This window comes from Saccopteryx leptura, chromosome 1 (genome assembly GCF_036850995.1).
Source record: "Saccopteryx leptura isolate mSacLep1 chromosome 1, mSacLep1_pri_phased_curated, whole genome shotgun sequence".
Lineage (NCBI taxonomy): Eukaryota > Metazoa > Chordata > Mammalia > Chiroptera > Emballonuridae > Saccopteryx > Saccopteryx leptura.
In genome coordinates, this window is record NC_089503.1 from 60,373,689 (window position 1) to 60,497,987 (window position 124,299).

A 124,299-nucleotide genomic window follows, 5' to 3' on the forward strand; every position below is an offset into this window, starting at 1 on the left:
CCACAGATCAGGGGCCTGGTGGCAAGCAGGACTGGGCTCAGAGTACGCTGGCCAACCTCTAAATGCACACATGAATAGGTCTGTAAGCTTGCTCCTCCCAGAACACACCCAGGAACCTGCATGGGCCCAGAAATATGAATGTTCAGGTATGAATGTGCTTATGAATCCATGGACACATATCAGGATGCATGCAAATCTATGTTCATATATGCACATGTACAAATAAGCCTGAATTTGCATGAGGCACATCTGAGCCTGCCTGGAACCCTGCACAAGTTTATGCAGCCTTCCTATGCATGTGTATTCACACTCAAGTGAGCATGAGTCTGTGTGTACTCACATGTGGACAACCTCACATGCACATATGTATAGACATGTCCAACCAGGCAGGGCAAGTTACTGTTCTCATTTGTCATTACCTGGGAAAGGGGGGGACGGTGGAGGGAAGGGCCAGCTCTCTTGCTCCCCCCCCCAGCATCAACAGCCCTGGTCCTTAACATTGATCCCTGCCAGAGACCCAAGCCACAGCAGGGTCTGCCTCCTCTCCTTAAGTAGTATTGATCCCTTGGCCGATCTGTTAAATATAACTTCAGGAAAGGAGTCAACTCAACAACCACCCCTAATTCAGGAGACTGATGATTCTTAGGTGTGAGGGGGGGCCCTCTATCCCAACCAGCTCTGCTGATCCAGAATGGCCTACAGGCTCAAGTGTCAGCCTCTCCAGTCTGAATAATTCATGCCAAGGCTAGGAAGGCTCCCTTCTCAGGAGCCTGTTTCTTTAAATCAGGTCTGAAGCTCCGCAGTTCTGCCTCCCCTCCAAAAAAAAATCCAGAACAAAACAAAGCTATATACAGCTCAGCCCTGTCCCCCTCTGAGAGCCCACCTTCCATGCTGCAAACCTGCTCCTGTCGTCCCAACCCCCAGAGCCCCCAAACCCTCCGACCCATTCACCATTTACAGGTGAGGTACCCTGGAGGAATGGAGGGACAGTTGATGGTGTCCAACAGCCCCAGGGGCCTGAGACCCAGTAGAACAGTCTTATGGGGTGCCTGGGTGCTGGATTAGGGAGGGGACAGCAAAAAGCTGAATCACCACACCCACTGGTCCCAAGGACTGGGGGAGTGCTTGGGGGGAGGAGTCCAGTCTGGTGGAGGAAACCAGATGAAAGAATTCCAGGCATAACAGCTGGTGAGTTGGGAAGAGGAGGCCGGTAGAGGTGATGTCGATGACTTTCTTAAAAGGGGTGGGATGGGGGCGAGAAAACGCTGCTCCCATAGTACTTGCAGTGGTGGTAACCCAGCCAGGCCCAATGTAACCAGGGTCGCAGCAGAGGGGCCCTGAGGCTAGGGATTTTCCAGTCTCTCCTGGCACAGCCCTCGCCAAATCAGAGATTAGGAAGAAGCTGAAAATGAGTAACTTTCTCAGCCCACCCTTCATCCCTGCCTGCGCTTGTAGGGGGGACGCTAAAGTCCTGCCCCAATATTCTCGCTCCACGGTGCTGACCCACCTGCCTGCTCTCCTCTGTCTGGCCCAGCCTGACATGTGCCAGAGAGAGAGGAAGGAACCAGCTTAAACATGAGAAGTGGGAGATATGAAGGGGCTGCAAGTCAGAGCCTGGGAAAGCCAAACTTCTCAGCAGCCCCGGAGCCCGTGGCGGGATGAGAAAGCACGGCAGCCAAAAGCCTAGATTCTTTGGAGCCTCCCACCCCGCCTCTCTGCGAGGAGGGTGCGGAGATTCCGCTGGGGGCGGAGGAGGAGGCCGGGAGGCGGGGAGGGGGGAGGCAAACCCTGCCCACTCGGCTCGGAGCCCGGAACGGCCGCGGAAGCCGGAGGCCAGCGCGCAGGGCGAGTAGGGCACCGGGGGCGGGGGGCTCCGCTCCCTGCCTGACCCCTCTCGCCCCAGCCAGGAAAGTGAAGGCTTCTCGGATATTAGAGCCAGCGGACGGACCGACCGCGACTGCCAGCCTCTCCAGGTCAAGGATTTTCCCACCCGCCCCCTCCCCGCCCCCAAGGCGCTCCGAACTCACTGGTGAGCGTGGCGGCCCGGGCGCTGGATGCGGGGGCAGCCGCGATGGCCCCGCGCGCGGGACAGCCGGAGCCAAGGGGGCCGCTGCTACCGGGGTTGCTGCTCGTGGCAGCAGCGCTGAGCCAGCCCGCTGCGCCCTGTCCCTTCCAGTGCTACTGCTTCGGCAGCCCCAAGCTGCTGTTGCGCTGCGCGTCGGGAGCAGAGCTCCGGCAGCCGCCGCGGGACGTGCCGCCCGACGCGCGCAACCTCACCATTGTGGGCGCCAACCTGACGGTACTGCGCGCGGCCGCCTTCGCCGGCGGGGACGCGGATGGGGAGGAGGCAGCGGCCGGCGGCGTGCGCCTGCCGATGCTGACCGCTCTGCGCCTCACGCACAACAACATCGAGGTGGTGGAGGATGGGGCTTTCGACGGGCTGCCCAGCCTGGCGGCACTGGACCTGAGCCACAACCCGCTGCGCGCCCTGGGCGCCGGTGCTTTCCGCGGACTGCCGGCGCTGCGCTCGCTGCAGCTCAACCACGCGCTGGCCCGGGGTGGGCCCGTGCTACTGGCCGCACTGGACGCCGCGCTCGCCCCACTTGACGAACTGCGCCTTTTGGGCCTGGCAGGCAATGCGCTGAGCCGTCTGCCGCCCGCTGCGCTGCACCGGCCGCGCCTTGAGCAGTTGGACGCGCATCTCAACGCGCTGACGGGTCTGAGCCCCGACGACCTGCGCGCGCTTGAGCGCGATGGCGGCCTGCCCGCTCCGCGCCTGCTGCTTGCTGACAACCCCCTGCGCTGCGGCTGCGCCGCGCGCCCCCTGCTGGCCTGGCTTCGTAACGCCACGGAGCGTGTCCCCGACGCGCGGCGCCTGCGGTGCGCCTCCCCGCGGCCGCTGCACGACCGGCCTTTCCTGGAGCTGGACGAGGCGCGGCTGCGCTGCGCCGGCCGCGACGCCGAAGGTCGCGGGGAAGAAGTAGAACTCACCGGCCCGGAGCTGGAAGCCTCCTATGTCTTCTTCGGGCTGGTGCTGGCGCTCATCGGCCTCATCTTCTTAATGGTGCTCTACCTAAACCGTCGCGGCATCCAGCGCTGGATGCGCAACTTGCGCGAGGCCTGCCGGGACCAGATGGAGGGCTACCACTACCGCTACGAACAGGACGCCGACCCGCGCCGCTTGCCCGCCCCAGCCGCCCCCGCCGGCTCCCGCGCCACTTCTCCAAGCTCAGGCCTCTGAGCTTCGCCTGTTGGAGGTGGGGGTGCCCCTTCCAGCTGATGATTTTACTGGGGTTACCTGGCCTGAAGCAGTGGTATGAGACACCCGCGAACTTGGGGCTTTGAGACCTGCCCCTGACCGGCCTGAGACCTTTGGATTATGACATCACCCCCCTTATATACACACAGACATACACACCCATGGAATCCCCAAGCTGTACCCCCTTTTTCCCAGCCTCTGAGAGCGCTCATCATCAAAGACCAGAGACACTCCCTTCTGATTCCAGAAACCCACCCATCCTAGGCTTCGGAACCACCAAAACAAAAACAAACCCTCCTCCTTTAAGACTTACCCAGAGACCATGTCCTAAAATCCAAACCCCCTGAAATTGCCTCCACTTTCCCTGTGCTTTGAGCTCTGACATCATGGACCCAAGGACCCCCATCTCCAGCTTGGAATTATCAGTTCCCTTTTCAGAGCTCAAGTCCTCACATCGCTTCTGGTCTCAGAAGCAGAGCACTCTCACGGAAAGGGTTTTGTAGACTTTGAGCCTTTGTTCTCATACTGGAGCTCTGAGACCTCCATTCTGCGTAGACACCCACATCCTGGGGCTCTAAGAGTTGGACACCCTCCTCCAGTCAAAGGGTGTATTTCATACCACCCACCACCCTAGGCCTCAGCTCTGTTGGTCTCTCCCATCCCAGGGACAGGCACACCTTTTTATAGCCTTAGTGTGGAGCCAATCCTCACTTCCTACCCCGGCTCTTATCTCCTAGTACTCAGCACTTGCCTCTAATCTCAAACTCTCAGCTCTTCACCCCCATCCGAGTTTCATCCCCCTGCCCAAATCTTAGGCTCTTGAGTCCCCACCACACCCATAGCTTGCACTCAGCATCCATCCTGCCACTCACTAGGTCAGGGTCCAGTGAGGATCTATCCCTGTGATGTGCCCACCCCTTTTACCTCCTAAAATGAGCTCTGTCTCCAGCCTTGCAAGACAGGTGCAGATGCCACATACCCCCATCCATGGGCAGATCCCCACAGAGAAAGGAGAGTCCTGGGTATGTGAGATTGGGCCTCAGAACCAGGGTTACTCGCCCATCATGGACTCAGAGAGGAGTAAGGAAGAGGGCTCAGAGGGGCTGGAAGCTGCTGCCCACATGTTCTTTCCCAACCATGTGACTCTTTTACCCTTACCCTAAAAATTCCTTGCTGCTACACACACACACACACACACACAAACACACACACACACACACACACACACACACACGCCCATGCCTTCCAGAAGAGGAAGGGGATCTTGCCTCCTATCTCAGGCACAAGCCCTTTTGTTCAGGGTCAGAGCCTCAGCGTCCTGCCTTCTGCATGATCCCAAAGCACAATTGGTGAGTGGGGAGGGGGCTGCCTCTCCCTGACTCCCACCTCCTTGGTCAGGCAGAATGGCTCGCCTGTGCTGCTTCCACACACTGGATCTCCTTCAACATACTGGCTTGAGGCCTGCCTTCCCACCCCTACCCAAGAAATCTGGATGTCCCTTGGGCAGTTTTCTATAAAGTCTGCAATAATCTCTGATTCTCTGCTCTGTAAGTGGTGCCATGTCATTCCTGCTGACCTTGGAACATTGAAAGGGGTTGGAGGGGACACTTGGGAGGGCATTTTGGACCTCCCTGAGGTACAGTGACCCTTGGTATCTTCTCCCAGACTATGGGGAAAGACATAGGCTCTGACTGCGCACAGCGGGACTGGGGCTAGGCACATAGACTTCCTGTTGGGATGGCATTGCTCTCCAAACCAGTCTGCTTTTTATCCTCTGAGATGCAGTCATACACAGCCAGGGTGGGACCCTGCTTTTCCTCTACATTGTCTTACCCTTCCTCGTCACAGTGGGGGCTGGATTTGTGGGGAAGATGTAACTGGACCAACAAATGCTAGCATTAGATGAGGCCATCGGAGGAAATCCAGCCACAGAAAATTGAGGGAGTTAATTCAAACAAGAAAGAGGATGGATCATTTATTTGCTGCTTTGGCATCATCCCTCTGACAAATTACCTGAAATTCCCTTATATCCCTTGTCATGCCAGTGTCCTGGCTGGAAGGTTATGAACTGCCCCTTGAGTATGAGAGAGGCTGAGAGGAGAAGCAACCTAGTGTGTGTGTGGGGGGGGGGGGGGGGGGATAAAGTGAAACCTCGAGACATGTGGAGCAAGGAGGCAGGTGGGTTCCGGACTAGTGGGGCCAGGCTAAGTGGCTTATCTCCTGCCTCGAGGTCCTCAGGCTGGGTTATTTCACATTTCACATCTCAGAGACCTAGAACCACATGGTGGAAGTCTAGAATTCTGGCATTTTAGAATTTTAGGGCCATATCATCCTAGAACTTCTAAACATTGAAAAGGACCTCAGTGGTAATGTGGGAGCCATCTCAACAAGGAAACCCCTCAATAAGGTGCTCACTCTCTCTTCCTGGGAGCATCACTTTCAGCGCCAGAGGAATCTGCCTGGGACTTCCTGACAGCCCAGTCCCAGCTTTGCCTTGAGGCCAGTGGCACAGCTCACTCCAGGATAGCTCTTTGCAGAATCAGAGACAGTGCATGAGTTCTTATCTTCTCCCAGTAAATCTCCTACTCTGGTCACTCCTCATGAGAAGAGATTGAATTCTTTTGAAGCATTCCTGTCTGCCAATAACCTTCAAAGGGTGCTCTGTCAACCCTCCAGGGCAAAGTAGTGGTAGTATCTCTAACATAGAGAACTGTTTTTAACTGGTCACCTCCCCAGTTCCAAAGACATGCCCTTTTATAATATAGCCAAAGACTGCAATAAGTCCTGGCAAATAGAACATGCTATTAGCTGTGGATTCATTGTCAGCAAAAATCTTTGAGTGTTTTATATGAGAGCTGCTGTTACGTATAAATCAACAGTTGCCAAATGTCAACCAAGTGCCTAATGATTGCCAATTGATATTTAACCGTAGTGCCCATTAAATGTCATCTCTAGGTTGCCACCCTACTACTTGCAGCCTGTTAGTGGCCCTTGGTATTATGGGACCAGTATTGGTATTATCACTAGGTCCCCAGGCAGAGGCGGATTAAGGTCAGTTGAGGCCCCGGGCACAGAAGAAAATATTGGACCCTTTACATTAGAAAAAAAGTGTAAAGTTGGGGTTTTGCAGGGCCCTTTAGAAGTCAGGCCCCAGGGTGTGCACCTGGTGCTCCCACCGTTAAATCTGCCTCTGTCTCCAGGGCCCCCAGCCTTGCCTCCTCTGCTAAGCCAGCCATTCATTCAACCTCTGAATACAACTTGGCCCATCCCAGAGAAGTTAATGATCCGGGGGAGGAGTCACATTTAATCAAGATTTAGAGTAAAGTCTCAGGAAACTGAAAGCTCAAAGTAAGGACCCCTGACTCAAACCAGGGAGACTTAGAGGAAGTCACACTTGAGCAGGGTTTTGAAGAAGGAGTAGGAGTTTGCAGAATAGAGAAAGAAGTTATCCGCTTCTGTAAAGGTCTCTAGGCAGGAAAACCATGTTAATTGGAGATTTGGAGAATACCATTCATGGCTGGGAGTAAGTAGGTGGCTGTATGTGGGTAAGACAGATCTGTGCCCCCACATTCTCCACTGGGCAATGGTAAAGGGACCTCCGCCTTTCAAGAGGTCAGGGAAGTGGAGAGGTGTGATATGTGGGACAGGGGAGCTGCTTGGTGTCTTTTACCTGTTCCTTCTGCCCATCGTTTTTGTGCCAGGCCTCATGCTGGGCACTGGAAGCATAGGGAGGAGTCAGAACTAAGCCTTGTCTATGGGGGCCAGATGGGCAAGGGGGTAAGGGAAGGGGCATCTGGAGAAGCCCTTAATATACCTTCTACGAAAAGGAGGGACCTGGTGGCCCTGCCCCGACAGCCTCAGGCCGCCCCCCAGCTCCAGACCCTCTCTCATCAATACCAAGGCCCCACTGAGCGGCCAGCCTCCCCCTCTCATCACATGCTGAGGGGATGCTGCTGGAAATCTGAGGTGGGCTAGAGACTGCAGGGACTGCAGGAGCCAACTGCCAGGGGGAAGTTCTGTCCAGATGTCCCCTTAGAGAGCAAGTACGGAAAAGCGAAGAGGGAGAGAAAAAGTGTAACTGTCAGAAATGTGATAGACATAAAACCAGCTATGCACTTTGAAAAACGTCAGACTCCCCAGAGTTCTGTGACCCTGTAAAAATTGTGAAATTTTCTCTCAAAAACAAACGGAGCCATCTCCTTGAGCAGTTTATTGCCATGACTCTCAGGTCTGGGGTGGGAACCAGTGGGGGCCTGGCTCGAGTCCAAGGTCCAGAGCTCAGCCTGACTTGCCATGTCATTCGGTCCTTAGAAGTACCAGTTGAGATGTGACTGTGTGCTGGGTGCGGGGCTTCAGCAGTGAACACAGCAGGGCCGGCTCCAGCCATCCTGATCCAGTCTGACACTGACCTTGGACACCCCTGCTCATCTATGGCTCCAGGTTCCTTCTGTCCAGGCTGGGGCTGGACTTCTGACCTCCAGAGGCACTGCCTGCTCTCCCTGGAGTCCATCTCCTTCTTCATTAAGTCGCTGCCTGGCAGACTCACAGCCCTAATTTATGGGCATGGCCTTTCCCGGACTAGGAGAAGTGATGGGCACAGTAAATATCCCTGGTCTAATGCACTTGGCTCCTTCAGAGTCCCCTCCTCCATCCCTTCACCCCTCCCTCACTGTCCCTACCCTCTTCCCTCCGTACTGCATCAGGGCATTTTACCCAGGGCTGGCTGGTCCCATGCAGACCATTCCAACTAACCTTTCATCATACTGGTGGGGAAACAGGCCCAGAAAGCCAGCAGCCACCCCCCCACCCCCGGGGTCACACAGAGCCTCAGGAGCAGAGCAGACCAGGGCCTAGGGTGCTCCCTTGGGGCATCCCTGCCCTGCTCTGGGTCTGATTATTTGACCCAGGGCTGCCCCACCTCCTAACCCTGCATCTCTACCCCTGTCCCTCCTGTGGCCAGCCCCAGGCCTGTGCTGGCCTGGGGATGGAGAAAGGAAGCAGATAAGGGAGGGTTGGGAGGACTCTCCAGCCTCCATTGGTAGCTGCCAGCAGGCCTCAGAAACCCGCTCCAGCCTCCTGCAGGCAGAAACCCTGCTGGGGGTCCTTCCTGATGGAAGGGGCACCTCTACCTCTCCCTGAGAAGAGAAGGGGATTTGTCCGGACCTCCAAGCTCTGAGGTCCCAGACATGAAACTCATTCTTCTTGAGCCTCTTTCTCCATTGAGCAGCTGAGCCTGCTTCTGTGATGGGTCACTGTGAACTTGGAAGCACACCGGGGGCCCTTAACTAATGTGACCATCCATACTAGAAAACTTTGAAGAGTGAAAGAGGCCACTATTAAGAACTACATGGGGACAAGCATAAGCTAGAATTGTGCCAGGCTGGTGGGCCCTGGACTCCAGTGACTTTTGAGACAAGCTGGAGGGGAAGAGGAAAGTGCAGGCCTGCTGGATGAGCTAGGCAGCCAGCACTGGATAGCTAATGCACGTCCTGCCCTCGACCCTGTCCTCCAGCCACGCCACACAGCAGCTCGAGCACCATTCTCCAGCCACACCGAGCTGCCCAGATTTCAGTAAGTGAGCCCAGGTACTGCAAGCTCCATACCTTTGCTCCCACAGTACACTCTGCCAGAATGCCTTCCCCGCACCAACGCCACAGGACAGCTCAGGAGTCCTCTCCACTTTCCGTACCTCACCCTCTTGCTCTGTACCCACCCCAGGTTATTTGTACTGATTGGTTTTCTGGCCCAGAAGCTTCTCCCAGGTGCCCTGTTCCCTTTCGGGTCCCTACTCCTGGTGCAGAGACATCTGAGCACTGTCCGCACCCCCACAGAGATCCACAGCATGGGGGAGAAGCATGCAGGGCTGCGGCCTCCCCCTGCTGCATGTCAGATGCCCACTCCCTTTGACTCCCAGAATTTCCCACTTCATTGAACTGAGGTTTTGATTACATAAGGTGCCTGCCTGGCCACCTCCTTGTTGCTGCTGTTCAGTCAAGTGAGAAAATAGAAAGTGCAGCTTTAGAATTTGTAATCATGCAAAACATAATTTCACCTTAGCTTCTTGATTTTGACTTTTTAATACAATTACAGCTTTCTGGTCCTCCGTTTGGAATACTAGTCCGGAGTCCTGTCTGATTACCTTGCGCCACTGGCTCAGCCTAGGTTCCTTGCCTCCAGGGAACCACAGCGACATCTGTTGGCTGAATTGTGTAGAAGCCAAATCAGTTTTAACTTTTTTTTGCATACAAGCGCCATCTTCTGGTGAAGATGTAGAAGTTCCTTCTTTCGTTTAGGCACAATCCCTTCAACAAGTATTGTATTTAAAGTGCTTACGATTGCCAAGCACTGTGCTAGGAAGGAGCTGAGGATGCAGTATTGAAGAAAAATGATAAGGTGTATGCCCTTTTAAAACAATAACAGTAATAACACATATATGCTTACTATATCCCAGAGATTGTTCTAGGCACTTCAGATATATTAACCCATTTTAGCCTGATGATAATTCTATGAAGTAGGTATTATTATTCCTACTTTACAAATGAATAAACTAAGGCATATAAAGATGAATAATTTGTCAAGGTGCACTAATAAGATGCCAACTTAAGCTTAGAACCATGTGCTTAGACTATAAACAAGTAAATAAACAATCAATACACTTCTTAGGAGGGAAATAAATAGAATGATGGGAGATCAGTGGGGAAGGTGCCTTTGAATGGGGTGGTCAGGCAGACCCCCTGAGAATGTGACTTACCCTAAAGAATGGGAAGAAACGCACTTTGTCAAGAGCCTAGGAAAGATCAATCCAGGCAGAAGAAACGGTGAGTGCAGTTTCTTCTTTGAGACTGAATGTACAATTATCAAATGGGAGGCAAGTCCTGACCAGTCTACCCCTAAATACCTCTCTAATCAGCCCCTCTCCTGCTTCCTCACCTGGTCCCAGGTTCTACATCTCCCAGTAGATCCTTGCCCCTGTTCCTCTCTGGTCCCCCTGCCTCTAGCCTCCTGCTCTGGTCCATCCTCTACATTGCAGCAGACCAATTGTAAAAATGCATGACTCTGATCCCTTTTACTGCCCTGCTTAACACCTGGCCCATCATCATCTTCTGGTTAAAAAATCAAGCTCTTTGGACTGATTACCTGTAACCTCCCTCCCCGTGGCCATGGCCGGTGGTCTGCTGCTGGCTCTACTGCTTCCCTTCATCTTCTCTATGGCAAAGTCCTCCCAACTGCCTGAGGCCCCAGGTCGTCTCACTCCCTGAGGCCTTCCCGTGTGTCTTCCAGCCCATAGCCTCTCCTCCCCTGACCAACTCCTTCTCATCCTTCAAGACTCAGCGGAATCCATTCCTCCTCTAGAAAGCTTGCCTTCCTCCCCACCTCACCCACCCCTGCTGAACCTGACGACCTTTCCCCGGTGCTCTGATGGCATGCCATGAACAGTGGTGGGATACAGCCGGTTCGCACCAGTTCGGCAGAACCGATCTCTAACTTTCTGTTGAATTCTGTGAACCGGTTGTTAAAATGGCACGTGTAATCAGGATTCTCTCTAAGGTGGGCGCCTGGGCAGCCGCCCAATGTGGAAATCACAAATTTACATTCCTTAGCCTTTAACGTTCATTTGCGCAACAGCATGTTCTAAGTGCCGTAGTCATGTTCATTCCGTCCACGGGTGAAAAAAATGACAAGTGAGGACGCCAATTGAGAAGCAATATGGAAATATCTTAAATCACAGTTTTATTGTTTTTATTCAAGTATAATTTTATATTTTTTCATTAATATATTAAAACTCTTATAATCTAGTTTTGTGTACTTCTTTTATTGTTCTTATTTAAGTATCAAATGCATGAAATAATAAACTACCTTTTGGTATATCTTTTTTTATACTTAAAACAGTCATTAGCGCAGAAAACCGGTTGTTATTTGAATCCCTCCACTGGCCATGAGTATGTGTCAGCCCCCATCTCCAGTATCCCTCAACGGCAATTCTAACTCTTTGATGCCGTGCCTTATGAGTCTGTGAGCTCCTTGAAGGAAGGCATTGTCTTATTTATCTTTGTGTCTGCAAGGCCCAGCCTAAGGCCCAGTAAATACTGTTTGCCGTTTGTGAGCTATAAACTGTTGAGTTTCTTTTTTTCCATCCCTTTTGCTTTTTTATTGAGATACACATTTACATATAGTAAAATACACTCTTTTGGCATACAGATGTTTGGACCATCAAGATTTGGAACAATTCCATCACCCTCCCCCCAAAACTCCCTCCTGCTGCCCTTTGTAACCACCCTTCTTCAACCCCAGCCACTGGCAACTAGTGGTCTGTTTTCTGTCCCCATGGTTTTGACTTTTCCAGAATTTATAATAAATAGATTCATACAATTTGTCCTTTTAAGTCTGGCTTCTTTCACTTAGTATAATGCATTTGAGATTCATCCAGGTAGTAGCTATCGCTAGTTTGTCCATTTTAATTGCTGAACGTGTCCCACTGTATGTGTACCATAGGCCAGTGGTCCCCAACTCCTGGGCCACGGACCAGTACCGGTCCGCAGAGAAAGAATAAATAACTTACATTATTTCCAATTTATTTATATTTAAGTCTGAACGATGTTTTATTTTTAAAAAAATGACCAGATTCCCTCTGTTACATCCATCTAAGACTCACTCTTGACGCTTGTCTCGGTCACGTGATACATTTATCCAGCCCACCCTAAAGGCCGGTCCATGAAAATATTTTCTGACATTAAACCAGTCCGTGGCCCAAAAGAGGTTGGGGACCACTGCCATAGGTCATCCATTCATAATAGTTGAAAAACATTTTAGTTGTTTCAGGTTATTGACAATTATAAATATAAGCATTAATGTTTATGTGCAGGCTTTTGTAGTAATGTAACTTTGTTTCTTTTGGGAGTGGAACTACTAAGTCTTGTAGCATGTTTATTTTTAAAATTTTTTAAATTTTATTGAATTTGGGTGACATTGGTTAATAAAATTATATAGATTTCAGATGTACAATTTTATAATACAAATGTATAAGGAACTGCCAAATTCTTTTCCAAAGTGTCTGTACCACAGGGTAGGGAATATAGTCGATAATATTGTAATAACTATGTATGGTGTCAGATGAGTGCTAGATTTACTGGGGTGATCACTTCATAAGGTATATAAATATCTAATCACTATGTTGTACACCTGAAATTAATATACTGCTCACAAAAATTAGGGGATATTTTATACCTTTATATTTATTTTGAAATATTCCCTAATTTTTGTGAGCAGTATATAATGTTGTACGTCAACTATAATTGAAAAATAATTTTTTAAGAAAGTGTCTTACTGCCTGACCTGTGGTGACACAGTGGATAAAGCATAAACCTGGAATGCTGAAGTCACCAATTTGAAATTCTGGGCTTGTCCAGTCAAGGCACATATAAGAAGCAACTACTGGCCCTGGCCGGTTGGCTCAGTGGTAGAGCGTTGGCCTGGCGTGCGGGGGACCCAGGTTCGATTCCCGGCCAGGGCACATAGGAGAAGTGCCCATTTGCTTCTCCACCCCCCCCCCTCCTTCCTCTCTGTCTCTCTCTTCCCCTCCCACAGCCAAGGCTCCATTGGAGCAAAGATGGCCCGGGCGCTGGGGATGGCTCCTTGGCCTCTGCCCCAGGCGCTAGAGTGGCTCTGGTTGTGGCAGAGCGATGCCCCGGAGGGGCAGAGCATCGCCCCCTGGTGGGCAGAGCTTCGCCCCTGGTGGGCGTGGCGGGTGGATCCCGGTTGGGCGCATGCGGGAGTCTGTCTGACTGTCTCTCCCCATTTCCAGCTTCAGAAAAATACAAAAAAAAAAATTAATTAATTAATTAATTAATTAATTTTAAAAAGAAGCAACTATGATTTGATGCTTACTGCTCCCCCCCCATTTCTCTCTCTCTCTCTAAAATCAATAATTAAATCTTTTTTTTTTTTTAAGTGAGAGGAGTGGAGATAAAGAGACAGATTCCCACATACCCTTGACCAGGATCCACCTGGCAACTTCTGTCTGGGGCCAATGCTCAGATCAACTGAGCTATTCTCAGCACCCAGGCCAGCACTTGGACCAATCGAGCCACTGGCTGTGGGAGGAGAAGAGGGAGAGAAAGGGGAGAGGGAGGGAGATAGAAGCACGTGATTGCTTCTCTTGTGTGTCCTGACCGGGAATCAAACTTGAGACGTCTATACGCTGGGCCAATGCTCTAGCCCGGTGTTTCCCAACGTGAGGCCCACGCCCCACAGGGGAGTAATTCGATAGTTAAGGGGGGCAATTTGAAAATGGACTCGACACGACTTTGACTCTTTCGCCCCGGGCCATTTAAATGCATCGGTGCCAAATTTAACAAAAAATGCAATTCTTAAATAATTGCAGTAAATAATTATTAAGTATAATTTCGTTTGACGAGACCAAAATATCAACTGGGTGATTGGCGTCGTCAAGTAAACTTCGTCCTGGGTTCACCGCGGAGCATGCCGTCTGCTGCGGGGAACCCCGGACATTTTAAAAACTCGCTAAACAACGCAGTTATTCTCACCTAATTGGCCCATCGCAACTTCTGTAGTGTTTCACATCATTCAGTTGGTGTTAATTTGAAATAAGTGTCAGTCAAAACTGTTGTAAAAGCTTGTTGATTTAATAAATATACACATATATATTGTATAGATATAATTGGTAAGTATTTGATTTTATTTTTATCAATATTAAACTCTTTATTAAGTACTTCTTGCATTGGGGCTAGAAAGCACTAATATTTTATAAATATTACTGGGGCTATAATAGTGCATGCACGACAATTTTAATTTTAGAAGCATAACTTTCCAGAAAATTTTGTCCTTTTGATTTGCGGTGGTAGTGTAGTAAATGTGTTATATACATTTAAATAAATATGAATTTTTAGTATACGTTTACTCTATGTCACATTGAATATATTTTAACACATATTTTAATATTAGTTTTTAATTGATCTTATTTTTATTTCTTATAGCCCATAGTAAAATGAGTGGTGCAAGCAAGAAAAAAACTCATCAATATTCGGAGGAATATTTAAAATTTGGGTTCATACCCGCTGTTCACGATGAGCGGATTCCTTTTTGTCTTTTATGCCAGCAATGCTTGAACAACGAATCAATGAAACAAGGTCGTCTTGAGGAGCATTTGAAGGTGAAACATAGTGCTCATATTAATTCAGATTTGAGTTACTTTAAAACTTTAAAGAAAAATTTTGAAAAAAGAACAACATTAAAGTCTCTATTTACTGCTCATACTTCAACTAATAATCATGTTCTTGAGGCTAGTTATCAAATTTCTTTATTCATTGCTAAAACTGGAGAAAATCACACTATAGGAGAGAATTTAATAAAACCGTCAATATCAGCATTTCTTAAAACGGTTCTTGAAAAAGATGACAAAGATGTAAAAGCTATGCCACTCAGTGACAATACTGTTAGCAGAAGAATAGACGAAATGAGTGAGGATATTGAAAAACAACTTATTGAAAAGCTGAAAACAAGAAAATTCTCCTTGCAAATGGATGAATCAACTTTGACAGTGAGGCAGTATTAATAACTTACATAAGATATATTGATAAAGGACATTTTGCTGAAGAAATGTTGTTCTGTAAAAGATTAGAAAGCACCACTACCTCCAAAAATATATATAATAAGCTAAAAAACTACTTAGTTGTCAATGATATACCAATGAAAAATATAACATATTGTGCTGCAGATGGTGCTCCCAATATGATGGGCAAGAAAAATGGCTGCTTAAAATTGATGAAAGATGCGAATCCAGAAATGATTCTTGTGCATTGTGTTATTCATAGGGAAAACTTGGTAGCTAAAAACATCTCGCCTGTTCTGAATGAAGTATTACATACAGTAATAAAGTGTGTTAATGCTATTAGAGCTAGTGCCAAATGTGAGCGTCTTTTCAAGCTATTTTGTGAAGAACAAAATGAAGACCATGTGAGACTTTTACTTCATACTGAAGTAAGATGGCTATCTAAAGGAAACTGTTTGAAAAGATTTATGGAACTGTTTGATACTCTTAGTGATTTTTTAAGCAACAAATCTGAAATGAAGTATCTGTTAACAATAGATGGTAAAGCATTTGTGAGTTATTTAGCCGATATCTTTGAAAAACTAAATATATTAAATAAGCAACTTCAAGGAACAAATAAAACACTTGTCGATGCAAAAGCAAAGATATTTGGTTTCATTACCAATATTGAGTTATGTCAGAAACATATTAACAACAAAAACTTTAAACAGTTTCATTGGCCCCAAAAATGTGAAGTAACTGATACCGCTTTACTTGTTATTGTCAATCATTTGAATATTCTATCGGCTGATTTAAAAGAAAGATTTTCTGATTTAAAACAAATTGATTTCCCGACATGAATGATGCAGCCAATGTTAGTGGATTTGTCTGATATATCAAATATGCAGTATCAAGAAGAACTCGCAGAATTGCAAAATGATGAGTCAGTTAAAGCTTTATTTAATATCAAAGGAGCGATGGCATGGCTTTGTGAGGAAACAGAAATCAAATACCCAAATTCAACCAAATGTGCAAGAAAACTATTGCTACCGTTTCCATCTTCATTTTTAGCTGAATGTGGATTTAGTGCTGTAAATGATTTACTGGTAAAAAAAGAAATTGGCTGGATATAACACAACGTGGAGACTTGAGACTAAAAGCTAACCAAATTGGAACCTAATATAAAATCTCTGTGCAGCAAGCATCAAGCGCAAGGATCACACTAAATTAAAATAATAAATTAATATAGAAAAATCTGTATTAAAATTATTTGGAATTTAAATTTCTGTTTTTCATTATATGTTTTGAAATTTTACTTACTGTGTTTTGTTAACAATTTCATAGTGATTTCTTCCTAGAACCTATCATTTATGTTTATTAAGTGTACAAATCTATTTTTTTTAATCTTTTTTTTTTTTTTTTTTGTATTTTTCTGAAGCTGGAAATGGGGAGAGACAGTCAGACAGACTCCCACATGCACCCGACCGGGATCCACCCGGCACGCCCACCAGGGGCAACGCTCTGCCCACCAGGGGGCGATGCTCTGCCCCTCCGGGGCATCGCTCTGCCGCGACCAGAGCCACTCTAGCGCCTGGGGCAGAGGCCAAGGAGCCATCCCCAGCGCCCGGGCCATCTTTGCTCCAATGGAGCCTTGGCTGTGGGAGGGGAAGAGAGAGACAGAGAGGAAGGAGGGGGTGGGGGTGGAGAAGCAAATGGGCCCTTCTCCTATGTGCCCTGGCCGGGAATTGAACCCGGGTCCCCCGCACTCCAGGCCGACGCTCTACCGCTGAGCCAACTGGCCAGGGCCCAAATCTATTTTTTAATGTTAAAAATTATGTATGTTACATAGGGGGGGACATAAAAATTTTAGAAAGGTTAAGGTGGGGCATGGCACAAAAAAGGTTGGGAAACACTGCTCTAGCCACTGAGCAAACTGGCTATGGCCAATAAATAAATTTTTTTTTAAAGTACCTTACCATTTTTGCATTCCCACCATGAGCATTCCAGTTCCCCTACATTTTTGCCAAGCTGATTTTGCACCTTTTTGAAAAATCAATTGACACTATATGTACAAGTCTATTTCTAGATTTGGGATTTAGTTTAATCAATGTAGGTGTCTATTCTTTCAATATTACCTCACTTTATTGATTACTATAGCTTCATAGTAAGTCTTAAGATCAGGTAATGGAGATTTTCAACTTTGTTCTTTCTTTTAAAAATTGTTGGCTCTTCTAGTTTCTTTACCTTTTCATATAAATTTTAGAATCAGAGTGTCCATATCTACAAAAACAAATCCTACAGAAATCTGATTTGGATTGCATTGAATTCATAGTCAGTTTAGAGAGAACTGGTATGTTAACAATACTGAATCTTCCAACCCATCAACATAGTATGTGTCTCAATTTGTTTAGGTCATCTTTGATTTCTTTCCTCAACATTTTGTGATTTAGAGATGTGCATAAAGAATATGCACATATTTTGTTATATTTATACCTAAATATTTCTATTTTAGTATCAATATTATTTATATAGTATTATCTTTTTATTGGCACTGTCTTTTTTATTTCAATTTCCAGTTATTTGATTTTACTATACAGAAGTACAGTTGGGTTTTGTGGAGTTTTTTGGTTTATTTTTGTTTTTTTCAGAGACAGAGAGTCAGAGAGAGGGATAGATAGGGACAGAGAAGCATCAATCATCAGTCTTTTGGTGCGACACCTTAGTTGTTCATTGATTGCTTTCTCATATGTGCCTTGACCATGGGCCTTCAGCAGACCGAGTAACCCATTGCTCAAGCCAGTGACCTTGGGTCCAAGCTGGTGAGCTTTGCTCACACCAGATGAGCCCACACTCAAGCTGGAGACCTCGGGGTCTTGAATCTGAGTCCTCCGCATCCCTGTCCGATGCTCTATCCACTGCGCCACCGCCTGGTCAGGCAGTACAATTGGTTTTTGATTGATAATGTATCCTGCAACCTACACTCATTTGTTCTGGTAACTCTTTTGTTTTGTGTAAATAATCACATTGCCTGTTAATAGAGGCCATTTTATTTTTTTCTTTATAATCTGCAGACCTTTTATATCCTTTTCTTGCCTCATTGCACTGGCTAGGACCTTCAGGAGGATATTAAGTAGGAGTGGTGAGAACAATCATCCTTGTCTTGGAGGAAAAACATTGTTTTTCACCATTAAGTACAGTGTTAGCTGTGGGTTGTAGATGCCTGTTACCAGATTAAGAAAGTTGAGGGGTGTTTTTTTTCTTTTTATGAATGAGTATTAAATTCTGTCAAATACCATTTCTGTGTCTACTGAAATAATTTAGCTGCATCTCATAAATTTAGTTGTTTGTGTTTTCATTTTCATTTAACTCACAATATTTTCTAAATTTCCTTATCATTTTTTCTTTGATCTATTTAGAAATATGTTGCTTAATTTCCCAGTATATATGAATTTTCCAGATTCTTTTCTGTTGTTTCTAGTTTAATTCTGTTACTGTCAGAAAACTTTTTTTTATTATTTAAATTCTATTAAATTTGTTAAGGTTTTTTTTATTTAGATTCAGAAATTGGTCTTTCTTGATGAATGTTCCCTAGGCACTTAAAAAGAATGCATATTTTATTGTTTTGAGGTGAAATGTTCTATTAATGTCAACTAGGTCAAGTTAATTAATAATGTAGTTCAGGTCTTCTACATCCTTACTAATTTTTTCTTTTTGTTCTGGAAGTGTGTGGATTTCTATATTTCTCCTTTCTATTCTATCAGTTTTTGCTTCAAGTATGCATATATATTTAGATGCATATATATTTGAAATTGTTAGAACTTTTTGCTAAGTTGACACTTTTACTTCTTATATTATATCCTTTTTTATTCTTGGTAACATTCCTTATTCTGAACTCTACTTGTCTGATACTATAACCACTTCAGCTTTCCTTTTTTTTTTTGTTTGTATGGTTACCTTTTCTACCTTTTTACTTTTACTTATCTTTGTCTTTTTTATTTAAAGTGTTTTATTTTCTGTAGACAGAATGTAGCTAGATCTTGTTTTGTTTTAATCCAATTTGACAATCTGTCTTTTAATTATGTTTAGACCATTTACATTTAATGTAGTTATTAATATATTGGATTTAGGTCTATCACTTTTATTTTTCATTTGTCCTACATGTTTTTTATTCCATGTTCCAATTTTCCTACCTTCTTTTGAAATATTTTAATATTTTTTAGTATGCCATTTTAATTTATCTATATTTTTTTGTTCTATTTTAGTTGTTGGTCTAGGAATTACAATTACATATACAACCTTTTTCAGTGTACTTAGGATTAATAGCAGATCACTTCAAGTATAATACAGACATCTAACAAAAATATAGATCTCTTTATCTTCCTTCACTAACCTTTATATTATAATTGTCATATGTGTTCCATTTACATGCATTGGTACCTTATCAGATAATTTATAATTACTTTCTTTCAACTGTAATAATATTTTAAAGAACTTTAGATGACCAATGTGGCCTCTTATATTTACCCAAATAATTACCATTTCTGTTCCCCTTAATTCCTGAAGATACGGGTTTATCTCTGGCATCATTTCCTTTCAACCTAAAGACCTCAGAATTTCTTTAGTTTTTGTGTGTGTGTGCAAGTCTGCTGTTGACAAATTCTCTTAGATTCTCTTCATCTGATTCTCTTCATCTTTATTTTACATCATTCTTGGAGGATATTTTCCCTGGATACAAAATTCTGAGTTGACAACTCTTTTTCTCTTAGCACTTGAAAGACATTGTTCCAACCTCTTCTGGTTTCCATAATTTCTGTTGAAGAAGCTGCAGCAAATCATCATGCTTTGTACAGAAGAATATACAAGAATGTGTCATTTCTCTAGATGCTTTCAAGATTCTAAAATTTATCTTTGGTTTTCAGCAGTTTGGTTATGTGTACCATAGGGTTTTATTTTAGTTTAACCTGTTTGGGATTTGCTCAGCTTTTTGCATTTGTAAATTTATGCCTTTCATAAAATCTCTTTTTCTGCAGTAGTATCTCTCCTCTCCTCTGGGAGTTCAATGACATAAATCTTAGACCCTATGCTATTATTCCATAATTTTTTCAATCTTTTTCCTCTGTTTTTCTTTCTTTTTTAAAAAGTTGACTTTAGAGAGAGAAAGCAAGACAAGAAGGGAGAGAGATAAGAAGCATCAACTCATAGTTGCTTCACTTTAGTTGTTTATTGATTACTTCTCATGTATACCTTAACCGGGGGCTCAAGCCAAGCTAGTGACCCCTTGATCACGCGAGCAGCCTTGGGATCATGTAAAAGATCCTGTGCTCAAGCCAGCAACCCCACACTCAAGCTGCTGGCCCACACTCAAGGTGATGTCCTCAGGGTTATGAACCAGAGACTTCAGTGTTCTAAATCAATGCTCTATCCACTGTACCACCACTGGTTAGGCTCCACTGTTTTTCAGTTTGAATAATTTATACTGATGTATCTTCAAGTTCATTGATGCTTTCCCTTGCCACTTTCACTCTGCTATTAAACCTAGCCAGTTAATTTTTAATTTCAGATATTTTATTTTTCAGTGCTAAAAATTCCATTTGGCTCATTTTCTAGTTTCTATATCTCTGTCAAGAATAACTATCTTTATAGTTATAATAGCTATGAAGCTATAATAGCTATAAACAGTTTCAAGTTATAATAGCTACTTCAAAATATGTTCTAATAATTTCAGCATCTAAGTCACCTTAGAGTTGAAGTTGACATATGTTTATTATATAAATACTTTCTCTTGAGAACTGGTTATATTTTTCTGGTTCTTTTTATGGTGAATAATTTTAAATTGTATCCTAGACACTGTGAATGTTATGTTCTGTAGACTCAGTCCTGTTAAAATCCTTTATAGAATATTGATTTTGTTGTGTTTAGAGGCAATCCACTAATTTAGGTTCAGACCCTAAGTTCTGTCTCACCTTCTGTTGTTGGTGGTTCTAATTCAGCCCAAATTCCCAAGAGAGAAGAGGAAAGAAAGGGAAATTTATCCAAGGAAGATTACTTCTCCAATTTTTGACTCCAGTGCATCATCTTCCTGCTTTTGTTTAATTTTCAGAATCATTAGGTAGTTGTTTTGTATTTTTGTCCAGAGTTTTTATGTAACCAGGAAGAGAGATAAGCTATAGCAGACTTTTGAATTCCTACCCAGTTTATTTTGATTTACTAGAGTTTTAAAAAGCTAGATAAATGAAGTCCCAAAGCACCATGAAAACAATGACAGCAAGAGAAAAAACTCAAAGCTAAGAAGTAACAGCAAATACCTCTCCTGTATTTAGAGTCTTGGTTAGACGTCAAAAGGCACTCCTAAATTGTGATGCCCAGCCCAATGTGATTATTTCTATTTTCTGGATAAGATTAAGGAAGAGCTGGTAATTTGTCTATTTATTCCCTGATCTAATCCCCTGACCTTCTCTTGCTCTGTACTACAGGGCACTGATCATTATAAACTATATTTTCACAGATTCCTTGAAAATTAGCTCTAATTAAGTTCTGCCAATAAAAGGCACTCACATGAGATTGGAGGGCTGGAGGAGAGGAGAAAGCAGAGTCCTTCTTCCCCTCTTTCTGCTTCGGGCAGCATCCCCAGCAATAGCTATGTTTCTTTTGTAGTCTAGATTTCTCAGATCCCCTCTCCCTCAATGTCCCTAACACCACCTCCGTTCCCCATCCTTCCACCTTACAGGTGGTTGTGATTTCCTGTTGTGTCTGATCTCTGGGTTGCCTCACCTCCTGTTTACCCTTTCAACTTTCACAACCTTTTTATACCAAGTTTCTTCAATTAAATTCCTGCTACTGAAATACTGGCATAGGCTCTGTTTATCTGGACTCAGACTAATATAGTCCATGCAGAAGGGAAGAGTGAAAACTCTAGCTTAAGTCTCCTGATTCAAATGTCACTGTCTCCCTGCTGCCCTTCTGTGGCCAGGAGGGAGCATCAGGGAACAGACCACCTTCTGGCCAACCTGGAGTTGCACATCATTGTAAAGGAACGTAAAGATTTGTTTTTTATATACAACTCATTTTCTTAGAGAGTCATCTTTTACTCATCAGCAGCTTCCTTTTGTGTTAACACAGTATATTGTCATTTAGAACTCTGAATCTTTCATACCTACACCGTAGCTCCTCCCATGTGTTCCTTTGGAAACAGGCAGAGGGTAAGTTGTGGAAACTAAAGTGACTTCAGGAAGACCCGGCAGAGCAGGAGGTGAGAATCAAACAAGAACCAGGGCTGGAACTGGGGCAGGACCAAGTAGACATGGTCGATGGTGCCAAAAAGATGGGGTGGCTTCACCCCAGGAATAAACCAGGGGTCGTGGGATCCAGTGGTGTCTGAGAGGGATCAGAGTTTTTGCAACTTCTCCAAGGCCATAAGGTTGGTAAATGGTAGAAAAGGGAGAGGAAGCTTCCTGGCAGTTACCAGAGGGGGTGCAGGAACCAGGTGGGAGTTGGAACCACAGACGGGACAAAAAGCACCTGACCCAGACACGAACGAGCCCTCTCCACCAGTCCAGGGTATTTGCTGATCTATGTTCTGCTGGGGGCGCATGAGACAGAAAATAAGCACAGCTAGCACTTGTCACAAAAGACCTTTAATGGTCTCTTATTTATGGTTCTTTTGTTCATTGTCCTGTTAGAGTCGAATAAATTGTAATAAGTTATCTGAAATAATAAGGAACACCACAGGTACAACAAATAAACCTGGCAGGTGGCCCAGGAATGAGGATGTCACAAAATAATCACTTCACAGAGGAGCCACAGACCTGGAGACCTATCCCAGCCATCGTCACTCCCCCCACCCAGTCACTGTGCCAGGCTGAGCACTGACTCTTACTGAGTAGACACAGGTGCCACCTCAAACCTCCAGTGTCTGTGGCTGGCCCTGAACACTGAACAGAGACGGTCCAGTAAGACTGTCCTTCACTTGTTCCCCTGAGTGCTCTGCTGATCTGCCATGATTGCTCCCCGAGTTTGTGAGGATCCCACTTCTCATGTGATGCCACGTCTCATATCCATAAACCCCATGATCCTTGCATTAATTCCTGTGAAGCGGGCAGATCCTGGAACTAGCCACACACTACATACACATGGGGAAACTGAGGTCAGTGGGTTCCAAGAGCACGCTCAGACTGAACGTAGAGCACTGGGTGGCACTCCTTCTCCCATGCCACATGGCTTGCAGTGCCCAAAGCCTCACATTTTCACCTAGAAAGCTCTGGTTGGGGGAGAGGCAGGATTCTGTGCCAGTGGCTGGTCCAGGTCTCATCAAAGTGCCCACCCTCAGCCCTGATGAAGGGGCCTGGGCAAAGGTAGGAGGGGCTTTGGGAGACTTCAGGTGGGGGACCAGCCTCTCTTCAGGCACCCTCCTGTGGCCCACACACTTGATTGTCCACAAATGTGGGAGTGGAATCCTATTAGAATTACTCCAGGGAAACTTGTTGACTAAAAAGTCTTTGGATAGATCCTGCCCTCACAAGACAGTCTTTTGCTATAAAGCCTCCCTCAGCATTTTTTATGAAACTTGGACTTCCATCTGCCTGGCTTTGTGTAAAGAGGATCCTGATTCTAGTTTCTCCTCCTGTCACACTATTCCTTCTGCCACCCCATGTGCCTGGGCCAGGAGAGCTGGGTATCACACTGGGATACAGACACAAGTCCTAGGCTGAGGGCTCGGCCTGTTTCCTTGCTCCACAGTTTCCCATGCTAAACAGGCCAGTATCAGGGTCAAGACCCATCCTCACTGAGCACCAGGCCCCTGCCTGAATGAAACCTAGGCCCGAGCTTCAGGGTGGAAGGCTATAAAACCAACAAATGTGTGTGTGCATGTGTGTGTGTGTGTATAAGCAAATGTTTGGGCCTGGGTCCTGTGACCCAAGTCCCAAGTCCCAAGACGGAGATACTTTGCATTGGAATGCTAGAGCCTCTCCAACATGAAAAGCAAGAATAGAACTTGTGCTTGCTGGTCTAAGATCAAACTTCAAAATGGTGGTTTGAAGAATATTTTCTTCAAAAGGAAGTTTGAAGGTGAAACCTCAATAGGCAAGACAGGTAAAAGCAGAGTTGGTCTGGTAGAAGTGGGAACGGGGTGGGTGCTGGAAGTGGGAAGTGGGTGCTGGAGACCTAGCCAATGCCTCCACCCTCTTCCCACTCTAGCAGCCCCTGACAAGGCTCTGTGGAACAGCAAGGTTCCACAGCACCTGGTTTGAAAACCACTGTGTCAGAGTGTCTATAGATCATGGGCCCTGGAGACCTGTGCTTTGACTTCCCTTTCAGGGTGAAGAGTTGGGAGAGAGCGACGGCAGGGAGGATACTCCCCGTTCAACAGGCTCTCTTTGAAGCACTGTGCAGTGATCCCGCAGGGGAGTATCACATGTAGAAATCCTGTCCCAACAGGTAGGCCATTTCAGTCCTGGAGGGAGGACACAGTGATGGAGCTGCCTGGGCCAAGATGCAGGCCCAATGCAGGTTTATGCATGAGGATGGGGAAGTCTGTTTTGGTCCTTGTTAACTTTAAAAAGAAAAATATCAGTATAGCTATAGGCCTATGGACAAGAGACTGTATAAGAGTTCAAGATTCGGGGCTAATGTCTTCCTCTGGGACAGGTCAAGAATGTCCAGTTCCCAGTCGGTGGCAGGAGAGAAGCTGCCTTTGTATGCTGTCGAGACCACTGGGGGACAGGTCAGCTGGGGCTCAGCTCTGTGTGAGAGGCCTGGGTTTTCCCTGAGCCCGAATGCCTCCCAAGGATCATCAAGCAGCACTGGCAACTTCAGCTGACCCTGAAAGGGGCCTTGTACTTTGAAGGGAAGGGTCAGGCATTTTCCACTCCACCTCACTCTTGGTTCTGTGATGGAGTGCTGATTCAGGGCCTGGGGCTGGGGTTCTTACTAACCTGGGACCAGAGCCAAGGCTTCCTGGCCTCTATGGGGTCTGAGGGATGAGAGATGTGGGTGACACCAAGCCTGGGAGGGCCCAAGATGCCCTCAGTCCCAGCCACTGACAATCTCCACGTCTTGTCTCTCTGTCCTCATTGTTGGGACCATTGCCTGTCCCTGGGCTGGCACCCTCCTGTATGCCTGTGTGGGCACAGCATTCCTGGATAGCGTCTCAGTTTCCCCCTCAGCTGGATCACCAAAGCCGACCCGGCTACATCTCATTCTGGTTGATATCTGACTGAGGGCAAGAGATGACCAGTGGGAGGAGTGCTCAGCCCACAGCAAACTTCCTGTGTGACCTCGAGCCACTCTCTTGTGGCGGCAGGGCTATGACCCGTGCAGCCATTTGCAATACACAGGGCTGACTTTTATCTTTATTGACTTCTATCCAGCTGGGCCTCAGCATTCCTTGAGTGGGGTATAGCTGTCCCATTTTATAGTCAGGGAAACTGAGCCCAAGAGGTTGAGTGACTTGCTCAAGGCTACTCAGCTGGTTGATGACAGTCAGAATGGAGAGACATCGTGGACTTCCAGGCCAGGGTACTTTTCACTGCACCCTGTGAAAACCAGCTCGTCAGCAGCTCCCCCGGATGAAGCAGGGTCCCAAGGGAGCCCGTTCTCGCCTGTCCGGGTGCTGAGGCTGATGAGGTCCGTGTACTCCAGCCGAATAAGCTCATCCTTCGTTTCACTGGGACTGATTCCTCTCGTAGTTAGAATGCTGAGGCCTCCAGCTGACCCTCTGCCTGGGGACTTCTCACTCCGGGCCACGGTCTTCCTGACTAGACTGCTACCTACATGCCACCTTCAGGGCCCACTGGAAAGTCCCAATGTGGCACCACATGGCCAGTGCCGGCCTCACATGTGTGCAGAGAGAAAACAGACACTGTGGGCTGGTGCCTGGGGCCCAGTGGGGCTCCCCACACCCCACTTTACTCCAAGGGCTCACGTGAGTCCAGAGGGAGAGGGGCCCTGTAGAAAAGGACTCGGGCACGTTTGGGAGCTGCAGGGAGCGTGGGGTCTGGAGCAGACTAGAAGTTTGGAAAGATGATCTGGGCTTTTCTTTCAGGAGGAGGCCAGAGGAAACACTGGCCTGGTGTCCCCCCGAGCTGCAGCACATGGCTGTGCGGGAGGGTGCCGGACCAGGGCAAGGAGGGCTAACCTCCAGCCTGTGCACCATTCACAAAACTGTACATTCGAACGTGGGCTGACTCCACCCAGAAGGGGCACTGTTTCTAATTCACATCAAGGCACTAAATGGACTAGCAACAGCCATGGAACCCTCAATAAAATGGCTCCATTCCTCCCCGACGACTCTTCCCTGACCATGAGTTTCCTGAGGACAGGGGCTGGGACTGACCCATCTCTGTGTCTTTGCTTGGCACCAAGCAATTTAAGTTATCAGCCAAGGATGGTTAAGCCAAATTCAAATGAACTTGACCACTGCCCTTCTGCAGTCCTGCACTCAAAGAGTGAAAGGCTAGATGGGGCTCTGGTGCTTCCTGTGGCTGGAGAAAGTTCAGGCTGACTCTGGGATAAACCCACATGATAGATGTTGAGGGGGTGCAAGCTCAAGAAACCAGTGGCAAGTCTTTTGTGCGCACACATTAGAGATGAAGGAGGAGGTGTGTAGGGCAGTGGTTATCACACATCCTAATGTGTCTCATACCAGCCCCAGTGGTTCCAGAGGGAGACGCTGGCGACCCTACGCTTGTGGTGCATTGTGCCAGCATGTTGTCAACCCTGCAGCTGCCCAGCGAGGTGCAAACTGCCCAGCAAGCTCTGGTTGGGGCTGCGTGCCCGTGGCACCTGCAGCTAGGACCCCAGGTCTGGCCAGGGGAGTGTGACTGTCCCAAGCTGACTTGATTCTCACCTAGGTAGGAGTCTCTAGGGTTGAGTCTTCATGAAAGTCAGAAGGGTAGGGCTAGAGTGCAGTGCCAAGCATAGGAACTGGGGAATCCACCGTGGCAAATAGCTGCCCAGTCCAACCCAAAAGGGGCTGGACAGAACAGGGCTGAGATTCAACTTGGATAATAAAATTTCATTGTCTCCCTTTTCAGACAATTCTAGGCTAGAGATAGAAGGAAGCAGGAATTGAGGAGCCAGCCCCTTGGACCCATAAATCAATATATTTGCTTGGGTATAAGGTAAACCTCAGGCGTCTGCATCCACAGGGGGCCATGAGTTACTTCAGGCCCTATCATAAGCACCCCTCCACCCCAACAGGCTCAGCAAGTACAAACTCTGTCCTTGTGTAATACTCAGGCCCCAGGGCCGAGCAGCTCAGGCTAGTATGGCCACACTTTGACATCAGGCAACCCTCCAGAGGCCCCAGAAGGGGCCTTCTCAGGCCTGGGGTGGGAAAGTAGGAGCTCTGCCTGGCCCTGCCACCTCCGGGGTCTAATGAGTCCCCTCTGGAGGCATCCCGAACAAAGTCAGTGGCTCTGGCTCCACCCTCTAAACCAGAAACTTTAATGTTCACAAATTTTTGGAAGCCAGAGCTGGGCGGTCCCTGTGTGATCATCTGGTCTAACCCATTGATTTTCCAAGTGAAGAACTGAGGCCCAGAAAGAGAAAGGAACTTTCTCAAGGTCACACAGTAAGTGAGGAGCAAAGGCTTTTAACACTTCCTACCTTATCATCTACCTGCCCTGTTGCCTTGGAAACACCCCAGGTCTCAATCACACAAACACCATCCAACGGGTACTGTGTCCCCATGACACTGGGAGCTACCAGGGGGGTCATCAACTCCCCAAGGAAATAAAGGGTTCCTTGTTACCCAGCAGCCCCCTACCTTTTAGGTGAGGGCATCCCGATGGACCCTGCCTGCCACCTTCTGGGGGAGGACCCCTTTGGTCTGTGGGTATGGTGGCCTCAGGCACTCTCTCTCAGCCTGTAGGACCAGGACAGCCCAGCCCTGGAGAACTGCAAGGGAAGGCAGAACCTGATACCCTCTGGACGTCCAGCCTTATTTGCCATGGGGTCACCAATCGTTAAGTCCATGAAGACAGGGGACAGGGCAGACTCTCCCCCACTGCCCCTGCACCCATCTGTCAGTCACCCTTCAGGAACCCTCCTCTGGAGCTTTGGCTCACTTTGCCTGGGGTTGGGGGAGAAAGGGGTGCTTTCTAGAGACCCCTCCCTTCTCTCTCTCTGTGCATATTTATAGACAGGACACACACATAAGAAACAAGGAGGTTATATCCTGACAATACTGAAATAGACTTGGGCGAGTTCACGCAGCTTGCCTTAGACTAGGTAACTGCTGGTAAGAAAGTCAGTCCAATTGCTTTTCTCTACTCCTCGGGTTAACACCAATGTCACTGTCAGACACAGTGGGACACGGGGCAGAGATGGGGGTAGAGGGGAGAGGTGTTGAGTGGGTCAGAACTGCAAAAAGCTATTGAGAATCTATCCACAGTCCACCCTCCCAGCCAGAAGAGGGTCGCCTTCAATGTGGTCACCTTTTAGCTGCCAGGCTGTATTAACCACCTGGGACTGTGGACATCCTCTCACATATCTTGATCCCCCATCCCCACCCTTCCAAGCCCTGGGCTCTCTCCTCCCCCCTGCTCCTTATCCCAAGTCAGATTCCAAGGCCAGAGCCAGGGTGGCCTTTCTGCAGGTCAACAGGAAAAGAGGGAGGATGGAGAGGTGACTGCAATGAGAGGGTTATGGTGGTGCATGTGGCCCTGTTGGCATGGTGATGTGGGGCTCAGCCTGAAGCCAGAGGTTTACCACCACAACCTGGAAGACCACTGGGCCCCCTAGTAGAAACTGGAAGAACAAAGGGGAGGGGGCACCAGGACAGGGAGAAGACAAATAAGCAGCCTAGTGCAGGCGAGTGGCCCCGGGGCTGCCCGGGGAGGGCCGGCCCTGTCTATCTGTTGTTGAGCTGCGGAGAGCCAGTACCATCTTCCTCCTCCTCCTTGTCGTCCTTCATGCCTTTCAGTCTCTGACGGGCAAAGTCCTCAAACACAATGTCGTCATCGCTGGTGGGAAAGACAAGGAAAATGGGAGGCTGTTTGCAGGGCAGGAAGAGCAGGCTTACTTAGAGGCGTCAGAGGGCCAGCCTGCCGGAGGGGCCTCGGCTACTGGCCTCTGGGCTGACCTTGGGCAGAAAGGCCTGCCAGGCTGGCGCGTCTGGTGACTGAGCTAGTGCACATGGTTTGCCTCAGACTATGTGACTGCTGGTAGAAAATCAGCCTAGTTGCTTTTCTTCGCCCCACTTGTGACCAGTGACAGTGGGACTGGTCACATCTGGCCTCTAGCCAGTTGTGGAAATACCAGAGGAAGGCATAAGTTTGCCTTCTGTGCCCGAGGGCTGAAAAGTGACCCGGTTTTTGAGGAGTTGTGCTTGGGGGGCAGGAGGGGCTTGGGCCAGAGGAAGGACTTATTCCCACTGTGAGAAGCCAGGCCCCCAGCAGTTCCACAGCCTATTCTGAATCCCTCAAGAACAGGCCCAAGAAACCCCACCCAGTCACTGAAAGGAAGCATCTTGGTTTCTGCACAAAAAGGAGTGGGTTTGGCCCACTGGAAGAGAAACTGTGAGCTCACATTCAACCCAGAGGGACCTCAGAGAGGAAAGGCTTAGGGGTGGCAAATCTAAGTAGGGGGGCAGAGGAGGGGTCGGTGGGGAAGGGGGTACCTGAGTGAGGTTTCTAAGGACTAAGGACTGCTTCCAAGCACAAGGAGTTCCCTTCTACCATGAAATATGCCCACTCAGGCCACTCAAGCCCCTTTTCCCCCAGAATTCAGCCAGCTGTGTGAGGTGCCCTCTTGGAGTGACTTGAGACCCCAAATATCTTCTGGGAAACAAGGGAAGAGCAGATTTGGATGGAGCTGGCATGAAAAGGCTGGTTTGCCCTGGACGTGGTTCGTGATGTCGGCCCAGGTCCTGCCCCTCTGGTCACTGGCCAGTGACCTGATGGCCTTTGGCCGCAGGAAAATCCGCATCAGTTCTCAGGAGTCAGAAGCAACAATACCCCCAGAGCCTTCCCCACCCCACAGCCTGATTTGCTGGTTAGGCGCGGGGAGGGCAGGAGAGCCCCAGCCCAGGGCTGTGACCCAGCCCTGTGTGAGCTGAGCAGGTGCTGTGGACGGACTGGCGGACGTGCAAGGACGAGAGAGGAAGACAAACCCCAAGGCAGGAGGAGGAGGAACAGGCACGGAGGGTCCTTCAAGTCACATGCAGGCAAGCGGGTTGCTGAAGAGGCGAGCAAAGGTGGCTCTCAGCAGGCGGGGTTAGCCCAGCTGCTCCTCAGGGGTTAATAAGCATATATGCAAATGACCCTGTTACCCCACCCACCTCCCCAAGGCCCACCCTCCAAATGTCTGCAGGCAGGGTTTGGCTTACTTTGTGTCAAGTTCTATGAGATTGGTATCTACTGGCGCCTCGTTTTCTGGAACTAAACACAGGGTGGGTGGGCACCCATGGGTTAGTGGTGAGTGGGTATGGGGGCACAGGTCCTGCCCCAGAACTAAAATGAGGAGGGCAAAGAAAGAAGGGAGTGGGGAAGGAAGGTCATCCCTGGTCTCAGAAATACCCCAAGTCATCCTAAAGTAAGGCCGCAGGGCAACCTCCTTAGGAGGTTCCGGAGGCCCACGAAGCCCCAGGGGAATGGGAAAGCCTCTGGACCCAGCTCTTTTTGGCATATTTCCAACATGACTTAGGTTTATTTCTTGCATGCATGACTTTCATTAATTCTAAAACAACCTTTTTTCCCACACATGTTCACATCTCTGAAGTTGAGGTATTTTTACAATCAATGGTATTGCAAAAAAATGTGGGAACATTTTTCTTTCCTTGTGGTACATACTATAATGTCTCTATTAACTGACATAGTCTTAGACTTAACGTAGTATGACCAGTCCCGTATTACTTGGAAAAATGATGGGGGTGGCATGTCCAGGGGTCATCTTATCCTTTCCCCCACACCTGGATGTGAGACAAGGGTTCCACGCATGGGCAGTGGGCCACCCTCCACTCCCAGCCTTGCCCTACCTCAAGAGAGAATAGAGCCAGACCTCTCTGTCTCCTGGGGACTTAGATGTAAACAAGCAGTGTGGGCCTCACAAAAAAATCCTGGGGAGCTGGGGAAGCAGGAAGACCTGGGCTGAAGGCCGACCCAGAGGGGCTGACCCAGCCGGGAAAACAGCAGCTGGTAGAGGAGAGGGTTGGCTATCTAGAAACCTGTACCCCAGTGACCCACAGATCATGCTCACCTTCCCGATGCGGGGGTTCCTCTTTGGGCTTGGGGTGCATTAGGGTGAAAGGCAGCTCCACGGCCACATCACTGAAACGGAGATCCAGACCCAGTGAGCCTCAAACCCACTCTCTGTCTGTGAGACGCAATACCTTGTCAGTGTAAGGGCTGGGGAGGCTTTTATGGTCAGAAGCAGCAGCTCTGAGCTGAGAGGCAGGAAATCTGGCCTCAGGTCCTGAGTTTGCCATTCTCTGAGCTTCTGTCTTTCTTGGAGTTGAATTAGGAGACTTCCTCTCCTGACTCCCAAAAGAATGGAAACCTCCTCTTTCCTGAGAAGGATCCCTGGTTTACCATGAGCTGGGAGGAGGCATAGGGGTGGGAAAAAGATTGCCCAGGACAATTGTGTGCATCTTGGTCACTGATATTTCCAGAGGTGCCAAGGGACCCTGCCAACCTCAAATCACCATAGCCAGCCCAGTCCTCCCTGAAACAGCCCTTCCCAACGTCCTGGTTGGAACTCCCCCACCCTCATCTGTCCCATTTCCCAACATCTCCAGGAGGCTCCTGTCAAAGTGCTTGGGTGGCCCTACCCCTGCCATCTCGATGACACACTGCTGAGGTCAGTTTAATCAAATTCAAATGGAATGGGACCCAGGCCCTGGGGCTGTCTACATTGTGCATAGAGGCTCAAAGCCTTGTGGGTATGGAGATGAGGGGGGACAGTGGGGGAGAACAAGAGGGGGTGGGGTGCTGTCACCAGCCAGTGCTTCTGAAAGACAGAAATGTAACACCAGACATTTACATGGTGCTGACTGTGCCAAGGACTATCCTAGAGCAGGGGTCGGGAACCTATGGCTCGCGAGCCAGATGTGGCTCTTTTGATGGCTGCATCTGGCTCGCAGACAAATCTTTAATAAAAAAAATAATGATGTTAAAAATATAAAACATTCTCATGTATTACACTCCATTTCCTACCGCTCATGTTCATGGTTGCAGGTGGCTGGAGCCAATCACAGCTGTCCTCCGGGACAACACCAAATTTTTACTGGATAATGCCTAACGTACACGGGTCATTGTATGGCTCTCACGGAATTACATTTTAAAATATTTGGCGTTTATGGCTCTCTCAGCCAAAAAGGTTCCTGACCCCTGTCCTAGAGTGACTCTAATCTTCACAACCATATGATTGCACCCAATGTACAGATTGGGAAACAGACGCAGGAGTTAACATATCTTCCCCAAGGGCACACAACTGTTAATGGGAAGGGACAGGCAGGATTCTGACTCCATAATTCATACCCTTAAGCACCCAGTGATAACAGTGGGTGGGAACTGAGGTGATTCCCACCCACTCTCCACTCTCCACTCTTACAAAAGCAGCCTCAGAAGCCCCTGCTCTCAGCTTGAGGTGCCGTCTGTCCACTGTGAGTGCTGCCAGGCACATCCTCATCCTACTGCCCTTGCTGCCCAGGGCCTGTCGGGAATGAGGGAGGAAGGGACAGGGGAACACAGGGGACAGGCAGCCGGAAAAGTCTGTTCTGCCAGCCCCACCACTCACCTGGGGGCACTTTACATCTTCAAGTCTCACTGAGCTCACCTGGAAAATGGGGATGACAACACCTACATCCTACAGAACCACTAGAACTTCCAGGAGGTGCTGTAGGTAAAAGGCTTGGTCACACTGTGAGGCTTGTGCCTTGGTGAGAGCAGGGAGGTCTCGTAAGGCTATTGAAACAATGGGCTCTTTCTCTTTCCTTTTTCTTCCAAAGGGGACTGCTTTCCAGGTTCACTTGGAACAGTGAGCTCTCAGAATGGAAGCTGGTGGAAGACTGAATGTGCCAGCCTCCACTAGAGCCATACAGGATACGGATAGAAGAATCTGGACCTTAACCTGCCGCCAGGCTCTGAGCGAGCAAGGACCAGGGCTGTGTCTGATCCCTCTCTGGAATCTCAGCACCCAGCACAAGGCTGGGTGCAGGAAATCTTTACTGAAATATACTGAATTGAATGGAACTGAATTTCACCTCTCTAAATGGACTGATTTCTTAGGATGAGGAATATTGCCATTGTGTCAGAAGGAGGCAAAACCACTGCATTTGGGGCACACACATTTTTGGATGTATGTGTCTCTCGAGCTGGCAACAAGGGAATCTCGTCTCCTAAAGCAGATCTCCACAGGACCTCTCCTTAGCAACACCCGGCCAGCAGTTCCTTCTCATTAGTGCAGAAGTTTGAAAGCCATGAAGCTGGCATTTCTCCAAAACAACCTATAATTCAGACTAATTGGGAGCTACTCCTTAGATCAGTAAATCCCACTGCGCTGTCTACAAAGGTCCTTATCACTGGGGTGTGATGCAAGAGCAGGGTGAAGTTTTTAAAAGAAAAACTGCATCCCCCGGTCCTTCAGGGGAGGGTTCTAGTCCCAGCACATGACATACGATTCATTCCAACCAAGTGCCCTGCAGTTCTGGAAGGTGGAACAATCAGGTGGAAGGGAGGGACTTTACCTGGACGCAAGGTCTCCCAACAGGCTGGGTGGGTCAGAGGAGGCGGGAGAAGTGGTCAGGAGAGGTTCAAAGAGGAAGAAACAGAAAGCATGTTCATTTCACCACCTCGGCTGCCCAGCGGGGTAGAGAAGACCCTGGGACACAATCCCACCCAGCCCCTGCATAGCTGTCACTGCTCATTCAGAAATAAACAGACATGACATGAGTCTTTCCCTGGGGGACTGAGATCCAGGTCCAGCTCAGTCAAACCCCCTACAAGACCTGGCTGAGCCCCAGGATCCACATCCACAAAGAAAACATAAAAACTAAGCCCCATGCTGCCGCTCCTGGGAAGCAGCTTGGGATTCTCCGAGGATTCTCCAGGGAGCAGAATGGGGCCTGCAAGGGTAGCAGGACACGAGACTTGGGTTACGATTCTGAGATGCTATCCTGTAACGTGTGGTCAGTGCTACATGCCGCCATCTGCGTGAGGCATTATTCTCCTAGTAAAGGGGACTGAACATCTAACGCTCTTAGCTTTCCAATCTTTTTGTAGAAATTTATGAATTATAAAAACAAAATCCCTGTGGAAATTTAGAAATCCCAATTCTAGGTTTATAACAACATGTAGGTCCAATATATGGGGAAAGTAGATTTTCCCGTGCACTGCTGTGACCCAGCACCCAGCCCATGACCTGAGAGTAAGGGAGGTGACTGCAGGAAATGTCTGGGCCTCTGTTTCTCCATCTGTAAAATGGGAGAGTCAGAACACCCCCAAACCAGCTGTGGGATTCTCAGCCCCTTTAGCCATTTCCCCAGCAGATTGGCATGGGCATGAGTGGGGGGTGGGTGCTGTATCCCAAGGTACAATGAGGGGCACAGAACCCTTGGATCTCCTACACACGGACTCTGGGAAGACTCCCCCCACCATGCGCCCAGAGAGGGGCTAAGGAAGAGGGGAGGAGAAGGAGAAAAAGATGGGAGGGGTAAGGAGGGGCTGAAGGCTTCAGAAGCAACAGAGGATAAAGGGGCAGAGGAGGAGGAAGAGAAGCAGGAAGGAAGAAGAGAGGGAACAGGAAGTCCTCAAGCTTGGTTCACCCTCAAGGTGGATGCAGCTAGGAAGTCCAGCAAACAGGCAGAACAGGGCGGTAGGCTGCAGGAGTTAGGGGTGCTCCCCTCTGCACTCAGGGGCCCCGGGCCAGATGGGCGCACTCACCCGCCCCGAGACACCACGAGCTTCACTTTCACTTTGTAGGAAACGATGATGCCCAGGATCTCTCGGTTGGCTCCTTCCCTCAGCCTGCAAGGACATGGGGAAGCCAGTTCGTGGGAGCTCACTGGGTGGGGAAGACAGGGCAGGGGTGAGGGCAGGTCCTCACAGGGTGCTGGAGGCCAGGTTTGTGTCTTCATGCTTGAGCTTCCCATCCAGGGCGAGGCCCCGCTTCTCTCGATTGTTGGCCAGGAAGGGGGTCAGCGTGTAGACCTTGCAGAACGTTGAGCTGGGTGCCACTGTGTCACTGGGAAGAAGGGAGGCGGGTGTAGCAATGCCCACTCCCCACAGCTAACCCCAGCCTAGCCAGGACATCTCAAAGACCATAGTTACACTTTAAAAATGGCCTTTTAGTGGTTCTTGTCCTTGCCTGTAACATACATTCTCTTGCAGCTAAATCAAGTGGATGTTTTCTAAAAGGCTATTCAGGATTATGTACCATGAGTGGCAAGGAAGTCTGAAGCCCAGCCCTCTGCCAGGTGGAGAAGGGACATCTGAGCCTGTAAGTAGGCCAAGGGTTTCTCTTTTCCCCACCCAATCCCATGCACCCAAGGCTGGGCTTATGTTCACTTACTCTGCCTCTTCCATGGCCACAGGGCACTTGTACTGGGCTGTGTTGAAAAGGCAGATGTCTGCATACTGGCGCACTGGGGCGGAAGAGGGATATGGGTGGTGGGAGTCAGCGACACAGCTCCCAGGCATCCCAGGCACCCTGAGTTGGGGATGTGTAGCACCAGGCAATACCCAGAGTCACTGGGGGCTTCCACAGGAGACTGTCCCCATCCTCCACCCAAAAGGCAGCCCAAACACACCCTTTCCCCTTCCATAACCAAACCATCTTCCCCTCAAGGACAGCTTTGCCCTAAATCCAAGAAACTTAACAGGAGGTGGCATAAAGAGTAAACTCATTACCTGGCCAATAAGCAGCTTCAAAAGCTTTACCCTTTGGCTTAAGCAGGCCCTGGGCTTCTATGCGGGCCAGTAGTTATTTATAAAGCTGTTAACAAGCCCAGAGCCTTCAGCTAACCCCTACCCTTGGGAGGATTGCCCCCCCCTTGCCCACCCCCTGGGCTGGGCCTCTGCCTGGGGTACCCGAGATCTTGATCTTCTTCACTGTCTTGTTGGTGTTGTTAGTGACATGAACATTGACGCTGATGGGTTCTCCATGGTAATAGATCTGGAGAGAAGGGAGAAGGGTTGGATCGGAGGACACCAAAGCTCTAGAGAGGGGGAGGCACAAGAGACCTCACACACATCTCCTGGGACTCCCCAGACCTTGGCCACTCTGACATTGGTCCTTAGCTTATCAGCCACTTTCCAATGACGCTAAGCCACCAGGCATGTTACACTTTAGTTCCTTTGTAGGACCTTGAAGGATAACTGAATTAGAATGTGCTATTCTACTCAGCTGTAAGAAATGATGACATAGTGTCATTTAAGACAACAAGAATGGACTTTGAGAATATTATACTGAGTGAAATAAGTAAATCAGAGAAAGCTAAGACTTGTATGATTTCACACATAGGTGGGATATAAAACAGACTCATGGACATAGAAAAAATAAAGTGGTCACCAGGGGGAAAGAGGTGTGGAGGAGAGGGTGGGGGAAGGTGTAAAGAGGAACAAATATAAGGTGATGGAAAATGATTTGACTTTGGGTGGTGGGTATACAACATAATCAACAGTTCAAATGCTATAGAAAAGTTCACCTGAAGCCTATGTACTCTTATTGATCAATGTCACTCTGTTAAATTTAATTTTCTAAATATAATTTAAAACTTAAAAAAAAAAAAAAAAGAAGGTGCTGTTCCTGGGCTCCAATCTAGGTTTAGTCACCAGAAACAATGAAAACAATAAGAAGAATGAGAATGAGAGCGGTGTGACCTTGGACGGGCTAAGCCTCAGTGTTCACCTCCGTCCAATAGGGGAATCGGACTAGGCAATGACGTGTAAAGTTCCTGCCAGCTCTGGCTGTCTGGAAGTTTAGGCACAAGTGGATCTCGAAGAAGCAGAAGGTGAGGAGGGTTGGCCCGCTCAATAAGGGAACCTGCTCTGAATCTTTACTGAAGGACCCCAACTTGAATCTTGCCTCAAGTACTTGCTTTCAGCTGTTCCCAAAGAAGAAGGGATGCTCACAGCTCCAGGATGAAGGTGGGGGGCGGGGCATGAAGATGGCCACAACCCAGAATCCTTCGGGAGGCACACTGATTTCTTAAGTCAGTCACACCAGTGGTCCCCAACCTTTTTTGGGCCACAGACCAATTTAATGTCAGAAAATATTTTCACGGACCGGCCTTTAAGGTGAGACAGATAAATGTATCACGTGACCGAGACAAGCGTCAAGAGTGAGTCTTAGACAGATGTAACAGAGGGAATCTGGTCATTTTTTAAAAATAAAACATTGTTCAGGCCCTGGCCAGTTGGCTCAGCGGTAGAGCGTCGGCCTGGCGTGCGGGGGACCCGGGTTCGATTCCCGGCCAGGGCACATAGGAGAAGCGCCCATTTGCTTCTCCACCCCCTCCCCTCCTTCCTCTCTGTCTCTCTCTTCCCCTCCCGCAGCCAAGGCTCCATTGGAGCAGAGATGGCCCGGGCGCTGGGGATGGCTCCTTGGCCTCTGCCCCAGGCGCTAGAGTGGCTCTGGTCCCAGCAGAGCGACGCCCCGGAGAGGTAGAGCATCGCCCCCTGGTGGGCAGAGCATCGCCCCTGGTGGGCGTGCCGGGTGGATCCCGGTCGGGTGCATGCGGGAGTCTGTCTGACTGTCTCTCCCCGTTTCCAACTTCAGAAAAGTACAAAAAAAAACCAAAAAAAAACATTGTTCAGACTTAAATATAAATAAAATGGAAATAATGTAAGTTATTTATTCTTTCTCTGCGGACCGGTACCAAATGGCCCACGGACCAGTACCGGTCCATGGCCCGCGGGTTGGGGACCACTGAGTTACACCCTTCAGGTTCATGCCCCCTTCTGCCAATCCTTTAGGTCTCAAGAGGTTTCCCCAAATCCCCCAAGGAAAAATTCAGGTCCCCTGAGCCCTGTGCTCCTGGATCTGGGGGCAGAAGCTCCTACCTGAGGAGTCCTGAGGCCAGGAAAGAGCTAGGATCTGAGAGGCCCCGCCCTGGTAGAGCAGTTCCCATCCCCCACCAAGTCTGAGCCTCCTACCTCTTTATCCAGGGAGGCCTCTAGATGCAAGGGTTTGTCCGACATGAGGAACTGCCTGGTGGTCTCGGCTGTGGGCTGGGGGCCAGGCCTCTCTGGGGCATACTGAACCTTCCTGATAACCAGGCGCACAGAATTCCTAATGGACATGGGCAGAGCGAAAGATGACCAGAGTCACCTGCCTCCATCCCCTTCCCTTGCAATCCTCACATCCATCTCCTGCTCAAGAGACTGCTGCCACCGCTCCCCATGGCCTTAGACTCCAGTCCAAGCTGCAGAGATTGGAATAGGAGCCTTATCATCTGGCCCTACGCCATCCTCCTCCATTCTGTCCCCAGCCATCGCCACCTTCTCACTATCATCCTGGGTGGTCCGTCTAGCCCTTTCTCTGAAGCTCCACTTGCCTATAATACTCTCTTCCCACCACATCTGCCTTCATTTTCTTCCTTGTCCAAGGCCCAGCTGAATGCCTCCTTTTCCAGAAAACCTTCTTGGTTCACCCACTTGAATCTTCTCCTGGTCTGAACTCCCACATCAGGGCCAAACCACCCCATGGCAGCACTGCATGTATGTCCGTCTTGGTAGCCAGGGATGGTAAGAAAGGGACTATGTCTTCACTTTCTGCTGATAGGGTAAGCTCCTTAAAGGCAAAAATTTTGGTCTAAATTGTTCACTGCTGCATTCTCAGCAATGACAATGTCTGCCATAATAACAAATGCCTGCTAAATATCTATTTAATAAAAATATGCAGAGGAGACACTGACCTTATGAAGAAACAGGGCCTTAGAGAGGTAACAGGTTCAGTGATGGGGCAGGGATTCAGTCAGGGGTTGCAGGCCAGGGAAGGGGGAAAAGACTCCGTGAAGGGTGGAGGCCAGAGACAAGATGGGGCTCTATGAAGGGGACAGGAGCTCAGGGAGGAACAAGGACGGGGAAAGGACGGGGACTCAATGAGGCAGTCTCCATGACATGCCAGATAGGCTGGCATCCCCACTTCTCAGCGAAGCTGCCTTCATTCCCTGGAACCGGACAGCCAGGGTTAAAGTCCTAGCTCTCCCTTTCCTAACTTATGACCTTGAGTGAATCAACCTCTGTGTCTCAGTTCCTCATCTGAAGAACAGTGACAGTATCAGGACCAACCTCTTAGGGTAGCTATGAGGGTTAAATTAGTCCATACATGCCCATCACTTTGAATACTGTCCAGCACTTAATAAATCTTTGATAAATGATAGGTGTTGTATCATTATTAGTAGTAACTCTAGTGAGGATTTAAAATGTCCCATTGGTGGAGAGGTGAGGAGCAATGTGTTCCTCCTCTTCCTTGCTTTGATTAGGCTCCACCCTCAAAACCCACAACTCCCCTCCTTTACCCTGGTCTCAGACCTTAAGAAGAAATGGGGGAGAAGCAAGGGGGAAGGGTCTCATTCCTCCCCCACCCCGACCCCCAACACGCACAAGCTGCCGAGGCTGGAGATGGAGATGCATGCAATACATCCTGAAGTCACCAGGTGGCACACTCGTCCCACTCCCTAAGAGATTGCAGTTCCCTCTGCCAGTCTCCTTTGGAAATTGTAACAGGCAAGGTGTAGTAACTACCTGAGTTGGGGGCTGAGGCAGCCCACTGGGGCAACTCAGGGCCAGCTGTTCCAGGCTGCCAGTCTGGGCTGTATGTCTGCCCAGGGCTGTGCCTCTCCAAGGGAACACTTCCCTCTCTGAGACATGAGTTTTCCTCCCCTTCATTTGCCCCTAGGTGGGTTCACTTTCTCCATTCCCCTCTCTTGCTTAGAAGCTTCCATTGACACCCCCGCCACCACCTGCTGCTGATGGCCTTCCAGGAGGAGAACTGGGAAATGGGGTCTAGGATGGCCTGGGAACAACTAACTCACTATTTAAGACAATCTAAATTTCAGGAGTTTTCCTAAACAAATTAAAAAGGCATGCAGTCTGCAGGGGACGAGACCAGAGTCAGGGAGATGGCGAAAGCAGGTACAATGGTGTAAAGTAAAAAATGCCGAGTCGGGGTAATTGAGCTACCTCCCCCAGGAAGCCCTCCACGACCTGCCAGCCTTCCAGAGTGCCCTTCTCAGAGCTCCCGAGGCTGGAATGTGTGGCCTCTCCTCAAACGCTTCCAGGTATTGTTACTTATCTCTTCCGAGGGACCGGCCTCTCCCTCTCTCTGCCAGCAGACAGCCCACGCCCAAGCCAGAAGCTGAGCCACTCACCGCTTGTGGATCTTCTCTTCCAGGTTCTCAGCACAGAAGGCTTTGACTTCATAGTCCACACCACAGGCCTGTGGGGAAGGGCTCGCTCGCCACAAGGCCTTGGGAGTGGGAAGGGTCCCAAGAGCACGGGCAGCCACCCTCTCATTTTATAAACAAGGAGACTGGAATGGAGTTCCCAGCCCCCACAGTCCAACAGGCCCTTGCTCTGACTCAGGAGCCCTGTGGTCGGCCCCAGGGCTGAGCTGCCTCCATCTGTGGCTGCCTCCCCCACCTGACCTTCCCACAGAGCTGTTCCCTGGCTTCCCCCCAGAGGTCATCCAAACCACCCTAACTGGACTCCATCCTACGGTTGCCTGCCTTGTCTGGGTGGCCATCCTCACCGGGGCGGCCGCCCAGACACAGCAACCGGAGCCTCGGCACCCTGTCCGGGAGCACGCCCCGTGGGCAGACCGGGCGCTGGGCACACTGCTTTGGCTTCCTACTCCACCCTCTCAACCACAAGAGGAGGCACATCCTTTCATCTCCATTCTGAAGATGAGGAAATTGGGGCTCAGAGATCCGAGGCCTGTGACAGAGTGGTGTCACTTCTCTCTGAGCCTCAGTTTCCCCACCCGTGAAGTGACTGCACCTCCATATGAGGTGTGAGGCCAGGCAGTAGTCCAGAGAACATCTGTTCCTGTTGCCGCCCACACCAAGGTCAGTGAGAGGAACTCAGGAGAGCCTCTGGACACGTAACTGAATGTGGGGTAAAGATGATGCCGTATCTGCTGCCCTCTCTATAAAGAGACAGATTAGATTGGCCTAGATACGAGAAGGCTTCTACAGGGCAGGGGTGAGGGTGGTTTTAGCACGTCCTGGAGAGAAAGCCAGGCACCGGGGGACACAAGTATCTTGTACTCAGAGAGATGCCCCTTTTGAAATGACCCACCTTCCCTGTGTCTTCAGGTCCTGGCTGCAACGTCACCGAGCATGGGAGGTTCAGAGGGATCTGTTAAGGAGACAGACAGAATGAATCTCCTGTCACATTTACCACTTACCTCCCATGTCTCCCACCCCCACATATTCATCAGACCAGGGGTCCCGAAGGACAGGCATGTCTCTTCCATTAGATTAGGTGCTCCAAAGGCCAGCCCATGTCTCCCGCATCAGACCGTGCCACGCCGTGTCCCACATGGGGCAGAGGGCATCAGACCGTGCCACGCCGTGTCCCACATGGGGCAGAGGGCATCAGACCGTGCCACGCCGTGTCCCACATGGGGCAGAGGGCACCTCCAAAAAAGCCAAGGAGGCCAGTGTTTTCTTAACTGAAGGATTTACCTAGCCCAGCCCTCTAACAACAGTTGAAGAAGATCCTTCCATGATGTCTATTGCGGTGGGCAGAATAATAGCCCCAAAGATGTCTACATCCTAATCCCCAAAACGTATACCTATGCTACCTTACATGGCAAAAGGGACTTTACGAGTGGGACAAAGTTAAGGATCTTGGGATGTAGAGATTATCCTGGACGACCCAGGAGGGCTCGATGTAATCACAAAGGTCCTGAGCAGTGAAAGCGAGACTGGACATGGGTGGGGGAGAGGAGGCTGCAGGCAAGGACCGTGCGTGTCTCTAGACGCTGGAAAGGTTAGGAACAGATTATTCCCTGAGCCTCCAGAAAGGACGCAGCCCTGCTGACACTCTGACTTTAGCCTGGGGTGGGGGTGTGGAGAGGCCCATTTTCAACCTCTGATCTCCAGAACTTCAAGGTAATAAATCTGGGTCCTAACTGGCAGTTTTAATCACCACCAGGTTTGCGGTGGTTTGTGAATGGCAGCCATGGGAGACCAATACATTCACAAAGGAGAGGATGGTCCATAGCCTCTCCCCTTCTCTAACCCTCCAAGAAGGCAGGAGAGTCCGCTTCATCCCAGAACCAGAGTCTGAGAAACAAAACAATTCAAAACCCAGAATCTTGGAACTTCGGACCGGAAAGATGACAGAGCAGGGAAATCCACTCCTCGCCACCCCTCGTTTGAGCCGGGCTGAAGCCAGGCAAGTAGACAGCCAGTCTGAGGGAAGAGACAGCCTTGTAGTGACCCAGGGGTGAGAAAGGGCCCCTTCTTTCTCTGCAGTCCCCTATACCCCCTTTCCCTCACCAGTGAGCTGGAACCTGGAGGGTCTGAGGAGTGACTCAGAGGTAAGGTGACGCCCCTGGCAGAGGCCAGGGAAGAGACACTTACCAGGCAGTGTGACAGGGCCCTAGGTCCCAGCGTACACCAGGAAACCAGGTGGGATGGAGCTGCTTCCCCAGCTGCCCCCATATGCCCACCCAGGGGGCTTCCTATAGGTGGTGCTTCTGGAATGGGGCCCCAGGGGGGCTGCCGGCCCCTGACCTCGAAGGTGAATGGGTAGGCGTGCTCTCCCAGCTTCTTGATGAGGCGTTCCTGCAGCCGAGTCAGAGGCTTCTTATCCTCAGGGGCTGGTGGGAACGACTGCACATTGGCCACAAACAGGTCCTTGCGGAAAGTCAGGCCCAGGACATCCAGGTCCTCCCGGCCGTAGCGGAAGGCGCAGGTCAGTGTCACATAGACTGTGGGAGCAGCGGGCACTGAGGAGGGGCCTCGGAGGGCGGTGAACAGCCACCCTTCCACACAGAGCAGCAGCATCTATAGCCCTACCTAAGAGTGGCCCGACTGCAGGCCACAGGTCTGTCCCAAAGTTCCTGTGGGGAAGGCTGTACTGCCCTTGGGACAGGGGGACTGGGTACCTGGAAGAGCCACCCATGGCCTGGCACCAGGAGTAGGTAGGCGCTGACTGCTGGGACATTTCTGTCCTCCATCCCCCCTACTCCAGCCCAGGGCATGTGTGGAGGGGCACGGATGGAGGAGGTGAGAGAGGGGGAAACAAGTGCTGCTTGGGACCCAGAGGGCACCAGGTCTTATCCAATCTCACCCCTGCCTCCTGCCCGCCCTATTCCCTATTCCCAAGCCAGCCTTTGGATCATTGTGTAAAAACACTCTGGGTATTAAAGGGGCATAGGGCATGGGGCAGGGCTGCCCCAGGCCGGAGGAGGCCAGGGCATCTGCTTGGATGTGCGTTGGGGCTGTGGATGGAGAACCAGGTGGGGATGGGCAGGGAGAGGCAATATGATTGGCTGCTGCCCTTCCTGGGAGTCAGAGAGGCCCTAGGCTGGAGGTCTGGGGCGGGGGGGGGGCCTGGACAGGCTGGGAGTGGGGCCTCACCTCTCCTCTCCTTGAGATACTCAGGATCCACCAGGACCACACCATCTGGAGGAAGGACAGAGGGTTGAGCAGACCCTCCCAACTCGATCTCTCAAACTCTTAAACCTTGCCAGACACCAAGCCAAACCTAAACCCGACCATCTGTCTGTCCAAAAGCACCAAGAGAGAAACGGGGAGGCCAGCACCGAGGGAATGGCACCACCACGCCCCACCTCCCACCCCCAGGTTGGCCTTACAGACCCAGCTGGTGACCACTGCGGGTTACGTAACTTCTCTGTTTCTTCATCTAAGAATAATATGGGTCCTAAAATCCCTATTATCAGGTATAATTTAAAATGTAGAAGTTTTGAATTGTAGAAGAGCCATTAGGGTGCATCTTCCATGTATTCGGTAACACCCTCTGCAGGATCTGGGCAGCACCCTAAGATTAAACCCGTTGCTCCCTCTGCAGAGAAATGTAAATATTCTCACTGAAAGGCCAAAGAAGGCATAAATAGTCTCCTATCCATTCCGGTCAGGTTTTGCCATGAAATGAGTCCTGTATCAAATTTATGAACAATTTTAGGCCTTTAGAGCCTCTTGGATTTGGGGTTTGCAGACCAGGGTTTGTGATGCTGTTGTCCCTACCGCACAGGGCTCCTATGAGGGCTCAGTGAGTTAATATGTGTAAAGAATTAGATGGTGCCTGGCATGGGTGACACCATGGAGAATGTCCCAAGGCCTGACCTTGGGAGTGTAAAGTCCAGACAGACACAGAGGACATCTTCTCTGCCCAGAGCGCCGGGAGGCCAGAAACACTGGTTTGAGTTCATCTCCTTGCCTGACATCCCCAGTCATTCTAGCCAAACTCAACCCAGCTTTAGCATTGAACAAGCAAAATTCTCTCTCTGCCCACACCCTAACCCAACCACCCCTAGCCCACACTGCCCCCCACAGCTGACCTCTCAGGGAATCTCAGAGGGCACATCTGGAAGTGACTGCCCAGAGGGCCCTGGGTCTTATCCCAATGTTGGGCAGGCCCAAGGGACAGCTGGTCACGGGAGTGAGTGCTCACTCAAACCCAGAGCTTACCATGTGCCTTCCTCCCTATTACTGAGGGCATTCCTTCTGTGCCTGGGTACCAGAGGCTAAGTGGAAAATCAGTGCAGAGGGCATCCCAATGAGGGCACACCTTCCAAACAGTGGTGTGTGTGGAGGGAGGCTCCCGGAGGGAGGGAAGCTGTAACCAGGTCTTAAAGGGCAAGTAAGGGTCATCATGAGATGACCAGGGGGAGCTGCAAGGCGGTCCTCTGGGACCCGCAGGCCCGCCCATGAAGCAGGCACTCTTATGAACACGTGTTCAACAGCTCTCAGGGTTCCCAGGGTGCTGGGGGCTGGGGGCTGGTTCCCTCCTGTTGCTACCCCTGCCCTAGTCTCTGCTGCTGTCCTTAATAGGCCAGTGGGTCTCGAAGCAGGCCACAGGTGAACACGGGGATGCTTGCCCATGCTCTCCAAAGGTTCAGCTCAGGGAGGAGGTATAAATGGCAGAGTGGATGATGAGCTTCAGAGGACACCGAACAGCGTTCCCAGACAGGGGTTGGGAGGGAAGAGTGGGGTCATCGCCTCTGGGCAAGAAGGGAGGAGCCAGGCCGGAAGCTGGAGGCTCCACAGCCTTGGGGCCCTGCTCACACCCTGCTCGACCCAGGAACTCCCCAGGTCTCCTGTCCCAACGTCACAAAGGTCCTCCTCTCAGATCTGAAACTTGCTGCTGTGCTCTGCTTCCACCTGGCTCGGTCACAGCGCTCAGCTCAGCTTGCTCCTGCCCTCCTGGTCCCAGGACAGCCCCAGGAACGTGAGGACAGAGGCCAGTCTCTGAACTTTTCTCCAAACAACACATTCTAGTTTCTTCATCGGGACTTAGTCTCATGCAGTTCCCAGTGCTCGTCCTCCCAACCTGTCACCTCTACTGGTCTCACTTCGGTTGGTTCACATCTCTCTTTCTCTCTTTTTTAACGTCCATTGTATTGATTTGAGAGGGAGAGAGAGATAGAAACATTGATCTCTTCCTGTATGTGCCCTGACTAGGGATCAAACCAGCAACCTCTGTGCTTCAGGATGATGCTCTAATCATCTGAGCTGTCTGGCCAGGCTGTTCATGTCTCTATTTAAAACATAATTTAACCACTCTGGGCCTCATTGTCCCCATATGTACCATAGGGGTCATTTGGGGCTTCCTCCCTCCAACAGTTGTGAGAACAGGTAATGAGATCAAGCTCTTCTAACGAGAGCTATGGTTCTTAGAATCCTAACCAGGCTGAATGTACCTTCCAAAGGGACAGTCAGCAATATCTAAAAACACTTTTTGTCATCCCAGGATTGGGGTACTCCCCATGGTCTAATGGGTAAAGGCCAGGGATACTGCTAAATATCCTACAATGCACAGGATAGCCCCAGTAACAAAGTATTACCCAACCTAAAATGTCAAGAGTGCTGAGGTTGAGAAACTAGAATAAGACCTTAGAAGGTGCCTCGGCCTCCACCAGGACCGCAAGTCTGTGTGAACAGTCTCCATTTCACAAGCCCCAAGGCCCTCCTTCCATCCCCCAGCCCTGGCCATCAGGAGGCCGCTGAAAAAGGTTCTATAGAGCCAGGCAGCCTGGGGTTTGAATCCAGGTTCCTTGATCTACTAGCTCTGTGACCTGGAGTAAGTCACTTAAGCTCTTGGGCCTTGTCTCCTCATCTGTGAAGCTAGATATTAACAGTAGTTACTCCTAGTGTCTGGGACAAGCCTTACTATGAGGGGTGGCTGCTGTCATCCTCATCCTCATCCTCATTATCATCAGGAAGCCTCCCCTGCTTCTCACCTCCACCCTTCTCACCGGGCCCTCAGCTGAGGCGAAAGCCGCTGCCCAGTAAATGTTTGTTGACTGAAGCAGGAAGCCTCTCTCACCCCATTCTTGGCACCAGAAGCCTGAAGGTTATTCCTGGGCTGCTTCCACACACCCTTTTCTGGAAGGGGCCTGGCCAGCCCCGTTTCCCCCACTGCCTTCCTCCCTGGCCTGCAGGGACTCACCCACAGGGTCCACAAGGTCGATGTGGTCCACAAAGTCCCGCTTCCCCAGGTAGACGGTGAGCTGGGGAGGAGAGGCACAGGGTTACATTAGCAGCTGTGGGACCTGTGAATACACTCCTGAAAAGCCACTGGCCCTTGCCCTGTAGAAAACCTTGAGAGCTGCCCCTGAAACTCCTAGGCCCATCCCTAACTGGCCTTGCACCTGAGCCCCAGCCCCCATACTAAGAATAACACACCCCTGTACAATTTTGAAAGCATCTGTTCATCCTAAACCCCTATATGAGAAGTTGCTATTGTTTCCATTCTACAGATGAGGACACTGAGCCCTGGAGAGAACTTCTCACCAAGCACCACTGAGGAAGAGCCGCTACAGTGGCAAAGAGGCCTGCTGAGTGGAGTCCTGGGCGCATCTCCGAAAGCCAGGGACACCAAAAGCAGGGACATGGGTGTGAAGCTCTGAACACCGAGCTCTGGCAGAAACCCACTCACTTGAGGGCCGGTGTTCCCAGCAGTGAGGAATCTAGAGCTGGTGCCCTATGTGGTAGCCAGCCTGCAGGGCAGACCCTGAGCTAGAATCCAAAGGATCATCCTAGATGCTTCCTGTGCCTCCACAACCCTTAAATCCTGATGAGTCCCTCCATCACCGTGCTCAACCCACCCCGCCTCTCCCTCCCCACAGCCACCCCTGCCTGCACTGCGCAACTGCGCACCAGACTCTCCATGGTCTGTGGCTTGCGGCCTTAAACCCCCTCCTTCGCCAGACTGACTCTCCTAAAATGCTAATCTAATGATCCTATTCCCCTCTGAAAACCCTTTAATGGTTCCTCAGTGCCCAGAGCTGAGATGACAAATGCATTTCATTTTATTACCAATGCCAACTCTGGTCAATTGGTCGGAGCTGCCTGAGGCTCTGTGCTGAAAAGGAATCTAGCTAGGATGGAATCCCAGCTCAGCAGGAAAGGTGGCTGGTGATGTCTGCTGTGGGAGCACAGGATGTGCCAGCTGCCAGCCCAGGACAGGAGTCCAAGCCCCTAAGCCTCCTCCACTGGGGCTCCTGCTCCCTCGGCCTCCCTCTGGGCACTCAGATGCAACTGCTGCGATCTCCCCCACCCTCCCTGTGATTTATGCGCATGCCCAGACTGCCCTATTGACCCTGCCTTGCCTAGAAATACATAACTCCTAGGGGCAGTCCTCGCTGACCACCAGCCTGGGTCCTGCAGTCCCTGGGCAGCCCTTTATCTCACACCTGCCACTTTAAAAAGAAATAATCACTTTCCATGTCCGCTTACCCCATCTGGCTAGGAGTGGCATGGGCCGTGCCTTATTTATCTGTGTATATCCTGCCCCAGTCTCCACCCACTTGCTGGGACCTGACATGAATGGTGTCAGTAACATCTCTTTGCTGAACTGAGAGGAGAGCAGGATGGAGCCTGGGGCCCGTGGGGAGAAAGGAAGCAGGACAGGCCCTGGGAGCTGCCCAGTAACGGTGACACCAGGTTCTGCTGAGAGGCTCCAGGGGCCCCTCACACCAGGAGAAGCAGTGCCCCTGAGGCCCTTGGCACTTACTCTAATTACTGCACTCACACGGAAGTCTCTCTATGATAGACTGCATCTCCCCACACCTCAGCAGGGGCTCCCTGAAATCCAGGGGAATTGTACCACCCCAACCCCAGATAGAAAGTTTCCTGAGGATGCCCCTCCCTTTGTGGCTGTGGGCTCCTAACAGCCTCAGATTGGGGTGTGCGGGGTCCTGCATGGTCAGTAGACATGCCCAAGAGAGGACAAGAGTTTAGGGTCAGGGAGGAGCTGGGGTGCACCTGCTGTAGACTCACCTTTCCATTTGGGCTCGCCTTCTTGAACACCCTGTGGAGAGAAAGAGAGGGAAGGTCAGGGTTAGCATATCCCATGCAGCCGAAGGCTCCTGCAGGCCATCCCTTACCAGGACTGAGGACAAGAGGTTGGGAGTGATTTCAGGTCCCTGAGCCTTGAGAGCTGGAAAAATGCCCAACATAGTTAGATCTCACCACCTCCACCACTACCCCATGCAAACCTCCATCATTGCCATCATAGCTCTCCTGGGCTCTGGCCAATGCCCCTCAGTCTATTCCTCAACCAGCAGGTGGAGGATGTCTTTCGAGATGTAAGTCAGACCATGCCGCTCACTTGCTCAAAATCCACCCAGTTCACACAGAGGACAAGCCTCGTCTGTGTGTCTGTCCTGCCTCTTTTACCTCACAGCATGCCTCCCACTTTTCTCCCTCAACCCTCCAGCTACATGACCTCCTCACTGTTCTTCCAACACACCCGGTGGTTCCTGCCCCAGGGCCTTTGCTCTAGCAGTCCCTCCCCTGGGACCTCTTCCCTCAGACCTGTTTGCCCAGCGTTATTTGATGAGTCTTCAACCTGTGCCCCGCCCCACACCCTCTCTCCTTCTCTCACTCTACTTTTCTTTTTTCCAAAGCACTCACCATGTTCTAACCTACTACTACATCACTTCTGGCCACAGGCAGCCCTGCCTACTCTGCTACAGGTCAGATCCACAGGGCTGGCCTCTTTGTCTCTCTTCACTGATAATCCCAAGTGCCTAGGTGTTCAATAAGTGTGTTAATAAATGGCAGGCAGCAAAGACTCAATAAATACTTGGTGAATGGGTGAAGGAATAAGCTAGTGAAGGCGTCAGCTGAGAAACGAAGGCCCAGGCAGGAAAGGGAGGGGATGTACCAGTGGCCACACAGCACAGCAGCAGATGTAGAGGCAGGCAGAGGCCTGGTCCACAACTCCCGCCCAGAGCTCGCTCTGCCTTCTAGGGCACACTGAGGTTAGCAGCAGCTCCCCTGCCCTCTCCCCCAGACTGAGTCTGGGAGCCTGAGACCCCTTCACCTACCCTCCCCCCATCGTCAAGCCCTAGAAATGCTGAGAAATGCTGGGAAGGAAAGAAGAAAGGTGAAGGATAGAGACAGAGACCCAGGGAATAAGAGGTCTTAGAGGAGAGAGAAGACAGGAGAAGGACATGGCCTGGAGGAATGGAAATAAAAGATGGAATTAGAGGTGAAAAAGCAAACATTAAAAAAAAGAAAAGAGGGAGAGAGGAACAGTCACAAGCAGAGAGAGATAGAGCAAACACGAGGCAATGGAGCAGGCCCATGTGCATCTGGGAGGAATCCCATGGCCCAGATCTCTCCTCAGGAGCAGGAGGTCCAGCGGGCATCCAGGGCAAGGCAGGGGGAGGTCAACGAGGTCACAGCAACAGTCGCTCTTCCAAGGAGAGTGGGAAGTGGCTCGGTGTTGCCTCCACAGCGCCCCCACACACACCTACCCCTTGTTCTGGGGCCCAAGGGAACACTGATGGGTCTGAGCTTGGCTTGCAGAGAAGGGCCTGGCACATTCTTCCCCCACCTCCCCTAGGAGTTCTGAGCTTTTCTCCTCCTCATAAATATTTATCAGTGTTTGGAGTGTGAAGATGCCACAGTCAGCCGGAGTGTAATAACTGCTAAAGTGAGAAAAAATATGGATCACGTGGTTTGAACAAGCAGCTCTCAAGTTGGGCTGGATCTGCAGAGGAAACCAGAGATCCCTAAGAGGGACAAGTGGCATCCTGGCCAAAGAGGTGACGGGGCCAGGCTGAGAAGAGGGATAATCAAAAAGGGAGGAAGGGAGCTAGGAAGGAACTAGCATTTGTTAAGTGCCTAGTTAATTATTTCTCTTAACAGCACTATGAAATAGGCATCATAACCCCTATTTTATAGAAAATGAACTAGGGTTTCAGAGAGATGTAGTAATTTGCCCAAGAACACACAGCAAGCAAGGGGCTATGTCAGGATCCAGAACCAGTTATACCTGTCGGCCTCCAGAAACTGGATCCCTTATACCCAGCCCTGCTGCTGCTTTCCCAAAGTGGGTGTTTTTACAAGTGAGAACAGAAAAGAGGGTAAATGAGGGCAAGGGAGGGGCGGGGGAGAGGAAGAAATGAAAGGGCCAGTAAGAAGTGAGAAGGAGAGTGAGGGTGACAGGAGGCAGGAAGCAAGGCCAGTGGTGGAGAATGTTCTGTCACTAACTCAATCAGCCCCTAGGGCCACCTCCTCAGGAAGTCTGGACGCTGATGGCTTCCTCAAACAACAACAGCAGCTGCCCATGACCTGAGAGCATGTTTTGCCCTAGTCGTGTTTCAAAATATTTTTCCCAAAACACTGCTGATTCTTCAACAATCCCATTTCGGAGAAGAGGAAACTGAGGGTCAGACAGGCAAATTGTGGCTACCGTTCCACTCTGTCGCACAGCCAAGCCTTCCCTGAAACAACTCCACCAGCTTCCTGACCCCAATGCTGTCAGCAAAAAAGCCCGTGTGGGGGTGCCTCCAGGTCACCGGGACCCTGCACATGCGCAGCCCCACATAGCTGGCTTCTGCCTGTTTGCTTTGAAGAGGAAGCACAAAGGCACAAGACTGTGGTCAAAGCCAAACTTCCAGACTGTGACATGGCTGGGTCTGGTATACCCCCGAGTCCCGCCTATGACCCACAAGCCTGATCCTCAGTCAAAGACAGGCCCCAGTGGTGTTCTAGCTGATTAAGGCTCACTGGAGACAAGGAACAGAAACACACTGAGGGGAGCTCAAGAAAAGGAGGAGAGGTGTGATAAGAAGACAAAAATCTCACAGGAAGAATGTGCAGGCAGGATGCTCTGGATTGGGAGCCAGGAACGGGGAAGCCATCGCCTCTCAGACGGTTGTGCTCTCACTGCACCTCTCCCTCTGGGGCTGCGTGTTCCCCAGGCTGCACTGCTCTCCGTGCGGCTGCTCTGGACCAATACTCTCTGCTTACTCAGAACTTTTCTGCTCCTTCATCATTTTGGCTTGCATCTGGCTCTCACTGTGATTCTCTGTCTACTCTGCCTCTCTGTTCAGCTTCCCACTGTTAACTGCTGAATGGTCCAATTCCAAATTCCCAGGCGAGGGAATTCATTGGTCAGGTGTTCCGTGCCTGGGCCAATCAGTTCTGCCTAGGGTGTGTCATGAGGTCCATGAGACATGGGCAGTAGAGAGTCTAGAAAGCACTGTTTTTCTAACCAGGGGCCACAACCCATTCAGTTAATGATTAAATCAACTTAAAGAACTGCCACCAACACTGTGTTGTAGTTTTAACGGATCAGATAATAAAGCATGAGGTGCAGATAGCAAGGGTATAGTAGATATTGCTCTTTTCACCAATACTCTATTCCCCTCTAAGGCTAGGCAAATTTCTCTAGTCCTATGAAGTTAGGCACGCCCATGTGGCTTGCTCCAGCCAACAACACATGAGTAGAAAAGCCACATGTAATTTCTAGGCAGAGCACTTAATGACTGGTGCGTGCCCATTGTATTTTTCCCTGCAGCCTATAACAAATGACTACAAATTTAATGGCTTAAAACAATATAATCTTACAGTTTTGTGATTCAGAGTTCAAAATGTACCTCGCTGGGTCAAAATCAAGATGTTGGCAGGGCTGTGTTCCTCTCCAGAGGATCTAGGGGCAAATCTGTTTCCTCGGCCTTTCCAGCCTCTAGGCCACCCACATCCCTTGTTTCATGGCCTCTTCCTCCATCTTCCAAGCCAGCAACCTCAGCTTGGGTTCTTATCACACCACATCACTCTGACCTCTTCTGCTTCCCTCTTCTACTGTTAAAGACCCTTATGAAAACATTCGGTACCCTTTTTTAAGGTCAACTGATTAGCAACTTTAACTCCATCAGCAACTGTAATTCCCCTTGGCCATGTAATCTGATATATTCAAAGGTTCCAAGGATTAAGTTTAGACACCTTTGGGGGCTATTCTTCCACAAACCACACCCTCAGGAAGCAGCAATGATGTGGATGGGGAAGCCCCCAGCAAGTTAAGGCCAGGGCACTCCTGCTGCACAATAGACTTATAGCATGAGAGAAAAAGAACAACTCTAGCAGCACGGAGATGGGAGGGTTGGTTGTTATCGCAGCAGAACAGCTTTGCCTGGCTGATGTGAAAAGTAAGTATGATTTGGTGAAACTTTCATTTTAGGGGAATTGAGTTACCATGTTAAATGAATTTTCTGCTGCAATTTTTTTAATGTTTTTTTTCTTGTTTATATTATTTTTTAATAGCCTTTCACATTTTTTTCAGTTATAGGTCACTTCCTTCACTGTTTATTTTCTTTTCTTAAATTGAATTTATTGGGGTGACATTGATTAATAAAGTTACATAGGTTTTGGGTGTTCAAATTTTTTTTAATAGAATCTTTTTTCCATTGACTTGAGGGGGAAGGGCATCAACTCCTTGTTCCATTTAGTTATTCTATTTAGTTGTATACTCATCGGTTGCTTCTCATATATGCCCTGACCGAGGATCGAACCTGCCACCTCAGAGCGCCAGGACGACACTTTATTCAGTAAGCCACCCAGCCAGGACTCAGGTGTACAAATTTTTTAATGTGTAAAATCCATTGTTCTAGACTAACATGCCTAAAACAAACATATTCTAGCAGTGTGTGCAAACCTATTGGATCCTGTTTCCTGATTCAATTCCATCAGGGTGGTGTTGCCAGGCAGGCCAGCGGGTCAACTCTCCATTAATAAATCAGGATTCAAAATAATATATTTGGCAGGAGTTCTATTTGTATTCAATAAATACTAAAAGAAAAAAATGATAAGATGGGCTGACCTGTGGTGGTGCAGTGGAGAGAGCATCAACCTGGAACGCTGAGTTCTCCAGTTTGAAACCCTGGGCTTTCCCGGTCAAGGTACATATGACAAGCAATCAGTGAACAATTAAAGTGAAGCAACTATGAGTTCTTACTTCTCTCCCCCCTCCTTCTCTCTGTAAAAATCAATAAAAATTTTAAAAATCTTTAAAAAAAAATGATAAGATGGCAATTCTCCTCAAATTGATCTACAGAGTTAATGCAATCTCTATCAAAATCCCTACTGGTTTTTTCTGCAGAAATTGACAGGCTGATCCTAAAATTCATATGGAAATAAAAAGACCCAGACTAGCCAAAATAATCTTGAAAAAAAAAAAGTTGGAGGGTTCACATTCCGGAATTCACAACTTACTACAAGGCTATAGTAATCAAAACTGTGTGATACTGACATAAAGATAAATGTATAGATCAAATGGAAAAGAATTGCAAGTCCAGCCTGACCAAGCGGTGGTGCAGTGGATAGTGTGTTGGGCTGGGATGCAGAGGACCCAGATTCGAAACCCTAAAGTCACCGGCAGGCTCATCCAGTTTGAGCACAGGCTCGCCAGCTTGAGCGTGGGGTCACTGGTTTGAGCATAGGATCATAAACATGACCCCATGGTTGCTGGCTTGAGCCCAAAGGTCGCTGGCTTGAAGCCCAAGGTTTCTGGTTGAGCCCAGGGTTCACTGGCTTGAGCAAGGGGGTCAGTCGCTTTGCTGTGGCCCCCCAGTCAAGGTACATATGAGAAAACAATCAATAAACAACTAAAGTATTACACCAGATTGATGCTTCTCATCTCTTTCCCTCCCTGCCTGCCTGTCCCTCTCTCTCTCTCTCTGTCTCTGTCACAGAAATAATAATAAGAAGAAAAGAAATAAAAGAATTATGATTCCAAATATATGTATATTATATATATATGCGCAATTGATTTTTGACAAGGGAGCTAAGACAAGTCAATGGGAAAAAAATAGTCATTTCAATAAATGATACTGAGACAACTGAATATCCATAGCCAAAAGAATAAAGTTTGACCCCTTACTTCACACCATGTATAAAAATTAACTCAAAATGGATCAAAGACCTAATGTAAGAGTTACAACTATAGAATTCTTAGAAGAAAGCATGACCTTTAAAAATATATTTTATTTATTGTTTATATTTTAGACAGAAAGAGGAAGGAAGAGAAAGAGAAGGAAAGAGGGAGGATGAGAGAAAGCAAGAGAGACATTAATTTTTTGTTCCACTTCTTTATCCATTCATTAGTTGATTCTTGTATGTGCCCTCACCGGGGTTCAAACTTGCAACCTTGGCATATGGGGACAATGCTCTAACCAACTGAGCTACCCAGCCAGGGCAACATGACCTTGAATTAGGCAATGGTTTCTTAGATATGACATCAAAAGCACAGGCAACTAAAGAAAAAAATAGATAAAACTGACTTTATTAAAATTAAAAACATTTGAGCTCCAAAGGTCACTGTCAGGAAAGTGAAAGATAACCTACAGAATGGAGAAAATGTTTTCAAATTATGTATCTGATAAAAGTCTAGTATCCAAGATATACAAAGACCTTACTTTGCTTCTATAATAAGCAGGCAAATAACCCAATTAGAAATGGATAATAGATTTGAATAGACAGTTCTCTGAAGAAGATATACAAGAGGTCAATAAGCACGTGAAATGATGTTCAAAATCATTAGTCACCGTGGAAATGCAAATCAAGCCCAGAGTGAGAGACTGCATACCCACTAGAATAGCTATAATTAAAAAAAGGATAATAATAAGTGTTGTCAAGGATGTAGAGAAACTGGAACCCTCATATTGCTGGTGGTAATGTAATGCAGTGAAGTCACTTTGGAAAACAGTTTGGTAGTTACTCTAAAAGTTAAACATAGAATTACCGTATGACTTAGCAATTCCATTCCTAGGTATATACCCAAGAGAACTGAAAACAGAGATGTTCACACAAATGAATGTACATAAATATTCATAGCAATGTTATCCATAATAATCATAAAAGATAAAAAAACAAATATCAACCAGTAAATGTATTTTTTAATGCAATATATACATACAACAGTATTATTCAGCCACAAAAAGAGACCAAGTTCTTACTGATCCATACTACAACAGGGATGAATCTAGAACACATTATGCTAAGTGAAAGAAGCCAGTCACAAGAGACATACATTGTTGGATTCCACTTATACGAAATGTCCAGAATAGGAAAGTACATAGAGACAAAAAGTAGATTAGTGGTTGCCAGGGGCTGTTGTTGCAAGGGGGGGAATGAGAAGGATTACTAATGGACAGGAGTTTCTGTTTGGGGTGATGAAAATGTTCTGGAATTAGATAGTGGTGATAGTTATACAACTTTGTGAACAAACTAAAACTGTGACTATTACAGTATTTTTTGCACTAAAACTGTGACTATTATAGCATATAAATTACATCTTAATTTTAAAAATAAAAGTAAATACAACCCCCCCCCAAATGAAAGGACATGTGCTTAAAAATTAATAAGGGTTGAAAGAGACTCCCTCCATCCACCCACTTCTTTCTATCTCATATTTTTCCATCTTGTACAATAAGCATAAATAACTTTCATAAAGTTGCCAGGGCTTCCTTAACAAGGTATGTCTCAAGTCTTGGGAAAAGGCGAGTCTGGAAAAAATATAGTACGTCAAGTAGAGAAATATGGACCCTGTGACTCTGACCCTTTGCAGTTAGAATCCTCGGTTCCATAATTTTACAATCCAGAGTCCACATGTCAGCAGTTCCTCAGATCCCTCTGCCAGCCTGCAGTGCAGTGGCGGCGATTAGAACTGCTGTGATTTGTCCTCTGCACAGCTACCTCCTTTTCCAGGCAGCCTTCCCTGACTCTCCCATGACTGGGTTAGATGCCTCCCAACACCCACACCCAGTGTGTCCCCAGTTATAGCATTTTCCACACTTTGTAATGGTCTGTTTACTCAACATCTGCTTCACTTATATCACTTCAGTGAGAACAGGGATTTTTTGTGTTATTGACACTAGATCCCTGGGGGCACAGCATGGTATCTGGGGCACGGCAGGCACTCAATATATAAATTACAGGCTGAATGTTGTTGAGTGAATGTTCTTAGAGGGAATTAGTCAAAAGTGAGTATGGATGAAGTTTAAATAGATGGTGGTTGGCAATGATCCTTTTCTTTAGGTTAGTGGACTCCAGGGAGCTCTTCTTCTGCCTATAGTTCTCTTTGGCTGTCAGGATCAATGGGCATCGGGCTTGGGAAATGCTTCATAGGGGTAGGGTCCCAGGCACATCAGGCTGAGTCAGGAATATAACTGATATACCAAAGCAGGCAACTGCTCAGCTTTGACTGAAGGCTCTCCCACTTATTATTACTCACACACATTCTCACAGCCCCTACCACTGCCAGGCTCTGGGGACAGTGAAATAACTCACAGTCCCTGCTGATAAAAGATCACAGTATAGCCAAGTAAGAGACACCCACCAAGCATGATATCTTATGTGCATAACAACATCCTATGAGCGAGGTGCACAGCACACATGTTACAATATTACATTATTCCATCTAAATATTCCCATTTTCTCAGAGAAGAAACCTGAGACTCAGAGATCCCTAAAAACTTATCCAAAGTCATAACGCCAGTATCAAGAGAGAAACTTCATGAATGGGCCATCTATGGGGAATCATTTAGACAAAACACATCTTAACATCAGAAAACTCATCCTGGGGAGAGTATCCATGAACACGGATTGACTACCAGCAAACGTGAGGGAGCACTGGTAACAGTCCATTCCTTTGTGAGCACCGGAAAATTCATGTTGGAGAAAACTGCTATATATTTCAATGGTGAATGTGGGAAGACCTTTATTTTTTTATTTTTTTACAGAGACAGAGAGAGAGTCAGAGAGAGAGGGATAGATAGGAACAGGAATGGAGAGAGATGAGAAGTATCAATCATCAGTTTTTCGTTGCGACACCTTAGTTGTTCATTGATTGCTTTCTCATATGTGCCTTGACCATGGGCCTTCAGCAGGCTGAGTAACCCCTTGCTCATGCCAGCAACCTTGGGTCCAAGCTGGTGAGCTTTTGCTCAAACCAGATGAGCCCGCACTCAAACTGGCAAGCTCGGGGTCTTGAACCTGGGTCCTCTGCATCCCAGTCTGATGCTCTATGCGCCACTGCCTGGTCAGGCAGGGAAGACCTTTAAATATTATTCAATCTTCAGTCAACATCAGAAAACTCATCCAGGAGAGAAACCAGGTACTAGTTTCTGCTTTAAGTGCATTGTAAATATTAATTCATTTGTTCCTCTAACAACCTTATAAGGAGGTACTACTATCATCCCCATTTCACAGATGAAAAAACTGAGGCGGAGAGAAGCTAAGTAATTTGCCCAAGCTCACAGAGCTAGTGAGATGTAGAGCTAGCTATTAGAGCTCACGCAGTCTGGCTCTGCAGATCGCACCTTTAACCATTCACAATATCATTACCTTTTGGGTGGGAATGTGTGGTTCTGTCCAGGACATCAAGAAAGTCTTCAAGGGAGGATGTGGGAAAGAGAGAAGTAACAGCACTGCAGGCGGAGGCCTGACAAGAATGACTGAGTCCCCTGGGTGCTTGGTATACACTGGCAGGCTGATGTGGCAGCAAGGGCATGCCTGAGCAAAGCACCAGGGAGGAGGATGGGCCAGAGAAAGACCCGCCGACTGCCAGGCAGTCCTGGAGCACCTCCACGCACCGGGCCCTTGGCTGGGTGTGAAGAGTCTGGAATGCCAAGCTAAGGAACTTGGACCATATATATAGAAGGCAATGAGTAGGCATGGGCATCTGGGGGAAGGAAGAATGATTGGCTAGGACTGTATTTTGGACACACAGACACTCCAGACCCCATAACCCTCCCCAACTGCTGCCTCTGATAGCAACCATGACCTAGCTGGGTAGTGTGGGGGCCATGCAAGGGGGCATTAACTCTCAGGTATAGCCGCCCCACATTCTGACCCACTTTGTGGGTGTAAGAACAGCCGTCAGGGAGCAGAAAGGCGTGAGGAGCAAAGAGGTTTCTAGGGCCCTTATCACACTCTCCTTGGTAGCAGAGTTATTTGTGTAGCAGCTTGTCTCTGCCAGCATTGAACAGCCCTCCCTGTGTCAGAACACAGCCTGCCTGTTTACCCACCATTAGTGCACCTGCTTTTCAGGACAGCCCAGGTGGGGGAAGGAAGCAGGAAGACAGGAAATGTCATCCCCATTTCTCAGATTTTGTACAGCCTGTTTCATTTCCCAGATGGAGAAATCAAAACCCAAGGGAGGGAAGTCTTACACAGGGACCAGGAAACAGGCTCAGAAACTTGCTGGTGTGCTCAGAGCCACAGAAAAGGAGAGCCCTGGGATTCTGGCGCTCCTGTCTCATCCTGGCTCAAAATCCCTTGTGGCTCCCTTGGGCCTCTGCAGGCTCACAGGACACATGCTCCAGTCTGACAGGTTGGAGAGGCCGGGGTGGGGAGGGGTGGGGAGTCCTATGCAGACAGCAATTCCTCTGGCCTCCTGCTGTATTCACGGGCTCACTTTTCTGGCCATGATCCAGATTTGTGGAGATTTTCAGGGGCTGCAGGGTGAAAAAGGAGGGGAGCCACCACGTGGTCATGACAAAGGGGAGAGTTTCTTAAAGGAGAATAACCTGTTTTCTGGTAAGCCAAGAAAATGAAGATATAAAAGTCAAAGACTAATGATTATTTCAACAAGTGGGCTGACACCCAGATCCCAAAGAAGCCAGGGAGGGCACCTGAACGCTCTCCAACCTTCCATAGGGTCAAGAGGCAGGAAGGGAGGCTGCTGGCAGAGGAAGCAGCGTGGGCACTGAAGCAAGCAGACCTTGTCCAAGTCCTGTGTGACCCCGGGCGAGTGTAGCACCCTCTCTGAGGCAAACTTTCCCTGATCTGGAAAATGGAAGTGGTATCAACCCCATAGGTTGAAGGTATATATTATATAAAGACCTAGTACAAACAAACAAACAAACAAAAAACACCTTGGTGCCTAGTAGGAAATTAATAAAGGGAAACTAACATCAGTTGTACTATAATTATTGCTGTTGTTTTCATCATTGCCCCAGCCAATAGTCTGTCCTCTCCTCCAGTGCCGAGGGGAGAGTTCTTACCAAATGCCTCTCAGGTGAGAAAGCCTTGAGGGTTGGGGGAGGTGGTGATATTGCCCCTGCTGGAAACTGGGACATTTTTCTAATTATCTGTCTCCCTCCTACTCCCAGATGAAGAACAACAGTTTAGGACTAATCTAAACTCCAGTTTAGTCCCTCACATTCCAGAAATCTCCAGAGACAAACCCTGCTATTCTGTCTTTCTGTCCCAGCCTTTCCATCAGTTTTCCCTCCTGCAGTCCCTTCCACCCTTCCTTCCCAATATCACCTCATCCAAGCAGTCTTCCCTGCCTGCTGCAGCTTAAAGTGCCCTTGCACGGACTCCTCTCATCTAGGCGGTAGGGAGTTTGCTTGCTCCTTCCCTACCTTCTTCCCTTCTTTCCTCTTTTCATCCGTCTTTCCTACTTCTCTCCTTTCTTTTCTTCCTTTTACTTTTTCCAATCTCTGGCCCCGGCAGTTCTTACCTGCAGCCCTGTGCCCCATCTCCAGGGCACCGATACTCTGAAGCAGGGAGACAGATGCTCCACAAATAAACCGTCCCTCAAACACAGAGTGGGAGAGTGGCGTGAGATGATGCATAAGGTGCCCAGTCGGCTCCAGGCACACCTGCACTGCTCCCTCCCTCTCCTCACCCTGCCCTGCATCCCTCACAGGACCTGCACACCCACCTCTCAGTGGACAACCTTGGAACTGAAACCCTGACAAACTCCGAGACTGGGAACCCTCTTCCTTCAGTCATTCATTCTCCTTGGTACATAGTTGGTGCTTAATAAATATGTATATATATTTTGAATAAATGAATAAATGAGAGCCAAATTCTTAAGCTCAAAATTCAGAAAAACAGGACCTAGGACCATGTGGCAAATCAGAGGCTTGCCACCAGGATGAGACACGGTGGACAGCTGGACTTGTATGACCTAAGCAGGAGCTCGTTAGATACCGGGTGGCCCCTGCCACACACAATCCATAATTTCCCCAGTGGAGAGATTTTGTTGAAAGTTTTATTTGTTTTGTTTGCCAAATTAAATATACAATTTTTAGGAATACAGAATTACACACTATATTACAGGGGTAGTCAACCTTTTTATTCCTACCGCCCACTTTTGTATCTCTGTTAGTAGTAAAATTCTCTAACCGCCCACCGGTTCCACAGTAATGGTGATTTATAAAGTAGGGAAGTAACTTTACTTTATAAAATTTATAAAGCAGAGGCCCTGGCCGGTTGGCTCAGCGGTAGAGCGTCGGCCTGGCATGTGGGGGACCCAGGTTCGATTCCCAGCCAGGGCACATAGGAGAGGCGCCCATTTGCTTCTCCACCCCCCCCCCTCCTTCCTCTCTGTCTCTCTCTTTCCCTCCCGCAGCCAAGGTTCCATTGGAGCAAAGATGGCCCGGGCGCTGGGGATGGCTCCTTGGCCTCTGCCCCAGGTGCTAGAGTGGCTCTGGTCGCAAAAGAGCGACACCCCGGAGGGGCAGAGCATCGCCCCCTGGTGGGCAGAGCGTCGCCCCTGGTGGGCGTGCCGGGTGGATCCCGGTCGGGCGCATGCAGGAGTCTGTCTGACTGTCTCTCCCCGTTTCCAGCTTCAGAGAAATACAAAAAAAAAAAAAAAAAAAAAATTTATAAAGCAGAGTTACAGCAAGTTAAAGCATATAATAATAATTACTTACCAAGTACTTTATGTCAGATTTTTGCTAAATTTGGCAGAATAAATCTTTATAAAACAACTTACTATAGTTAAATCTATCTTTTTATTTATGCTTTGGTTGCTCTGCTACCGCCCACCATGAAAACTGGAATGCCCACCAGTGGGCGGTAGGGACCAGGTTAACTACCACTGCTATATTAAAATAAAATATCAATTCAGAAGCATTATATTTTTTTCCATTTTCACATTTCATAAAACACCAGAACAGAACAGTATAGTGGTGCATTTCCAACTCCAACTCATCAACCACTCTGTCGGTCTGTCGGGGGCAGAAAGCTCTCTATAGTCATGGGCTCTGCAAGGACTGACAGCTATGGCCTAAGGTGGCAGCTCATTTGGGAGAGGAAATCTACGCCTTACATTTAGCCACATAAGTTGCCTTTGATATGCTGGAGCTGCATTCTCAGGAATTTTGAGAGCTAGTTGTTAAACACAGCCCTTGTTAGGGGCTCTATACTAGGGGTGAATTTGCTCCCCCACCAGGGACATTTGGCAATGCATGGAGACATCTTGGGTTGTCACGGGGTATAAAGGGACTACTGGCCTCTAGTAGATAGAACCCAGGGATGCTGCCTGCACACAGGTTAGCCCCCTTCCTGCCTCCTACAAGGAATCCCCAGTTCAAATGTTTTTTGTTTTATTAATTTTCCATTTATTTACTTTAGCAAGAGAGGAAGGGAAGGGAGGGAGAGAGACAGAGAGAGAGAAACATTCATCTGTTCCTGTATGTGCCCTGACTGGAGATCAAACCAGCAACTTCTGCACTTTGGGACGATGTTCTAACCAACCAGGCTATCTGACCAGAGCCCCAGTCAAAATGTTAATAGTGCTGATGGTAAGAAATCCTGATCTAAACTTATAATTAAATAAATTATATTACAAACAAAGGGAATACATACTCAAAACTTATCACTTACTAATTATTTTACTAAATTTTACAATGATGATCTTGATCTGATATGATGATCTATTTATGTCTACTAATCTATCTGGTGAGAATGCTATATGATGTGTCTAACTGTACCTCTTCCCAACTCCATGTTCAATGATATCATGGCAGCGGTGTGAAATCTATGGTGGGAGAATTTACACCACAGAAATTGGCAAATACCACAACCCTTGCCCCCTTTTTCTCTGAAAGACTAATTGTTACCAGTACATCACTGGTGTAACCCTAAGTAGAGAAGAGAAATTCAGAAGCCTAGTGAATGCTTCTAAGGTCCAGCCCAGGCAGACAGCTCAGCACCAGCCTGATGCAGTGCAGAACAAGCAGCTGAACATGGCCACATGCACAAACTCTATACATGTCATCTATGCACATATGCACACCACACCTGCCCCACACTCAACATACCCACAGACACATGCACCCCACATACCCACAGATACACACCCACCACACATATACACAACACCCATGACACCACAAACACATTGTACATACTTGCCTCATATACCTACACCAGACCCTACTATAAATACTTCATACCTCACACCACATGTACATTATACACAGATATTTATACATACTACACACATACACAGACACCACACACACAAATACTAAGCACACCCCACACACATCTCACATACAATCCCACATACCTATGCCAAACACATACCACATAAATATGCACTCCTACAGTAGCCCTGAGGAATAACTCAAACAACGGGAAAATAAAAAGAATACCAGTCTGGCCCAACCAGGTAGTGGCACAGTGGATAGAACTTCAGCCTGGGACAGAGGACTAAGGTTTGAAACCCCAAGATCACCAGCTTGAGCACGGGCTCATAGGGCTTGAGTGCGGGCTTGAGCGTGGGATCATAGACATGACCCCATGGTCGCTGGCTTGAGTCTATAGGTGGCTGGCTTGAAGCCCATAGGTGGCTGGCTTGAAGCCCAAGGTTGCTGGTTTGAGCAAGGGGTCACTGGCTCGGCTGGAGCCACCCGGTCAGGCACATATGAGAAAGCAATCAATGAACAATTAAGGTGCTGCAATTAAGGTGATGCTTCTCATCTCTCTCCCTTCTGTCTGTCTGTCCCTGTTTCTCTCTCTCTTTCTCTCTCTCTCTCTTTCTCTCTCTCTCTCTCTCTCACTCTCTCTCTCTGGCTCTCTCTTTCATGTGCATGCTAAAAAAAAAAAAAAATGCCAGTCTGGCTGGCCACATTCTTGGGTGTCTGAGCAACTTCACCTTTCCTAGCTCCCCATCTGTGGCCCAGCCTTCTGCACACACCACCACACCCAACCCGCTGAGGTGAAGGTCTCAACAGCCCCTCACCCCCAGGGACCCCCTCTCTGCACCCAGCTCTCCTGGCCCCTGGAGCCCTAGCTGAGAGGTCTCCCATCCTGCTCTGTGCCCAGCTCTCCACAGGCTCTGGAACTGAGCCCGGCTGGCTGTGGCCTCCAGGGCCTGGCTTCCACCCCTTCCCAGAGCCCATGACAAGCAGTTCCCTGGGTGGCTCCACCCACCACTTTAGCTGCCACCAGGTGCTGGTAAGTCCACACCTTCATCTCCAGCTAGACCCTCTCTGACTTCACATCCACCAGCCTTGGGACATCTTTACTCATATGTCCCCCGACTTTTCAGACAAGTACCAAACAAATATCCTGTCTGCCCACACTTGTTCCTACCCTACGTTCCCTGCCCCTACCTACCTTAGAGGTCACCACACAAAAAATGCTCAATATATAGCTCAATTATATAAATTTTATAAAGAGAGGAGTAAAACTTCTTTATGAGGCAGATAGAAAGTCTTACCCCATTTTACAGATGACAGCCCTGTGTCTTGGCGAAGTTAGAGGACCAGCCCAGGAGCAGCAGCCCAGACAGGGGGCTGCATGGGACAGAGGGAGGCCCTGGAAGAGCCAGCAGCAGCCAGGCCCGGGCAGGCCTGCGGATCGGCTCCCCAGACCTGAGCGAGGGGGTTAGTTACAAAGAAAAGGAAAAGGCGTTCCTGATATGCGTCCTGTTTCCTCTCCTCCTCTGGGCTTCTCAGGCCTTGGAGGGCGGATGTCTCTGGGCCTACAGCACTCGACTTACACACGGACCAGCCGAGAGTGAGGGTCTCCGGGGCCCTTTCCTCCCAGCAGTCTGGCCTGCATGAGAACAGGGGCTCCCTGGAGCGAGCACTCAGGCTCCCTTCGCCGCCTGGGGGAGCCTCTACCCTTTATCCCCAGCAGATACTCGGCACAGCCAGGCCTCTCTTGTCTATCAGATTGTCCCATAATGGCACCTCCACTGGGAGTCTTCCATGTCACCCTTACTTGTTATGGGGGCTCCTCTACAGTCCCCCTTCTTCCCTTCCTCCCTGCCCCACAGCAGCCAAGCACATTACTTTGCCCAGTGTTCTGTGGCTATTACATATAGACTGGGCTCTCCATGAATAGGGGGGAGTGGGGGGGCAAAGAAAGGCAGAAGTCATAAAATGGGGCTTCTTGAGTGAGAATTGACAAGATGAGTCTCCCCCATAAGAGGGGGCCAGCCTGAGTAAAGAAATCAGATGTCCTCTATCAGATGAAGATTTCCCTGAGGGTGGTGGCCATGACTCCTTCAGACAGAAGGCTTCTGCAGGACAAAGGTCATGCCTCCTTCCTCAGACAAGGAGCTGCCGGAGGTCAAGAGGGCTCTGTCCCCTGCAGTAGACAGGGAATCCCAGAAAACAGGAGCCATGTTCCCCATCAGACAGGGTCTTTCCTGGAGGACAAGGCCATGCCTCCTCCACCAGACTAGGAGACTCGCAAAGGGACAATCCCCATCTGTTACTCCCACAACAGTTCTCAGAACAGACTTCTGCTCAGTCTAACACAGACAGAGAAGGGCTTCCCTGTGGGGCAGAACTGGGGGGAAACTTGCCCACAGCATCCCTTATACAGAATCCCATGCCAACTTCTCACTCATGCCTTCAACTAAACTGAAGCTTCCTTATCATCCTTAAGACAGCCATGTGTCTGAGCAGAGGCCAGCGGCCGTCTGTTCTGGCCAGGGCCGTCAACTTCTCACAAGATAGTGAAATGGGCCATGAGAGATCCAGACAAGAGGATGCCCAGGACTGGCTGTTTACCTAGCTCTAGTCTGGATGTGTCCTGATATGTGGGCTGAACGGTCTCTACCTCTAACTGGCAAAACTCTTCTCCTGTGGTCACTAATCCCCCACTCCCCAACTTCCCAACTCTATCAGCACCCAGCCCTGCCTGGCCTGGCGGGGGCAGTCAGAAGGAGGAAAAGCAAGGCCCTTTCCAAGTCCCTCCTCGAGGCCATCCCCAGGGGATCGTCCCTGAGCTGCGTCTAAGCTGCCTCCCAATCGCCTTCCCTGCACTCAGGACAGCTCCAGGGAGCTGCTATTAGTTAGCTTCAATCTATAAAGTGCTTTGCCCACACGTTTTATGAGCTCAGCACTGGAGGCTGGAAGCAAGAAGTGGAAATAAGTGAACCCAGGTCACAGTCAGAGCAAGGGAGCAGCTGAGCCCCGAGACCAAGGCCCAGGGCCGATGCACATCTGCTGAAAAGTAACCTGATGGACTTGTTAACTTAACCTGGGTATATTTTCTGATTAAGAAATAATAATGATTAGCCTGACTGGTGGGGGCACAATGGATAGAATGTTGACCTGGGATGCTGAGGTCCCAAGTTCAAAACCCCCATGGTCACTGGCTTGAGCCCAAAGGTCGCTGGCTTGAAGCTCAAGGTCACTGGCTTGAAGCTCAAGGTTGCTGGCTTGAGCAGGGGGTCACTGGCTCAGCTGGAGCCCCCCGGTCATTGCACATATGAGAAGCAATCAATGAACAACTAAAGTGCTGCAACTATGAGTTGATACTTCTCATTTCTCTTCCTTCCCATCTGTCTGTCTCCTCTTTTGCTCTCTCTCTCTCTCTCTCACAAAAAATAGTAATAATAATAATAATAACAATAATTGTTATTATTATTATAACTGATGTTTATGAAGTGTTTAATACAAGCAAGACACTATTCTAAATATTTTATGAATTCATTTAATCTTCATAAGAACCCTGTAAAGTAAATACTCATATTATTATTCCTACTATACATATGAGGAAATTTAGAAACAGAGAGGTTAAGTAATTTGCCCAAAGTCACAGAGCAGAAAATAAGAAATGTATCATCTGCTAGATAAGTTAGGAAATAAGGCCCTGGCCAGATAGCACAGTTGGTTGGAGTGTCGTCCCAATACACCAAGGTTGCAGGTTCAATCCCCAGTCAGAGCACCCAATTAAAAAAAGAAATAAAAAAGAAGTAAAAATATAATAATGTTTCTGAATTTTAAAAAGAATTAAATAATTTTGAAAGATACAGTTTATCCTAAGTGTGTTCCAAAATTAATACATTCATTATTGGACTTCATTATCGGACATGCTTAGGATGTAAGAAGTTCTCTAAAGAGTAGCCTAACAATGTAAAACAGGCTCATCGGTCATCTCAAAATCACAGTCATCTTTCTTTTGAATGTTTTATTACAATTTAGAAAACAAAAAACAATTTTTAAAGATTTATCATGTATTTGTTATGTGCTAGCTAACTTTATATCATGTTTGATATGGAGAGATAACGCAAGGAAAAAAAGGCACTATTTCTCGAAGAAGGTCTTGGTGTCTCTAGGCTCTCCCTCTAAGAGGGTGTCTATCTCCTGTACTTCCTTGATGTTTGCACCCCAGGACAGGAGCTGCTTCAGGACAAGGACTGTGCTTGGGACCAAGGTACATCATCAAGGAGTTACGGGCTTGGGCCGGGCAGGCGTGTCTCTTAGCCTGCATTTCAGCTGTCTGGAGTGTTAAATGAGGCACTGGTACATAGTTAGATCTCTGTGAGTGGTGAAAATACTAACCACCACCACCACAGTAAACAGGCTGGCTGGGTGGCCTTGGGCTGGTCCCTGTCCGTCCCTTAGCTGGCTCGTGAGCTCCCAGAGAGGGTCATATTACCTCACAGGAGCTTGGGCAGCTGAGAGAAGATAATGGATAGGAAGAGTTTCTGGGAGGCCAGAGTGCTGGGCAGAGACAAAGGTCTGTTATTAGGACAAGGCTTAAATTATCGAGCATTTTTAAGAAATGCATTTCCATTACTTCCAAGAACACATGGGCTTGCAGATGAGGTGATCCAAGCAAAGCCAGCCAAGAGCAGCTGTCTGTGATGCAGCAAGCAGCAAGGAGCGTTCTGGGGCACCCCGAACTGCTCCCCAAACCACACCTGCCCTTCACACCGGCTCCCTTTTTCTTTCCTGGGAGGCCACGAGAAACCTGCCAGGAGGAATAGTGCTAGCCTCCTCCTTATCCACCAACCTGTCAGAACCAGCTCCACCTGCGCCAACTCAGATGCTCATTTTCCCCTGAGCCCCAGGGAGACCACACAAATGGTGACAGACATGGGGAAGAGCAATTGGGAACAGGTCCGGACCTCTATCCTGACACTTACTGGTTCTTCACCTCACCTATCCTCACCTGGATAACGGATAGAACAACCTACCTCCAGGGTGTTGAGGGGAATGAAAAAGAGGATGTCTGTCTATGCCTGGCACATAGTCCAAGTTCAATATATGGTAGGATTCGTGCACTGAGAGGCAGCAGAAGTGCCACGGTGAACAGGGTTATCCAGGCCCCCGCCTCCGTGTGGCTTAGAGTCTAATGAAGGAAAGACTTAGGTCATCACATGTAAGAACACACAAGGGTGGAGGAACCTTTGACCACCACGCTGTATCTCCCAATATTTATTTGGCACTATGTATTTAGTGGGCCAAAGGCACTGGGACATGGGCCTCCTGGGGGTGCTTAGTGTAATGGATAAGATTATGAAATACACTCCTTAAGGCCTGGGCAGCCCCTCCCTCAACACTCTGCCCTCTCCTGGCTCAGGTTTCACCTTCATCAGGAAACCTCATGACCAACGTGCCCCCCTTGATGTCTTGATTATCAGCAAGAGGTCCCAGGCACAGGCATAAGCATTAACACCACAGAAGGGGAAGGACCCTTAAACTTTGATGACTTGGCCACCAGCTTTGAGCTTGACTGAGTTTGACTGAGTCAGTCATGGGGGCCTGCTCACTTCTAAGGAACAACCCGCCATGTGAGGACCTTGCCCACGTCAGACCCCAGGAGGCCAGCTTGAGAGCCTTTGTCATTCTGCCTCTGTCCTGCCAGAACGACAGTGACCTTGAGAAGCAGAGGGGTCTGTGGTGAATGCAGACTCACGTATGATGGGTGTGACAGATACACACACCAACAACTGTCCTGCAAAAGGAAGGGGTTATAGAGAGGGTGACAGTAACTCTAGGAGGGAGAGGCTCAGTTCTTCCCAGATGGCAGGGGCTGGCTGCTGAGGAAGTTACAGAGAGCAGGGGACATCTGAGCAGGGACTTGAAGGATAGTTAAGAGTTGGCCAGGTTGTCAAGGTGCAAGAGAGAACATTAAAGAAACAGGCATATGCATTGAATTACACATCCAATTCAGAGCGTACCTTTCAAAATCATTCTTATTGGATTCTCTCAAATCCCAGAATGCTATTATTATCTGCCTCTGCACCCATCACACACACACACACACACACACACACACACACACACACACACACACACACAAGTAAGGTGTAATAAAGGCAGATGATGAGCCCAAGGACTGAGCAGAGGGAAGAGAGGGGACAACACTGGCTGAGGTGGCCCTCTTCTCACAAAGGGTGGTGGGTATTTTTCTCTAGCAGAAACTCCTCACTTCTGGCCCCTGCTGGTCTCCCTCCTATCCCCAACATACATACACACTCCTCCAGGTCCCAGGGCCTCTCGGAAGAAGTGTCTGGCAGAGGGACAGAACAGCGTGACCGGTCCAGGCCCAGGAGGGAGGGAGAGAGCTGACCATTCTTTCAAGCCCAGCTTGGAGGCTCTGCCCCACCCTCTCCCACGTTTACTGAGCCCCGATCATCTCAACCTCTCCCCCTGTAAATCTCTTCTCCTGGCCTCTCCTCTTCCCTTCTCTCACCGAGGCTGCTGCCAGCCTCTCCCTCTCCTCCCTCCACCCCATACCCTCCCCAGGGATCAGTGAGCTCAGCCTTTCCCATCAGCCATCCCTGGGAATGATGGGAAATGCTCAGCAGGCCAGGAACTGAGAGGAGGCCAGCACATCGAGAGGAAGAGAGGAGTGCTTTTTGAGGGCCACTGGGGGCATCCTAGGGGCAGGGCTCAGTGTTGCTGCTTCCTAGGAATCCCAGGCTAGGCCACGGGCACAGTCAGCCTGTCCATGCTCCACGCTCCAAAGGAGGTGCGATCCCATGCTGAAGACAGATGGGGTCTTACTGTATGGATGGGGAGGCAGGCTCAGAGAAAGGAGGGAAAGAAAGTGCATTGAGTTATATTAACCAGTGTCACCTCAATAAAATTCAATTTAAAAAATGAAAAAAAAAAAAGAAAGTGTATTGAGGGACTGAGTGCCATATCCCAGGTCCTGTTTGAGCCTTTCACATTTCTTGTCTTTTTAATCCTCACAACCACCCTCCAAGGCTGAATAATGGCCCCTAAAATGCCTATGTCCTAACCCCCCTCCCAATTGTGAACATTCCCTTATATGGTAAAAAGGACTTCGCAGATGTTATTTAGTTGAGGATCTGGAAATGAGGAAACTACCTTGCATTATCTGGGTAGGCCCAGTATGATCACAGGGGTCCTAATAAGAGGGAGGCAGGGGGCTCAGAGAGAGAAAAGGCAATGTGACCACAAGAGCGTTGATAGACAAGAAGATACTGCACTGCTGCTTTAAGGTGGAGGATGGAGCCAGGAGTCAAGGAATGCAGGCAGGTCCTAGAAGCCACAAGAGGCAGAGGAATGAGTCTCCCTTCAAGCCTCTGAAAGGAACACAGCCCTGCTGACCCACTTTAGGACTTCTGATCTCTGGAACTAAAAAAGAATAAATGTGTGCTGTTTCAAGCCACTAAATGTGTGGTAATTTGTTACAGGGCTGTAGGAGACGAATATAGTAGGTAGTCCCGTTCTCATTTTGCATATGAGGAAACTGAGGCTCAGGAAAGGCACGAGACTTCCTCAGGTCCTGCATGCTCCCCTCCACACCACACCCGCTTCCTGTAAATCTCCGAGGGTTCTTAAAGCCGGTGCCCCTCAGCCAGGACTTCAGGGCTGAGGATAGTCTGAGGAGCAGGAGGGGCCAGCCAGTGCAGGGCTGAGGCTGAGGACAGGAAGGGATCTGGGGAAGTAACGCTCTGCTGGCAAGGGGTTATGTTATGGCCGGGCCCTCCTGGAACTGGTAACTGAGTCCTGTCCCGCCCCAAACCGTGAAGTAGGGAGGCATGTGGGAAGGGCCCTAGCTACACAGCTGGGCTGGGTGTTTGCAGGATTAACAGGGATTAGATGAAATCCCCTCATAATCTCTCTTTGATCCTGATACAATCCCTAGGAGGAAGGCTCTACCTTTTCCCCATATTACTGGTGAGAAAAATGAGATTTGGGAGTGAGTGACTGGCCCAAGGTCTCACAGCTAGTAAGAAGTAGGATCCAGGTATCGATAATGACTGACTTCACAAAAAGCATCACAACCAGTACTCATGGCTGTAAGTGCTGTGTGCATGATGCTGTTAACTCATGCTAGCATTTTCAGTCATTCTAGATGCACACCTGACCAAGTCTCTCCTCTGTCTAAAACCCCTTAACCACTCTGCCCTACAAACCCTCTGCAATCTGGCCCTGCCCTCCCTTCCAGCCTCCTCTCCCACGTTCCCCTGCCCCCCCCCCACACACACACACACTCTCCAGCCACAGTGACCTTGGTCAGTTCCCCAGAGCCATCAAACTCTTTCTAACTTTGGAATCTCCCACAGGGCTCCAGCTCCACCAGCCCTGGGCCACATGCACTTGTGGTGGAGAAACCACAGGTTCTGGCCATGCCCGCTCCTCCTAGTGGGTAGGGAGAGGGCGCAGAGTCTGGTGTCAGCCCCAGATGGCAGGAGGCCTGGGAGGGCCGAGAAAGCTGGTCATTTCCTACACAATTAAGGCAACAGCACCCTGGATGTAGGACAGGGTGTGTGATGTCACAACCTGGGTGACAGGCCCTCCCAGAAACGCAGACTCCAGGACACTGGAGCTAAGGGAGCCTCAGAGAACATCAGGTCCTGCCCCACGGGGCACACATGGCAACTCTGAGGCCCAGAAAAATGCAGGAGTCAATCCTGCCCCACAGTATGTCACGATGGGAGTCAGTTTGGGGTAGTGATTAAGGCTTTGGTATCTGCCACTCACTAGCTGGGTGACCTTGGGCAAAGAGTGAATCACTCTGTCACCTCTAAAATGACAACGATGACAGCACCTTCCTTGTTGAATGCCTGGGAAGGACTATATTTCTTATGTATAAGATGCACCTTAATTTGGGGGCCCGAAATTTGAAAAGAAAATGTATTACATAAAGTTATTGAATTTTATTCATCACAAAATTTATACAACTCCTCATCCACACAAAAAAGCGGGAAATGCAAGTAAAAAAATCTACAAACACTGTAAGATGCACCAGTTTTTAGACCCCAAAGTTTTCAGAAAAGGGTGTGTCTTATACATGGGGAAATACGGTACCTGGTGCAGCAAAACCTGTGATAAATCATTGCTGCTGTCACCACTGGGAGAGCCGGGCCCAGACTGAGGGCTGCAGATGGGAGTCCCCTCTCTGTTCTATAACCAGAGAGTTAACTTAACCCCCAGGCTGGACTCCCAAGGGAAAAACAGGCACTTAGCTATCTCCAAAGCCACTGCTTCTGGGCCCCCAGAGCTGGTCGGTCCTTAACTGATTATCTCTAGGAAAGGGATTATCAGCCTTATTTTCCTTACAGTTAAAGAAAGTCCCTACCACCACCACCACCAGGGAGCAAGCCTGGGATGGAGGGGCTCCTGATCCAAACCTGGGCTCCCCTCTTCCACACTGAGGTGGGTAAGAGGAATAGACTGTGGACTGAGCACTCCCTGCAGGGGGCGCTGTGCTGCGGCTTCCATGCAATCACCTTACCTCCAGCTCACCGCAGCCCACCAACAGGAGGCGATGAGGCCCGTTTTGCTAAAGAGGAAGCGGAGGTTTCCGGAGAATTAATAACTTTTCTGCCTGCGGTACCAGCTGGCAAAGCCACATTCCTGCCCTACTCCAGGAGGCCTCTGGGCCAGCGCCCATTCCTGTTCTAAAGCGCTGTGGTGTAGGGCTTTGCTGAAGGGCAGGCACCCAGACCAGGCTCTAAGGCCTGGAGGCCGCCTGCTGACCTGACTTCTGTCCCCTGCACCCATCTCCTCCCTCTAGGACTTCTCATCTCACCTCAGCCAGCCCCAAAGATCTCTTATTAATAACTGGGAAAATAACACATCGTAACGCTGTTGCCACCATCTGGACAATGCTGTCCACATTGACACTGAGTTCACATCCACTTCGCCTCACTTTATCTCAGCTTTCTACTCATTAGGCGCTTCCTCAGAAAGCCTCCCGTGACACCCAGCTAGGTCAGGTCCCCCCATGAGGCACTCTGAGAGCACTTCCCACAGTGTGCGTCTCTGGCCGGCTGTCTCCCTGATTCAGCCCATAAGCCCCATTAAGCCACTCTTCACTTGCCTGAGCCAGGCTCTATGCCAACTGCTGAACGTAGGCGTCACGTTCAATCTGCATGATGACTCTAGAACATGGGGACTATCACCCCCATGTACAGATGAGGGCAGAGGAACTCAGAAAAAGTGACTTCCCCAAGGATACCCAGCTGACCCGCACCCAAGACCAGTCACATAATTTGGGTCTGATGCAGGGCCCGGCCCTGGCCGGTTGGCTCAGTGGTAGAGCGTCAGCCTGGCGTGCAGAAGTCCCGGGTTCGATTCCTGGCCAGGGCACACAGTAGAAGCGCCCATTTGCTTCTCCACCCCTCCCCCCTCCTTCCTCTCTGTCTCTCTCTTCCCCTCCCACAGCGAGGCTCCACTGGAGCAAAGATGGCCCGGGCGCTGGGATGGCTCCTTGGCCTCTGCCCCAGGCGCTAGAGTGGCTCTGGTCGCAACAGAGCCACGCCCCGGAGGGGCAGAGCATCGCCCCCTGGTGGGCGTGCCAGGTGGATCCCAGTCGGGCGCATGCAGGAGTCTGTCTGACTGTCTCTCCCCGTTTCCAGCTTCAGAAAAATACCAAAAAAAAAAAAAAGAAAATGCAGGGCCCCTGCCCCCTGGCCGGATAGCTCAGTTGGTTGGAGCGCCGTCCCAAAACGCAGAGGTTTCCAATTTGATCCCCAGTCACGGTACATATAGGAACAGAGGTTCCTATCTCCTACTCTCTCCCTTCCTCTCTCTAAAACCAATAAAATAAACATTTTTAAAAAATAAAAAGAAAGAAAAGAGAATGCAGGGCCGCTTGTTCAGATTTTAAGAGGGAGACAGAGAGCACTAAACCAATCATGAGGCCCTTCTGAGACCAGGGCCCTGTGCGATGCATAGGGCACCGGCCCATAGAGCCAGCCCCCTGGGCATCCATGTCTGCTGACTCCAGGCCCAAAGCCAGGCTCCTCCCACTGAGATGCCCCTGGGCACCTGTCCATAGGCAGTGTTTCTCACACTTGAGCCTGTGTCAGCATCATCTCAGAGGCTTGTTAAAGCCCAGCCTTCTGGGTCCCCCCCCCCACCCCCAGAGCTCCCATTCAGTAGGTATAAGGTGGATCTGGGAATTTTCATTTCTAATTGTTGCATTTCTAAAGGTGATACTGGGGTCCTGAGACACTGAGGCCCATTGCCCTAGGGAAAGCATGTGAGGAAGGAGACGGAGATCAACAGGGGCATTCCCAAGCCAGGGCCTTGGGGAGGAGAGACTTAGGGGAAAGCTTTCAGGACTGAGGATGCCCATAGTTCTTAAATTATACTCAGGCCTCAGGCCAAAAGGCCAGCTCTGCTAAGAAGGAGAGCGGTGTGAGGGAGGGAGGAGAGGAAGGGGAGGAAATGGGAAAGAAAAAAGAAAGCTTTACACAAGTACCTTGTTTAATTTCTGTAGCAATCCTTTGAGGTGCCTTCTATTATCTTTATCATAGAGGAAACCGCACTATAATGGAGTCGATAATTTGCCCAGGATCATAGCCAGGAAATTATGGAGACCACAGTTGAACCTGGTTCTATTTTACATGTTGTCATAAAGCCTGCTTTAACCAGACGGCCCTTACAGGTTCTAGTCCCATGACTTGCTCGACCCAGGGAAGCATACCCAGTAACCTTGGGATGGAGTCACACAGTCCCAAGCCCTGGCCAACCCCCAGGGCCCACCCCTCCACCGCCTGCCTACCTTCCAAGCTCAGGCCAGCAGCACAAAGACTTGAGCCCCAACTAAGGGAGCTCATTGCTGGTATCATTCCAGCAGGCCAGGGTGTCTCACCCTGATCGGGGGTTCCTTCCACATCCAGGCCCTTCTCTCTAGCCTCCCCTCTAGGCACCTGCCCTACATGCCCTAAGCCCCACATTACACACCTCTGTTTCAGAGTTTGCACCGGCTGTTCCTTCTGCCTAAAATGCCCTTCCCACCCTGCCTATCTGTCCAACTCTTATCCACTTTCCAAAACTCCAGGTCAAAAAAACATAACAACAAAAAATACCCAGGTTAGTTCTACCTCTTCTGGGAAGTGCTCCCTCAACAGCTTGTCCATCCTCACCTCCACCATGCCACTCCCTGCCTCCCTGGCTGCTCCTCTGACCTGCTCCAGGCACCGTGCACAGTGCTGAGGACACAAGGCCCAGACTGAACTCTGTCAGGCCAGGGTATGGGTCTGCTTCACCCGGTGAGCCTCTACCAGGAAGGGCAGACAGAGAGGGGGTCAGTGAGGGTCCCCAGCAGATGACAGAACCTCTCCTGGGGATGTGACAGAGGGAGCAGGGGGTAGGGGGGAAGTAATGCAAATTCTACATTCCAAGCCACTGCCAGGTTGTGGGGAGCAGCTCCCCAATGCCCCACGCTAAAAGTAAAGATCCTTGACGAAGGATCACAAACCACCACCAACTCAACACACGGCATGCTGTGTGCCTCTGTGTGGAGGGGCCACATTGGCCATGGGCTCCTCCAGGAAAGCGAGGCCCAGAGAGGGAAAGGGATGAGCCCAAGGTCCCACGCAGAGCAGGAGGCAGCCACAGAGTAATCCTGTAGCATCCTCTCCCAGGAGATATGGGTTTTAAACAATGGAGGAAGGAGAAGGCGATGTGCCCCCACCCTGAGAGATGTGCCCTGCAGACAGACCTCTCCTCAGCAGCGGAAGGCATTAATGGATGCACTCTGGAAAGCCGCAGCACACAGAACCCCCACGTGGGAAAGGATGGTGGCTGCCTAGCTGAGTTGGGGAGAGGCTGGGGTAGAGCCAGGCTGACAGAGGAAGCATCCTGAGAGGCAAGGGGGAAAAGGGAGGATGAATGAGAAAGGAGGAAAGAGCCAGACACGCAAACACCTCCGCCTCCTCTTTCCAACCAAAACAGAATCCCTGGCAGACTGAACCTGTGAGGAGGGAGACCGGCAGACTGAACCTGTGAGGAGGGAGACCGGGATAGAAGCTGAGGCCTCAGAGGGGCAGGTGGCAGGACAGGCACTGGGGACGGGAGCCTCGGGAAGCTTTAGGGGCCGGTAGTGCTGGGGGGGGGGGGTGTGTGTGGCAGTGTTGGGGAGGCCCCACAGCCACCAGGGCTGGCCCCACTCAGTACCCACAGGGGCAAGGGCACAGAAGGAAAGGGATGTGTGCTCTACCTGGTCACTCCTGCTGCTCCTTCAAGACCCACTCAGGCAACAACTCTTCCCAAAGCCCCCAGACCTGACCTCTGGGCTAGGCTGGGCTCGACACAGAATTAGTGGAAACTCAGAGAATATAGTGGAGCAAAACTGATATGATGGAAAGCCCACAGTCCAATGGGAAACCCAAGGAGTTCAAAGGAGGAGTGTGGGCACTGACACTGCTCTGAACTCCCATACAACCAGGGACTGACAGCACTCAGGCCCGGCCGTGAAGCCTCGACACAGCCCCTTTCTCTGGGAGGAAACACTGCTGGGCTAAGAAGTCAGGAGGAGCTGTGGGACCCAGGAAGAGGGAGGTGTCGTCTCTGTCCCCCAACCCCACTACACATGCACACATGCACATACACACGTGCCTGCGCGCGCGCACACACACTCAGCACGGGGAGCTGTGGGGCTCGCAGGGACCTGGATTCTGGTCCTGGCTCTGGCTCTGCCCCCTGGACAAATCCCGTGACTTCTGCTGCTCTCTCCATTCCCTTGCCCGTACAATGGGAGGGAGAGGCCCAAGGTGAAGCACAGGCCTCCAAGTAGGTAAGAATTGAGGTCTCTAGTATAACTTTGGCACATGGGAGAAACTCCCACCCCCACACCAACTCCCACCCATCCCTGCCCTGGCTGGCACCCTCTTCCCTCAGGCCTCCCTATGGTACAGCCAGCCTAGGAGAGGTCAGGAGGGTAGGCAGCCAGGCCTTGCACCCAAGGGGGAGAGTGGCCCAAAAGCAAATGCACTTCTTGTCCAGGGGCCTTTCTCTCCTTCCTCTCCTCTCCCTCCCCCCACATATGTCCTTACCACCATTTGAGAGGATTCATTGTGATGACTAGTGTCTGGGCTTTCCCTCATAACCCTCATCTGACTGGCTCTAAGCTGCTAGAATTTAGGGGTCCTTCTTTCATTCACTCTGTCATCATAGTGAACTAGTCTGCCTTGGTTGACACCTTCACTAGCTTGAGGCAAGCAGTCAAGTGACTCCCTCTCCCTCGGCCTGTTCCTGTATCTGGGAAGAAGGAACGAGAGTAGAGCCTAAGGATTCAGTGTTGTTCTGAAGATTAAATGAGCATAATACCTGGCACCTAGTAATACATATTAGCTCTATTATTATTAATAATATTCAACAAATACTTACTGAGCACCTATTATGTGTCAAGCATTGCTGTCCACCAGACATTACATTGGTGACTAAGGCAGAATTGTACAATGAAACCTATCTAGATGAAGGTTTCCTTCTGGCCAGAAGACAGTAGGGCCCTGCACCACTCCAGGGGGTGCTATGGCACAGATCACAATGCCAACAGCATCCCCTGTAAGTGTGCAACACAACAGCCCTGCAAGACAAGCATCAAACAAACGGTGCACAGTGATTTGATCAGTGCTATCGGGTGCAGTGCTCCAGGAGGCCAGGACGGGCGACCTGACCAGCCTGGACAGTCTAGTAGGCTTCCCAAAGAAGAGATATCTGAACGAGAAGCCAAAGAAGAAGCAGTAAGATCTCTGAACGGGGAAAAGGGTGGAAATGTTGTGTTGCGACAAAATGGAACAAAACTCTCAGTGGGAAGGCTCGGGAAGGGGGTGGGGTGGAACAAGACTCACAGCCGGTACTGAGGGAGGTGGGGAGGTGAAGCCAGCAGGGGCAGGGCAGGAGGGCCTGGTCACCAAGCAGCCCCAATCAGGAGTTGAGATTTTACTGTCATTTGTGTTATGATGTGCACAGGGTTTCAGCAGGGAAGAAACATGATGCAGTTACACTCTAACATGCTCATTTTGACTGCTGGCTGGAAAACAGAAGGGCTGAGGGGCTAGTATATATAGACACAGAGATCAGGATCAATAAAAAACAAAAGTGCTCTGGGTTCAAATTCCCCATCTGCCCTTTATTAGCCAGAATACAGTTCACAACAGCACCGGCTTCTTTGGGTGTTGTGGGGATTGAACGCGCGACTTCTCATATGTAAAGAACGTGGAACAATACCTGGCCCACAGAGTGCTGAGTGTTTAGCTGATATTTTTCATCCAGGTGATAAATGAAGGTGTCCAGAGTAGAGAGGCAGCAAGAGAGAGAGGAGGGGCCAGAGTCCAGGGATAATATCACCAGGTCCCTGCAAGCAGCAGCTGCTCCAGCCCAGAGCCAGCTGCAACCACCACGGACCCTGAGCCAGAACTGCGTGAGCTCTTCCCACATTCCTGACTCATAGAAACCGGGAGACAAGAAGATGAATGTTGTTGTTTTGAGCTACTTAGCTATTGGGTGACTGATTATGTAGCAAAAGATAAATGAAACAACTCATATTGAGAGTCACCTTGAGAGAACCTCCTCTCCCCCATAAGCAAGAAACTCACCTTAGGAGCAAGAAAGGTGTGCAGGGAGGAGGGCAGCAGTCAAGCCTGGGATCCCTGTGGCGTCCAGGATTCCGTCATCAGGAAGTGATCGAATAGTTTCAAAGCTAACCATTTTAGCATTATTTTTTTAAGAATTTTTTTAATTTATTCATTTCAAGGGGGGGGGCAGGAAGCATCAACTCTTATATGTGCCTTGACCAAGCAAGCCCAGGGTTTCAAATCAGTGACTGGTCCAAGTCAACACTTTATCCACTGTGCCACCAGAGGTCATTTAAGCATTATTTACAAGAGCAAAACACTGGAAATAACGTAAATGCCAAATAAGGGAATGGTCCAAGAAACTGCAGAGCATTCATATAAGGAACTCTTGCGTGTCGTTACAAATACAGAAATTAGGAGAAGTTAATGGCATGGGAAATGCTGAAGGAAAAAAAGCAGTAATCATATGCCACGTATGGATTAAGCACACTTGCGTATGGATACACTAGTGGGGGCTGGCTACCCCCACAGCAGGCAGAAGCACAGTCCCTGAAGACTGAAGCTCAGGCAGGGTGCCCTGCTTCCCACCCCAACCTCTACCCTGGCTGCCCACTCCTCAAAGATTGTCCACTTTTTATAAATTGAATCTCAGCAGACATGACACCTCAGGCCCATCCCAAACATGGGCTAGCGACCTATGTGGTTCAGAGGTCTGGAGGTCAGAAAAGGCTGAGAACCCCAGAACTCAGCCAGCCTGACTTGTCTGGTGACACATGGGCAAACTAAGGGCCAGGGACTTGCTAAGGTCCCCTCAGGCCCAAGGCACCAGCTCACAAGCACAGGGCATTTTCAAATGCTAGAGGAGCCCTGCCTGATCCAGGGGAGGTGGTGCCTGTTCAGGCAGCTCTGGAGAAGCAGGAGGTGGTGAACAGTTTTCACTAACAGCTGAAGCTGCAGGCACAGCAAGGGACGGCGAGTGCTGCAGTTGTGACCCCCATACCAGGATGTGAGGGAGGCCCTGAGTCATGCTCACAGCTGTGTCCCCAGAAGGCAGCCCAGGGCCTGCCTCGGTGGGGGGTGCTCAGTAAACGAACAAATAAATAAAACATGTGAATGAGTGTTAATAACAGTAGCTAACACTTACAGCAGGACTTACTTTGAGCCAAGCACTATTCTATGCACTTTGTAGATATTAAATCATTTAATCCTCAGGTTTCCATAATAAAAGATAAAGATTCCCCTAATTAAAACTTTATTATTCCCATTTTATAGATGGGCAAACTAAAACAAAGAGAGGTTAAAGAATCTGCCTGACCAGGCGGCGGCACAGCGAATAAGGCATCGGACTGAGACACGAGGACCCACGTTCGAAACCCCAAGGTCGCCAGCTTGAGCGCAAGCTCATCCGGCTTAAGCGTGGGATCACTGACTTGAGCATGGGATCATAGACATGGCCCTCTGGTCACTGGCTTGAACAAGGGGTCACTTGCTCTGCTGTAGCCCCCTGGTGAAGGCACATATGAGAAACTAATCAACGAACAACTAAGGTGCTGCAACGAAGAATTGATGCTTCTCATCTGTCTCCCTTTCTGTCTGTTCCTATCTGTCCCTCTCTCTGTCAAAAAAAAAAAAAAAAAAAAAAAGGAACCTGTCCAAGGCCATGCAGCTTTGAACCCTGGCTGCCTCGTTCTAAAACCCTTGGTGTTAACCAGTCTGCCACCCACTCAACACCTCCACCCTGAAACAGCTGCTCTCTCCCACACCATTCCTTCCCTAGTAGCCTCATGCCAACATCCATGTCTCACATCCAATATTCCTTCCTAACAGATGTTGCCTTTTTAATTAGCAATTTTAAAAAATAATTTATTAGGGTGAAATCTACATGACATAAAATTTATCATATTATAGTGAATAATTAGTGGTATTTAGTACCGCACAGTGTTGGGCAAAAAAACTACTACCTCTATCTAGTTCCAGAACATTTCTATCTTCCACAGTAAAATCCCTCACCTGGGAGTAGCTTCTTCCCCTCTTTCGACCTTCCCCCAGCCCCTGACAACCACCCATGCTGGTTTTCTGTGTCAATGGATATATCTATCCTGGACATTTTATATAAATGGAATCATACAATATATGGCCTTTATGACTGGCTTCTTTCCTTTAACATAATGTTTTCAAGGTCCATTCGTATGTGGCATGGATCAATATTTCATTCCTTTTGATGATAGACTATTTTTCTATGATATGAATATACCACAATTTGTTTATCTAGTCAACCATTGATAAACATTTGGGTCACCTGTTTCCATATTTTGGCAACTGTGAGCAGTCACTGTGGCCTTTTGATCCACACCATGACCCTGAGAGTGAGTACTGTTGTTCTATCTTGTTCCCCAGAAGGCAACAGTGAGGTTCACTTATGGTGGAGAGGTGACTTGGACTGAAGCCCACCGCCTCCTGGACTATAGAGTCCTTCTCTATGTCCTCGTCTCCCACCAGCCAGTCACTCATCCCCCAAGTCACACCTTTCCTGAGCATCAGTTATATACTAGGCTCTAGGCCAGGTGCTGGAGACACAGAGTGAATCTCCACCATAGCCTGAAGGCAAAGGGATGGGCTCTTGCTCAGCCCAAAGGTTCCAGGATCCTGGCACATCATGTTCAAAATTAGTACAAAATTGCTGTACAGGAATGCCCTGCTCCTTTTTCTCTCTGGGTTTCAGCTTTCCTCCCTGCAAAAAAAGGAAGGTGGCCCCCAGCAGAAGACTCCAGAAACCTGCACAATAAGACTGTCCAGTGGAGCAGAAACTGCCAGACTCAAAGGGCCTTCAGGAAACACAGAATTCACAACCCTGGAGAGGGGAGGATGTGTGGGATCAGGACAGCCAGTGAGGCTTTCCCCTGCCAACCAGTCATTTCCCCTCTCAGACATAAATGCACTAGAAAAAGCCCTATGCTAGGAGTCCCCATTGTGCCTTCCTGCTGTGTAACCTAGAGCAGTGGTCCCCAACCTCTTTTGGACCACGGACCGGTTTAATGTCAGAAAATATTTTCACGGACCGGCCTTTAGGGTGGGACGGATAAATGTATCACGTGACCGAGACAAGCGTCAAGAGTGAGTCTTAGATGGATGTAACAGAGGAAATCTGGTCATTTTTAAAAAATAAAACATCGTTCAGACTTAAATATAAATAAAATGGAAATAATGTAAGTTATTTATTCTTTCTCTGCGGACGGGTACCAAATGGCCCATGGACCGGTACCGGTCCACAGCTCGGGGGTTGGGGACCACTGACCTAGAGCCAAACCTTCTCTGAGCCTTCTCTGCCCAAAGGCAGGGGCTCAGGGATTGAGGATTCCAGATTCTAGGTTGGGAGGAGTGGGCTGGCCTTAGAGGGCCCTTCCTGCTGAAGACTATTTTCCAAGCCATCTCTTTGTGTAAGATGGTATGGCTATGACCACTAGAGACTCACAGAGGCCACGCCCTTCCAGACCACCAAGAAACTGCCTTCTGCCACACATCAGCCTGTCAATGGGACCAGCCTGAGAAAGTATCTGGCAAACAGTATCAGCTGAGTCACTAACAGTCCCCACTGCCTCCTCAGGCCTCCCTCACACATGACAGGTCCCCCCAAAACATGTGATGAATGAATAAATGCATGAACAAAGAATGAATGAATGAATGAACAATCCCTTGGTGATTTCCCAATTTCTAACTCCCTTCTTTCGTCTATTTTTTTACACAGCTGCCATGTGAACCTTCAGATCTTGCCTCACATGCAAGCTGTGTAGCCGTGAGCAGACTGCTTCACTTATCTGGTCCTCAATTGCCTCATCTGCAAACAGGAACACTACTTGTGTGGTAATTAGGAAGATTAAAAGAGAAAGCAGCTGGGCCGTTAGCCCAATTGGCTGGAGTGTCATCCCAACATGCCATGGGTTCAATTCCCAGTCAGGGCACATGCAAAAGTCAACCAAGTAGCCCTGGCCGGGTGGCTCAGTGGTAGAGCGTCGGCCTGGCGTGCAGAAGTCCCGGGTTCGATTCCCGGCCAGGGCACACAGGAGAAGCGCCTATATGCTTCTCCACCCCCCCTCCTTCCTCTCTGTCTCTCTCTTCCCCTCCCGCAGCCGAGGCTCCATTGGAGCAAAGATGGCCCGGGCACTGGGGATGGCTCCTTGGCCTCTGCCCCAGGCGCTAAAGTGACTCTGGTCGCAACAGAGCGACGCCCCGGAGGGGCAGAGCGTCACCCCGGGTGGGCGTGCCGGGTGGATCCAGGTCGGGCGCATGCAGGAGTCTGTCTGACTGTCTCTCCCCATTTCCAGCTTCAGAAAAATGCAAAAAAAAAAAAAAGTCAACCAAGTAAATGCATAAATAAGTGGAACAACAGGTAGATATCTCTCTCTCTCTCTCTCCCAAATCAATCAGTAATTTTTTTTTTAAAGAGAGAAAGCATATACTAGCACCTCAAGAACTAAGGAGGAGTCCAGCCTGACCAGGCGGTGGCGCAGTGGATAGAGCATCGGACTGGGATGCACAGGACCCAGATTCGAGACCTCGAAGTCGCCAGCTTGAGTGTGGGCTCATCTGGTTTGAGCAAAGCTCACCAGCTTGGACCCAAGGTCGCTGGCTCAAGCAAGGGGTTACTCGGTCTGCTGAAGGCCCATGGTTAAGGCACATATGAGAAAGCAATCAATGAACAACTAAGGTGTCGCAACAAAAAACTAATGATTGATGCTTCTCATCTCTCTCTGTTCCTGTCTGCCTGTCCCTATCTATCCCTCTCTCTGATTCTCTCTCTGTCTCTGTTTAAAAGAAAAAAAAAAAATAACTAAGGAGTTCAGGGAAAGCTGTTGAAGAAAAAAGTGTTTCTCTTTGGCTCCCTACTGCATCCAACCCTTCCCAGCTCTAATCCTCAAATCCCTCTCTGTTCCAAAGGCTGGAGGGAAGAGCCTCACCCCTGGGCTGGCCCCTGGCTGGATATAACTGTTTATGCCAAGCCCAGCCTCCGAGGGACAAGTTATTTGCTCTGCTTGTAATTAATTGCAGAAGGCCCGGCTGGGTAATAAACTCTGCCGGGGAAACATAAACAGTTTGTACAGAGCTCCAAATCCATTGTGAGGCCAGTAGAGAGGGTCTGAGAAAAGGATTGTTCTCCCCAATATCCTCCTAGCCAGAGGCCGTGAGGTCACTGCAGGTCAGAACTGGAAGGGCACCTCAGAGATCCTCTGCAAAACAGCAGCTGACATGACTGGGTGCTTACCTGGTTCCAGGCACAGCTGAGCACTCAGTTATCTGGGACCACTATTTCCTCATCTTAAAGAAGATAAAATTGAAGCCGAAAGAGGTAGAGTGACTTGTCCCAACTAGAAGGTGGCTGGGCTGGAAGGGATACCAGGTCTGACTTTAGAGAAGGCAAAGGAAAGGACAGCCATTTAATCAACAAAAATGTACACATGCCCCCTGTGCCAGGCAATGGGACCTGGAGACAAGCTCTGGTGGCCCTTGCATTCCAATGGGGACAGGCAGATCTTAAATGTTGACCAAATAATGATTTGATTACAAGGGTGATAAGAAGAAAGAAAAGAGTCCCTTGTGCAGCAAGCCACAGTTGACCATTCGGGCTCTGAAGGGCAGAGAACACGCAGTAGGTGCACAGTAAGTGAGTTTCTGTTTTTCCTTTGGGCGGTACAGCTTCTCACCAACCAATTCACAGTGTTTCGAAGGTACTGTGGCAGAGCTGGAATATAATGATGGAAGAAGAAGACATACCCCTGCCCACAGGGAGCCCACAGTCCAACGAGGGGTAAAGGGGTGAAGTGCCAGACAGGTTGATGAGGGCCGTGGGACAGAATGAGAGACAGTCAACATTTATTGAACACCTCTTTTTGCCAGGCACTGTGCTAAGCCCTACATTATCTCACTTAAGTCTTATCACAACGGTGGGGTGGGGGTGGGGGGGAATGCTATCACTCCCATTCTAAAGATGAGAAAACTGAGGTTCAGAAAACTTACATGATTGTCTCAAGGTCACAGACAAAACAAGTAATAGGAATGAGATTTAAAACCTGCCCTGACACCAAAGCCCATGTTCTTTCCTCATAGCCCCCATCCCAGTCTCCTCCCTCCCCACTTAAGTTGGGTGGGACAGGAGGCAACCCAGACTCTTCTGGGGGAAGCACTGCACCCTGCTGGCCTCGCTTCCTTTCTGGGCAGCAGAAGTCAGCTCAGCCTGCCTGAGGAGTTTTACTCAGGCAGACACCTTCCCCCTCAGCCCCAACCCATGAGCAGGAAAGGTCAGTCCAGACGTCCACCTTGCCCTTCTCCCACAAAAAGGGCCAGTTTACAACAGCTCCTTCCAAGGGAACTGAACTTCACAGCTTATTAACACTTTCACCCTCTTAGCTCATCTCACACCCCACCCCCACCCCAGCAGCTGTGTCCCCGCAGCCAGCATCAGGCACAGCACAGGTGAATTCCACAGCAGAGCTGGCCCGTCCCAGTGGAAGAGGCAGGCTCCCCCAGCCATCTCCATCCAGTTCCCACCAACATTTACCGAGCTCCCATGACAAGCTGAGGGCTGTGCCAGGCAGTTTTACCTATGGTATGTTATCTAAACCATCCTATGGCCCTTTTGGGTAGGAATCATGGGAATCGTGTCCACTTCGCAGATAAGTAAGATTGAGGGCAGAGAGACCTTTTCCAGTGTCTTATTAACACAGCAAGCAGGAGCTGAGCAGGGCCTGGCCCAGAACTGGCTCTGTGAGATGCTTCAGGTCCTTCCTCAGAAGGGAGGGCTCTGACGATGACCAGGGCCACAGGTGGGAAAGAGATCTCTGCGGACAGGCAGCAATGTGGCACCAACGTCCTGGCACAAAGCACTACCCAGCCAGAGCAGGAACAGACCCCAGCTGAAATAGGCCTGAAACTCATGGAGTTTGGAAGCCCTCTTAAAACACACACACACACACACACACACACACACACACACACACACACCTTCCTTTTGCACATTTCACAAAACCCCTGGGCACAGACGCATTGCTCTACCTTGGAAAGGGCCCTGGAGTGCGAAGGGCCTGAAGCTGCAGCCGCACCAGCCTCATGGTGAATCCGTCTCTGGGCTGGAGGAAGGGCCCAGAGGCGATCTGAGCACAACCCGCCTTCACAAAGGCCCTGCCTCCAGCCCAAAAGACAGGCGAGGCTCCTGAGGACATTCCTTCTTCTTGTCAGGCGTCCTGCTGCTACTAAACCCTCCCTATAGTGGGTCTACGTCTGTTTCTCTCTTGCTGTGGTTTCAGAGAAGCAGAGCCCATCTCAGTGCAGGGTGTGTGTGCACACAGACGGCACCACTGAGTTTCTTTGTGGTCCTGCAGCACAACCCAGGGAAAAGCCTTTTATGAGTGGGTGGGCAGGGTCAGTCCCCACCTGAACCTGGCACCAGGGGCCAGCAGGAGCAGCTCTACGAGAACCACACCCCCAATATTTGAAGGGTATGACATGGTTTATCAGTGTTCCCACAGCCCACAGCCCACTTGGCCCACACAACAGCCCTGGAAGATAGAGCAAGCCTTATTGTCCCAGTTTACAGAAGAGGACAACAAATGACACTTGTTGTGTACCTGCCGTGTACTAGACATGCTGAGGCACCTTCCACAAGTGACATCTCACAGATACCCTGTCAGGAAGGGCTGTATACCCATGAAACATGTGGGGAAACTGAGGCCTCACCCAGCCTCTGGGTATGGGCCTGAGGATGGGGCTGCAGCCCTGCTCTCTTACCCCTCGTCCCTCTCTCAGAAGGCAGTGGGTCCAGGAGCAAGAGGCCTCCAGCTTCCAAGGCAGAGGAGCAGCAGGGGGCTCATTATAGGACTTCCCAGTAAAGGTGGGAATCGGCAACTGACTCCTCTCTGGATGTGTCAGAGGAAGAGGGCACAGGCCTTAGAAGCCTGAAACCTGCTTGACAGCAACAGCCTTATAGACTCAGGGCCTTTTGTCCTCCCACACCCCACCAAGCTGCAGAGGGTCCCTCTGTCTCTCTCTTATGACTCATTCAGTCATAATCCATTTTATAAACCCTTATGGAGAACGCAGCATAGGGTGACCAAATGTCCCCTTTCACCCAGGACTTGAGTTTCCCATGATGCAGGACTGAGACAGTCCCAGAAGAACTGGGATGACTGATCACCCTAATGTACTACGTATGGCCTGGTGCCGGGCACTGAAGATACCCTGTGTATGCTCACTGCCTTCAGAAAGCTTCCAATCTGAGAGTGGCTCTCACTCAACGAGGAACCACTTCCAAAGGCTCAACACCTCGCACACATTATCAACGGCAACCTTATAAGGAGGGTATTATCACCTCTGTGGTATACATAAGGGAACCAAGGCTCAGAAAAGTGATGTGACCTGCCCAGTCATAGAGCTATAAATGACACACTAAGACTTGAACTCAGAATCAATGAGACAAATTAAAAAAAAAAAGGCAAGTTCTAGCATGAACATTCAGAAAACAGAAAAATATAAAGATATGTTTTATTTCATCAAGTTTTGCAGCCCCAATGTCTAGTATGTCAGAAAATGTGTGTGGAAGGAAGGCAGGGAGGAAGAGAGGGAAGAAGGGAGAGAAGGAGGCCAGGAAGAGAGGTATATGCCTAATTTAATCATCTTCAGGCTAGGAAATCCCAGCCCCTAATTCAAAATATATACATTTCCCCTTTCACAGTTTCAGCAGTTTTCCTTCAGCACCAAGGCCAGGAAGGAAGTGAAAAGAGGGAAAGGGTGCTTCTTCTTTGGGTCAGCAGCTCAGGGCTTACTTCCTTCAGGGAATCTTCCCTGATTCACTTCCCCACCCAATTCTGGCCCCCATTTATAAGAGGTCCCTGTCGGGTGCTGGCGTCTAAGAGGTACCAAACACACATCAGCCCTTTAGCACAGGAAACTGACATGTTAACGGCTGACACCATCATAAAAGCCTGCAAGGAGCCTGGCTCTGCCTGGGCCGGGAGCAAGGCGTCAAGGGAGGGCACCATGCCCAAGCACGCAGCAGGTGCCTAGTGCAACACGTTCAGTTGAACTGTATTGATGTAAAGGTCAACCCTAACATATAAGGGAGATGTCATCAGTCAGAGGAGGAAGGCATTCCAGACAGAGACTGACTTGAACAAAGGCACACAAGTGTGGAAAGTAAGAGGAGTGGAGGAACATCCAAAGAAGTCAGTGTAGCCAGAGCTCTGGCTGTGAGGTTGGACGAGTTGGGAAAGGAGGTGGGAAGAAGTCTGGCACAGACCATGAATGACCTCCAGTGCCACCTGAAGAATGTGGACTGTCCTATAGGAAATGGGGAGCATCTAATTGGGTTTTAAACTGGGGAAGGACAGGGCCAGATGTACATTTCAGAACAAGAGGAGGGTTTGAAGGGTTTAGGCTGAGCAGATGGACAGCAGCCAGAATACTACTGCAAGAGTCCAGGCCGGAAGTGGGGCTTGTACTATGCTGGTAGCCGTGGAATGGGGAGAAGAAAAACACTTTGGAGATGGGGACATGTATCCATCACGTCAGGCTGGGAACCCCAACGGTTAGGATTAGGATTTCCCTTCTCCTTGCACATACACCCCCTCCCCTAGCCCTACACTCCGAAGGAAGCTGAGGCTGGAGACAGCCGGGTCAGTCTGTGGTCTGGGTCAGGGCCCAGTCTGAGAGTGGGTCATGGTTCTGTGTTTGAAAGTTCTTCCTATTAAAAACTTTTGCTTTTTGGTGCTCTCCCTCTCTGGAGCATGCACGTGCCTTCCCCCTTCCCCCATGCCCATGCATTATCTTTACCATTCTCTCTCCTAAGCTCCAAGGGCCCCCTTCTTTTGTCTGTGTAACTTGATTCTTTTAATTTTTTCCATTGATTTAGGGGGAGGCTAGAAAGAGAGAGAATGAGTGAGCAAGAAGCATCAACTTGCTGTTCCATTCAGTTTTGCACACAGTGGTTGCTTCTCATGTGTGCCCTGACCAGGGATGGAACCCGCAACCTCTGTGCACCAGGATGATGCTTCATCTACTGAGCCCCTCGGCCAAAGCTGTACCTGTTTCTTGAGCCCATTTCTTCTACCTCTGTGACTTTCTAAATAAACTTTCTTTTATAGTTTGGGGGAGGGGGGCTTTCACTTTTTTCCTTTTCTTTTGCAAAGTTGACTCTGCAAAATGGTGAACATCAGAGATGGCTGGAGTGTTTCAAACATGCACACTGAGTGGCTGCTGAAGTCAGCACTAAAATAATGAGAAATGAATATGTGCATATTAACCACTTGGTTATGCGTGTGATCATCTTTGTCATTTGTAGGATATTTTCAAAAAAATTATTGCCAACAAAAAAAGTTCTTACTGAGTTTAAAAATGCTTCCAGGCTTCTTCCACTGCCCTGGGGCTATCCAGACCCTAATAAAATCAACCCATTAATGTGCTGGGTGCTTTCATTAGCACAGAAAGAACAAAGAAAGCATGGAAACTTTATGCCCAGAGGCTGAAAAACTCACCACAAACACAAAGCTACTAATAGAGGGGAGGAGAGCATGCCAGCCCACTGCCTCTCTCCACCACGCCCCTGGGCCCTCAGAGGTGCAGACAGACACGTGGCCCCGTCCCACTACCACCCCACAGCCCCAAAGCCCAGAGCTGTTTCTCATAAGACGTGGTTTCCCGACTATTTCGTGTCCATTGCTCATCTGGGCACAGTCTGGTCTCTTCCGCCAAGGGAAGCCTTGCTCCCCCTGCTCTCCCCCAGGGGAGACCTGGGAAGATCCTGGTTTCCAATGTGTGTTTGCTGAGCCCAGTGTCTCCTAATATACCTGCTTCGGTTCCTATGTCCAGGTCCAAGCACTGACTGGATGCCATGTGGCAGAACTTTCACGTTCGCCCTAGGTTTTGTGTCCTTTAGAAGTCTGCTGGCCCTGGCTGGTTGGCTCAGCAGTAAAGTGTCGGCCTGGCATGTGGATGCCCTCCCCACCCCCCGTCAGGGCACACAGGAGAAACAACCATCTGCTTCTCCACTCCCCCATCTCTCTCTCACACTCTTCCTCTCGCTCTTCCTCTACTGCAGCCATGGCTCAAATGGTTCAAGCAAAGTTGGCCCCAGGCACTGAGGATGGCTCCATGGCCTCAGCCTCAGGCGCTAAAATAGCTCGGTTACCGAGCAGTGGACCTGTGGCCCAGCCTGTTAGGGGCTTGCCAGGTGGATCCCCAGCGGGCTGCAGGAGTCTGTCTCTACCTCCCTACCTCTCACTTAATGAAAAGAAGTCTGCGGTCCCAGGATAACCCTCATCAACAGCCGATAGTCTGACACTGTGCCTGACACATAGTGGGTTCTCAGGTAAGTCAGTCCTGGCTGAAAACAACTGTCAGAAAAACCACCCAGACAAGCATCCCCTCTGGCTCAGCTCAAACTCATCTCCCAACCTGGCTCCAGTGTTCCTTCCTCTGAGGGGCTGCCTCCGACCCTTACTGTCTGGGCTTGCTCTGCCTGAGTATAACCTGATCCCCATTGCCTCCCTTCTTAGAGTGTGTAGTGATGATCCAGTTCCTCTCTTCCAAAAGGTATGAGCAGCCTGAGGGCTAAGACTTGTCTGTTTCCTCTTCATACCTCAGGTGTTCAACCCAGCACCGCAATGTGGCAGATACTCACGGAAGCATTTGTGCATGGGCACCTCCCTGGGAGAGCTGAGGTGGATGAACAGAAAGGGTACAAACCAACCCTGAAACCCGTAGCCTGGAGGGTGGCGTAGGGGGTATTCCTTGTCATGATGTTCTCTGCCATCCCAGAACCCAGAAGGAAAGGGCATGGCTTTAGGTGGAGACAGGAGTAGGGCATCCCACTAAGAGAGGCATGCCCCCGGGACGGGCCAGGCGGCTTCAGGGACAGGCCTTGAGTGAAGTTCTGGGCCTGGCACCCGACAAACATGGAGAAATGTTTGTGAAACTGAACGGAACACGCTGGCTATTTGTCCCTCTGGTTTCAGAGAAGAGCCCCTCTGGGGGCACTCTGCAAGCAAATTAGCTCAGGACACAGCCTGTTTCCTCTAATGAGGCTTCTTCCCCTGCAGCTCTGCTCCCAGGAGCACGGGAAAGCCAGCAGCGTGCAGAGCCGACCCCAGCAGCCTGCACCAAGGTAGTGCACACAACCTTCCTCCAAAAAAGGTATAGGCAGAACCTACCATCACCCCAAGCAGCGGGGTGGTCACAGGGACCTCTCAGGCCTGAGAATTGTGCACAGACCTACACATCCTCCGTGGCCCCTCTGGGAAGGAATGAAAGAAGGAAGCCTAGAGCAGAGCTGACTTATGTAACCAGCTTCCTCGGGAGTCAGAGGCCCTGGCTGTCACAGCCCAGAGCTTTGGGGAGGCGTGGGGGGAGGGGATGGTGGCTTTCTTCGCTGCCTTTGCTGCCTCTCCTCCAGACCTGGCAGACTTGGGCAGGCACTGCTTTCCAAGCACCCAGCTCCAAGGAGGCACCTCCCTCTAGGGGATGGGAACCAGGAAGGGCTGTTGTCTGAGTGTGTGAAACAGGGCCTGCTGGCTTCCCTGGCATAAAACCAGGCTCTGGGCTCCTCACTGGCACCTGGGGCAGGGGTAAGGGAAGGAGGCCTTGGGCCCTCCACAGCACCCTCCCATGCCCCTGGCTTCCTGGTCTCCAAGTCCTCCCCACTTCCTCCTAGAGAATCAGCCATGGGTGAGGGGATAAATGGGAGGAGACCCAGGCTGCCCCAGCACCACTCTGCTCCACCCCTCCCCACCCTGGGCAATCTCACTTCCCCTTCCTGCCATCATAAGAGCTTCTCCTCTGGCTCAAAGCAGTCCCCCAACCCCCACACCCAGCTGAGTGCATAGTCCAGGACAGGCCAGAAAGGGGTGCAGAGACAGAAAAGCTGAGATCCACTCCAGGTCTTGAATAATAACAATGACTTTTGATCAAGACCTTACCCTCTCTGCCCCAGCCACCTATTTCTGTGCAACAGTAGTATTATTACACCTATTTCACAAATATGAAAACCTCGCCCAAGATCATGGCGATAGTGAGTAGTATTGCTGGACAGCAAAGCTACATCTGTCTGACTCAAATCCATACTCTAAACCTTATGGCTCTCCTTTGGGGAGCCCAGGTCCTATACACCTTGGGGGTGCTACTTGGGAAATTACTAGACTGATAGAAAAGACACTGTGCAGCCTTAAATGGTCGCTCTCTGAGGACACTAATTTGCTAGGACAGTCATGAGCACAGGGAGGGAGAAGAGCATGACAGCTGCCTGCTGCCACCACAGTCTTGCCTTCTGATGACCCTGCAGCAACTCACTTTCAGGCTGGGTCAGACTGTGTACACTCTGCTCCTTCCAGAGGACAGGGATGCTAGGGACCACGCTAGAACACAGCCTGCTGTAGACGCCCTCTCCCCTTCCAGCTCTAGAACCAGGAAGGAAAAGTCCCAGAGGCCTTCTGGGCCAACGTCTCTCCTACTTTTGCTTGACACATGGAGAAACTGAAGCCCAGAGAAGAAAGGCAGCTCTTCATGGTATCACAGGGACACTGAAGAAGTGGGGTCCTATCTCCCAGGCCAAAACCCCTACCCTGAGTCATGTCACTTGGTGACATGTCCCGTATAGCACCTTCTCTCATCTGTTGGTCTTTCTCCCTGCTTTCCTACCCACTTCCTGATTCCCTTTTCCAGCTGAGCTCAGCAGGTCCAGCATTTGAATCCACTTGCATAGCACCCCTCTCATTCTCACATCTCTTCTAAGCCCCAACATCCCCACCCCCTTTCCCTCCACTCCTCTGGGCCAAGGAGCAATTCTTCCCTGGTTTCATTAGCTGATTATGACCTTAGGCTGCTGGATGCAGTGCCCAGAACTCTGTCCCAGTAATTAGGTGGGTTCTGAGTACTTGCCCAGTGGAAGTCGATGGGGAGTTCTGTGCTCTCCAGCTACATAAAGAGCTCCTTGATCACCAGTGGGTCATCGGAAGCCATGGTCCATTCCTCATGCCAGGTCAAACCACACTGCATATGCGGTAGCCAGGTCCAGATGTCCTTTCTAAAGAGGAACTAGTCAGCCTCTCGTATTATTGCCCAGACCCAGAAAAGGCTCAGTGATGTCTGAGAACGAAGATGACGAATTTATCCCACCCCCCTGGAGGTCAGGAAAGGATGGCTGCATGGTTTGGGCACTTACTTAGAAGGTAGGATTTGGACAAGCAGAGAGAAGTGAGGATGGCATTCTAGATGGGGGAGTCGTGGGAGAAAAGCAGAGAGGCTAGAATGAGCCACCACGACCTTGCCAGGTAGCTCTGGCTCTCAGAAAACACATTCTCCTAGCAAGGTAAAGCCGATCATCTAGGGACCTCTGCCTTTTGGGTCACAAAGAATAATCTAATGCCTGTAACTCTGGGCCACTTTCGGACATTTTAAAACCATCAATGATGTCCCACTGTCTTCACCAAACACACTGCTTACCCCCCAAGTATATCTTTTCCCAGTGAAATACCTACATTCAGTCTCCTTCACTAAACAAATATTTATGGAGCTCAGTGCCATGCCAGGTCTACACAGGTGCTAGGAACAACAGACCCAGGCTAGGTGCCCTTGGCCTCACAGAGAGAACATCACATGTGTGCAAATAACCAAGAACCACACAGTGCCAGAGAGAGAGAGAGAGAGAGAGAGAGAGAGAGAGAGAGAGAGAGAATGGCACAAAGATCACAAGGCACTTGGAGATCAGTAAAGGCTTCCCCGACGAGGAGGCCACATGTGACCCAGTCCTTAAAGGACAGGAAGGGCACGGGCAACTGTGTGGGGTCAGGTCATCACCCCTGTACTGAGGGCCAATGATAAAACATGCTTGTGCTAAGCCCTTTGGGGCCTCAAAAATAAATAAAGCAGGGTCCCTCAATGGGGGGGGGGGGGTTCACAGCCTGATGAGGGAGGAGACCCAGTGAGAGATCATCCAAGAGCTAACTTCAGTCTCTGCCCTGTGCCAGACCCTGTCTCCAAGCTTTATGTATTTTTACTCGCTTGATCTTGTGCAAGCACTATTACTGCCCCATTTTACAGATAAGGGAGCTGCAGCAGAGAAAGAGTTAAATAATCCTGGCAGGTCACCCAGCTGTTAAGTGGCAGGGCTGGCATTTGAAACCAGGAAATCTGGTTCTTACTAGAGCCTACCCACTATTCTAATCAGCCTCTAATCTATGCTAATCAGATCACAGAGGAGGCTGTGGACACCCGAAGAGGGAGGAGGGTGTGGGAGGAAGGGAGGAGAGTGTCCATGAGAAGGAAACAGCCTAGGCAAAGAGAATGAAACTTTCCAGGACCTGAGGGTTACTGATGCTTTGAGAGGTGGAAGACTGTGGAGATGAGGACTTGTGGGGGACAGTGCAACCCACACCATCACCCAGACCCAGCTCCCTGGCAGTCTCAGCCCCCTGCTCTGGGGCAGAGGCCTGAGCTGCCCAATCTCCCACTTCTGGCTCTTCAGAAGAAAGATAGAAAAACACACTAACAGAACATAAGAAAGGGGTAACTCAGCCAGTAGAGCCTTATACATGCTGGCTAATTTGATTTCCATAGGGATACCAGGACCCAGAGAGGGTAAATGCCGTGCCCAAGGTCACACAGCAAGGAGTAAGCATGAGAGAGCATAACTCCAAGGACCCTCCTGAGACAGTATATTCCAGCTGTCCACTCCTTCACTCTCCCCAGGTCCTTAGCCAAAGTGCACCCATGCCACTGATTGCACAGGCTAGGAGAAGGGGATGAAGATGCAAAAGAAAGCAGCAAGCAGCTCCTCTCCCAGTGCGCCTAGAAGCTCAGGGCCAGAATGGGAGGGGCCTCTGCCTCATCCAGGACCATACCTATTCAGTTTCTGAGCCTCTGGGTGTACCCAGAGAGAGAAGCTACACCCTGCATGGCCACTTGAGTGCAGAGTCCTGCCTTCCTGGCCTGTCAACAGCCATAGCACCCTACCTCGCTCCACACTCTCTAGACCAACAGACAGATCCTTCTCCAGGTACAGTGGGCACCACTGGACTGGCTGTAGTCTCAGCCGGGCCCAGCCCAGACTTGAGCAGAGGGAGAGCTATTCAGTGGCTGTGATGACTTTAGACATACAGAACTCCAGGGACCTGTCTGGTCCAGTCTCTGGGCCTTGGCCTCTTGGGGCCCTTGTCTGGCACCAGGTCTCCTGGGAAGGAACAAGCAGCTCCTCTAAAGTGGGACTAGAGATGTCTAGGCCCAGGAAGGAGGAGGTGTGTCTCCAGAGAGATGACCCTGCCAGGGCCCCTTGGGGGATAGGGAAGGGAGTTGGGACAACAGAGTCCTTTGTTCCCCTCTCAAAAGCAGCCATCCTGTCCTGCCCCACTCCCTCTGTTCCACACCCACTACTAGGACACAAGCCACTCCTGGGGCAGGACCTTTCCCCACACAGGAAGGAGGGAGGATGCCTGGGAGCCATCAAGGATAATATCTGCTCCAATTCCAAGAACTGTGCTAGAGACATGCCCCCAGTCTAATGTAGGCTCTTCTTTCTATCTAGGTCACATAAGTTTCCCCCATGCCCCAGGACCCATCTCAGGGGTCACCTCCTCCAGGAAGCCTCCTCCAAGACCCCTAGCCTGAATCAGATGCCCTTCTTTCAGGAGTCAGCACAGACATGCCTCCCCTGTGACCAGCTCACACTATCGAAATGTCCCTCCGAGCCTTCAGCTGAGACTCATGCCCCAGGGCCCCCTACCCAAGCCCCACCATCCAGATCCTACTCTTCCTCCAAGTGGCTTACCCCAGCTCCAGGCACCAAGAACAACATCTCCTCTGCACCTGGACTGGCTTTGTCCTTACCACTCCATCAAAATCCCTTCACCAAGTCAACAGCAAGTGCCTGTGGGCTAGATCCCAAGGGTCTTTTCCCAGTTCATCCTCTGTTGGCCCTTTCCTACTTCTTTGGCTCCCAGGACACAGCCTCCTCTGAATCCTCCTCCTCTCTCCACCTTTAGCCACAGCCTGCCATCGTGCTCTCCAAGGCCCCAGCTGTCCCTAACTATCCTCTCTCCACAGGCCACACCTTCTCCCTGAACCAGGTTACCCACCCTCCCTCAGTCAACTACCATCTCTATACAGAAGACGTTCACATCCCCACCTCCCACTTCCATCCCTCCCCTCTCCCCAACCCAGATCCTGACCCATCTCTGCAGAAGTATCCCTACATCTTCCTCAGCTTCCAGTCTGGCTCCTTGCCAAGCTGCTCCCCCTTGCAAGCTTCATTAGATGGTCAGTATGGTCATGCTGGACTCAGTTTCAGGAAGCCACTCAGGGCATGCTGACCCCAGGCTGGTGTTCTTCCATTGCCACAGCCCTATGGTGTGGTTAGCCCACGACTCAGGACCCCTGACCCCGTGCTTCAGTCTCAGGCAAGGAGGTCCGAGAGGAACAAAGAGAGCACGGAGAAGTCAAAGGCCAGAGGCCGGCCTGGAATCAGGGATCTAGAAGGTAGGTCAAGCTCCATACTTCTGTTCCCAGCAGCCCCACAAGTGACTCTGGCCAAAGCCACAGGACTTCCCCATGTTCTAGCCAAGATGTGTCACACAGAGCTTTACCACCGAGAGACAACAACCAAGGCTCACAGACAGCTGACGATTATGTGACCTCATCATGCCCGCCCTCCTCCCCTACCAAAGATAAGAGTTCATAGGCAACTATAGGAAAGAAAAATCCATTCGATCTCACTGCTTCTCAGGAAGTCTCTCCTGTTGTCTAACTCTGATCCCTCACATTGCCAGTTGAGCTAGTAGGAACAGCAGAAATCAGAAGGGAGGCACAGCTTGAGGAAGGAGTCACCAGGGAGATGGGGTAGGCCAACTGTGAACCAAACAAGTCCCTTTCCTCTGAGTGAAAGCATACAGCAACAGAGGGACTTTGTGGGCAGACAGGTGTGGGTTCAGAAGCTCATTGGCTAAATGGCAATGGACACATTACTTAATCTTTCCTGGTCTGTTTCCTCATCTGTGAAATGGGAACAGCAGTCTCTATTTTAATAGGATCATTGGGAGAACTAAATGAGATCACAGCGTGTAGCTCCTGACACATATCAGGTACCCAACCAGAAGCTAAGTGGCTTATTCATGTTAAGCAACAGGTCTGTCCTCTCCACAGAGAGCTCCCTTCTCTCAGGCCCCTCCTCAGCCTGCTCACTGGTCTCCTTGCTTCTAGGATTGCTTTTCCCGTCCACCCTCCTAGCCACTGCCAAAGGCCCCCTGAGATGAAAATCTACTCCCATCCCACCCCTCTCTGAATCATGTTCCATTCAGGGGAAAACCCTCATTCCTTAGCTTGACATTCCAGGCTACTGATAACTGGCTTGTGTTTACCTCTTAAGGCTCACCCAGCACCCCCAGCCCAACCCGCAGGCTGTACGTGTTGTTTCATGCCTCCAAGCCTTTGCACCCTTGGCCAGGAACAACATCCCCAACCCCCCACCTCCTTGTCCTCCTCATCTTTCTAGATGTAACTCAGTAGCCCCAATGCCAACTCCTTCCCAGGAAAGCTTCCCTCACCATTCCCCCTGCCAGGACTGGGTTGGGGACTCCTCTTAGCCTCCCACAGCACATGTCACCTGTATTATAATCATCTGCTCTGCTCTCAGACCTTTGGGGACAGAGTGGAGCCATTCACCGTGAACCCCCAACCCTGGCATTCAGTCAACATTTGTTGACCAGATGTATGATTGCTCACAGCTCACCTCGTTAGAGTAGTCAGCATACTATCTGCCCTATTTTGAGTCTGACGCCCAGGTATTTGTCTCTCCCTTTTGACCCCAAAGCTCCTAGAGGGCATTGACAGTTTATGACTAATTTGACTAATTCCCATTGTCACTTTCATATGGGGATGCAAATCCAGGCTCAGGGATGGATGTGATGACTTCTGATCCTTAGAATATTGGATTTTTGCCGCTTCCTCATCTAAGTCTGAGATAAAGCCGAGTCCCATAGCTCATAGAACAAGGCAAGGTACAACCTGTGATTGATTTTGCCCTTCTCTTCCCAATTACTCAGGAAACCTGCCTGGAAGGAAGAGGAAAGCCAACTGGGCCTACAGGAAAGACTGAGAGGGTAGCAGGGCTACCGTGGGTGAAGGGTAGCCAGGTCTGGGCTCCAGGCTTCAGACAGCACTTTCTATGCTGCCCAGTGAATTCAGTAAACACAAGGAGAACCCTGAAAATTTTAAGTATTAATAATTCCAATGTCCAGATGAGAAAACTAAGTGAAGCCATTGCCCAGTGTCTCCAAGGTCCCCCATGAGTTAGAGGCAGAGCAGGGGAGTTCACGGAAAAGGTCCTGTCTCCAAGGATAGGGTCTGCAATAGGTGCCTGGCTGCTCACGGTGTCCTCATTCTGCTGAGAACCCATGGCAGCAAGGGACCAATGACACTCTTGCCCAAGTCATAGAGGGCAAGCCAAGGCCCAAGAGGGACTGAGTCACCCTGACGGCGAAGCGGCACAGGAAGAATGAAGGAGAGCAAGGGCTCCTGACTTCCTGCAGGGAGAAAAGTCTGACCTCAATGGTCTGAAGGATCTCGGCTTTGGGGGACATGGATGTGGAAGAGAGTCACACATCCTCCTACTGAGGATAGAGAGCTGGTCATAGTGCTAGCCAGCCGGCTGCAATGGGCCCGAGCCATCAAGGTGCATGTAGACACCTCACAATCTTCTGAAGCTCTCCCCACCAGCCTGGGCCTCCAAACACAGAGCAGGGCACCCCACCCTGGCCTTGAACCCAGGGCCCACCAGGGGCATGGCAGTGCCCAAGAGTAAGTCACAGAGAAACGGGACCAAGTGGCTCCAGTCTAGGCCCTGCCTCTGACTCCTCCTGACCTTAAGTCAGGTAGCCTGTCTGGCCCCTGGTTCCTCTCCCGGAGAATAGAAAGAGGAAAATTAACCTTGAAGAGCTGTCAAGAGGATGTCTGGGAAGCAGTTTCTAAATCTTAGGAGCACCCGTTACCTCTGAGCCTCAGTTTCCTCTCCTGGAAAATGGAAATAATCTCTGAAGGACCTTTTTCATACTGTTGAGAGTGTGTCAAATAGCAGTGGGTGTGAAATTGCTTTGTCAGTGGTCCCGAAACATGACAACCACTGGGGTCATTTCTCCCTAGTCTATTAGCTCTTTCAGCACAATCTTTGATCTCCGTACTATGCTTAGTATGCAGCAGGTACTTAATAAATAATTATTGAAAGCAAGGAGAGAAAAAAGGAGGGAAGAGAGGAGGAAAGACTGGGGCAAAAGGATAGGAAAGAGGAAAGAATGAAAAATGCAAGAGGAGGTTACAGAAGGGGTAAGAGAAGATAAGGGAGAGCCTCTTTTAGAACTTAAGGAAGTGGGCAGACTGAAGGGGCAAAACTAGGGTGCACAAGCTGAGCACCTGACCAGGGACTGTCCCCAGGGGCCGCCCTGCCCCAGCTCCAGCCCTCTCCCCCTTTTTTGTCCCAGTTTTCCATTTCAGAGGCATATCCTCTCCCTTTCAGAATCAGGGCAGGCTCCTCAGAAGATGGGAGCCCCTCTCCCTACCCTCAGCTCAAAACAGATCCTGGCTGGCCACGCCAGATCTCAGGGAGGTCAGAGGGAAAGGAAATAGAGTGGATACAATACCATTTTCCCAGATTCCAGGGGGGCCTCCCACCGTGTGATCTGTCTTTCCACTTCTTGTCATGTGGACAGTAGAGTGAGTGTGTCAGCAGCCCCAGGGTCTATTAGCTTGTGACCATGGGGTGCCAATCTATGTGGGCATTAGCCTGGTTTGTGTCTAAAGGGGTCAGTGTTGGTGGGGTCTTGCAAACATCGTGTTAGTGAGATATGTGCCAGCACAAGTACTCATGTCAGTAAGGGTGACAACACGTGTATGCCAGGGAAAGTGTTTGTTACAGTGAGCAAAAGTGACAGTGTATGTGTTGTGTGTACAGTGTAGGCCAACATGTGTGTGCTGGCATAAAGGTGTGTTAGACCTGATGTGTGTTGGAGCATTGCCTGTGTATGCCAACATTACTGTCAGCAAAGAATGTGTTGACAAGTATGTACCATTGAGTGTATGACAGTGTCACTGTATGTGATAAGCGTGTGGCTGTGAATGTCTCTGTGTGTGTGCCAGCATGTGCCCGTGTGTCCATATGAGTGTGTGTGCCATTGTGTGTCAACCTGCCCCTGTGGTTCTCTGCGTCTGATGGCCAGTGCTGGGTGTCAGCGAGTGAGTGTGCATGAGTGTGTCTCGGCTCCGAGGAGCCATGAGCCAGATAGGGCTGCCGGGTCCTCGCCTCTCTGTACCCCCACCACGGCCCTGCCAGCGCACGGGAGACCTCGGGGCAGAGAAGAGCCCAGTGCCGCTGAGCCAGGCGTTGGCGGTCCTGGGGTGACCGCGAACGAAGAGCCAGGGCGCGGACGAGACCTCCTGCCCGTGCCCTCGACCAGGTCAACCCCACGCGCAACGGGCACGGCCACCTCCCGCACTCACCGCGTCCCTTTGTCGCCCATGGTCCACGGCGGCCGCAGGGAGGTCCACGGCGTAAGCTCCCAGGCTGGAAAATCCCCAGCCGGCAGGAGGAGCGCGGACCAGCCGGCTCTCGGTTCCCTGCTCCGCCTCCTCCTCTCTGAGGCCGCCGCCGCCGCCGCAGTCCCCGCCTCCGCCCCCGCCCCCGCCCGGGTCACCGCCCGCCGAACCGCCCGCCGCGTAGCACAGCACCCAGGCCGCGGCCAGGGGCGTGGAGCAGTGCGGGGAGAGTGCGTGTGTGTCTGTGTGCGCGCTCCGCCCAGTCAGCTACTAGGGCAGGGCGGCTGGAGGTGTCAGGGCCGCAGTGCATTTAGAGGTCCACACGGGTGCGTGTCCAGATGCATGTGTGTATGGTGTATGTGGTCTGTACGTGAGTGCACACGCTGGGGTGGATAGACGTGAGCGTGTGTGCATGCGATTGTGCCGGTTGGGGTACGTATGCACGCCTTTTGCGCGGGCCATTAGGGATGTATTTGTGGGGATGGAATGGTGTGCACTGCACTGCACGTCTTTGTGCATCTGTGTGTGTGAGCAGGAGCAATTACCCGCGCACACATGGGGCAGCCTTTGTGTGTTCCGAAGGGTTAAAGCCGAGGTTCTGCCCAGCCCAAAGCCAAGTTCCTGGCCGTGCCCCTGGTGGGGAGGGATGGTGGGAGACTCTGGGTGCCTGGTAAGGCCGTTGCCCTCTGCTCCCCCCTCCCCCCACCCCAACTCCCCACCCTTCTGGAGAGATAACACCCAACAACTCAACAGAGACAGGAAGCGGGCGGGGGTGGGGGTGGGGGGAGACTGATGAGGTGGGAGGGGGATCCGAGGGAGCAGGGGGCAGCGGTCATGGCTTCCCTAAATGAAAAGAGGAAGCAGTGAAAAGAGGAGATAAAGAAAGAAGGCATAGAGCTAGCCCTGGGCGGCTGAGAGTCTGGCCTGGTGGCATAGCGTGATGGAAAGCACCCTGGCCCAGCTCCACAGGCTGCTGTGGGTGACCCCAGACACCAGTCCTCCCAGAACCAATCTCCAAACATGTAAAGTGGGACACTAGTACCAGCTTGCAGAGTTGGTCATAGGTATTTGCTGATGTCTCCTGAGTGCCTGACACATAGTAGGTGCCTAGAAGATGTTAAGCCATCCCCCTGCAGCTGCAGGCCTCTTGGTGTCCTTTGAAATCCTGGCTGGGACCCCACTTTACCTGAGATTACTCCTGCTTTGTAGATAGAGAGTGTGAGGTCTTTTACTGCGGGATTTTGCTCATTGGCCCTGATAGGTTCCTGATATTGGCGTATTAATAGGAGAAAAGGAAACTATCATTTACTCTGATGTGATTGTGGGTCTGTAAACATCTTCTGCAATTATGCTCAGAAACAGACACCTATGCTGGTTATATCTATAGTTGGGTAAGGAATTACTGTAATTACGTCCAGATGGCAAGTGGTAGAGGGTTGGGAATTGATAGGCAGACAGGGTGGTCCAGGGTCTGGACAATGTTGAGCTAGTAGAGTATGAATTAAGGCTTTGAACTCTATTCCTGGCCTTGGCCTTTGGGCTTCACCCTCACTCCTTCGAGGGAAGGAGAAGAAGCCCCCTGCTGTTTCAGCTATGGTCAGGGATCTTGAGAGAAATACACCAGAGTCCTGTGTGATGACAGGAGGCTCACTCTGTGAGCCCAAGAGGGGCCTTACCAGGATGGAGAAGCCAGATCCTGCCACTCTCTGCACCAGTGTCCTCACCTAGAAAACAGGAGTTCAACCAAACCACATGATCTCCAGTGAGTCTCCTCATGAAGATGCCCAAAGCATTATTTGATTCAACATAAAATATAATGTTGAAATTACTTCCAAGTAAAACAAACAGCCCAGGAAGATGCATCAGATGGTTTCAGGTAACTTCTGCCAGCACACAGCTCTTCCCGGCCCAGTTTGGAAAGCATGGCTCGAACATTCTTGGGACACTAAGCAGATTGGTAGCCTGTGGAATCAACAAGCAGGATTTCAAGTACATCCTTGCTAGCCTACAAACTTCATGAGGGGGTATATGGTGTGCCTGGAACTACCTGATGCTCACAATTCTATGTATTAAGTGCTCTTTTCTCTTTTTAAAAAAAATAAATGAGCAAACTAACCCTCAGAGAAGCGAAATAGTTTGCCCAAAGCCATAGCTTTCTCTGGACCTTGGCCTCTGATCTTCCCTCCAAGGCTCTCCCTAAAGAGAAGCTAATATATAGTAGAGCCAGAGCTTGGCCTTTTATTTACTGTTCATTCAATAACAGTTTGTTGAATGTATCATACATGATTCTAGGAATCAATAGGACAGATGGAGCTGTCATTCCAGTGAGGGATCTAGGATTGGGGGACAGGAGTGAAGAGGCTATTTTTGCTTTACTGGTCAGGAATACAACATTGTTATGTATTCCTAGTATAATTAAAAGGTAATAGTAATCTTGAGGGGACCTCTGTAAGTAAATATAAACAATAATTTCAGGCAGTAATAAGTGTTATGAAGGAAATCAAATGATGATGAAACAAAGTGTGATGGGGGCAAGTATATTTAGAAAAAAGCTCTTCAAGGAGTTGGCCTGTGGGCTGAGACGTGCAGGTCAGGCGCCAGCGCTGGGCGGAGTGTGGAGCGAGCTCAGGGAAGAGCTCCCCAGGCAGAGGGAGGAGCAAGTACAGCCGTGGGGCCTTCAGAAGCCCAGGAACAGGGTGCCTGGGTGTGGGTGAAAGGGGAAGCAGTGATGAAGAGCATGTAGGGCTTGTGGTTGGGCTGAGGAGTTCGGGGAGCCAGTGGAGAACTTAGTAACAAACTATAGAAATGATCCCTGAAAGTATAGTCTTAAAGGAGAACTTAGGAGATGAGTAAAAGTGACATTTTTAAAGGTCACCCTGCCTGTTGAAAGGATGTCTTGGAGCAAGACAAGAGCAGAAGCCGGGAATTTCATTACTGCAGTAGGCAATAGAGAGCAGATAACGGTTTGGACTAGGGTAGTGGCAGAAATGAAAAGAAATAGAGGGGTTCATATTTATTTGGAGGTAGAGCCAGCAGGACATGCTGAGGGACTGACTGCACAGTGGGGGACCCAGGATTACTCTGAGGTGTGGGCAGGTCTGCCTGTTCCACCCCCCATGCAGGTCACCTCCCCAGGCATTCTCCAAGGGCTCTGACGGTTAAGAGGCCCAGAGGCTCCTTCCTTCCTGTCGCAACCCTTTTGTAAGACAACTTCCATCTGAAAACAAGAGTAATTTTTTTTACAAGGCAAATAGATTCTACTACTGAGGCTCACAGAAGATATTCATCTCCAACTACATCCCAATTTGGGCCAGTCACATGCTTGAGATTTTACCACTCACAATAATTTTTTACCAAAAGATAGAGAGAAAGGAAGTATTATTCCTGCAGTATAGATGAGAAAAGAAAGGCTCTAAGAGGGAAAGTGTTTAATCCAAGGACATAGCAAATAAAAGGTGGAGCTGCAGCTCAAATCTAAGGCCTCTGCTTAGCTGGTCAAGTAGTTGAATGTCAAATGGAAGTGTGGGTGAGTGGGTGGATGAGTTTTCAGCTCCCTGTTCAACAAAGGATGTGAGGCTGACTGGTGTGTGCCTTATCAGTGTTAAAGATTAGTAAACTCAGGGGCTTCCCTACCTCTACCCACACCAGAAATCTGGGTGTGCTCCGCCTTTGATCCCCTCAATCCTTACAAAGCCCAGATATCTATCTCTTAAGTGTTTCTCTGCCTTGGGGATCAAGTTAAGGAGTTTGTCTTTATATAAAGGTCAGTAAAGAAGCTTTAAAAGATTTTATGCAGAGTGATGACATGCTCAGACATGCGTTTTGAAAAGATAGCTCTGGCTGTTGTGTGAAGAATGAATTGGATATGGGCCAGAGGGGATGCAGAGGAGGAGACCAATCAGGAGGCCATGTCAGCAGTTTAGGGGAGGAATGATAACTGCATTCCAGAGAGAGGACATTCAACAGCTGCAAAGCCAGGGAGGAAGGAAAGGGCAAGACATTTTGGAGGAATTCAGATGGATCCATGGCCAGAGCACAGGGAGGGGAGGGAGGCACTGAAAAGGAGGGGCCATACCCAAGGAAGCAAGCTCACAGATGGGTCAGCTCCCAATCCGTTTTACATTTGTCTAACAACTGACCTGTGGTGGTGCAGTGGATCAAGCATTGACCTGAAATGCTGAGGTTGCTGGTTCAAAACCCTGGGCTTGCCTGGACATTTGTCTAACAAGATTTCTTCATGGCAGGATTACTGGTATTTAGCTATCACCAGGTGGACAATTCAAGATTCTCATTTGTAATCAACAAAACCACTTGTGGCTAACTTAAACATACAAAGAGCTTATCGGCAGTATATTCAGGTAGCTGCAACTGCTAAATAAAGAACACCGCAACCCATACCCCCACATTGCCAAACCCAGAAACTAGATATGGCCACTGCCACCTTTCACCAGAAAGGATTCTTTGTTGGGCCTACAACTTTGAGTTAAAGCCTTCACATGTCTGATTGGCTGTACCTTATCATGTGCCCTTGCCCTAGGTCACATGACCCTGCCCTTGCCACAAGGACCCAGAAACTGTATTGTTGGCACTTGTGATTTTCACACTGGGATGCAGGGTTTAACTAACTCCAAGAATCATAGGGTGAAAGATTCCCCAAAGGAAGGGAGTTTAGAGACTGAGTAGCAAAAACTACAAATATCCACTTTACTATGAAATGCAGCTAAGTGAGCTACAGTAACTTGTAGCCAAGAGATGACAGGAAAGGTTAGATACTCTTGCTCATGGAAAGGCGTTTACCAGGTTGTCTTAGTATTGTTAGCGTTCTCAAAAAAAAAGCAAGGGAACGGTTCTGCTTTTGTTACCAGCGAAATGATGAGATCTCAATTCTTGTCTTCTTGAAGGAAAGAATATAGTCAAGAGACAAAGTGCAGCAATTAAAGCAAGGATTTATTGCCCGTGCAAGAGGAAAGGCAGAGGAAAGGGGCCTTGGAGACAGGTTCAGGGGTTGCCTTGGATGAGCTGCTGCTGCCCATTGCTACCCCCGGTTACAGGTTACAAGTCTTGTGGGGTCCCTTAGAGCTTAGTAAAAAACAGAGAGGTGAGGAAAATGTACCTGGGGATAAGCAGAGAGGGAGGAGGAAGAGGAAGGTATGGGCATACACCTGGAGGGAGTACTCTGGGTCCTCCATCCAAAGGGTTTTAAGGATGGAGGTTTTAGTTGGGTCTCAGGGGAAGATCTCAATAGACTAGTCATCAGCTTTCTAAGTGGGTCCTTTTGGGTCGTGGTCTCCACTAATTGCTTGGTGCCAAGGCAGGTGATCATTAGATAATGCAGCTGGTTCTGAGATTAGCAGTGGCTTGCCTGGTTTTGTTGCTTTTCTGGGCCTGAAGCTGAAACACAACTGAGGCCTAGAGGTATCTGATGAAGGTCAAAGCCTCATTGTCCTGGGGGCTTAATGCTTAAGGACTATTCTCCAGCCCCCTCATTCACTCCTCTGCCAAGGAGGTTTAACCTGCACAATTAGCAACATGCCAGGGGAGGAAAGGTCAGGGGAGGTTCTAACCCATGGGCAGCAATATGAAATCAGGGGTCTAGACCGCATGACCAGCAATATACTAGTGGAGGAAAGGTCAACCTGGGGGCGAGAGCCTTGATTTTCCAGTTTTGCTTGTTGCCAGGCACCTGGGGCTTTCCACCCTGGTGAACTTCTGTGCCTGGCCTACAGTCCTTGCTCTGCTCATGTCTGTCTACTTGCCTGCCACAATTCTTTTTTTCTTTTTTTAAGATTTTATTTATTGCTTTTAGAAAGAGGAGAGAGAAAGAAAGGAGGGGAGGAGTAGGAAGCATCAACTCGTAGTAGTTGCTTCTTGTATGTATGTTCTTTAACCAGGCAAACATTAGGTTTCGAGCCGGTGACCTCAGCATTCCAGGTACATGCTCTATTCACTGCATCACCACAGACCAGACCCACAATTCTAGTAATGGTAAAGTATCTTGTATCAGAATAACCCTCCTGCAGATAACAATACAAACTTTAGACAAAATATAACAACAAGGATTAGAAGGCACTGGAGATCAAGCAAAACAGTCATTACTGGAGGGAATTTCACTCTTGAAAGATGGGAAACACACTGGGTGAAGTCTAATTTTATATGCATTTCTCCTGTGGGCCCTCCCCATTCTGGACAGTGTAGGGAAGCTAGAACTCAAGCAGAAACCTTGAGGGAGCAGAAGGTTGCTTGAGGTGTTAGAGGAAAGCATCTGGGTTGCTAGAATGGCTAGAATTGAAGGGGGGAATCCTGGAAAGGGGAAAGCCACAACAGGGTGAAGACTCCAAATCTACATATAGACTGAGCTCAGGACCTTGGCTGCCCCCTAACTGTGCACACATGAGGATGACTCTGTGGAAAGTCTTAGCTGGAAAGCTGAAAGCGCTGAGCAGAAATTTTAGATGCTTCTCACCACATGGGAGATAAGTTTGAGTTTTCCCAAATTATCACAATTTAGTAAACACTTCGGGTTTTCTGCTGAAACCTCAGAAATGCTCTACCTTAACAATAGAAACAGTATCCCAAGACTAGTTTTCCCCCAAGATTAAAGACAAAAAATATAAGCCCAATAGCCAACAATTGAAAACAATCTAAATGTCCCGCAACATGGGTAGACAAAATGGGTAGACCAAATGCAGTATATACATACAAAGAAATACTATTCAGCAACTAAAAGAAATAAAATACAAATACATGCTATAACATGGATAATCTTCAAAAGCATTATGCTTTGTGAAAAAAAAAGCTAGTCACAAAAGACCATATGTTGTATGATTTCATTTATATGAAACACCCAGCAAAGGCAAATATATAGTGGTAGAAAGTAGATTAATAACTGCCTGGGGCAATGCTGAGCAGGACGGGATTGGCAGTAAATGCATGAGGGATCTTATTGTGGTGAAGAAAATGTTACAAAACTTGGAAAATTTACTGAAAAGAATCATTAAATTGTGCATTTCAAATTATTCATCATTATATGCCTATATATAAAATATACCTCAATAAGGTTATATATTTTAAAACTAAGTGATAAAATCAACAGAAACTATTTAAACATTAAGCTATGTAACAATTAAGGTAAGTTTCAGCACAGAAATGGAAAAATATAAACATGTAAACATTAAGCCAATGGAACGATTTTTTTCTCAGATCATCCCCCAAAGGGCAGTTAAGGAAAGAAGTAAATTCCAAACAGAAGCAATGAATGTTCTCCTAGATTGTTCAATAATTTGATCAATGAGTAGGAGTTATTCAATTTCTCCTAATAAATAGAAATTTAATTAATGAATAGTTTTTATAATCAAACTAACACATTGAAAAATACTTTGTTAATGTTTTCCAGATTTGACATAAAACACTGACATTAAAAAAGATAACATGAAACTAATGACAGGTCACTGCAAGGAGATTCTCAATGACAAATTAAGATTAGTTACCATCTACAAAAGATAATGAACAAAAAGGCCTTAAAGCTCATATATGATAAAACTTTAATGTTTAAAATCATATAGTATAGGTCCTATAAGTAAAGTTTTATAGTATAAAACTTTAATGTTTAAAATCATATAGTATAGGTCCTATAAGTAAAGTTTTATAGAATAAAACTTTAATGTTTTATCATATATGAGCTTTAAGGCCTTTTTGTTCATTATCTTTTGTAGATGGTAATGAATCTTAAATGTGGTTTTAAAGTTTTGTAACAAATTTGGCAACAACCTTAAAATTTTATGTGACATTATCAATAACAGTTAAGCTAAAAGAAACTTCTCTAAACCATTAATCATAAAAAAGAAATAATAAGTGAAATGGATCTGCTTTAACAAAGCATACAATTCAGTTTCCACAGTTCAAGACAATCAGCCTATATTTTAACTGCCTACTAGCACAAAACTCAAAAATTTTTATAAGAAGATGACAAAATCCAGAGTCTCCACAGCATATCATCTAAAATATCCAGTGCAAAAATAAAAATTTCAAAAACAAACAAACAAAAACAGGAAAATGCAATCCAAAGAAAAGCAAAAAAAAAAAGAAAGAAAAGAAAAGAATAGTCAGCCTATTGAAACAGACTCCAAGGAAACTCAGATGTTATTTTACCAAAATCGATTTATAAATTCAATACAATACAAATCAAAATCCTAATAAGGTTTTTCTTTTAGTAGGCATTAATATGGAAATAGTTAAATCAATCTTGGGGGTGGTGGAGAACAGAGTTGGAGGACCTTATACTATATGATTTTAAAACTTAATATCAAGCTATAACCATGAAGATAGGACAGTACTGGTATAAGGACAGACAAATAGATTTAAAACTAGATAGACCCCCCCAGGTCAATTATCATCATCCCCATCCGGCCTGTAAACTCACTATCTGTATCTGAATCTGTTTGTTTCCTTGCCACAGCCCCAGAGTCTAAAACAGAGCTCAATTAACAAATGATTGTAACATAACTTAGTCATCAGAGCATAGTACATAGTAGATACTGAATACATATTTATTACATACATGCATTTTAAGAAATGGGGTGAGTGTAACAATCTGGTCTCCTGAATGCCCCGGATATGCAATTTTTAAGGTGAAGAAACCACCATAAGAAACCCCAACCCATCTCTCCTAGTTCCCTTACTTGGAGTCCTCTTTTCCCTTTAAGTTAGCTATCCAGAAATCAACATTGGCAGCTTCCTGATCCACTATCTGCCCACCCTACGACTGCAGACTCCCCAAATTCAGAAAGTAGATCATGCTGTTGATGTTGATTCTAGAGCCGGTACAGCCGTGGATCTCCTTCAGCAGAACAAAGACCACGAAGAAGTGAGAGGTAGGACTAGCACTCCCCCTGGCCAAGGGTGACCAACTGCCCAGGTTTGCCCAGGAAAGAGGGATTTCCTGAGGCAAAGGACTCTCAGTTTTTAAACCGGACAGTGGTGGACAAACCAAGAGGATTGGTCACCATCCCTCCCGGAATCCTCCTCCAACCTCCTTCATCCTGAAGGGAAAGTGTATGTGGATTATACACCCTTCCCAGGGTGGGGATCAGCTCTAGGGTCTTTTGTAACAATTGGTTTAAATGTCAGGAGCAAAGGCAGGTCCACAACCTCCGCCCCAATACAGGGTCTGAGACTTAGCCAGTACTAGGTAAATTGTTGGATGAATGAACACGCTGAAGGAGCAGAAGAAAAGGGCCCTGGCTCTGGGAAACTCCCGACCCAAGGTGGGCTGTTTTCTGAAGCCACAACACTGTGCACACTGTACCTCATCCGGCCCCTCATTTCCCTTCCCACCCTGCACAATCTATCAAGCACTGGTATGCTGTGGCAGTCAACATGTACATACACTGAAATTACTTTCATAAAATGTTATTTTAACACAGTACCATATTCCCTATGTATAAGACGCATCCATGTATGAGATGCACCTTAATTTTGGGGCCTGAAAATTTTTTTTAATGTTTTATATAAAGTTATTGAACTCAAGTTTTATTCATCATAAAATTCATACAACTCCTCATCACTGTCAAAGCTCTCATCCAGTGAGGGGCCGGATGAGGTACAGTGTGCACAGTGTTGTGGCTTCAGAAGACAGCCCACCTTGGGTCGGGAGTTGCCCAGAGCCAGGGCCCTTTTCTTCTGCTCCTTCAGCGTGTTCATTCATCCAACAGTTTACCTAGTACTGGCTAGGTCTCAGACCCTGCATTGGGGCAGAGGTTGTGGACCTGCCTTTGCTCCTGACATTTAAACCAGTTGTTACAAAAGACCTTAGAGCTGATCCCCACCCTGGGAAGGGTGTATAATCCACATACACTTTCCCTTCAGGATGAAGGAGGTTGTTCTCATCTGTGTCTGATGACAAATCACTGTCTTTTTACATTGCCTCACCCTCAGTTCCATCTATGGCATTTGAAATGCCACTTTTTAAATGTATAAGATGCACCCCCTTTTTAGGCCCCAAATTTTTCAAAAAAGGATGTGTTCTTATACATGGGGAAATACGGTAACAGATGCTTGTGTGTTAATGCTTCAATATAGAATTGGAAGACTAAGGGAAAACTCAGGCTTGCTTCATCTTATCTTAGCCTGCTCTAGGTTGCCTCTCCTTTCTGCTTTGACATATGGTGGCTTTCCTCACAAATCTGATTAATATGCATATACCTTCATTTCTTGATTAACTGAATTAACATTTACTATTAATGAAGAAATCTGCTCACACTACTGCTCATTTTTCAATTCCTTCCACATTGTGTTAGTTATAGTGTTAGTTTATTCTTCTAGTGATTATTTCTTCAAGCTCAATAATTGTTTGCCATCTTTATTTCCAGTTCCATATGCTTTAGCTATGTCTTGTGATTTCCATGGAAAATGGAATCAGCAAGCAGCACCTGTACTCCGTTTCACCTGTCCTCCACCCCAACTTTCTGAATTATACTTTTACATGCCCAAGACTTTTCATACTTACATATATTATAACTATAATTAAGTCTTTTGTGTTTTATCTAGAACAGGGGTCCCCAACCTACAGCCCTCGGGCCACATGCGGCCCCCTGAGACCATTTATCCGGCCCCCGCCGCACTTCTGGAAGGGGCACCTCTTTCATTGGTGGTCAGTGAGAGGAGCATAGTTCCCATTGAAAGACTGGTCAGTTTGTTGATTTAAATTTACTTGTTCTTTATTTTAAATATTGTATTTGTTCCCGTTTTATTTTTTTACTTTAAAATAAGATATGTGCAGTGTGCATAGGAATTTGTTCATAGTTTTTTTTATAGTCCGGCCCTCCAACGGTCTGAGGGACAGTGAACTGGCCCCCTGTGTAAAAAGTTTGGGGACCCCTGATCTAGAAAGTAATCTTGATCACTTAAATCCAATAAACAGCACTTAACAACATTATGATTAGAAGTAAATTCTAATTTGGGACGATATTGATTCCATAGTATAAGAAAGGCCTGCTAATAAAAAGGATCAATCAGAAAACATGAACATTTTCTGGGAAATAAAAAAGATGATTGCCAAAATAAAATATATGTAATTTGACAGCTAAGAAGCTAGTGGCAGAAAGTGAGGAAGTGCTTAAATTCCAGGGGACACAGAAACTAACCTGAAAGAGTTCTCAATGGCCAGGGCTGGGACAATTTGAGCAACAAAATAAATAATGTAGTAGTAGAGCATAACCCGAAGTCTAAATAAATATACATGATTCTGTGCTGATCTAAATAAATGATTGAATAAATAAATACATGGAAGAAGGGGAAATCTTCCTTAGAGCAGAATTCCAAAGAACATATGTAGCCACTCTCCTCTCCAGATGGAGCTTAATTGACTCTCCTGCCATAAATGTGTTGTGCTAGATTTAGTGATGTGCTTCCAAGGAATAGAGTATGAAAAGGGAAAAACAATAGTCACTTTACAGTGGATAAATCTGACAAACTACTTTAATCAAGAAATCAAGGTTATGGTCACCAGCTGATGTCATGCGACAAGAGTCCTCTTCACCTTTTTGGTATTTTTTTGCCAAAACACCTCACCCAAGTATAATCAGGAGGGGAAAAAAAATCCAAATTGAGGGATGTTTTACCAAATATCTGATTAATATTCTTCAAAACTGTCAAAGTGATTAAGAAAAACAAAGACACACATGGCCTATGGTGGCGTAGTGGATAAAGCATTGACCTGGAATGCTGAGGTTGCCAGTTCCAAACCCCAGGTTTGCCCGGTCAAGGCACACAATGAGAAGCAACTAGGAGTTAATACTTTCTGCTCCTCCTCCCCGCCTTTCTCTCTCTCTATTCTCTCTCTAAAATTAATAAATCAAATCATTTTATTAAAAAAGAAAGAAAAAAACACACAAAGCAAGGAAAGACTGGGAAACTGTCACATTGTAGACTCAGGAGACATGATGACTAAACACAATGTGGTATACTGGATTGGGTCCTGGAACAGAAAAAGGATGTTAATGGGAAAACTGTTGAAATTCTAATAAAATCTAGAGTTTTGGTCATAGAAATGTATGAATATTCATTTCTTTCTAAGTTTCATTTTGAATTTTTACGTATTGATTTGGGGGGGGCATAAGAAAGAGAAGCATCAATTTACTGTTCCACTTATTTATGCACTCATTAGTGGTTGACTCTTGTATGTGCCTGACCAGGGGATTAGACCTACAACCCAATAGAGCATATTGGGATAGTGCTCTAACCAATTGAGCTAACTAGCCAGGGCTGAATGTTCATGTCTTAGTTTTGATGGACTATGGTTATATAAGCTGCTATGAGAGGAAACTGCACGAAGGGTACACGTAGGAGCTCTGTATTATCTCTTCCACTCCCCTAAAATTATTTCAAATGTTAAAATATATATACTTTAAAATGTCTAGAAGCAAAAGTCATAAAATTCTCCAAAAATACAGAGACAAAAAAAATTTTTTTTTTTTATTAAGGGGAAAAAATTGAGTCATAAGGAATCAATTCAAAAGCCTGATATCTGTGTAATGGTAGAAGAAAATTTCTTCAGAGCAATAAAAAAAAAAAGCCTTTAGATTAAAAATGCTCATGCTGTCATGCTGCCTGAGCTGTGGTGGTACAGTGGATGGGATGTTGACCTGGAACACTGAGGTCCCCGGTTCAAGACTCTGGGTTTGCCTGGTCGGGGCACATACAGGAAGCAACTACTATGAGTTGATGCTTCCAGCTTCTCCCCCTGCCTCTCTCTCTCTCTCTCTTCTCTCTAAAAATCAATAAATAAAATCTAAAAAAAAAAAGTGCTCATGCTGATCTGACTCAAAGAAAAATTATGCTACCTAGAATCTCCTGAGGTTTCAAAAAGGCTAACAGTTCTGAAGTTGAAAACAAACAGGCTACCTATTAGCATCAGGCTTGTGTGAAGCTTGAAGCTTTTGAACAATGACCTGCAAAGTTCTGGGAAGAAATATTTTTGAACCAGCCAAACTAAAAAAAACACCACCAACAACAACAAAAACACTAGTAGAGACAAAATAGGCTTGTGAGAACAAATATAGTATACCTCTTATGCACTCTTGCTGAAAAAAGTTACTTGAGCTGTGCTCTCAGAAAACAAACAAGGAGCAACATAGTGCTCCAATTTTCATCAAAGTATAGTTCCAGGCTCTGAGTCTGACAAGGTGTTAGAAATACACATTCTTAGGCCCCACTCCTTATCTATTGAATTAGAAACTCTGGGAGTGGGGCCTAGCAATCTGCTTTAACAAGATGGAGAACCACTGGAGTCATTGGTGGTGCTCTCAAAACCCATCATCACCAGTCTGGTGCACTCATCTCCCAGTGGTTGTGAGTTGCTGCACAACATATCCACGTTTCAAGGGAGACAAACTCCAAAGTCTCCGTGGGACCAGGCTGAACCTAGTCTCCTGCCGAGAAGACTTCTTTGCTTAGCTTTCTTCCCCTGCTCTATCCTGGTGACAGTGACTAACTGAGAGAGTGGTCTCACTCTCACCAGAATCTCTGTCTCAGGCTCTGCTTTGGGGGAGCCTGACCTAAGACACATGATATCCAAGAGACAACAGAGCAGAACTAACCCAGACCCACTCTGGACAGAACCCCCAGAGTGGTAATTGTTTTCCTGTGTTTGATTTAAACTAGAACAGGAAAACAAAAGGCTCTGATTAACAGTGTCTTAAAAATGTCTTCAAGAATAAAGTGAATTCCAGTCAATAAATAATGCAATTAAGAAGCTAGAAGCTTTAAGTCATATGGTAAGAAAAAAAAAAAAAAAAAAAAAAAGGACATATTTCTCCTTGCAGAAACTAATGGGAAAGGAGCCAAGAAACTTCAGCAAAAACACAAAACTGTACCAGAACATTGTGATTCAAATAACAAAATAACAAAAAAGACAAACAAAATGTGGCATGATGTTAAGCAATTGATGGTATGTGAGAAAAGAGGAGTATTTGATCTTAACATTTGAAATACTTCATTTTTTATAGCCTTATCTTATTTTGCTTTTATTATGAAAAAATTCAAACATATGCAGAGGTAAAAAGAATAGCAAAATGAACCCCATCACCCTGAGCCCATAGCTGAGTTGGTTAGAGTGATGTCCCAATACCCCAAGGTTGTGGGTTTGATCCTCACTCAGGACACATAAAAGATGCAACCAATGAATGCATAAATAAGTGAAACAACAAATCAATGTTTTTCTCTTTCTCTCTCTCAAAGCAATCAATAAAACAAATTTTTAAAAATGAACCCCATGTACCCATCACTCTCAGCTTTGACTGTTATCAAGATCTCTTCTGACCAGTGGTTGCATAGTGGTTAGAGCATCAACCTGATGCTGAGGTCCTAGGTTCAAAACCCTGAGGTCACCAGCTTGAGTGTGGGATCATCAGCATGATCCCATGGTTGCTAGCTTGAGCCAAAGCTCACTGGCTTGAAGCCCAAGGTCACTGGCCTAAGCCCAAGGTTGCTGGCTTGAGCAAGGGGTCACTGGCTCGACTGGAGCCCCCCCCCCCCAGTCAAGGCACATATGAGAAGCAATCAATGAACAGCTGAAGTGATACAACTATGAGTTGATGCTTCTCATCTCTCTCCCTTCCGGTCTGTCTGTCCCTATCTGTCTGTCTGTCTCTCTCTTCTGACTAAAAATAAATAAATAAAAACTCAATCTTAAATAGCTTGTCAGTTTTCAAATTTCACTAAATATCTCATTTTTTCTCTTTTTTATAGTTGGTTTGTTTGAGTCAGAACCCAAACAGGGTCTATGGGTTGCCTGTAGCTGCTATGTCTCCTAAATCTCTACCTGGTTGCAGTGGAACATTTCACTTTAGACAACAACAGTTCAAGGACTTGAAATGACATTTCCTTCTCTGCTGATCCAGCCACCATCTCAAATCTGCAGGGGTAGTCTTGTTCCTGTTTTAAAGCCAAACCCTTTGTCTTAATCACTATCATCTGAAATAAGTACTGGGTAGTCAAGTCCAGACTGCTTTAAGCTCTCTCAAACCTTCAGCTTCTGTAGAGCCAAAAGAATCTACAATTTCATTTGGTCTTGAAGGATTTTTTTTTTTTGATGGTCCGGTCCATATAGACATATGGGGTCCCCCATTGTAGCATCAACACTGAGAAAGGTGTCCAATAACTAGGAATCTTCAGGACTCTTCTGTTTACCAAAGTTTGGTAAGAGCGCTCCTGGCTACACAGGCTATGGATACATGAGTGCCAGATGTGATTAAAGAGATCTAAAACATTGCTCTTATTCAGGGGTCCCTAAACTACAGCCCGCAGGCCACATGCAGCCCTCTGAGGCCATTTATCCAGCCCCCACTGCACTTCCGGAAGGGGCACCTCTTTCATTGGTGGTTGCATCCTGTGCTCCTGGAGTACTGTATGTTGTGGTGCTGCATAGCGTAGTGTCGCTCACTTACAGTACTACTTCCGGTGATGCGGGATGCACGCGTCACGGCTCCAGAAGTGCGTCATATCACTTGTTACGGCTAGCAGTGACAAATATGGAACCAGACATTGACCATCTCATTAGCCAAAAGCAGGCCCATAGTTCCCATTGAAATACTGGTCAGTTTGTTGATTTAAATTTACTTGTTCTTTATTTTAAATATTGTATTTGTTCCCGTTTTGTTTTTTTACTTTAAAATAAGATGTGTGCAGTGTGCATCGGGATTTGTTCATAGTTTTTTTTATAGTCCGGCCCTCCAACAGTCTGAGGGATAGTGAACTGGCCCCCTGTGTAAAAAGTTTGGGGACCCCTGTTCTTATTTATACCTGGACTTCTCAGAAAATCCTAAATGTTTAGATTAGGAGCCAAAACATGTTTGGAGCCCCAGCTGCAAAAGACCCTGAGGGGTGATCTGCAGCCGTGACTCCCAGGTTTTGTTAGAAAGAGCCCACTTCACCATGGAGGTGAAGGAGGCGCCTGACCCGAGGCACCTGCAGATTGCCATGTGGAATCTTCTGCCCAACCCTGAGTCACAGGTTCTGGACTTTACCCCTCCAGTCCTCTTGATTGTGGTAGCTGGTTAGAGGAGGGCAAAAGGGACAGGCGGAGCTGGAACACAGGATGAAGGGAGCTTTGACCTTAGTTGCTCAAGACCTCACATCTACTAAATTGTCAAGGTTTGAACCCAGGTCTATCTCGCTCCAAATTTCCCCCTCCTCCTTTCTCTCCGCTCTGGTGAAACCTGGGAGCCAATGGAAGAAGTCCCAGTTCGACCTGGTGTTCCGCAAGGGTGCCAAAGGGGAACACCTGGAATCAGAATGACCAGTCTTCCTACAGTTAAACTGTTGACTCAGATATCAACAGACACTCCCAGAAACAGGAAACCAAAAGTCCACTACCAACCAACAAAAAAAGGTCCCTTGAACAGGTTAGAGAAAATCAGAGAATTACTAAAGTCAGCCTCTTCACTGCTGCCCTGGAGGCCTGGAGGTCTCAGACTTCAAGCAGTTTGTTTTCCTGTGGGGTGGAGGATGAGGTGGAGACTGAGTCCCTGCCCTCAAGGAAACTTCCTGGGCGCTTTGTACCTGTGAATGATGAATCCAGGATGCAGAGATCATTTTCATTGTGTTCTTACCATCTGTTCTCATTGCCAGCACAGGGCCAGAAACAAAATAAACTCTTACTCCATGAATGAATTTCATTTTTGAAACTTAGTCCAGTCTCTCTGCCACTTGATCATTTTTAAAGCTTTTAGTGAGTTTGTAAATTAAAAAAAAAAATTGAGTGATTTTTAGAGAGAGAGGGAAAGGAGACAGAGACAGAGAAACCTCAGTATGTGGTTCCACCTATTCGTGCCATTGTTGGTTGGTTCTTGTACATGCTCTGACCTGGGATTGAACCTGCAACTTTAGCATGTTGGGATGACACTCTAACCAACTGAGCTACCTGGCCAGGGCCTTGGTTTTGTAAATTTTTTAAAAAGAGGAAACTGTGATCAGGACAGGGAATTGAGAGGTGAAATGAGGCATGCGGCATATTAGACATATTTCTTTTTTTATTATTATTAACTGTAGAGAGAGGAGAGAAAGAGAGAAAAGGGAAGAGGAGCAGAAAGCATTAACTTATTGCTTCTCATATGTGCCTTAACCGTTGGGCAAGCCTGAGGTTTCGAACTGGAGATCTCAGCGTTCCAGGTCGATGCTCTATCTCTCAGCATTCCAGGTCGATGCTCTATCTACTGCACCACCATAGGTCAGGCTAGACATAATTATTAAATGCCTTCCTGGCTAAAGTAAGGGAAGCAGAGGGAGAAAACAACCAGCCTTGGAACAGTACCCCTGTATCTGCTTAGAAAAAAGGCTTTCGATTTCTAGAGGGGGTGTGGGGCCAGCAGGGACCACGTGCTGTGTTCAGAAGTCTCTAAGGATCTGTATCCCTGAGGTTGGAAAAGAGGCAGACTGAAACAGTTCTCAGGAGCATATCCTCAGGATTCCAGGGATGGGTTCATTCATTCATTCAACATGTTATTTATTGAGCACTTACTATGTGCTAAGCCTTGTTTGAAGTACAGGGGATACAGAAATGAATAATATGTTTTAAAATTTCTGCTCTCTTCTGGAGCTTCCATTCTAGGCAGGAGAGCAGGAAAAAAAAAAGTAAGATAAAATTATAAATGAATTTACCATTGACCCAGCAATGCCACTTCTGGGACTTTAGGCAGAGCTTTATCTGCACAGTAAGGTAATGTAGGCACAAGGTTATTGTCTGCAGTACTACTTGTAACAGCGAAAGAGCAGGCACAACTTTGAATCTTGAACTATGTGAACATATTCATTCAAATCAAAACAAAAAAAATATATCAAATATAGGTCTTCTTAGATGATGATAAATATATTTTGGAGAAAAATAAAGTAGGGAAGGGGACTGTGTAATGCTGGAAGGGGATGCTATTTTAAACTGATTGTCAGGGACAGCCTAAAGGAGAAAATAACATTTGATGAGGATGTACTGGGGAAGTATTCCAGGTGCTGTTTACCAGGTGCAAAGGCCCTGAGGTAGAAGTCTGTCTGGCATGTCCAAGGACCAGCTGATTTGGAGAAGAGTGATCCAGGAGCAGTGGGTGTGCCAGCATTGCCACCCTAGGCACCCTGAGTCTAAGGGCCTGCCACTGTGGGTTGCTCATGGCCCTGGGAGGTTTCCTTCTCATTCTGACCTCCCCGGTGCACTCAGCTATTTCCACCAATGACATCTGGTCTTCCTCTGGATCTTCTCTGCCCGTGGACTTTTGTCCTAAAGTGTCATGTCTATAACTGTGCTGGCTAGTGTCTTCAATGCCCTCTGTTGCCACCTCCTGCTGACCTGACTCTCAGCAGTGCTGGCTGCTGTTGACCACTCCCTTCTGGGAACTCTTCTCCACTGATGTCCCAACACCAATCCCTCTGACCATGTCTTCTAAGTCTCCCCCACTGGCCCTAAACACCAAGGTTCCCAGGCTCTGTCCTCACCCTCTTTTCTCTCTCTTCCCAGCTCTTGTCCCCATCCTCTCCCAGGGCTTCTGCCCACACTTCTCTCCCTAGTGCAGACCCAAAGTTCTTCTGCCCCTTGGAACTTCTGTCCCAGATGTCTCAGGCACCTTGGACTCCGCATATGTCCAGACCTGGACTCACTGCCTGTTGATTGCCCCTCTGCCCCCCAGACCGGACGTACTGGCCCTCTGGATGCACTCTCCTTGATGGCACTGATGCTCCCTGCCTGCACCTTCTATAGCTGCCCACCTGAGCAAGGACCAGTTCTGCCTGATGGCTGATGCCACCCCAGCACCTCACACAGGGCCTGGCCCACAGTGAGCACCAACAGACTTTATCAAATGGTTGGGCTGTCTCATCCACTGCCTATAGCTTCTGAACCCGATTCCTTCTCCCAGGGACCCCTGCCAGGACCAGAAGCCACACCCTCAGATCCTCCACCTCCCCAAACCCTGAGTGGAGGAGTCCCCATGAGCCTGCCCTTTGAAGCTCTCTTGGACTCCAAGGTGTGCTTCTTGAGGAGATTGGGACTCAAGAGACTGCCTGCCCCTTACACCTGCTCACTGGAGGGACACTTACTGTGGTTTCAGTGATTTCTGCCTCTGGGGGACAGAATGTGAATAGGTTATGGAAACCCTTGGGGAGAACAGTGTGAGCAGGAGGAGAAGGCAGAAACAGAAGCAGGGGTTGAAGGGCCAGCCAGCTCGGCACCCAAGGAACCTTGGTGGTGCAGCTTAGCACAGCCCCCTGCTGTGTTTGTTTCCCACGGTGAGATTGTAAGCCCTGTGGAGCAAGGACCTCTTCTGCCTTCTCCTTTTTATCTGACGCCCTATGGCAGGGGCTATGGACAAAGGGTAATCCCTCCACTTTATGCCTTGGTCGCTAGATAAAGTACAGGCCGCCCAGTTTAGTCTGAATTTCAAATAAACAAGTAAAGTTACAGTATAAGTATATCCCCCACCCAATCTCTTCTTTGACACATACTTACCTTAAAAATTATTTGTTTTTACCTGATTGGTGGTGGCACAGTGGGTAGAGCATTGGCCTGGGATGCTGAAGACCCAGATTCGAAACCCCAAGGTTTCTGGCTTGAGTGTGGGCTCATCTGGCTTGAGTGCAGGGTCATAAGCTTGAGCAGGGGATCATCAACATGATCCCAGGGGCACTGGCTTTATCCCAAGGTTGCTGGCTTAAGCCCAAGATTGCTGGCTTGAGCAAGGGGCCACTGCCTCAGCTGGAGGCTCCAGGTCAAGGCACATATGAGACACAATCAATGAACAACTAAAGAAGCAACTGTGAGTTGATGCTTCTCATCTCTTTCCCTTTCTGCTTCTCTCTCTCTCTCTCTCTCTCTCTCTCTCTCAAGAAAATAAATTATTTGTTTTTATCTGAAATCCAAATTCAAATTTAACTGGATATCCTCTATTTTTTTAGCTAAACCTGTCAACTCTGTCTCCAGGGGACTTTTAGCAGTGTTTGGAGACTTCTGGTTGTCACAGTGTGCAGTGGGTGCTACGGCATTTCATTGGTTTTAAGGCCAGGGATGCTGCTAAACAACCTACAGTGCATAGGACAGCCCCACAACCAAGAATGATCTGAACCATATGGCAAGAGTGCCAAGGCTGAGAAACTCCCCAGGGTACCGAGAGCACACAGAACTCCCCACCCTGCCTCCACCACTCACCCCTGTCCATCTGCCTACCTTCTCTCAGGCCACTGACAGATTTAGGAGAGAGACTCATGGACTTGTCACAGATGTTAAGGCCATTATAAAGTTAACAGGGAAAACAGAACACAAAATTGTGTAACTTCTCAACACTGCACAGGAGTAAACAATGAATTAAAAAATCCAGTGGGGGAAAAATGACTAAAATGTCAAAGCAATGGAAATGGTTTTTCCTCTCTCATTTTTTCCTTTTCCTACACCATTCCTGAGAATCATGTTTGTAAAACATTCTTGAATTCTTAGACTTTTAGTTATATAAGTAATGCATAAGTACATTCTCCTTATATTTGAAAAAATTGGTTACAATACAGCAAGGCCAAGTCTCCTGCCGGCAGCGCCTCCAGTCTGGTCACAGCCCCCCACAGCAATACCTGCTGCTGTGGGGTTGATGTCGGGCCGTAGCCGGGACCTAGCTCTGCCTCTGGCTTTGAGCTGATACTGGAGAATCAGATCTCATTGTAATAAGGCAAGAGCATTTACCAGATACAGACAACTTCTTTCAAAGTTAGCTGTATCATTTTACTCTGCCACCAATAAAGTATCACAAGACCAGTGTGAGCCAATACTTGCCAGTCTGATGGGTGAAAAGTATGATATCATTTTAATTTACATTTCCCTTATTATAATGAAATTTTTTTTCTGGATTAGAGATTTAACTAAAATATGACATTTGGAAATCTAAGATATTTAATGTGATGATTTGGACTTTTTTTTTTCAGTAAGAAAGAGAGAGGTGAGATAGAGGGACAGACAGACAGAAAGGGAGAGAAATTAGGAAGCATCAATTCTTCGTTGCGGCACCTTAGTTGTTCATTGATTGCTTTCTCATATGTGCCTTGACAAGGGAGAGGGCACAGCAGAGTGAATGACCCCTTGCTCAAGCCAGTCAGTGACCTTGAGCTTCAAGCCAGCAACCATGGGTCATGTCTATGATCCCATGCTCAAGCTGGCAACCCCACGCTCAAGCCAGATGAGCCCACCACACTCAAGCCAGTGACCTTGGGGTTTCAGACCCAGGTCATCAGCATCCCAGGCTGACGCTCTATCCACTGTGCCACTGCCTGGTCAGGCATGATGATTTGGTAGATGTATATATCACAAAATGATAACCACAATAAGATTAATGAACACCTCATCACCCCACATAATTATGGTTTTTTTGTGTGTATGTGGCAAGAACTTTTAAGATTTACTTTCTTAGCAGCTTGCAAATATACAACATTGTTTAACTATAGTCACCATGCTGTACATTGCATCCTCAGAACTTACTCATCTTATAACTGGACGTTTGTACCCTTTGACCACCTTCACCCATTTCCTCCACCCTTCAGCCTCTGGCAACTACTAATCCCTGTTCCTAAGAGTTCAGGTTTGTTTGTTTGTTTTTGAAGATTCCACATTAAGATCACACCATATTGGTCTTTCTCTATCTGACTTATTTCACTTAGCACAGTACTCTCAACATTCACCCATGTTGTCACAAATGGCAGAATTTCCACCTTTTTATTGCTGAATAGTATTCACATATATGTGAATCAGTAAACACTTAGGTTGCTTCCATGTCTTGGCTATTATAAATAATACTGACACAAATATGGGAATGTTCAATATTTTGTTTTAATTTCCTTTGGGTATATACTCAGAAGTGGAATTGCTGGATCATATGATAGTTCTATATTTAATTTTTTGAGGAACCTCCATATTATTTTCCATAATATTTGCATTTATACCAGCTGTGCAAAAGGGTTCCCTTTTCTCCACATCCTAGCCAACACTTATCTTTTTTTTTCTGCAAAAGGGAGAGAGAGATAAAAAGGGAGAGAGATGAGAAGCACCAACCCATAGTTGAATCACTTCAGTTGTTCACTGATTGCTTCTCATATGTGCCTTGATGGGGGGAGGGGGCTAGCAGAGCCAGTGACCCTTTGCTCAAGCCAGCAACCTTGGGCTCAAGCCACTGATCTTGGAATTCAAGCCAGTGACCTTTGGGCTTAAGCCAGAGACCATGGAATTATGTCTATGATCCCATGCTCAAGCTGGTGAGCCTGTGCTCAAACCGGATGAGCCTGCGCTCAAGCTGGCGACCTTGAGGTTTCAAACATGGGTCCGCAGCATTCCAGGTCAATGCTCTATCCACTGCACCACCTGACCAGTCAAGGCTCTCTTGTCTTTTTATTTATTTGGGTTTCTTTCTTTCTTTCTTTTTTTTTTGTATTTTTCTGAAGTTGGAAATGGGGAGGCAGTCAGACAGACTCCTGCAAGCGCCCAACCGGGATCCACCTGGCATGCCCATCAGGGGGCAATGCTCTGCCCAGCTGGGGTGTTGCTCTGTTGCAACCAGAGCCATTCTAGCGCCTGAGGCAGAGGCCATGGAGCCATCCTCAGTGCCCAGGCCAACTTTGCTCCAATGGAACCTTGGCTGCGGGAGGGGAAGAGAGAGACAGAGAGGAAGGAGAGGGAGAGGGGTGGAGAAGCAGATGGGTGTTTCTCCTGTGTGCCCTGGCCGGGAATTGAACCCGGGACTCCTGCACGCCAGGCCGATGCTCTACCACTGAGCCAACCAGCCAGGGCCTCTTTCTTTTTTTTTTTTTTGTATTTTATCTCTTGTCTTTTTGATGATAGCCATTTTAGCAGGTATGAGAGACTATCTCATTGTGGTTTTGATTTGCATTTCCCTGATGATTAAGGATGTTGAACATTTTTTCATATACCTATTGGCCATTTGTACACCATCTTTAGGAAAATGTTATGACTAAGTTGAATATCTTCAGGTGCTCTGCTTAATTTTTAAATTAAGTTAAAATGTAATCAATATACATGCACATCATACAACATTCAAAAAGGGTAGTCAGTGAAAAGTCAGTTGTTTTCCCATGTCTGAAGCCCAACTTGGCAACCCCCTACCCAAAGAACATCCCTGAAAGCAGTTTCTGGTGTTTCCTTTTAGAGATTTTCAGTGAACATATAAGTACTTACATATTGTATATAGCTTTCTCTTTAGTTTCTACACAAATTGTAACATATTACACATTGTTCTGTTCTTTGTTCTTTTTTTTCAATCTGGAAAGTGGTTCATCCCACTGTACACAGAGCCATGCTATTCTTGTTCATGATTTCATAGCATCTGGTCTGATGGGTTCATTACAATTTTTTTCAACAGTTCCATTGTGTTTAACATTTTGGTGGTTCCTGATCTTTTGCTACAATGAATATCTTACACATATATAATTTCTTACATATGGGAATATTTGTAGGTAATTCACTAGAAGTGCAATTGCTGGCTCAAGGGGCAAATGTTTTTTAAGAATTTTAAATTGTAACCAAATTACCTTCCATGTCAACTTACCAATTATATCATTTAATGATTGTAAAGAAATGATCTTATTTTTAATTCAGAGACACCATGATTTATAGAGCATCTACTGTGTCAGAAACTTGACATATATTGCCAAAAATTCTCATGACACTTCTGAGGCACAGTGAATTAAGCCTTTTGTTTAAGACACTCACAAAATGGGCAGCAGAGCTAGAAATCAAATCTTGGCCTACAAGGCTCTGCACCTGCCTCCTCACCCAGGCCTGGGTCTGGGCATTGTCACCAGGCAGGAGGCTGACACTCTGGTATGAATAACTAGATTCCAGATAACTCAGGGTGATGTTACATGACAGGTGACAGGAGGCCTGAACCAAGTGCCTGGGAGCACATGATGGGTAGGGGTGGGACTGGTAGACAGAAAGGCTTTCTGGAGGTGAGAGCTTTTAAGGTGAGGCCTAGGGTTGAAGGAACAGATTTTGCTAGTGAAAGATAGAAAAGGGTGGCCCATGCTCAGACTCAGGAGCCCAGCTGTCTGGATCTTTCTTTATTATCACACAGCTTCCTAGTTGTGTGATCTGCCTCATCTATAAAATACAGAGTCTAGTGCCTGACCTGTGCTGGTGCAGTGGATAAAGCATTGACCAGGAACGCTGAGGTTGCCAATTTGAAACCCTGGGCTTGCCTGGTCAAGGCACATATGGGAGTTGATGCTTCCTGCTCCTCCCCCCGCCTTTCTCCTTCTCTTTCTCCCTTCTCTAAAATAAATACATTAAAAAAATATTTTTTACCTGACCAGGCAGTGACGCAGTGGAGCGTCGGACTGGGATGTGGAAGACCCAGGTTCAAGACCTCGAGGTCGTCAGCTTGAGTGTGGGCTCATCTGGCTTGAGCAAAGCTCACCAGCTTGAACCCAAGGTCGCTGGCTCGAGCAAGGAGTCACTCGGTCTGCTGTAGCCCCCCCCCCCCCCCCCCCCCCGTCAAGGCACATATGAGAATTCAATCAACGAACAACTAAGGAACCACAAAGAATTGATATTTCTCATCTCTCTCCCTTTCTGTCTGTCTGTCCCTATCTGTCCCTCTCTCTGACTCTCTCTGTCTCTGTCACAGAAAAATAAACAACTTTTTAATTGAAAATATAGAATCTAATTCATAAAGTTGTTGTGGAAATTAAGTATGTTAAAGTGT

At 48.4% G+C, this 124,299-nt stretch overlaps 2 protein-coding genes across 5 annotated transcripts; one reads left to right on the plus strand and one right to left on the minus strand.

Moving 5' to 3' along the window:
- Positions 1 to 1,833: 1,833 nt before the first annotated feature.
- Positions 1,834 to 4,768, plus strand: TPBGL (trophoblast glycoprotein like). Its single transcript, XM_066368676.1, has one exon. It carries the CDS (start codon positions 2,072 to 2,074, stop codon positions 3,239 to 3,241), a length of 1,170 nt encoding a protein of 389 aa, XP_066224773.1. The 5' UTR covers positions 1,834 to 2,071; the 3' UTR covers positions 3,242 to 4,768.
- Positions 4,769 to 22,425: 17,657 nt separating this feature from the next.
- ARRB1 (arrestin beta 1) lies at positions 22,426 to 99,669 on the minus strand. Of its 4 annotated transcripts, none has more exons than XM_066368705.1 (16): positions 99,536 to 99,669; positions 48,226 to 48,256; positions 46,394 to 46,454; positions 43,342 to 43,386; positions 42,493 to 42,689; positions 41,048 to 41,107; positions 40,120 to 40,187; positions 37,901 to 38,036; positions 35,834 to 35,918; positions 35,316 to 35,388; positions 34,851 to 34,988; positions 34,688 to 34,771; positions 33,493 to 33,516; positions 31,005 to 31,075; positions 30,136 to 30,187; positions 22,426 to 28,771 (listed from the first exon to the last, which is right to left on the minus strand). In XM_066368705.1, exons 1-16 carry the CDS (start codon positions 99,553 to 99,555, stop codon positions 28,660 to 28,662), a joined length of 1,257 nt encoding a protein of 418 aa, XP_066224802.1. In that variant the 5' UTR covers positions 99,556 to 99,669; the 3' UTR covers positions 22,426 to 28,659. The 4 variants fall into 4 exon arrangements, with proteins under 4 accessions (XP_066224802.1, XP_066224811.1, XP_066224786.1 ...); XM_066368714.1 differs by lacking the exon at positions 99,536 to 99,669 and adding an exon at positions 63,704 to 63,836; XM_066368689.1 differs by lacking the exon at positions 99,536 to 99,669 and adding an exon at positions 51,046 to 51,266.
- Between the last annotated feature and the right edge of the window lie 24,630 nt (positions 99,670 to 124,299).

Coding starts and splice junctions, on each gene's coding strand:
- TPBGL (XM_066368676.1), top strand. CDS start 2,072: ATGGCCCCGCGCGCGGGACAGCCGGAGCCAAGGGGGCCGCTGCTACCG.
- ARRB1 (XM_066368689.1), bottom strand. CDS start 51,101: ATGGCTTCCCCGTTCCTGGCTCCCAATCCAGAGCATCCTGCCTGCACA. Junction 38,037..40,119: donor GAAGAGAAGATCCACAAGCG/GTGAGTGGCTCA, acceptor CATGTCCATTAG/GAATTCTGTGCGCCTGGTTA. Junction 35,919..37,900: donor AGGCCTCCCTGGATAAAGAG/GTAGGAGGCTCA, acceptor CCTTCTCTCCAG/ATCTATTACCATGGAGAACC.